Raw genomic sequence first — 144,179 nt, 5'->3', positions numbered from 1 at the left:
GGAAGCATCTCTAGGAATTGAGGTTTTTCTCCTTTCCTCTTTGGAGCAAAAAGTCCTCATCTGGTTCATCTGGTTCATCTCTCTCTGTCCAAACTTCTCATGAAATTACAGCTGCGTCAGCATCTGCCTATCTCAGCGCAGGTGCTTCTGCTTATGAGTTGAACACTCCACCCCCCATATCTTCATGAAATTACAACAGGATACTCTGATATATCATAGCTTCACAACAGACTTTCAGCTTTAAGCATCTCCTCTCTCTCTTCCCTCAGGTTTTCAGCTCTTCACAGCAATAAAAGGGTTAATCTCACCTCGGCCTTACAGCTGGAATGTGGCTTATCGCTGTTTGTCACCTGACCTCTGCCGGACAGAGGTGCCGCTTTGCTGAATCTCGGCCGCAGTGGAGAGGGGGGGGATTCCGAGCCGCTCCGGCTGCCCACGGCAAGGCAGTGGGGGGGGTTCCACGGCTGGAACAGGCCCATGGCTCCAGGCTGGCCGTGGCCCGGCCCGGCCTGGCCCAAGCAGGGCCTGGCCGGGCCCGCTGGCCCCCGCACGGGGCCTGCAGCCACCTGTCCCAGCGCCGGAAACGAGAGAGAGCTTGGGGGGGAGTTTGTCTATACTTAAGTGTGGATCACAGAGGCGGTCACAACTTTAAGTGGCTTAAAGAATTGTCCATATTCAAACTGGCCAGCTGATAGGTTCTATCAGGTCCCAGAGGAAGCTGTAAGCACCCCTTAGCCTTGCTAAGGGATATCCCTTCCGGGACTATGCTTGCTAACCTATGACACCCTTCAAACATTAAGGGATTAAGGGTGGTCCGTGTACTTTGGGAGAGCTTACATTATTTACTCGTAATATGAAGACAATTGCCAATGTGAGACACAGACAAAAAAGATCTACGCTGCATCAATATGGACCAGAGTGCAAAGATGATTTTACCCCATGGGGCTATAGAAAAAGGCTTGTAACATCTCTTCTTATGCCACCAGTTGCCTCAGTAGTTGCGTTAAAGCAGTTGGATCGGTTGGGATGTTGGCTGAGCAAACAATCTAATGCCACATCCCTTGCATTAAGCGGCCTTTTAGCAGATGTCAAAAATGTGAGGCATGCCACTTGGCAAAATAGAGCAGCCATTGATTTTCTTTTACTAGCCCATGGGCATGGATGCAAAGATTTTGAGGGGATGTGCTGTATGAATCTGTCTGACCACTCAGAGTCTATTTACAAGAGCATACAACAACTTAAAGAGGGTGTGCCGAGAATAAGAATCGATGATGGAACTTGGCTGGATAATTTGTTTAGTGGATGGGGTTTAGCATCGTGGGTAAAAAAGTGTCTTACAACAGGCCTATACATTTTGGCAGTCATAGTAATAGTTCTCATAATGGTGCCGTGTCTGTTTCAAAGTGTACAGCGAATGATTGATAAATCCATCAAAGGAGCTTTTTGGTGCAGAAAAGAGGGGGAGATGTGGGAGACAGAGGAGTAGAAACTCCTGCAATTAAAGGAGGCTTTGATTTACAACCCTGGAAGAGACTAGGTCTGGCTTAATTGACAAAGATTTGTGGACTTTAAGCAGCAGGATTACAAACTTGTGTTCCTATCATTATAAGTAAAATTGTACACTGGGTGTTTTGGTGAAGGGTTTTAAAATATAATAGTGTGATTTTATATAGTTTAAGTCAAGAAAGTAGATGGTATAAGAGAGACAACTGTGTGTACGTGACATGAGAAGTTATTGGTCAAGACATAGCTGCATTGCAGTGAGAAGTGCCACAGGTGATAGGTCATTAATCTAAAACAAAGTGTCGTTTCAAGTATCTATTGGATTAGAAAGTTATAAATTACGATGTAACTCTAAATCTTGTGACTAGTCACCATTACTCGGATGTGTTGTAAAGTCTCACGCCTCGACTGATGCGTTTGTTATTTTAAACAATAAATTCATGTAGTTGCATAGTCCCATCCCTTAAAGTTATTTTCCTCCGACACGTGAAAGCGCGAGAAACGGACAGCTTGTAACCCTTTTCTACCTTGTATAATTTTGAATTCCACCACCTCTCTATCTCCCAAGGTTGGGATGCATTTTTCAGGGTTATTCTTTTTAATAGCAGTTCTATGCACAAATATGTCTTGCTGGTTGTCACACCTTGTTATAAAACCATAATTTTGCTTAACATTATACCATTTCACTATCCCTAAGATCTTAGCTACTATGATCTTTTCCTTTTTCCGAGTGGCTGCTGTTTTCTGTCTCGCTGTGTCTTTAATCTCTCTTTCGGTAGCTCCCGTGTTGCAATTGTTGGGGCTGCTGGTGCCTGCGTGCTCTTCCCAGGGTCGCCTTCGGGGCCGCGCAGGCCAGGCCATGCCGCGCCGCTCAGTTCTCCGTGCGTCGCGGCCTCTGGCAGCAGCTTCGCTGCCAGGCGCTGCATCTCGGCCGGGCCCCCCAGCGATGACCCCCCCGTGCCCTGATCCAGCGCGCGTTTCGGCTGGCTGCGGCTGCCCTCCACGGCCACCGCAGCCAGCCGCCGCCCGTGCGCCGCCCCTCTCGGTCGGGTTTTCATGGGGCTCGCTCCACCACGGGCTGTGTGGGGCCGGGCGGGCACTGCTGGGACCCGCCGCTCCCTTTCCGCCTCGCTCTTCCACTGACACTGCAGCTCGTGTGGCTCGGCCCGCGCACGGGAACTGCCTTGCTGCTGCTTGCAGAGCACTCGGTCCATGTGGCCTGGGTCGCACAGTCCCTGAGGCAGGCTTCCCTTCGCCAGGACACAGCTGACATTGCTCAACAGTCTAGGTAATTAAATAAAATTCACAAAAATATTCTTCCATCGACACATATTTTGACTCAAAAATTAACTGTGTCCAAACGGCCTTCCAAAAGCCCTTTGTAAGAATTAAATCCCAAGAAACATAGAAAAAGTTCTTAAACAACCATGCCAGGAAGTGTTTCAGTTCTTTTTGAGCTTGAATCAAGCTAAAATTTACAAATCGTTGTTCAAGAATCATTTTAAGTTTAAGATAAATGTCCATATGCAGCTCTGAGAGCCAAGTGTCTTCCCACGGTTCCTCCATAGTTTAGATATGGAATAGCAAAACAAAACCAAGAAGAGGAATCCAAAGTTTCTAGGGTTTATTCACACAAATCAGTCACTTAGGGATTGGGGATCGTTCTGTTCACAATTTTCCACCATTTGTTACAGTGGGGATACTGTAACACGCCTATATCAAACCAGGAGTCCCGTGGAAAGGAAATATATATGGACTGATTCTTGATAGATGTTTCAGAGATGTTTATTTCTCCAGCCGCATGGCCGGGACTCTGCCAAGGAACTGCTACAGTCACCAGACCAAGGGTCCTTTGCCCGCGCAGGGAAACACAAACCAACCAATGGGGAACGAGGCTGACCAGGGGCCAGGGAAGCCCCGTGCCTCCCCCCTAGGGCGCGTCTCCCAGGGCTACATGGAGGGGGGAGGAGACCCCAACACTCAGGGACCGTGCAACCCAGGCCACGTGGACCAAGCCCGCTGCGGGCAGCAGCGAGGGAGTTCCCACGGGCGGGCGGAGCCACGCGAGCTTCAGTGTCGGCAGCAGAGCGAGGCGCAGAGGGAGCGGGGCGACCCGGCGGTGCCCGCCCGGCCCCGCGCAGGGCGTGGTGGAGTGAGCCCCATGAACGCCCGACTAAAAGGGGCGGCACGCTGGCAGCGGCTGGCTGCGGTGGCAGTGCAGCGGAGCCGCACCCCGCCGAAACGCACACTGGATCAGGGCCCGGGGGTGTCATCACTCGGCCGAGACGTGGGTGAAATGCCAGGCAGCGGCAGCGCAGCTGCCACCAGCAGAGGCGACGCACGGAGAACTGAGCGGCGTGGCCCGGCCCGGCCCGCGCGGCCCTCAATGTGACGCTGGGAAGAGCGCACAGGCACGAGCAGCACCGGCGGCCCCGGCAGCATGAGCAGCCCTGGCAATTCCAACACGGGAACAAGCGAAAGACAAAGCAAGAATGCAGAGAGACAGAAAAAAGCAGCCACTCGGAAAAAGGAAAAGATCACCGTAGCTAAGGTTTTAGGAATAGTAAAATGGTATAATGTTAAGCAAAATTATGGTTTTATAACAAGATGTGACAACCAAGAAGACATATTCTTTCGTAGAACTGCTATTAAAAATACTAACCCTGAAAAATACATCCCAACCTTGGGAGATAGAGAGGTGGTGGAGTTCAAAATTGTACAGGGTAGAAAAGGGTTACAAGCATCAGAGGTCACTGGGCCTGATGGTATTCCTGTAAAAGGCAGTATATATGCTAAAAATTGTAGTCATGACAGACAATATCTCCATTATAAGCCCCCCCCCCCAGTCTCCCTTTCCTAATCCCACCTTTCCCCTTTATCCTATATCCTATTACCCCCAGTGTATTCCCAATCCGTTTTTCCATCCATGATTTCCCTCACAAAGCCATACCTTTGCCAATTGTTTCCCCAAAAATCCCTTTCCAATGCTGAGTGGGGGATGAAAAGGGGGAGAGGGAAGAAATTAAACCCTCTCCTGCCTCAGTTTCCCCACAAAGCATGCTCAGAGAGTTCTGTCTCCCTTCTGTCAGCCTTAAGATGTTCCAGAGAATCTGTTTGGTCATTTAAAGACTCAGAAGGGTGGCTTATTTTGTTTTAAAACTGTTCTTGTTATGTTTATCCAGTTGTTTTCAATGTTCAGTTTTAAATCTCCTTTTGTTAAAAATAAACGGGTGAAATGTCGGTGTCCCTTCACCCCTGCTGTGTAGCCCTGGGAGAGGGGCCCTGGGAGAGACATGGGGTTTCCCTAGCCCCTGGTCAGCCTTGTTCCCCATTGGTTGTTTTGTGTTCCCCTGCGCAGGCAAGGACCCTCAGGTCCCGTGACTGTAACAGTTCCTCGGCAGAACCCAGCCATGTGGCTGGAGAAATAAACATCTCTGAAACATCTATCAAGAATCAGTCCATATATATTTCTTTTCCATGGCCTCCTTGTTTGATACATCATGTTACAGTAATCCCCACTGTAGCAGAATATTGTATCCACATTTCCCCCTTTTTGTTTTATAAGATAACAACTCTACAATGAATCTTAAATAGAAATTTACATCAGTTATTCATTCTAAATATGTCCTTAAGGGCTTTAACTATCTGACTCCATAACAAGAAATTTAAAGTTCAGTCTCTGCTTGTGGAAGGACCATCCCAGTCTCTGCTTGTGGAACCATCCGCCTGAGGGTTGACATCCTGGTCATCATCAGAGTAGTCATTAGGCTGATGATCTACATTATGGCCACCATTTGGATGGTCTGCATTCTGATCATCATTTGGAGGTTGCCTGTTATGCCTCTGGCGCCGCAGGTCAGGGCGAACACATTTTGCAGGTAGCCACCGTACCCCAGTATCTGTGTGCCTTAGTTTGGAAGACAGGTGTCTGCTAAGGAAGGCAGAAGCCTCCCTTGGAATGGTAGATGTAACCCCTTTCCCTCCAAGTTATAATTTTGAAATCAAGGGCTTTTAGGCAAAGATGTGGGAAATAGGAATAACAGTTCTTTACTATTATATATATAACCAGTCAAACAAGCAACAATAACTCTGGCAGTAACAGCAAACAATCACAAAACCAGTCCCAGCCTTCTCGGCTGTCAGGCCCTTTCCCCCTCGGGTGCAGTTCCGGTTGCAGCCGACAGGGGCGCTGGTGGCTCATGGCAAGCAGGGCAGGTGTGATGATTCCCCTGGAGCTGCAGGGGAGCTCCGGAGCAAGATCGGGGAGCACGCGGCACTGGTGCCCTGGGATCCCGGGAAGGGATGGAACAAAGAAGCTTCACAAACCCCTGGGCAGCTGGCCCCGGTGTCCAGCTGGACTCTCGGGAACAGCAGGCTGGAACGGCAGGCTGGAACGGCAGGGACAAACACAAATCCTGGGTGGCAGACACGATGTATCCAAGCGGGGAACCCCCCGGGGGTCTTGGCAGGCAGGGCGAGCACAGCTACAACGTAGCAAAGGCTCAAAGCAACGGCAGGGCAGGGCGGCCACGGCCCGGCCTCCAGCGGGGCAGGGAAGGCAGGCTTTTGGGATCCCGGTGTTGTTTCCAGCAGAAAGAAAAGCGGCCGAAAAAGAACCAGCAGGTCCTCTCTCTCCGGACGCCGAGACCGAACTCACCACACACCCAGGTGAAACAAAAGGAGCAGCCAGGTCCTTTTGTTTCTCTTAAGCACCCAGCGATTTGTAGTCTTAGTTTGGGGGAAAATTCCTTTAAAAGAAAAAAACTAGACCTCTTAAAACCCCAACACTGTGGAAATGCACCATACCCACGACCCCAAACGATAAGCTCATGAGGGCCTTCCCACTTGTTAGTAAGTAAATTCCATACCCAGACTTGCCTGGGGCAGTTGTGTCTCACCTGAAGACTGCAATGAGAGAAAATGATTCAGAATAACAGGATTTTTTGAATTTTGTGGTACTGTAAGATGATTAATTGTATACAAAGCTTCTGCTAGTCGGCTCTGTGGGGTTTCGCCATGCATTCCCCCTTTTTCTTTTTCCAAAACACGCTTCAAAGTACCATGAGCGCATTCGACAATGGCTTGGCCAGAAGGAGAATGTGGGATACCAAAGGTATGGTCTACACCCCATAGTTGCAAGAATTGCCGCATCTTCTCCGAGGCATAGGCAGGACCATTATCGGTTTTCACAGAAGCTGGCATGCCCAGGACTGAGAAAGCCAATTTCCAATGGGCAATGACATCACGGCTCTTCTCTCCAGTGTGAGCAGAAGCCCACATAGCCGAGGAGAAAGTGTCAATAGACACATGCACATATTTAAGCCAGCCAAATTCCAGGATGTGTGTTACATCCGTTTTCCAAATCTGCAAGGCTTTTAGCCCTCTGGGGTTTATCCCCCGCTGGCAAAGGCACAGCGAGTCCATGACAGCACAAGTGCTGACAATGTCACGCGTTTTGCTTGGCATTAAATGAAACTGCTTCTGCAGGGTATGTGCAATTTGATGGAAGAAACCGTGCAATGCCATGGCTTGTGCAATTTTGTCAGGCTGAGGCCCAACCCATATAGGGTTGGCTGGCATGTCAGCCCTGGCATTGCCTTCTCTAGGGTAGCTGAGTAGGTCTGTGCCTGTGCCTGTACCTGTGCCATCCTCTGGGGGAGCGACTGCATCGGAGAGCAATTCCCTCTCCTTGCTCCCCGGTGGAAGTTTCCCGACAAAGGCCGACCATCGGCATGAGTTAGAGATCTACAATAGTCCGAGCAATGCCCTGGCCTGCCACACCTCTTGTACTGGGGGATCGGTGTGTTCTCTTTTTTGCTCGACTTAGGCCGTTTCTGTTTTTTCGCGCGTTTGGGTCCTTTGGTTCACTATCAGAAGATGCGTGAACAGGCTGCGGAAGCGCAGCCAAAGCAGACATTTTCTGGCTTCCAGATCCCACCTTAGAGCAGGCCTTGACCATGTCTATGAGTTCAGGTTCTCCTGGTAAAGCATCTATAATTTTTCTGCACTGCTTGTTTGCGTTATCGCTCACTAACTGCCTTAACAGCAGATTCCTCAACCCGTTTTCTTCAACCTGCTTCTCGAGAGAAGCAGCGACTTTCTCTACAAAAGAGAGGAATGACTCTGATTTCCCTTGAACTATTTCAGTATATCGCTTTCTAGGAGCAGGTATCTCTATGGTTTTCAATAGGGCAGCCATGCCGACCTGTTGAGCTTGCTGCAGGATGCTAGAGGGAAAGGTGCCCTGGAGATTGGGATCAGAGCAGGGACCAGTCCCCATAAGAGCATCCATTCCCACTGCATGTCTAGGATCGTCAGCAGGGAGCTGCATATTCCCTAATGCAGTCCTGTCAGCCAGCTTTCTCCAGGTAATCTCAAAAACTGCGCCTTGTACAGGTTGAAATAGGATTTGACCTAAGTGTCTGATTTTGAATGGAGCAAGCAAATCTGTATTTATCACCCTTATTATTTGCATAACCTCAGCAGAACCGAGCCCATATTGTGCCACCTTGGATTGCAGATCCTGTGTGACCTTCCAGGCAATTACCTCATGCTTGTCATGCTGACCTGAGTTTTGGAGAGTCTTATACACTGGGAAAGCTTGGATCTCCCCTTTCAGGGTGTCACTACCATCCTGTACTACTGGCACAGCCTGTGGATGGAGTGTAACAGCTTCCCTAATACTCTCAGGATCCTCAAATCTATTTGGCATTCTCAGAGTTTCCAATAAATCCTCAGTCACCCTCCTCCAGAGCCCGCAGTTTCAAGGATTCCCAGAAACGATTGTAGTGGGTGTGACGCACTGTCACAGTGCAGTCCGGGAAGGTCAAGGGGCGAGACTGGAGCAGCCTTTTCTTTCGCCGCCTGGCTACAGCGGCTTTGCACCCCGGAGCCAAAGCCTGTTCGGCCTCACTGCCTGAAGATGAATCATCGGGTAAAGGCAACTCTGAGGTTCTGTGAGTGAACAAAGGTGGGTGGGGAGGAACGGGCTGACCCGAGGCAGAACAGGCAGCACAGGCTGCAGTCGGCTGTGCTGTGGTTTGACCTGCAGCCTCTTTTCGGGGTTCTATCTCAGCCGGTTTTGACCCATCTGGCACTGGAGCTGCTGCTGCCTCCAATGTGACGGTCGCGCCAGAGTCGCTGTTGGCCCCTGCATTGCAGTCGCGCCTGGAGCCACCGCCAGATGGGGCACAGCTGACACGTCCGCCGCTTCTGTCGCTGGTCTTAACTTTGCTGGCGGCTGGGGCGCTGGCGCAGTGCCAGTCGCTGACACCGCGACCACCGTTGGTTCCGGGTTGGGAGCAGCCGGCCTCTGAGTTGGCTGTGTCTCTCGTGGGCGGCACAGGCCCTGCGTGGCGGGGCATCTCTGGCAGCTGCAGCAGCTGCCTTTGCAAGCTGAGCAGCTCCGCCAGCTGCCGTGATATGTTCGGCAGCTCTGTCAACACAGGCAAATGCCATATTAAAAGGTCAACTGCTTGGTTTTGATTTTCCACAGCACATCCGGGCATTCTCAGCGCAGCAGGCGCCTGCGCAGACGGGCTAGGAGCTGCCATGGGCGTCCAAGACGCAAGCCTACTGAAACACGGCGCCGAGAAAGCAGCGACCACCACTGAGCTGAAAGGCAGGGCGGGCTGCGTGCCCCCTGCTGCCCATACACCCCCGCCAGTTTCTCTGCCAGCATGGGGTCCTTGGGGGCGCAGAGTCCTGCGACTGTGCAGGATGACCCAGTGCAGGCTCGGAGCATGCTCCGCCCATGGAGCTGGGGGGGATTTTTCGGGTCCGCCACCACATGCCCCTGGAGCCAGGTCAGCGTGGTCTCCTTCAGATATCTCTCCTTCACATTCAACTGGCAGGCGAGCCAGCTCTACTGTTACAGTCAAGGTCTAGTAGCAGATTAAACAAAGACCGCCATGTGCGTAGTAATTCTAGCACTGATGGATCCCCAGATGGGAGCTCGCGCTGGATAGCACAGCCTAGTTCCTGCCACAGCCCAAAATCCAGGGCAGTGTCTGCGTTCGGGGAGATGCTATGCAAATCACCCCAGTCTAACAATTCACAGAGCGAGTCCTCAGAGATGGAGGCATTCATTGAACTGATAACACCTTTCTAGACTGATAGCACAGCATCAGTTTTTAAGCCGCTGTTCGCCATTCTTTCAGTTCCTTCAGCCATCCTGGTCCAGGGAAGGGGGGGGGAAGGGAACAGCGTACTTCTAAATAATTTCAGCTTGGCTCGCAGGGTGCAGGACACATTGGGGTTCACAAAATATTGTGGTATCCCGCAGTGGTAGGGAGGAGAAGAGAGATCCAACAGGCAGGAATTGTGCAGCAAGATTGATTTCTTTAATTATTTTACAAACTCTTGTATAGACTTTTTTCTTCATAGTCTAATTGGACAAAGGATCAGCCACCCCTTGGGGTTATTGGCTAAAATCCTAAAACATCTATTATCAAAATATTTTTCTACTGTACCATAAACATAGTTCTGCAAGGTCGCAGGTGTTCATAGTTTATAGAACTTCTGCTAATATCTTCTGTGAGAGAGAAAAGTATCTCATGGGACTGGAAAGAAGCAAGAAAAATTCTTGCTGGCAGCAATATTGTATCCACAAGAGGTACTCTTTGGGAGGGATGGACAGCATGATAATAACCCCCACAAGGTCAAATGCACAGGGCAGATGTTGTGGAACCTGGCAAAGCTAGGGCCACAGCAATACACCACCTTCATTGCAACGATTGATGCCGAGAACAACCGAGAAACAGTGGGCTCTGTCTGTCCTGGGTTGCAGTGTATTCTATTACCATCCTCATGAGCTATTTAAACCAGGTGGGGCAGTGTTTCCTTGCTTCCTCACCCTGGACTATCTTTCTGTTAATGGCCCATCAATGCCATGCCGCATGACTCAGAGATAACTCCCTCTGGACAATCTTCTGTTAATGAGCCTAATCAATGCCTGGCCTCATGACTCATCATCCCACTGTGAGATGCTCCACCCAGAGGGAGGAACCAAGCATTCCATCCTGGATATCAACAGATTCTGAACACCAGAGACAACCCTTTCCACTGGATTTCCAGAGGACAGGAGCTACATAGCCACCACTGGACCTTCTAAGGAAGAGCAGACCCGTTCTACAGGATCACTGCTTCAACAGAACCACATCCACCATTTCAGGAGGACTGCAGCCACCATTTTATCGGACTGCTACTGCCACCCTGACTAACAGGGTGTCAGGTTGTATCCTGACTCTGTCAGTTTGAACCAGTGTTTTCTTTTATTTCTTTTCCTTTTCTTTAATTTCCCCATTAAATTGTTATTCTGACTTGGTGCCTCCCACTGGTTTGTTTTCAAACTAGTACATAATGTGGCGCCCAGTGTGAGGCTTGTTCTGAGAGAAAGAATTACAATTTTGTATTAACAGAAATCTATTCACCATGGTGCTCAGCTTGTCTATATGGGTACTGTATTTTGCTCTCTATATTTTTCCTCAAATGGGGAACTACCTGCCTGTTGTATTGCTCCTGCTAAAACCAGAGAATGGTATGAGAATTGCTTTATTGGTTTATTATGTTATAATAACCTGCGAGGCAATGAGTACCATTCAGAATATATACTCAATTTTGTTTGGCTGTCCTAGTCTGGGCTGCTATGTCTGGGATCTCCTCAACAATTGCACCCAGCCCCTGGTGGGAAGAGTAGAGCGTGATTTCTTCCAGCCTTTCAGGCCAGGCACAACAGTTTTTTGAAAATATTGAGTTCCCTCTTGATGTTAAGGATGGTATAATCTTCTTGTCAGTTCTATTCTCTTTTTTCTCTATGGCTTGCCTTGTGTACACCATGCTTAGAAACAAAACACTACTTGGTGTGGTGCAACGTCTGCTTGAGGAGGCGGTAAAAAGGAGCAAAGCAACAAACACCATGTCTATACAGACTGTCACAAAGAAGAAAGGAACCAAAAGCAAAGCAACAGCATCCATGTCTACGCAGACTGTCTCAGAGGAGAAAGGAACCAAATGCAAAAATGCAGTATGACAGCTGGTTAGGAGTCAGTAGCTCTGACCGAGGAAGCTGTGACTGGTCTAGAGAGATGGTCCCGTGGAGGATCGTCTTCCCGAGGCCCAGTGTCTTCCCTCAGCTGCTAGCTAGGAGGGCCCGTGCAGAAGCTGTCAGCTCTTTAGTGATTACCAGCTCGTGATTTAAGCTCAGCTCTGCAGGGCAGCCTCCAGGCCAGACCAGGGAGAGAGATGAGAGGCTCGTGTAGCTGTTCCGCACAAGGTAGCTTTATTAGTCTGTACTCCGGTGAAGGGGAGCTAGGAAAGAGCTCTCTCTGCCCTTGCAGGGGCAGGGGGCTAGCTTTATAGGGACACAGGGGGTGGGTCTCAGAGGGTAAAGGCCAATGGGTTACAAAAGATATGCATAGGGTCTCCCAGAGGATTCTGGGTCGGTCTTCTTCTCGCCGTAACTAAAAAGTTAGCTGCCTTCCTGGGGGGGGTCTTGCTGGGAGATTGCTCAATCTCCTTATCTCAGCAGACGTCCCTCCAGGGCAGTGGCTGGACATACCCTACACAACAGTGCCCATGTCTACGCAGACTGACACAGAGGACAAAGAAACCAAAAGCACCATCACCGTCTCCACCCAAACCATCACTGAGCCAGAACAGCCTAAACCAATAGCAGTTGCCCCAGTTCAGAAAAAGAAATCAAAAAGCAAATCAGTCCGCATAGTGACTGACGAGGATGCAGCAGGACCTTCGCACCCAGCAGAAGAAACAGAGCCAGCAATCATTACTCGGTCGCTATCCCTTGGTGAGCTGCGTGACCTGCGGAGGTGTCTTGGTTTTGAAAGACAGGTGTCTGCTAAGGAAGGCAGAAGCCTCCCTTGAAGTGGCAGATATAACCCCTTTTTCCTCTGAGTTATTAAAATTTTGAAATCAAGGGCCTTTAGGCAAAGATGTGGGAAATAGGAATAACAGTTCTTTAATATTATATATATAACCAGTCAAACAAGCAACAATAACTATGGCAGTAACAGCAAAACACAAACCCAGGGCCAGCCTCCTCGGCTGTCATGCCCTTTCCCCTTCAGTGCAGTTCCGCTCGCAGCCGGCAGGGGAACTGGCAGCTCCCCGTGAGCAGGGCAGGTGTGATGGTTATCCCACGGCTGCAGGGGGCGCTCCGGAGCGAGCTCGGGGAGCACGCGGCACTGGTGCCCTGGGATCCCGGGGAAGGATAGAACAAAGGCTTCACAAACCGCTGGGCGGACGATCCCGGACTCTCGGGAACAGCAGGCTGGAACGGCAGGCTGGAGCAGCAGGGACAAGCACAAATCCTGGGTGGCAGACGAGATGTATCCAAAAGGGGAACCCCCCAGAGTTCCAGGCAGGCAGGGCGAGCACGGCTACAATGCAGCAAAGGCTCGAAGCAGCAGCGGTGCAGGGCGGCCACAGCCCGGCCTCCAGCGAGGCAGGGAACAGCGGCTTTGGGATCCCGGTGTTGTTTCCAGCAGAAAGAAAAAACGGCCGAAAAAAGGAACCAGCAGCTCCTTTCTCTGCAGCTTCTCTCTCCGGACGCTGAGAGCGAACTGAACCCACAGCCAGATGAAACAAAAGACTAGCCAAGCCCTTTTGTCTTCTCTTAAGTATAGCCATTTGTCCCCTAGCAACATGCATATGGGAAAAAATTCCTTTAACAGGAAAAAAAACCTAGGACTAAACTAAAACCCCAACATTATACACCCCGAATTTTTTCCCATACTAACATGTTACATGAAACTTAACCTTTTAAACCATATAAATACATGCGTCACCTGAATTATATACATATATACATGCTGATACTGATACAAGTACAGTGACATGGGTAGTTGACCCTAAGACAAGGTCCCCTTGAGGTATGCATTGGGTCTCTCCATCCCTTTGCATCACCAAATGGTGCAACCTGGTCCCTGAGCAAAAAAAACCCCACGGATGGGTTTGCCTTTGCTCAAGGCAGACTTTACCCAAACAGTTTTTCCAAGCATACCTCTCACGTGCACCACTGGAAACTTATCCCCATCAGTTGTTTGTAGGGGTTCGGATTGGGCAGGGCCTGCTTGGCTGGTGGAGCCTCGAGTGTTAAGTAACCAGGTGGCTCTTGCTAAATGCACCTCCCAGTTTTTGAAAATCCCCCGACCCAGTGCCTTCAAGGTGGTTTTAAGCAGTCCATTACACCGCTCAACCTTCCCGGCTGCTGGTGCATGGTAAGGGATGTGGTACACCCACTCAATGCCATGTTCTCTAGCCCAGGTGTTTATAAGGCTGTTCTTGAAGTGAGTCCCATTGTCAGATTCAATTCTCTCAGGGGTACCATGCCTCCAAAGGACTTGCTTTTCAAGGCCCAGGATGGTGTTCCGGGCAGTAGCGTAAGACACAGGGTAGGTCTCCAGCCATCCTGTGGTGGCTTCTACCATTGTGAGCACATAGCGCTTGCCGTGGCGGGTTTGAGGCAGTGCGATGAAATCAATGTGCCAGGCCTCCCCATACTTGTATTTGGACCATCACCCACCATACCACAGGGGCTTCACCCACTTGGCCAGCATGATGACAGCACACGTCTCACAATCATGGATGACCTGGGAGATACTGTCCATGGTTAGATCCACCCCTCGGTCTCGTGCCCACTTATAGGTGGCATCTCTGCCCTGATGGCCTGAGGCATCATGGGCCTATCGAGCTAGGAAGAATTCTCCTTTATGTTGCCAATCCAAGTCTATCTGGGACACCTCTATTTTCGCAGCCTGATCTACCTGTTTGTTGTTACGATGTTTTTCGTTAGCCCGGCTCTTGGGTACGTGAGCATCTACATGATGGACCTTCACGGATAGCTTCTCTACCCGAGTGGCAATGCCTTTCCACGTCTCAGTTTGCCTTATTCCACCTTTCCAGCCAACCCCACAGAGCATTGGGAACCACCCATGAATCAGTGTAGAGGTAGAGCTTTGGCCACTTCTCTCTTTCAGCAATGTCCAGAGATAATTGAACGGCCTTTAGCTCAGCAAATTGGCTCGATCCTCCTTCTCTTTCAGTAACCTGTGCAACTTGTCGTGTGGGGCTCCATACAGCGGCTTTCCATTTCCAGCTAGCGCCTACAATTTGGCAGGAACCATCCGTGAAGAGGGCATATTGTCTTTCACTCTCTGGTAGCTCGTTATATGGTGGGGCTTCTTCGGCACGCGTCACCTGCTCTTCTTCTTCTACAGAAGATTACCCAAAAGTCTCACCTTCTGGCCAACTCGTAATTATTTCCAAGATCCCAGGGCGACTTGGGTTTCCAATTCGGGCGCACTGCGTGATGAGGGCAATCCATTTGCTCCAGATAGTGTCGTTGGCGTGATGCGTGGAGGGAACCTTGCCTTTGAACATCCACCCCTGCACCGGTAGTCGGGGTGCCAGGAGGAGTTGTGCCTCTGTACCGATTACTTCTGAGGCAGCTTGGACTCCTTCATAAGCTGCCAGGATTTCTTCCTCTGTGGGAGCGTAGTTGGCTTCGGACCCTCCAGAATCCCAGTGGTCGGCCCCGAGTCTCACCAGGCACCTTCTGCCAGAGGCTCCAGGACAGACCATTGTTCCTGGCTGCAGAGTAGAGCACGTTCTTCACCTCTGGTCCTCTCCTGACTGGGCCAAGGGCTACAGCGTGAGCAATTTCCTGCTTGATCTGGGCAAAGGCTTGCTGCTGTTCAGGGCCCCAGTGGAAATCGTTCTTCTTGCGGGTAACCAGGTAGAGAGGGCTTACGATCTGGCTGTACTCGGGAATGTGCATTCTCCAGAAACCTATGGTGCCTAGGAAAGCTTGTGTTTCCTTCTTGTTGGTCGGTGGAGACATCGCAGTGATCTTATTGATGACCTCAGTGGGAATCTGACGTCGTCCATCTTGTCACATTACTCCCAGGAACTGGATCTCTTGGGCAGGTCCCTTGACTTTTTTCTTCTTGATGGCGAAACCAGCTTCAAGGAGAATTTGGATTATTCTCTCTCCTTTCTCAAACATTTCTCTTGCGGTGTTCCCTGTCTTGGGGTGAAGTTATGATGTGTATCCCATATCACTGCCTATGCCCAGAAATTAATTTTTGTGCCTTTTTATGGCTCTAAACTGAGCCTGAGAGGGAGAAGAAAAAACTGAGCAAAACTTTCTCAAAGCAGTTTGAAGCTTGTTCAAGGTCACATAAAGATAGGAGGGGTTTTTTTTTTCCCCAGCCGCGGCAGGGGAGCGAGGAAGCACCCGGGCTTGCTGTGTTCCAGTCAGCTTTTGGCCAGTTCTTTTTTCAGTTTCTGGTTCTCCGGAGAGAGACTGAGAGTTGGACTTTGCTTTTTCCTTCTCTAGAATTCCGGATTTTCTCCCTTTGCTACTGGACTGCTTTCAACCTCAGAGCACATTGGGAGGACTTTTCATCGGGCACAGAGGGCCTGGCCCTGGGCCAAGCCCCAGCTCCGAGGAGACCAAAGGGAGGACTCTAACGCTTTCCCAGGTTTTTCCTCCACAGCGAAAGATTTTACCATTTAACATTATTTTCTTTTCCCGTGTTTTTGTTAAATAAATAGTTTTATCTTCTTCACTTTCCTTCGAGGAAAATTTATTTTTTCCCGAACCTCGTGGGGGAGGGGTGGTAGTGCCTTCTCACAGAGGATATATTTCTAAATTTGGCCAAACCGGTACAATGATGTCATCAATGTACTGCAGGTGTTCTGGAGCCTCACCCTTTTCCAGTGCAGCCTGGATCAGTCCATGGCAGATGGTGGGACTGTGCTTCCACCCCTGGGGCAATCGGTTCCAGGTGTACTGTACACCCCTCCAGGTGAAGGCAAACTGAGGCCTGCACTCTGCTGCCAGAGGAATGGAGAAAAATGCATTGGCAATGTCAATAGTGGTGTGCCACTTTGCTGCTTTGGACTCCAGCTCGTACTGGAGCTCCAACATGTCGGGCACAGCAGCCCTCAGTGGTGGAGTCACTTCATTCAAAGCACGATAGTCCACAGTCAATCTCCATTCTCCTTCAGACTTGCGCACAGGCCAGATGGGGCTGTTGAAGGGTGAGTGGGTCTTGCTGACCACCCCTTGGCTCTCCAGCTCGCGGATCATCTTGTGGATGGGGATCACTCCATCTCGATTGGTCCGATACTGCCGGCGGTGCACTGTTGAGGTGGCACTTGGCACTCGTTGCTCTTCCACTTTCAGGAGCCCAACTGCAGAAGGATTCTCTGATAGTCCAGGCAGGATGTTCAATTGCCAATGCCCTCTGCCTCCACGGCAGCATTCCCAAATGCCCACCTGAGTCCTTTCGGGTCTTTGTAATAGCCGTTTCGGAGGAAGTCTATGCCCAGAATACACGGGGCCTCTGGGCCGGTCACAATCGGATGCTTTTTCCACTCCTTCCCTGTTAGGCTCACCTCAGCTACCAAAAGGGTCAACTGCTGTGATCCCCCGGTCACCCCAGCAATGGATACAGGTTCTGCCCCCACATGTCCCGATGGCATTAAAGTACACTGTGCCCCTGTATCAACCAATGCATCATATTTTTGTGGCTCTGATGTGCCAGGCCATTGAATCCACACCGTCCAGAAAACCCGCTTCTCCCCTGCTTCTTCCTGGCTAGAGGCAGGGCCCCTCTAGCCCTGGTTATCATCCTTTCCCTGGGCGTACCTGCTCGAGGTACCTTCAAGGGAATCCGACATATCATCCTCCCTTCTGTAATACCTGGCAGCTCAGTTACGGGAGTCTGAGGCTACTTTCACCTTAGTGGAACCCCCTCGGTTAGTGCCTCCCTCCTTGAGTTCACGCACCCGCGCTGCCAGGACAGAGGTGGGTTTCCCATCCCACCTTCTCATGTCTTCCCCATGCTCACACATAAAAAAACACAGCTCAGCTCCTGGGGTGTACACTCTCTCTCTAGCAGGGGGACGACGGGCTCTGACTTGGGGGCCTGTGACTTGCACTGGTGCCACACTGATCTTCCTCATCTCCTCCCTTATCTCCTTTATCTCCTCTTTGAGGTCCTGGACCACAGCAGAGACATGAGCTTTCAGTAGACCATTGACCATGCTGTCATAATTCCTGAGCTTGTTGGCAACAGAGCCCACTGTTTCTCGGTTATTGTCAGCATCAATTGTTGCAATGAAGGTGGTGTATTGCGGTGGCCCTAGCCTTGCCAGGTTCCACATCATCTGTCCTGTGCACCTGACCTTATTGGGGTCATTATCATGCTGTCCATCCTTCCCAAAGAGTACCTCTAATACTGCCACCTCTCTTAGCTGTTGGATCCCTTCCTCGAGTGTCTTCCACTGCATTCTATGATGGTACTCCTGCATTCTTTCTTTGTGAAGAAACCTTTCTCTCACACTCCTTAAGAGCCGCTCCCTGAGAGAAAGGGCTCCTGGCTCCCTCACAAATATCTGGTCCACACCTGGGTCCTGGGTCAACGATCCCAGATACCTTGCCTCGCCACTGTCCAGTTGCACACTTGTGCCCATAAGGTCCCAAACCCGAAGCAGCCAGGTTATATAAGGCTCACGCCCCCTTCGCAGAATGTCGTCTCGCATACCACGGAGACTGTCGTACGACAGGGACTCAGTGATGATTTCTGGCTCTGGCTCTCCTGCTGGTTGTGAGGGCCCTGGTTCCCCATCATCATTAACTGGTCGTACTGATTTGGTCTTATACTTCCTCCTTTGCACAGGGGCGACTGCTGCTGGCTGTGGTTGTCCTTGTCGTTCAGCTGAAACCTGGACGGTCGTAACATCCGTTGGTTCCATTGCTGCACCATCGGACGCACCCTGTTTGGGGCAGGGAGAGGGTTTTTCACTAGCTGAGGAGGTGTATTCCCTTAGCAATTGGCATATCCCCTGGCGCACCTGGCCCATCTCCTGGCACACCTGGCTCATCTCCTGGCATATCTCCTGCATCCCTTTTGCCTGTACCCCCACCCAGTTTGGGTAGTCCATTTCTGAGGTGGGCTGTTGGGCGGTATCAGGCTGTGGGGCAGGGTCAGGCTGTGGGGCAGGATCTCTAGTGTCTGCAGCTGTGTCAGGCTCTGGGGTAGGATCTCTAATGTCTGGGGCTGTGTCAGGCTCTGGGGCTGGATCTCTAATCTCTGGGGCTGGTGTCTGGGTAGTTATCCAAGCCAATCTCAACTTATCCTTGAATGCTAAATAGAGTAGGCCTACCAGCAGCAGGTGGTTAGTATTCAGAGGGAATCTAAACCCTTCGAAAATTGATGGGGTGGGTCCAAAGAACTGGTTGAGGGGTTGGGGGAAAACTTCCCCTGGTGTCATTTCCTCACAGAAGGTACCATTGTTAACATAACCCCAAAAACATGCGCTCAGTGTGTGATAGCCGTTTATCCATGTGCCCACATTCCGGAGGAAGTTAAAAACCCATGAATTCCTCACCTTCTCGACCCATAGCACAAGCTGGATAACAGCAATGGTAGCCTTAGACAGAGGACCCATATTCAAGTTAGGAGCTGCAAAGGGGAAGAATATAGCCACGGCCACATGCCACCAGAACCAGGGTAAAGTAGACCATATATTGCTGCCTAACAAGGTTCCTATATCCAGCACACAAAATTAAGTTATCCAGCAACTGTTATTCCTTTTTCACCTCTCTCTCTTAATGCCCTCGAGCCCCACATTGGGTGCCAAGATCTGTCTTGGTTTTGAAAGACAGGTGTCTGCTATGGAAGGCAGAAGCCTCCCTGGAAGTGGCAGATATAACCACTTTTTCCTCCGAGTTATTATAATTTTGAAATCAAGGGCTTTTAGGCAAAGATGTGGGAAATAGGAATAACAGTTCTTTACTATTATATATATAACCAGTCCAACAAAACAACAACAACTATGGCAGTAACAGCAAAACACAAACCCAATCCCAGCCTTCTTGGCTGTCATGCCCTTTCCCCTTCAGTGCAGTTCCGCTCGCAGCCGGCAGGGGAACTGGCAGCTCCCCGTGAGCAGGGCAGGTGCGATGGTTCCCCTGCGGCTGCAAGGGGGCTCCGGAGCGAGTTCGGGGAGCACGTGGCACTGGTGCCCTGGGATCCCGGGGAAGGATGGAACAAAGGCTTCACAAACCGCTGGGCGGACGATCCCGGACTCTCGGGAACAGCAGGCTGGAACGGCAGGCTGGAGCGGCAGGCAAAAGCACAAATCCCAGGTGGCAGACGAGATGTATCCAAAAGGGGAACCCCCCGGAGGTCTGGGCAGGCAGGGCGAGCACGGCTACAATGCAGCAAAGGATCGAAGCAGCAGCGGTGCAGGGCGGCCACAGCCCGGCCTCCAGCAGGGCAGGGAACAGCGGCTTTGGGATCCCGGCGTTGTTTCCAGCAGAAAGAAAAAACGGCCGAAAAAAGGAACCCGCAGCTCCTTTCTCTGCAGCTTCTCTCTCCAGACGCTGAGAGCGAACTGAACCCACCTTCAGGTGAAACAAAAGACTAGCCAGGCCCTTTTGTCTTCTCTTAAGTTTGGCTATTTGTCCCCTAGCAACATGCATATCGGAAAAAAATCCTTTAACAGGAAAAAAAACTAGGACTAAACTAAAACCCCAATAGGAGGGAATTCACCCGCCAGACGAATGAGTCCATCCTGACCTGGCTGCTCCTCATTCGGGACGCTGCAGCCAATGACACCATTCTGGACGGAAGTGTAGCCAGCCAACTGGGATCTCTGTCCCAGGATTTGGTCATTGACCAGGGGATCTGGAGAACCCAAGAAACTCTCAGCCTCTGGTGACAACTGCTGATAAGTGTATGGGATAGGTACCTTTGTAAAGAAGACCTCCAGGTGCACCAAGGAAAATGTAGCGCAATGGAACAAGGTATCCGATGCCTGAGGGAATTGGCTGGGCTGGAGATCATTTTCTCAGAAGACGAGAGATTTCTTAAGAGTCCAGATGGTGTCCGTTGCATGTCACAGATGTGGTTGAGGTTCACACGCCTTGGACCAGAGATATACTCCTGTTACCTGGCAACGCTGCAATGGAGGGAAGGCGAGGACAGGGTGGGCGTCTTGATGAACAAGCTGAGGATTTAGGAGGACACCGTCACAGCTCCGTTTTGCACCCATGTCTCATCCATAGAAACAAGGCTGGCTGAGCAAGTCCAGAGCTTGATTGAAGAGGGCCATCAGAAACTGAAAAAGGAACATAAGGAAGAAATTTACCACATCTCCCCAGAACCAACAAGAGTCTCTGCCATTAGGAGCAGGCGTCCCCCAACCAGGGAGAGAGGATACACTCCATGAGGTAACCTCTGGTTTTTCCTTCAGGAACATGGAGAAGACATGAGGAAGCAGGATGGAAAACACACCTCCTCCTTAGCAGCCCAGGTACGTGAACTAAAAAGAGGGACAACTACCACAAGAAGCACATCTAGAGTCAATGCTGCTCCAGTCTCTCGCGCACAGAACTCCAGACGGTGTAGGAATGATAATATGACCTATCCTCTCGAAGGGACCTCAGGAGCATATTCACCGGAAGGGACCAACATGAACCATGACCAGGAATAGAGGGGCACTGCCTCTATCCAGGTAGAGGAAAGGGACAATTGGGTCTTTTGGACTGTGTGGATCTGATGGCCTGGCACGTCTGACCCACAAAAATACACGGCTTTGGTTGACACTGGTGCTCAATGTACCCTGACGCCATCAAGGTGTGTGGGAGCAGAACCAATTTCTATTTCTGGGGTGACAGGAAGATCCCAGCAGCTGACTGTACTCGAAGCTGAAGTGAGTTTAACTGGGAACGAGTGGCAGAAACACCCCATTGTGACTGGCCCAGAGGCCCCGTGTATTCTCGACATAAACTATCTCAGAAGTGGATATTTCAAGGACCCAAAAGGACATCGTTGGGCTTTCGGGATAGCTTCTGTAGAGACAGAAGATATCAGACAACTGAGCACATTGCTTGGCCTCTCAGATGACCCCTCTGCCGTGGGACTGCTAAGAGTTGAGGAACAAGAAGTGCCAATCGCCAGAGCAACAGTGCACCGTCGGCAATACCGCACCGACAGAGACTCTGTGGTTCCCGTCCATGAGATGATTCGTAAGCTGGAGAGCCAAGGGGTGGTCAGCAAGGCCTGTTCACCTTTCAACAGCCCTATATGGCCAGTGTGTAAGTCCAGCGGAGAATGGAGACTGACGGTGGATTACCGTGGCCTGAATGAGGTCATGCCACCATTGAGCACTGCTGTGCCGGACATGTTGGAACTTCAGTACGAGCTGGAGTCCAAGGCAGCAAAGTGGTACACAACCATCGATATTGCCAATGCCTTCTCCATTCCGTTGGCAGCAGAATGCAGGCCCCAGTTTGCCTTCACCTGGAGGGGTGTTCAATACACCTGGAACCGATTGCCCCAGGGGTGGAAGCACAGTCCCACCATCTGCCATGGGCTCATCCAGACAGCACTGGAAGAGGGTGAGGCTCCAGAACATCTGCAATATATTGATGACATCATTGTTTGGGGGAACACAGCAAAGGAAGTATTTGAGAAAGGAGAGAAAATCATCCAGATTCTCCTGGAAGCCAGCTTTGCCATCAAAAGGACAAAAGTCAAGGGACCTGCCCAAGAGATCCAGTTCCTGGGAGTAAAGTGGCAAGATGGACGACGTCAGATTCCCACCGAGGTCATCAACAAGATCACTGCGATGTCTCCACTGACCAACAAGAAGGAAACACAAGCTTTCCTAGGTGTCATAGGTTTCTGGAGAAGGCACATTCCTGAGTATAGCCAGATCATGAGCCCTCCTTACCTGGTTGCCCACAAGAAGAACTATTTCCACTGGGGCCCTGAACAGCAGCAAGCCTTCACCCAGATCAAGCAGGAAATCGCTCACGCCGTAGCCCTTGGCCCAGTCAGGACAGGACCAGAGGTGAAGAACGTGCTCTACTCTGCAGCCGGGAACAATGGTCTGTCCTGGAGCCTCTGGCAGAAGGTGCCTGGTGAGACTCGGGGCCGACCACTGGGATTCTGGAGCCGAAGCTACAGCGGATTTGAAGCCAACTACGCTCCCACAGAGAAAGAAATCCTGGCAGCTTATGGAGGAGTCCAAGCTGCCTCAGAGGTAATCGGTACAGAGGCACAACTCCTGGCACCCTGACTACTGGTGCAGGGCTGGATGTCCAAGGGAAAGCTTCCTTCCACGCATCACTCCACCGACACTATCTGGAGCAAATGGATCGCCCTCATCATGCAGCGTGCCCAAATTGGAAACCCAAGTCACCCTGGGATCTTGGAAATAATTACGAGTTGGCCGGAACGTGAGACCTTTGGGTTATCTTCTGAAGAAGAAGAGGAGCAGGTGACTCGTGCCGAAGAAGCCCCACCATATAACAAGCTACCAGAGAGTGAAAGACAATACGCCCTCTTCACGGATGGTTCCTGCCAAATTGTAGGCGCTAGCCGGAAATGGAAAGCCACTGTATGGAGTGCCACATGACAAGTTGCACAGGCTACTGAAGGAGAAGGGGGATCGAGCCAATTTGCTGAACTCAAAGCCGTTCAATTAGCTCGGGGCATATCTGAAAGAGAGAAGTGGCCAAAGCCCTACCTCTACACTGATTCATGGGTGGTAGCCAATGCTCTGTGGGGTTGGCTAGAAAGGTGGAAAAAGGCAAACTGGCAGCATAGAAGAAAACCAATCTGGGCTTCTGATGAGTGGAAAGGCATTGCCACTTGGGCAGAGAAGCTACACGTGAAAGTCTGTCACATAGATGCTCATGTCCCCAGGAGTCGGGCCAACGAAGAACATCGTAACAACAAACAGGTAGATCAGGCTGCGAAAATAGAGGTGTCCCAGATAGACTTGGATTGGCAACATAAAGGAGAGCTCTTCCTAGCTCGATGGGCCCATGATGCCTCAGGCCATCAAGGCGGAGATGCCACCTATAAGTGGGCAAGAGATCGAGGGGTGGATCTAACCATGGACAGTATCTCCCAGGTCATCCATGATTGTGAGACGTGTGCTGTCATCATGCTGGCCAAGTGGGTGAAGCCCCTGTGGTATGGTGGGCGATGGTCCAAATACAAGTATGGGGAGGCCTGGCAGATTGATTACATCGCACTGCCTCAAATATGCCAGGGCAAGCGCTATGTGCTCACAATGGTAAAAGCCACCACAGGATGGCTGGAGACCTACCCTGTGTCTTACGCTACTGCCCGGAACACCATCCTGGGCCTCGAAAAGCAAGTCCTTTGGAGGCATGGCCCCCCTGAGAGAATTGAGTCTGGCAATGGGACTCATTTCAAGAACAGCCTTATAAACACCTGGGCTAGAGAACATGGCATTGAGTGGGTGTCCCATATCCCTTACCATGCACCAGCAGCCGGGAAGGTTGAGCGGTGTAATGGACTGCTTAAAACCACCTTGAAGGCACTGGGTCGGGGGATTTTCAAAAACTGGGAGGTGCATTTAGCAAGAGCCACCTGGTTACTTAACACTCGAGGCTCCACCAGCCGAGTAGGCCCTGCCCAATCTGAATCCCTACAAACAACAGATGGGGATAAGGTTCTAGTGGTACACATGAGAGGTATGCTTGGAAAAACTGTTTGGGTTAATTCTGCCTCGAGCAAAGACAAACTCATTCGTGGGGTTGTCTTTGCTCAGGGACCAGGCTGCAGCATTTGGTTAATGCAAAAGATTGGAGAGACTCGATGCATTCCTCAAGGGGACCTTGTTTTAGGGTGAACTACCCTTGACTGTACTTGTATCAGTATCAGTATCTGCATGTATATATGTATATAAGTCGGGTGGTGCATATATGTATATGGTTAAAAGGGTTAAGTGTCATGCAACATGTTAGTATGGGAAAAATTCTGGGTGGGTAATGTTGGGGTTTTAGGAGTTTCCCTTATGCTTTCTTTTTCTGTTAAAGAATTTTCCCCATCCATATTGCCAGGGGGACAAATTACTGGGTTCTTGAGAAAAACAAAAGACCTGGCCACAGAGGGAGGGGCCCAACTGACTACTCTCTTTCACCTGGGCTTGTGGGCTGTTAGTTCCCTGTGTTTGGATGGAGAGGGAGGCTGGAAGGAATTCGTCCACGCTGAAGACTTCTACTTTTTCGGCAGCCTTCCTTCCTTCTACCAGAGAAACCCCAGGATTCCCAAGCCCACCTTCCCTGCCCCGCTGGGATCCGGGCTGCGGCTGCCCTGCCCTCGCCGTTGCTTTGAGCCTCTGCTACTTTGTCACCCCGCCACGCCCTGCCTGCCCAGACCTCCGGGGGGTTCCCAGCGCAGCTCCGGAGTTTGATACATCTTGTCTGCCACCCAGGATTTGTGCTCCTCCCTGCTGTTCCAGCCTGCTGTTCCCAAGGGTCCGGCCAGACACCGGGATTGGCTGCCCAGGGGGTTTGTGAAGCCTTTGTTCTACCCCTTTCTGGGATCCCAAGCCGCATATGCTGCATGCTCCCTGAGCTCGCTCCGGAGCTCCCCCTGCAGCAGTGGGGGAAACCATCACACCTGCCCTGCTCACCGGGAGCTGCCAGCGCCCCTGCCGGCTGAGAGCGGAACTGCACTGAAGGGGAAAGGGCCTGACAGCCGAGAAGGCTGGGTCTGGGTTTGTGATTCTGTTTGCTGTTACTGCCATAGATATTGCTGTTTGTTTGCCTTGCTATACACATATATATAATAGTAAAGAACTGTTATTCCTGTTCCTCATATCTTTGCCTGAAAGGCGCTTAATTTCAAAATTATAATAATTCTGAGGGAAGGGGGTTGCAAATTTTTTTTTTCCTTCCATTTCAAGGGAGACTCCTGCCTTCCTTAGCAGACACCTGTCTTTCAAACCAAGACACATAGTAATAGTAGTTGTTGAGTAACAAGCTGCTGTGCGGGACATGGAATTTGTCAGGTGCACTGCTTATCTCCTTGTTTTGTTGAGTTTGGGAACATGTTAATACAAACAATGGCTCTGTGCTTTGCTGTGACATTGATGGCTTTGTTGTCCTGGGGTAACTATTTTCTGGGGATGATGAGGGAATATATCTCCCTCTTCTTCCCCAGGATTGATGTGGATCGTTTTAGAATGCAGGCTCCCGTGTTTCTTGTTCATCCTTATCTGAAGCTGTTGAATACTATTAATGCTATTAACTAATACTGTTGGTATACTAAGGGGTTTGTGGAATCTGGTGTCATCCTGGTGTAAGACAAAACAAACTGTAGGTGAGGAGATACTGAAATGTGCCCTGAAGCGGCTGGTCCCTGGGTGGCAGTGTGTGTGGAAGGATTTGGGCAGGTTCCTAGAGTGGCTATCATCTCCCATTGCCTGGGACTTTACACCTGAACAGGCAATGAACCCTGGCAAACTGACGCATCACCTGATAAAAGGCTGCCTCTCCTATCCCAATGAAACCCAGCAGCTTCTCGTCCTGTACTGGGGCCTGGCCTGTGCCTATTAAGCCACAGTTCGGTACTGTCAGAAGACTGTGGCTGAGATAGGGACCCAAACAACAACAACTACAGTAATTGCCCCCAGAACTGACAAAGAAAAGTGTCGTGGTTTGATGCAGCTAAGCTTCAAGCACACAAAATCTGTTTTTTTCATAAGGGGAAAATAAGAAAATATTGCAGAAAACTAGAGAGCTGCAAGGCAAAACAGGTTCAAACTTAAACAATTGCTCTACAAAGAAGTTTATTGCTAACAGAATTAAAAGTAAAAAGAAATAACAAGAAATTAAAGCAAACCTCTTCCCTCTCTTCCAGCACCCCCCTCCTTTTACCCAACTCGTACAAAGGATAACAGAACATGGGATTTTGGTCGGTGTTGTAGTTCTTTAAAAGTCTCTTTCTTATGCTTAAGGAAAAAAGGGTTTTCTTCTGCTTTACGTGGTTCCCAGAATGCCACCAGCAACAGACCCGCCTGGAAATATGCTGCAGTGAAAAAACATCTCTCCCATGAAAAGTCTCACAGTTCCTTCACACTGCCAAACATAGGCTATCAAATGGGGTTATTAGTCTTTTTAAGGATGAGTTATTTTGGCCTGAACACAAAGGCTTTCTTCTTCACAAGTCTCTAAAAGCCTTTCACCGCCTTTATATAGCCGGCATAGGCACTCTTCACATCTTCACAGGCTGCGAGTGAATTCCTCATTTCCAATGTACTTTAAAAAATATGGATTAAAGGGATTTACAATTTGTGATATTACAGTTTCTTACCACGGCCTGCAAGAAGTATTTTTAAGCGGCGCTGCCCTCTTTTTCCCATTGCCATTTTCAGCTTTGTCTCACATGACTCACTTTCTCTTTCTCTCTGACTTTGAAGCCGCCATGTTGAAGAGTGTTCTTGTTCAGGCTTTACGGTGGAGAAAGCCTCGCTCCCATTATGCTGCTGGCTGCATGGTGTCTTCTTCAGTTTCAGCGCGAAGTGTGCTGGCTGCAGAAAGGAGGCTATGCCAGCTCCCGCCAGCTTAGCATGGAGAGGAGAGGGACCCGCCGGTCCCAAGAAGCCGCGCTGGATGGACTTAGCTGTGTGGAAGTCCATGGCTGGTTTTAGCTGCCTGCGGCTTTGGGATAGTTCCCCCCCAGCAACCTGGGGTCTGTGCTGCGGCATTGGGAAAAGGGGGAAGGGGGCAGGGGCCCCGGACCGGCCTGGCAGGGGCCAGAGGCTTGGAGGCCCCCCCCACCTCCTGGCAGGAGAGCTGGAACAAAAGGAAATTCCCGCCTTTCTGCACGGTTTAAATATGTAAATTGCAAGAAGCGTTATTGGTCTAAAAGTCTGTCCATCAAGTCAGGTTCAACCCATCACAAAAAGGCAGATAAGGAGAGAGCCAAGGAGCGATCAGCAGAGCTCACTCGCATTTTAATTGCCCCATATGGCCGGTGCAAAAGTCTAAAGGAGGGTGGAGATTAATAGTAGACCATCGTGGCCTGGAGGAAGGAATGCCCTCACTGAGTGCTGCTGTACAGGACATATTAGAGCTCCAATATAAACTGGAGTCAAAGGCAGCCAGGTGGTATGCTGCACTTGGCATTGTCAATGCATTTTTCTCAATTCCTTTGGCAACAGAGTGCAGACCACAGTTTGCTTTCATGTGGACGGGTATCCAATACACCTGGAATCAACTGTCCTGGGCGTGAAAACACAGCCCTACTGATGCCTTAAAGACCTAGAAATAACACATTTTTGAGGCAATATTAGTATAGGAGGTAATATAAAGGCTGGCCTTTATTGAAGGCCTCCAAGGGGCAGATATGGAAAATGCCCACCCCTGCACAGGGTGAATATAATTTTATAAGTTTAGCAAATTAGCATAACTGACAGAAATCCCCAATTAGAGACATAAGTGGTGAGGTAATTCCCCCCTGGTTCAACCCTTTTCTAAATCCTCCCCCTTTGGATAGGAACTAAGTTTCGTTTATGAAAATGTGTCTTGGAGAGCTGGTTTCAACTTTGGCTCCCAGGAAGAACCAAGATACAATAGGGGCCTTGGACCCCCAGCTTTGAGCCTCTGGAGTATGTTTTGTCTTTCTGCCTATCAGGATAGGGAAAAGGTAGGGGAAAGTGCTGGGGCTAGCTAGGAACTATATAACTATACAACAATAGAGCTAGAATATATATATGAAGGAAATATAAAAGCAAAAATCATTCTGGCATCACTACCATCTATCACAGACTGATCCAAAATGTACTGGAAATGGGTGATGCCCCTGAACATCTGTAATACATTGATGACATCATTGTGTGGGGCAATGAGGCAGAAGAAGTGTTTGAGAAAGGAAAAAGAATAGTTTATAATGTCCTGAAAGCTGGGTTTGCCACAAAGAAAAGCAAGGGTAAGGGACCTGCACTGGAGATCCAGTTCTTGGGCATCAAATGGCAGGATGGCCGCTGTCGTGCTGCATTGTGGCAGGACATCGCTGCACAGGTAGAAAACATGGCTTTGAAGGAATGTCACCTAGACATTTACATGCCCAAAAGTCATGCCACTGAGGAACATCAAAACAATGAACAGGTAGATAAGGCTCCCAAAATTGAAATAGCTCAGATAGACTTAGACTGGGAGCAGAAGTGTGAACTATTTACAGCCTGATGGGCCCATGAAACATCAGGACATCTAGGAAAAGATGCAACCTACAGGTGAGCTTTTGATCGAGGGGTGGACCTGACCATGGAGGCTATCACATTGGTCACTCATGAATGTGAAACATGCAGTCAAGTTAGGCACGCGAGTAAAATCTCCTTGGAATAGAGGACTGTGGCTGGGTTGTTGACATGGTGAGGCCTGGCAAATTGACTTATATTGGACCACTGCCACGAACACACCAAGGCAAGAGTCAGATAATCATTATGGTTAAGGTGACTACTGGTTGTCTGCAAACATACTCTGTAAGCCATGCCACTGCTCAAAACACCATCTTAGGCCTTGAGAGACACATTTTATGGCGACATGGTACCCCAGAAAGAATGGAATCAAACAATGGGACTCATTTATGAAATAACCTCAAAAACTCTTAGGCAAAGAAACATGCATCGAGTAGATATATCACATCCCTTATCACCCGCAAGCATTTGGAAAGATTGAGAGGTATGGTGGACTGCTAAGGACTGTGTTAAAAGGATTAGGCAATGCAGCATGGAAGCACTGGGATGCAGATTTAGCAGAAGCCACTTGTTGGGTTAACACCAGAGGATCTGCTAACCACACTGGTCCTGCCCAAAAAAACCCACTACATACTGTGGGAGGAGATAAGATCCCTTTACTACACACTGGGAAGTGGCTGGGGAAGTTGATGTGGATTTCTCCTCCCATGGGAAAAGGCAAACCTATTAATGGGATTGCCTTTGCCCAAGGACCAGGGTATAGTTGGTGGGTAACATGGAAGGATGGGGATACCAGGTGTGTTCTTCAAGGAAATTTAACCTTGGGTGAAAAATAATCTGTGTGTAAATTGTCTATTGCAGGAAGTAAAGTAGCAGGATTGACATGAACCGACAATGAGTGAATTATGCAAAGAGCAAGGAGAGTGCAACGATAGCCCAGGCAGGGCTGGTGTTGGGGCCCAACGATCAAGTGTGCTTCTTCTCCTGTCCTGAGCACCCATCTTCATGGAATGGACCCCAAGTCACAGCCTCTTTTTGAACATCTGGAGGGTCAGAGGAAGCCCATGAAATGGGAAAATAATATCTATGAAAGGATGGGGGACAGTAGTCAATGAAAATGTATGCATCTATGTGTTGGGTAGAAAGATGGTTTAAGGATGTAGTTTAAGTTGTAAGCATTGGTAAGAAGGGATTTCAGTAATGAGAAATAAATATAAATGGAATTGTTAGAAGATATATATAGATATATGTTTGTATAGATAGATATAGATATAGATATAGATATAGATATAGATATAGATATAGATATAGATATAGATATAGATATAGATATAGATATAGATAGATATAGATATAGATATCTCTGTGGGATCTGAGTATGACGCAAATTGTATGGAGGAAGGGGTGGAGATTGTATTGGGTGTAGCTTAGATGGAGTTCATTTTCCCCATAGCAGCCCTCGCTGTTCCATCCTTTGCATTGGTAGCTTGAAAGGTGTTGGTAACACCCCAGTGTTTTGGCCACTGCTGAGCAGTGTTGGCACAGCATCAGTGCTGTCTCTCCAGCATTCTGCCCCTCATCAGTAGGCTGGGGGTGGGTGTGGCAGGACATCCTCCTCTCTCTCTCTCTCTCATGACTGGGGCATCTGGAAGACAAAACTCAGGCCTGATCAGTAGCCCAGCAAGGGGTCACCTCTAGGCGTCCGAGTGTCTGAGCCCCAGCCCAGAGTACACATCTTGGTATGAGAGCAGACGTGGGAAGAGATGAAAGAAAAACATCGGTGACCAAAAGACACGGTTATTATGTCTATAAAAGCACACACGAATTATCACGGAGGCAGAAGCCTCCTACACACATGCACCCTGAAAACATGCGGGACTTCTTCCAGAGTTTGGATGCAGGTTCTGCAGTTACTTTCATGGGAATTGAGGGACAGGATTTCGATGTGTGCTCCATCACAAATTGGATGGTAAGAAACATTGGATCCTAAGTTATATTATTTCTTTGCTAGCAGTAAAATTATTGGTACATTTAACCTCACGCTGTATTTACTAGAAGTCTCTTTATGTTTTATTCCTGTGTAGTAAGTAGTCTGTTTAAAGTCTTATGTCTGTTAGTTTTGTGTCTATTAAAAAAATAATTCATTCTATAATAGACCAAATCGGCCATTATTAAAGAACTTGTGAACGAGAGTGGGTATTAAGGTGCTGGTCACCCCAGTAAAGCTACTGCCTGCTGCCGGTGGCCTGGGCAAAAGGCAGGAACTAATCTAAACCCTCACATCTATTCATAACAGTGGGCAAGACCCTGGAAGGGGACACAATTAGGCCAGCTGACCCAAAGTGGCCAGAGGGATAGTCTATATCATGTGACCTTGTTCCGGTTTGGCCAAATTTAGAAATATATCCTCTGAGAGAAGGCACAACCACCCCTCCCCCACCAGGATCGGGAAAAATAAATTTTACTCGAAGGAAAGTGAAGGAGATAAAACTATTTATTTAATAAACACATGAGAAAAGGAAAATAATGCTAAATAATAAAACCTCTCGCTGTGGAGAAGAAACCTGGGAAAGTGTTAAGACTCCTCCCTTTGGTCTCCTAGGAGCTGGGGCTTGGCCCAGGGCCAGGCCCTCTGTGCCCAGGGGAAAGTCCTCCTGATGTGTTCTAATATTGAAGCAGTCCAGCAGAAAAGGGAGAAAATCCGAAATTCCAGGGAAGGAAAAAATTCAACTCTCAGTCTCTCTCCAGAGAAAAAGAAGCTGAACCACTGGCCAAAAGCTGACTGGAAAGAAGCAAGCCGGGTGGTTCCTCCCTCCCCTGCTATCTCTGTGTGAACTTGAACAAGCTGCAAACTGCTTTGAAAAAGTTTTGCTCAGTTTTTCTTTCCCCCTCTCAGGCTCAGTTTAGAGGCATAGAAAGGCACAAAGTTAATTTCTGGGCATAGGGCAGCAACATTGGATACACATCATAAAGTCACCCCAAGACAGATCTCAGCTCAGATATAAAAGCTAACTAAAGGAGGAAGAAGGGGGGGGGGGGGGGTTTATTGTTTACAGTATATTAGCGCAGCAAATATTACCATATCCCGCAGCCATAGGGAGGAGAAGAGAAATCCAGCAGGCAGGAATTGTGCAGCAAGATTGATTTATTTAATTATTTTACAAACTCTTTTATAGACTTTTTTCTTAATAGTCTAATTGGACAAAGGATCAGCCACCCCCTGGGTGGACTGTCTAGAAATCCTAAACATCCATTGTCAAAATATTTTTCTACTGTACCATAAACATAGTTCTGCAAGGTCGCAGGTGCTCATAGTTTATAGAACTTCTGCTAATCTCTTTGTGAGAGAGAAAATTATCCCACAGGCTTAGAAAGAAGCAAGAAAATTCTTGTTAGCAGCAATATTGTATCCACAATTCCCCCTTTTTGTTTTATAAGATAACAATTCTACTATGAATCTTAAATAGAAATTTACATCAGTAATTCATTCTAAATATGTCCTTAAGGGCTTTAACTGTCTGACTCCATAACAAGAAATTTAAAGTTCAGTCTCTGCTTGTGGAAGGACCATCCGCCTGATGGTTGACATCCTGGTCATCATCAGAAGAGTCATTAGGCTGATGATCTACATTCTGGTCACCCTTTGGATGGTTGGCGTTCTGGTCATCATTTGGAGGTTGCCTGTTCTGCCTCTGGTGCTGTAGGGCAGGGCGAACACATTTTGCAGGTAGCCACCGTACCCCAGCATCTGTGGAAACGCAAGCATACCCACGACCCCAAACGATAAGCTCATGTAGTCCTTCCCACTTGTTAGTAAGTAAATTCCGTACTCAGACTTTTGCCTGGGGCAGTTGTCTCATGCCTGCAGACTGCAATGAGAGAAAATAATTCAGAATAACAGGATTATTTGAATTTTGTGGTACTGTAAGGTGATTAATTGTATACAAAGCTTTTTCTAGTTGGCTCTGTGGGGTTTCGGCATGCATTCCCCCTTTTTTGTTTTTCCAAAACACGCTTCAAAGTACCATGAGCGCATTCGACAATGGCTTGGCCAGTAGGAGAATGTGGGATACCAAAGGTATGGTCTACACCCCATAGGTGCAAGAACTGCCGCGTCTTCTCCGAGGCATAGACAGGACCATTATTGGTTTTCACAGAAGCTGGGACACCCAGGACTCAGAAAGCCAGTTTCCAATGGGCAATGACATCACGGCCCTTCTCTCCAGTGTGAGCAGAAGCCCACATAGCTGAGGAGAAAGTGTCAATAGACACGTGCACATATTTTAGCTGGCCAAATTCCAGGATGTGTGTTACATCCGTTTTCCAAATCTGCAAGGCTTTTAGCCCTCTGGGGTTTACCCCCGCTGGCAAAGGCACAGCGAGTCCATGAAAGTCAGCACAAGTGCTGACAATGTCACGCGTTTTGTTTGGCATTAAATGAAACTGCTTCTACAGGGTATGTGCATTTTGATGGAAGAAACCGTGCGATGCCTTGGCTTGTGCAATTTTGTCAGGCTGAGGCCCAACCCATACAGGGTTGGCCAGCATGTTAGTCATGGCATTACCTTCTGTTAGAAAACCTGGTAAATTGGTGTGGCTTCGAATGTGCAGAATGTAATACGGATGCACTCGAGCCTGAATTGCAAACCACAAGGTTTGCAACAGCGAAAACAGAGCCACATTGTTCACCTCTGTCTCGGTTTGAAAGACAGGTGTCTGCTAAGGAAGGCAGAAGCCTCCCTTGAAGTGGCAGATATAACCCCTTTCCCCCTGAGTTATTATAATTCTGCAGTCAAGGGTCTTTAGGCAAAGATGTGGGAAATAGGAATAACAGTTCTTTACTATATATATATATATATATATATATGACCAGTCAAACAAAACAACAACAACTATGACAGTAACAGCAAACACAAACCCAGTCCCAGCCTTCTCGGCTGTCAGGCTACTCCCCCTCGGGTGCAGTTCCGCTCGCAGCCGGCAGGGATCGCTGGCAGCTCCCGGTGAGCAGGGCAGGTGCGATGGTTCCCCTGCGGCTGCAGGGGGAGCTCCGGAGCGAGCTCGGGGAACACGCGGCTGCTCTGGTGCCCTGGGATCCCGGGGAAGGATGCAACAAAGGCTTCACAAACCGCTGGGCAGCCGATCCTGGACTCCCGGAACAGCGGGCTGGAAATGGCAGGCCGGAGCGGCAGGCACAAACACAAATCATGGGTGGCAGACGAGATGTATCCAAAAGGGGAACCCCCCGGGGCTCCAGGCAGGCAGGATGAGCACGGCTACAATGCAGCCAAGGCTCGAAGCAGCAGCGGTGCAGGGCGGCCACAGCCCAGCCTCCAGCAGGGCAGGTAAAGCAGCTTTGGGATCCCGGCGTTGTTTCCAGCAGAGAGAAAGACGCCGAAAACGGGAACCAGCAGCTCCTTTCTCTGCAGCCTCTCTCTCCAGACGCTGAGAGCGAACTGCCCCACACCCAGGTGAAAACAAAGGAGTCACCAGGTCCATCCCACCCCCAATGACAGCTGTTTTGTCTTTCTTAAGTATTGCCATTTGCCCCCTAGCAACATGCATATGGGAGAAAATTCCTTTAACAGGAAAAAGACTAGGACTAAACTAAACCCCCAACATTATCCACCCCGAATTTTTTCCCATACTAACATGTTACATAAAACTTAACCTTTTTAACCATATGAATACATGCATCACCCAAATTATATACATATATACATGCTGATACTGATACAAGTACAGAGCCATGGGTAGTTCACCCGAAAACAAGGTCCCCTTGCGGTATGCAATGGGTCTCTCCATCCCTTTGCATCACCCACCAGGTAACACCTGGTCCCTGAGCAAAAAAAACCCCACGGATGGGTTTGCCTTTGCTCAAGGCAGACTTTACCCAAACAGTTTTTCCAAGCATACCGCTCACGTGCACTACTGGAACCTTATCCCCGTCTGTCGTTTGTAGGGGTTCGGATTGGGCAGGGCCTGCTCGGCTGGTGGAGCCTCGGGTGTTAACTAACCAGGTGGCTCTTGATTAATGCACCTCCCAGTTTTTGAAAGTCCCCCCACCCAGTGCCTTCAAGGTGGTTTTAAGCAGTCCATTACACCGCTCAACCTTCCCGGCTGCTGGTGCATGGTAAGGGATGTGGTACACCCACTCAATGCCATGTTCTCTAGCCCAGGTGTTTATAAGGCTGTTCTTGAAGTGAGTCCCATTGTCAGATTCAATTCTCTCAGGGGTACCATGCCTCCAAAGGACTTGCTTTTCAAGGCCCAGGATGGTGTTCCGGGCAGTAGCGTAAGACACAGGGTAGGTCTCCAGCCATCCTGTGGTGGCTTCTACCATTGTGAGCACATGGCGCTTGCCCTGGCATATTTGAGGCACTGTGATGTAATCAATCTGCCAGGCCTCCCCATACTTGTATTTGGACCACCGCCCACCATACCACAGGGGCTTCACCCGCTTGGCCTGCTTGATCGCAGCGCATGTCTCACAGTCATGGATCACCTGGGAGATACTGTCCATGGTTAGATCCACCCCTCGGTCTCGTGCCCACTTATAGGTGGCGTCTCTGCCCTGATGGTTTTGGGGGTTTAGTTTAGTCCTAGTTTTTTTTCCTGTTAAAGGAATTTTCTCCCATATGCATGTTGCTAGGGGGGAAATGGCAATACTTAAGAAAGACAAAACAGCTGTCATTGGGGGTGGGATGGGCCTGGTGACTCCTTTGTTTTCACCTGGGTGTGGGGCAGTTCGCTCTCAGCGTCTGGAGAGAGAGGCTGCAGAGAAAGGAGCTGCTGGTTCCCGTTTTCGGCGTCTTTCTCTCTGCTGGAAACAACGCCGGGATCCCAAAGCTGCTTTACCTGCCCTGCTGGAGGCTGGGCTGTGGCCGCCCTGCACCGCTGCTGCTTCGAGCCTTGGCTGCATTGTAGCCGTGCTCATCCTGCCTGCCTGGAGCCCCGGGGGGTTCCCCTTTTGGATACATCTCGTCTGCCACCTGGGATTTGTGTTTGTGCCTGCCGCTCCGGCCTGCCATTTCCAGCCCGCTGTTCCGGGAGTCCAGGATCGGCTGCCCAGCGGTTTGTGAAGCCTTTGTTGCATCCTTCCCTGGGATCCCAGGGCACCAGAGCAGCCGCGTGTTCCCCGAGCTCGCTCCGGAGCGCCCCCTGCAGCCGCGGGGGAATCATCGCACCTGCCCTGCTCACCGGGAGCTGCCAGCGATCCCTGCCGGCTGCGAGCGGAACTGCACCCGAGGGGGAGTAGCCTGACAGCCGAGAAGGCTGGGACTGGGTTTGTGTTTGCTGTTACTGTCATAGTTGTTGTTGTTTTGCTTGACTGGTTATATATATATATATATATATAGTAAAGAACTGTTATTCCTATTTCCCACATCTTTGCCTAACGACCCTTGATTTCAGAATTATAATAACTCAGGGGGAAAGGGGTTATATCTGCCACTTCAAGGGAGGCTTCTGCCTTCCTTAGCAGACACCTGTCTTTCAAACCGAGACAGATGGCCTGAGGCATCATGGGCCCATCGAGCTAGGAACAACTCTCCTTTATGTTGCCAATCCAAGTCTATCTGGGACACCTCTATTTTCGCAGCCTGATCTACCTGCTTGTTATTACGATGTTTTTCATTAGCCCGGCTCTTGGGGATGTGAGCATCTACATGACGGGCCTTCACAGATAGCTTCTCTACCTGAGTGGCAATGTCTGTCCACTCCTCAGCAGCCCAGATTGGTTTTCCTCGGCGCTTCCAGTTTGCCTTATTCCACCTTTCCAGCCAACCCCACAGAGCATTGGGAACCACCCATGAATCAGTGTAGAGTTAGAGCTTTGGCCACTTCTCTCTTTCAGCTATGTCCAGAGATAATTGAACGGCCTTTAGCTCAGCAAATTGGCTCGATCCACCTTCTCCTTCGGTAGCCTGTGCAACTTGTCATGTGGGGCTCCATACAGCAGCTTTCCTATTACGGCTAGCACCTACAATTCGGCAGGAACCATCAGTGAAGAGGGCATATTGTCTTTCACTCTCTGGTAGCTCGTTATATGGTGGGGCTTCTTCGGCACGCGTCACCTGCTCCTCTTCTTCTTCAGAAGATAACCCAAAAGTCTCACCTTCTGGCCAGTTCGTAATTATTTCCAAGATCCCAGGGCGACTTGGGTTTCCAATTCGGGCGCGCTGCGTGATGAGGGCGATCCATTTGCTCCAAGTAGCATCGGTGGCGTGATGCGTGGAGGGAACCTTTCCTTTGAACATCCACCCCAGCACCGGTAGTCGGGGTGCCAGGAGGAGTTGTGCCTCTGTGCCGATTACTTCTGAGGCAGCTTGGACTCCTTCATAAGCTGCCAAGATTTCTTTGTCTGTGGGAGTGTAGTTGGCTTCGGACCCTCTGTAGCTTTGGCTCCAGAATCCCAGTGGTCGGCCCCGAGTCTCACCAGGCACCTTCTGCCAGAGGCTCCTGGACAGGCCATTGTTCCCGGCTGCAGAGTAGAGCACGTTCTTCACCTCTGGTCCTCTCCTGACTGGGCCAAGGGCTACGGCGTGAGCGATTTCCTGCTTGATCTGGGCAAAGGCTTGCTGCTGTTCAGGGCCCCAGTGGAAATCGTTTTTCTTTTGGGTAACCAGGTAGAGAGGGCTCATGATCTGGCTGTACTCAGGAATGTGCATTCTCCAAAAACCTATGGCGCCTAGGAAAGCTTGTTTTTCCTTCTTACTGGTCGGTGGAGACATCGCAGTGATCTTATTGATGACCTCAGTGGGAATCTGACGTCGTCCATCTTGCCACTTTACTCCCAGGAACTGGATCTCTCGGGCAGGTCCCTTGACTTTGCTCTTCTTGATGGCGAAACCAGCTTCCAGGAGAATTTGGATTATTCTCTCTCCTTTCTCAAACACTTCTGTTGCGGTGTTCTCCCACACAATGATGTCATCAATGCACTGCAGATGTTCTGGGGCCTCACCCTTTTCCAGTGCAGCCTGGATCAGTCCATGGCAGATGGTGGGACTGTGCTTCCACCCCTTGGGCAGTCAGTTCCAGGTGTAGTGCACACCCCTCCAGGTGAAAGCAAACTGGGGCCTGCACTCTGCTGCCAGAGGAATGGAGAAAAATGCATTGGCAATGTCAATAGTGGCATACCACTTTGCTGCTTTGGACTCCAGCTCATACTGGAGCTCCAACATGTCCGGCACAGCAGCGCTCAGTAGTGGAGTCACTTCATTCAAGGCACGATAGTCCACAGTCAATCTCCATTCCCCGTCAGACTTTCGCACAGGCCAAATGGGGCTGTTGAAGGGTGAGTGGGTCTTGCTGACCACCCCTTGGCTCTCCAGCTCACGAATCATCTTGTGGATGGGAATCACAGCATCTCGATTCGTCCGATACTGCCGGCGGTGCACTGTCGAGGTGGCAATTGGCACTCGGTGCTCTTCCACTTTCAGGACCCCAATGCAGAAGGATTCTCTGATAGTCCAGACATGGTGTTTAATTGCCTAATGCCCTCTGCCTCCACAGCAGCATTCCCAAATGCCCACCTGAGTCCCTTTGGGTCTTTAAATAGCCATTCCGGAGGAAGTCTATGCCCAGAATACACGGGGCCTCTGGGCTTGTCACAATCGGATGCTTTTGCCACTCCTTCCCTGTTAGGCTCACCTCAGCTTCCAAAAGGGTCAACTGCTGTGATCCCCCAGTCACCCCAGCAATGGATACAGGTTCTGCCCCCACATGTCCCGATGGCATTTAAGTACACTATGCCCCAGTATCAACCAATGCATCATATTTTTGTGGCTCTGATGTGCCAGGCCATCGAATCCACACCGTCCAGAAAACCTGGTTCTCCCGTGCCTCTTCCTGGCTAGAGGCAGGGCCCCTCTAGCCCTGGTTATCATTCTTTCCCTGGGCATACATACTAGAGGTACCTTCAAGGGGATCCGACATATCATCCTCCCTTCTGTAATTCCTGGCAGCTCGGTCACGGGAGGCTGAGGCTACTTTCACCTTAGTGGAACCCCGTCGGTTAATGCCTCCCTCCTTGAGTTCACGCACTCGGGCTGCCAGGACAGAGGTGGGTTTCCCCTCCCGCCTTCTCATGTCTTCCCCATGCTCACACAGGAAAAACCACAGCTCAGCTCGTGGGGTGTACCCTCTCTCTCTCGCAGGGGGATGACGGGCTCTGACCTGGGGGCCTGTGACTCGCACTGGTGCCACACTGATCTTCCTCATCTCCTCCCTTATCTCCTTTATCTCCTCTTTGAGGTCCTGGACCACAGCAGAGACATGAGCTTTCAGTAGACCATTGACCATGCTGTCATAATTCCTGAGCTTGTTGGCAACAGAGCCCACTGTTTCTCGGTTATTGTCAGCATCAATCGTTGCAATGAAGGTGGTGTATTGCGATGGCCCTAGCTTTGCCAGGTTCCACATCATCTGTCCTGTGCACCTGACCTTATCGGGGTCATTACCGTGCTGTCCATCCCTCCCAAAGAGTACCTCTAATATTGCCACCTCTCTTAGCTGTTGGATCCCTTCCTCGAGTGTCTTCCACTGCATTCTATGATGGTACTCTTGCATTCTTTCTTTGTGAATGAACCTTTCTCTCACACTCATTAAGAGCCGCTCCCAGAGAGAAAGGGGCCCTGGCTCCCTCACAAATACCTGGTTCACACCTGGGTCCAGGGTCAACGATCCCAGATACCTTGCCTCGCCACTGTCCAGTTGCACACTTGTGCCCATAAGGTCCCAAACCCGAAGCAGCCAGGTTATATAAGGCTCACGCCCCCTTCGCACAATGTCGTCTCGCATACCACGGAGACTGTCGTACGACAGGGACTCAATGATGATTTCTGGCTCTGGCTCTCCTGCGGGTTGTGAGGGCCCTGGTTCCCCATCATCATTAACTGGGCGTACTGATTTGGTCTTACACTTCCTCCTTTGCACAGGGGAGACTGCTGCTGGCTGTACTTGTCCTTGGGGTTCAGCTGAAACCTGGACGGTTGTAACATCTGTGGGTTCCACTGCTGCACCGTCGGACTCATCCTCTTTGGGGCAGGGAGAGGGTTTTTCACTAGCTGAGGAGGTGTATTTCCTTAGCAATTGGCATATCCCCTGGTGCACCTGGCCCATCTCCTGGCATCTCCTTGCGCACCTGGCCCATCTCCTAGCACATCTCCTGCATCCCTTTCGCCAGTACCCCCACCCATTTCGGGTAGTCCATTTCTGAGGTGGGCTGTTGGGCGGGATCAGGCTCTGGGGTAGGAACTCTACTCTCTGGGGCCATGTCAGGTTCTGGGGCAGGATCAGGCTCTGGGGTAGGATCTCTAGTCTCTGGGGCTGGTGTCTGGGTAGTTATCCAAGCCAATCTCAACTTATCCTTGAATGCTAAATAGAGTAGGCCTACCAGCAGCAGGTGGTTAGTATTCAGAGGGAATCTAAACCCTTCGAAAATTGATGGGGTGGGTCCAAAGAACTGGTTGAGGGGTTGGGGGAAAACTTCCCCTGGTGTCATTTCCTCACAGAAGGTACCATTGTTAACATAACCCCAAAAACATGCGCTCAGTGTGTGATAGCTGTTTATCCATGTGCCCACATTCCGGAGGAAGTTAAAAACCCATGAATTCCTCACCTTCTCGACCCATAGCACAAGCTGGATAACAGCAATGGTAGCCTTAGACAGAGGGCCCATATTCAAGTAAGGAGCTGCAAAGGGGAAGAATATAGCCACGGCCACATACCACCCGAACCAGGGCAAAGTAGACCACATAGTGCTGCCGACCAAGGTTCCTATATCCAGCACACAAAATTAAGCTATCCAGGAACTGTTATTCCTTTTTCACCTCTCACTCTTAATGCCCTCAGGCCCCCCATTGGGCGCCAAGATCTGTCTCGGTTTGAAAGACAGGTGTCTGCTAAGGAAGGCAGAAGCCTCCCTTGAAGTGGCAGATATAACCCCTTTCCCCCTGAGTTATTATAATTCTGAAATCAAGGGTCTTTAGGCAAAGATGTGGGAAATAGGAATAACAGTTCTTTACTATATATATATATATATATATATATATATAACCAGTCAAGCAAAACAACAACAACTATGACAGTAACAGCAAACACAAACCCAGTCCCAGCCTTCTCGGCTGTCAGGCTACTCCCCCTCGGGTGCAGTTCCGCTCGCAGCCGGCAGGGATCGCTGGCAGCTCCCGGTGAGCAGGGCAGGTGCGATGGTTCCCCCGCGGCTGCAGGGGGCGCTCCGGAGCGAGCTCGGGGAACACGCGGCTGCTCTGGTGCCCTGGGATCCCGGGGAAGGATGCAACAAAGGCTTCACAAGCCGCTGGGCAGCCGATCCTGGACTCCCGGAACAGCAGGCTGGAAATGGCAGGCCGGAGCGGCAGGCACAAACACAAATCATGGGTGGCAGACGAGATGTATCCAAAAGGGGAACCCCCCGGGGCTCCAGGCAGGCAGGATGAGCACGGCTACAATGCAGCCAAGGCTCGAAGCAGCAGCGGTGCAGGGCGGCCACAGCCCAGCCTCCAGCAGGGCAGGTAAAGCAGCTTTGGGATCCCGGCGTTGTTTCCAGCAGAGAGAAAGACGCCGAAAACGGGAACCAGCAGCTCCTTTCTCTGCAGCCTCTCTCTCCAGACGCTGAGAGCGAACTGCCCCACACCCAGGTGAAAACAAAGGAGTCACCAGGTCCATCCCACCCCCAATGACAGCTGTTTTGTCTTTCTTAAGTATTGCCATTTGCCCCCTAGCAACATGCATATGGGAGAAAATTCCTTTAACAGGAAAAAGACTAGGACTAAACTAAACCCCCAACAACCTCCTTCAGAAGTGAACAATCTAAGCGTTGGGTTGTATCTGCTATATAAGCAGAGTCAGTAACCAAATTCAAAGGTTCCTGTGAGAATCGCTGAAAAGCCATGGTAACAGCCCTTAATTCAACTAACTGAGAAGAGCCTGTCTCATGGCCTTTCAGCACCTGCCATTCCAATCCCTCCTTCAGGTAACAGTGGCTTTTCCAGTTTTTCCACAACCATCCATAAAGACGTTGGGTCCTTGCACTGGCACTCAGCTCTTTCTCGGACGCGAGGAAGGTACGGTCGATTTTGCCAACTGCAGTAATTTATGGCTGGGCAGATGGTAAGTGATCTGCCCTGAAAAGTTTTGTAGCGCGCTTTGCAAAGGAGCACTATGGATAAGGCTCCACTCAAAGTATCCCTTTGAGATCGGAATGACAATTACTGCAGGATCCGCAGCCATCAGTTGCAAACACCATTGGCAGCCTTTGATTATCAGAGAAGTGACCAATTCAAACACTGTGATCACAGTCCTTTTCGGCTGACGAGGCAAAAAGACCCATACTAGGATATGCAAAGGATCAGGCCATTGTGCATTCCACTGGCCAATGATACCTGTAGGATGGAGGTCTGGAATAGTAATGAAAACAGTGATAGCAATGGAGGGATCCACTCGATAAACCTGACGAGTGGAAACAGCCCGTTGGACCTCCTGCAGCGCTTGTCGCGCCTCCGGAGTCAGCTCCCGAGGTGAATTCAGATAGGGGTCCCCTTTTAATATATTAAAAAGCGGGGAAAGTTGTGCTTTGGGGTTAGACCTAGATAAGGTTGTGTCCTGGGTTGAGGGGTATTCTATTACCATCCTCATGAGCTGTTGAAATCAGGTGGGGCATTGTTTCCTTGCCTCCTCCCCCCAGACTATCTTGCTGTTAATGGCCCATCATTGTCCTGCTGCATGACTCAGAGATAACTCCCTCCAGACTATCTTCTGTTAACGAGCCTAATCAACACTTGGCCTCATGACTCATTACCCCATTGTGAGATGCTCCACCCAGAGGGAGGAACCAAGCATCCCATCGTGGATATAACTGGGACTCTGAGCACCAAAGGGACTGGCTCCACTGGATTTCCAGAGGACAGGAGCTACACAGCCGCCGCTGGATTTTCTGAGGAAGAGCAGACCCCTTCTACTACAGGATCACCACTTCAGAGGATTGCAGCCACCATTCCACCAGACTGCTACGACTACCCTGCCTAATAGGGACTCAGTTTGTATCTTGACTCTGTCAGTATTTTCTTTTACTTTCTTTTCCTTTTCTTTAATTTCCATTAAATTGTTATTCTGACTTGGTGCCTCTCACTGGTTTGTTTTCAAACTAGCACATAATTTGGCGCCCAACGTGGGGCCTGCTCTGAGAGAAAGTCAGAATTACAATCTTGTATTAACAGAAACCTGTTCACCATGGTGCTCAGCTTGTCTGCATGGGTTCTGTATCTTGCTCTCTATATTTTTCCTCACATGGGGAACTACCTGCCTGTTGTGTTACTCCTGTTAAAACCAGGGACTGGTATGAGAATTGCTTTATTGGTTTATTATGTCTATAGCATAATAACCTGTGAGGCAATGAATACCATTCGGAATATATACTCAATTTTGTTTGGCTCTCCTAGTCTGGGCTCCTCTGTCTGGGATCTCTTCAACAATCGCACCCAGCCCCTGGTGGGAGGAGTAGAGAGTGGTTTCTTCCAGCCTTTCAGGCCAGGCACAGCAGTTTTTGAAAATATTGAGTTCCCTCTGGATGTTAAGGATGGTATAATCTTCTTGTCAGTTCTATTCTCTTTTTTCTCTATGGCCTGCATTGTGTACACCATGCTTAGAAACAGAACGCTACTTAGTGTGGTGCAACGTCTGCTTGAGGAGGAGGTAAAAAGGAGCAAAGCAGCAAATACCATGTCTACACAGACTGCCACACAGAAAGGAACCAAAAGCAAAGCAACCGCACCCATCTCTACACAGACTGTCACAGAGGAGAAAGGAAGCAAAAGCAAAGCAACCGCATCCATCTCTACACAGACTGACACAGAGGAGAAAGAAACCAAAAGCAAAGCAACCGCATCCATCTCTACACAGACTGACACAGAGGAGAAAGAAACCAAACGCAAAGCAACCGCATCCATCTCTACGCAGACTGACACAGAGGAGAAAGAAACCAAATGCAAAGCAACAGCGTCCATCTCTACGCAGACTGACACAGAGGAGAAAGAAACCAAATGCAAAGCAACAGCGTCCATCTCTACACAGACCATCACAGAGGAGAAAGGAACCAAATACAAAACAACAGCGTCCATGACTATGCAGACTGACTCAGAGGAGAAAGGAACCAAAAGCACTGTCAGCGTCCCCATGCAAGCCACCACTGAACCAGAACAGCCCAAACCGATTGCAGTTGCCCCCGTGCAGAAGAAGAAATCAAAAAGCAAGTCAGTCCGCATAGTGACTGATGAGGATGCAGCAGGACCTTCACATCCAGCAGAAGAGGCAGAGCCAGAGATCATCACTCGGTCACTATCCCTGGGTGAGCTGCGTGACCTGCGGAGGGAATTCACACGCCAGACAAACGAGTCCATCCTGACCTGGCTGCTCCGCATTTGGGATGCTGCAGCCAATGACACCATTCTGGACGGAAGTGAGGCCAGGCAGCTGGGATCTCTGTCCCGGGATGTGGTCATTGACCAGGGGATCGGGAGAACCCAAGAAACTCTCAGCCTCTGGCGGCGACTGCTTACAAGTGTCAGGGACAGGTACCTTTGTAAAGAAGACCTCCAGGTGCACCAAGGGAAATGGAGCACAATGGAACAAGGTATCCGGTGCCTGAGGGAATTGGCTGTGCTGGAGATCATTTTCTCAGAAGACGAGAGATTTCCTAAGAGCCCAGATGGTGTCCAGTGCACGTCACAGATGTGGTTGAGGTTCGCACGCCTTGGACCAGAGATATACTCCCGTTACCTGGCAACGCTGCAATGGAGGGAAGGCGAGGACAGGGTGGGCGTCTTGGTGAACAAACTGAGGATTTACGAGGACACCGTCACAGCCCCGTTTCGCACCCATGTCTCATCCGTGGAAACAAGTCTTTCAGCTGAGCAAGTCCGGAGTTTGATTGAAGAAGGCCATCAGAAATTGAAAAAGGAACTTAAGGAAGAGATTTACCAGATCTCGCCAGAACCAACAAGAGTCTCTGCCATTAGGAGCCGGCGTGCCCCAACCAGGGAGAGAGGATACACCCCACGAGGTAATCTCTGGTTTTTCCTTCAGGAACATGGAGAAGACATGAGTAAGTGGCATGGAAAACCGACCTCCTCCTTAGCAGCCAGGGTACGTGAACTAAAAAGAGGGACAACTACCACAAGAAGCGCATCTAGAGTCAACATTGCTCCGGTCTCTCACACACAGAACTCCAGACGATACCAGAATGATAGTATGACTGATCCTCTTGAAGGGACCTCAGGAACATATTCACCGGAAGGGAGCAACATGCACCAGAACCAGGAATAGAGGGGCCCTGCCTCTAGCCAGGTAGAGGAAAGGGATAATCGGGTCTTTTGGACTGTGTGGGTCCGATGGCCTGGCACAGCTGACCCACAAAAATACACGGCTTTGGTTGACACAGGCGCTCAATGTACTCTGATGCCATCAAGGTATGTGGGAGCAGAACCCATTTCCATTTGTGGGGTGACAGGAGGATCCCAGCAGCTGACTGTACTGGAAGCTGAAGTGAGTTTAACTGGGAACGAGTGGCAGAAACACCCCATCGTGACTGGCCCGGAGGCCCCATGCATTCTCGGCATAGACTATCTCAGAAATGGATATTTCAAGGACCCAAAAGGACATCGTTGGGCTTTTGGGATAGCTGCTGTGGAGACAGAAGATATCAGACAACTGAGTACATTGCCTGGCCTCTCAGATGACCCGTCTGCCGTGGGACTGCTAAGAGTTGAAGAACAACAGGTACCAATTGCCACAGCAACAGTACACCGTCGGCAATACCGCACAGACAGAGACTCTGTGGTTCCCGTCCATGAGATGATTCGTAAACTGGAGAGCCAAGGGGTGGTCAGCAAGGCCCATTCACCTTTCAACAGCCCTATATGGCCAGTGCGTAAGTCCAACGGAGAATGGAGACTGACGGTGGATTACCGTGGCCTGAATGAAGTCACACCACCATTGAGCGCTGCTGTGCCGGACATGTTGGAACTTCAGTACGAGCTGGAGTCCAAAGCAGCGAAGTGGTACTCCACTATTGACATTGCCAATGCCTTCTTCTCCATTCCTTTGGCAGCAGAATGCAGGCCCCAGTTTGCTTTCACTTGGAGGGGTGTGCAATACACCTGGAACCGACTGCCCCAGGGGTGGAAGCACAGTCCCACCATTTGCCATGGACTGATCCAGACTGCACTGGAAAAGGGTGAGGCCCCAGAACATCTGCAATACATCGACGACATCATCGTGTGGGGAAACACAGCAAAGGAAGTATTTGAGAAAGGAGAGAAAATCATCCAGATTCTCCTGGAAGCTGGCTTTGCCATCAAAAGGAGCAAAGTCAAGGGACCTGCCCAAGAGATCCAGTTCCTGGGAGTAAAGTGGCAAGATGGACGACGTCAGATTCCCACCGAGGTCGTCAACAAGATCACTGCGATGTCTCCACCGACCAGCAAGAAGGAAACACAAGCTTTCCTAGGCGCCATAGGTTTTTGGAGAATGCACATTCCTGAGTACAGCCAGATTGTGAGCCCTCTCTACCTGGTTACCCGCAAGAAGAACGATTTCCACTGGGGCCCTGAACAGCAGCAAGCCTTCGCCCAGATCAAACAGGAAATCGCTCATGCCGTAGCCCTTGGCCCAGTCAGGACAGGACCAGAGGTGAAGAATGTGCTCTACTCTGCAGCCGGGAACCATGGTCTGTCCTGGAGCCTCTGGCAGAAGGTGCCTGGTGAGACTCGTGGCCGACCACTGGGATTCTGGAGCCGAAGCTACAGAGGATCTGAAGCTAACTACACTCCCACAGAGAAGGAAATCTTGGCCGCCTATGAAGGAGTCCAAGCTGCCTCGGAGGTAATCGGCACAGAGGCACAACTCCTCCTGGCACCCCGACTACCAGTGCTGGGGTGGATGTTCAAGGGAAAGGTTCCTTCCACGCATCACGCCACTGACACCACATGGAGCAAATGGATTGCTCTCATCACACAGCGTGCCCGTATTGGAAACCCGAATCGCCCTGGGATTCTGGAAATTATAACAAACTGGCCTGAAGGTGAGACTTTTGGATTATCTTCTGAAGAAGAGGAAGAGCAAGTGACTCGTGCTGAGGAAGCCCCACCATATAATGAGCTACCGGAGACTGAAAGACGTTATGCCCTCTTCACTGATGGTTCCTGCCGAATTGTAGGCACTAACAGGAAGTGGAAAGCTGCAGTATGGAGCCCCACACGGCAAGTTGCACAAGCTACCGAAGGACAAGGTGGATCGAGTCAGGTTGCAGAGCTTAAAGCCGTCCAGCTGGCTTTGGATATTGCTGAACGAGAGAAGTGGCCAAGGCTCTATCTCTACACCGACTCGTGGATGGTAGCTAATGCTCTGTGGGGATGGCTGGTTCGCTGGAGAAAAGCCAACTGGCAGCGCAGAGGGAAACCCATCTGGGCCGCTGAGATTTGGCAGGACATCGCCGCCCGAGTAGAGAAGCTGACCGTGAAGGTTCGACACGTGGATGCGCACGTACCCAAGAGTCGGGCTAATGAAGAACATCGCAACAACGAGCAGGTGGACCGAGCTGCCAAGGTGAAAGTATCACAGGTGGATCTGGACTGGCAGCACAAGGGAGAACTATTCCTAGCTCGTTGGGCCCATGATGCCTCTGGTCATCAGGGGAGAGATGCAACATACCAATGGGCCCGTGACCGAGGGGTGGACCTTACCATGGACAGCATCTCACAGGTCATCCACAGCTGTGAGACCTGTGCTGCAATCAAACAGGCCAAGCGGGTGAAGCCTCTGTGGTACGGTGGACGATGGTCAAAGTACAGGTATGGGGAAGCCTGGCAAGTTGATTACATCACCCTTCCCCAAACCCGCCAAGGCAAGCACTACGTGTTGACCATGGTTGAAGCAACCACTGGATGGCTGGAGACCTACCCTGTGCCTCATGCTACAGCCCGGAACACCATCTTGGGCCTGGAAAAGCAAGTCCTGTGGAGACATGGCACCCCCGACAGGATCGAGTCAGACAACGGGACTCATTTTAAGAACAGCCTCATCAACACCTGGGCCAGAGAACATGGTATCGAATGGATATATCACATTCCTTATCATGCACCAGCTGCCGGCAAAGTTGAACGCTGCAATGGACTACTTAAAACCACCCTAAAGGCACTTGGTGGGGGGACCTTCAAAAATTGGGAAGTGAACTTAGCGAAGGCCACCTGGATGGTCAATACCCGAGGGTCCATCAATCGAGCTGGTCCTGCCGAGTCTGAACCCTTGCACACAGTGGATGGAGATGGAGTCCCTGTGGTACACCTGAGAGGTATTTTAGGAAAGACTGTTTGGATTAATCCTACCTCAGGCAAAGGCAAACCCATCCGTGGGATTGTCTTTGCTCAAGGACCTGGTTGCACTTGGTGGGTAATGCAAAAAGATGGGGAAACCCGTTGTGTACCACAGGGAGACCTAATCTTAGGTGAGAACGGTGTGTAGGGTTTCATTGTATATATATATATATGTATGTGTGTTTAGAGTTTAAGAAAGTATTGATTTGGGATGATGTAGATGGTAATAGAATAAGGGGTGGATAATGTCCTGGGTTGCAGTGTATTCTATTACCATCCTCATGAGCTGTTGAAATCAGGTGGGGCAGTGTTTTCCTTGCCTCCTCCCCCCAGACTATCTTGCTGTTAATGGCCCATCATTGTCCTGCTGCATGACTCAGAGATAACTCCCTCCAGACTATCTTCTGTTAACGAGCCTAATCAACACTTGGCCTCATGACTCATTACCCCATTGTGAGATGCTCCACCCAGAGGGAGGAACCAAGCATCCCATCGTGGATATAACTGGGACTCTGAGCACCAAAGGGGGGACTCCACTGGATTTCCAGAGGACAGGAGCTACACAGCCGCCGCTGGATTTTCTGAGGAAGAGCAGACCCCTTCTACTACAGGATCACCACTTCAGAGGATTGCAGCCACCATTCCACCAGACTGCTACGACTACCCTGCCTAATAGGGACTCAGGTTGTATCTTGACTCTGTCAGTATTTTCTTTTACTTTCTTTTCCTTTTCTTTAATTTCCATTAAATTGTTATTCTGACTTGGTGCCTCTCACTGGTTTATTTTCAAACTAGCACAGGTTGTAACCAATTGATGACACCCAGCAGTTTCTGAGCATCATTCAAGGTTTTAATCGAATCCGGGAATTGCAACTCTTGGTGTTGGATAGTTTGGTCCAAAATTTTTAATTCTAAATATTTCCAAGGAGGATGCTGTTGAACTTTCTCCCGAGCTAGCTCTAATCCTTAGGCATGCAGAGCAGCAAGCAGCTGAGGCTGTATTCTCAGCAGCTCATCCTGGGTGGATGCTGCCACCAGGATATCATCCATGTAATGGTAGCAGCGTGCATCAGGAAACTGCTCGCGGACTCTGGACAAAGCTTGAGCGACATACCACTGACAGATAATTGGGCTGTTCCTTATCCCTTGAGGGAGGACCTTCCATTGGTATCGCTTAGCAGGTTCAGCATTGTTAATGGCAGGCACAGTAAAGGCAAATTTTGGTTTGTCATCAGGATGCAAAGGAATTGTGAAAAAACAATCCTTTAAATCAATGATCAGGATGTCCCACCCCATAGGAATCATGCTGGGAGAGGGCATGCCAGGCTGCAATGCCCGCATACCTTCAATTACTATATTAAGTTTCCGGAGGTCCAGCAACAATCTCCATTTCCCTGATTTCTTCTTAATTACGAAAACAGGAGTATTCCAGGAAGTTAGTAAAAGGTTCAGTGTGCCCCTCTTGTAACTGTTCCTGAACCAGCTGATGAAGGGCGTCTAACTTCTCTTTTGGTAGGGGCCACTGCGGCTCAAAGATTGGTGTGTTAGTCAGCCACCACAAAGGCAGTGTAGGATACTGTGTGCCCTTACGCACAGTGACCCCTGCTAAAAATTTGTTCCAATCCGTACCCCCCAAGCTGCCAACATGTCCAGTCCCCAAAGGTTAAGGGAAGTGGTAGCAACATAAGGCCTAATTGTAGCTGTGTGCCTCTCTGAGTCCTTCACCACCACAGGCCGTTCGCTTAGATAGCTCTGTGTGGTTCCTCCTACTCCTGCGATGGCCAATCCCACAGGGGCTAAAGGCCATGAGGGAGGCCCCGCAGAGAAGGAGATGATAGTTACATCAGCACCCATATCAATCAAACCTCGAAGCCGAGTCCGGGGCGGATGGGTGTTCGGCAGGATCAGGCTGCATGTCATCTGTGGCCTTTGGTCAGAGATGTCTGCAGTCCAGAAGGCCTGTGGAAGTCCCGTAGATCCACTGCTGTTATCTTTGTGAGTTTGTTGTTCTATCCTGGGGACACAAGACTTAAAAGGCACTAATTTAGCAAGGCAGGTCTTTTCAGGAATAGTGACAGTGCGTTTTTGCATTGAGACCATAGCGCAAATCTGACCTTTAAAGTCAGCGTCAATAACTTCTGAGTGCACTAAGATTCATTGATGGGCAACATCAGGTTTTCCCACCAGCATCGCACTGGATCCCAGGGCTAAGGGTCCATATGCATCTGAGGGAACCTTATAAATACCGCTAGAGTCTAAGACGACTGCAGCTGCGGTGTGGACGTCAAAACCATCTGATCCCTGTGTGACGTCTCTAGGGTGGCTGAGTAGGCCTGTGCCTGTACCTGTGCCACTCTCTGGGGGAGAGACTGCATCGGAGAGCAATTCCCCTCCTTGCACCCCGGTGGAAGTTTCCCGACAAAGGCCGACCATCGGCATGAGTCAGAGATCTACAATAGTCCGAGCAATGCCCTGGCCTGACACACCTCTTGCACTGGGGGATCGGTGTGTTTTCTTTTTGGCTCAGCCTAGGACGCTTCTGTTTTTTCGCCTGTTTTGGGTCCTTTGGTTCATGACCAGAAGATGCGTGAACAGGTTGCAGAAGCGCAGCCAAAGCAGACCTTTTTTTGGTTTCCACATCCCACCTTAGAACAGGTCTCGACCATGTCCGCAACATCAGGTTCTCCTTGTAAGGCATCTATGACTTTTCTGCACTCTTCATTTGTCTTATCTCTCACTAACTGCCTTAACAACATGAGCCTTAACCCGACATCGTCAACCTGCTTCTCGAGAGAAGCAGCGACTTTCTCTACAAAAGAGAGGTATGACTCTGATCTCCCTTGAATTATTTCAGTATATCGCTTTCTAGGCGCAAGACAACTCTATGGTTTTCAACAGGCTAGCCATGCTGACCTGCTGAGCTTGCTGCAGGATGCTAGAGGGAAAGGTACCCTGGATATTGGGATCAGAGAAGGGACCAGTCTCCATAAGAGCATCCGTTCCCGCTGTCCATCTAGGATTGGCGGCAGCATGGAGCTGCATATTCCCTAATGCAGCCTTGTCGGCCAGCTTTCTCCAGGTTTTCTCAAAAACTGTAAATTGTATAGGTTGAAATAGAATTTGACCTAAGTGTCTGATATTGAATGGAGAAAGCAAATCTGTATTTATCACCCTTATTATTTGCATAACCTCAGCAGAACCTAGTCCATGTTGTGCAACCTTGGATTGCAGGTCCTGGGCAACCTTCTAAGCAATTACCTCATGCTTATCACGCTCGCCTGAATTTGGAAGAGCCTTATCACTGGGAAAGCTTGGATCTCCCCTTTCGGCGAGTCACTACCATCCTGAACTACTGGCAGAGCCTGTGGATGGAGTGTAACAGCTTTCCGATTACTCCCAGAATCCTCAAATCTGTTTGGCATTCCCAGTATTTCCAATAAATCCCAGTCGCCCTCCTCCAGAGACCGCATTTTAAAGGATTCCCAGAAAGGATTGTAGTGGGTCGGATGCACTTTCACAGTGCAGTCAGGAAAGGTCAAGGGGTGAGACTGGAGCAGCCTTTTCTTTCACTTCCCGGCTGCAGCAGCTTTATGTCCCAGGGCCAAAACCTCCTCTGTCTCACTGCCCGACGATGAGTCATCGGGTAAAGGCAACTCTGAGGTGCCGTGAACAAACAGAGGTGGGCGGGGAGGAAAGGACTGACCCGAGACAGAACAGGCAGCTCAGGCTGCAGTCGGCTGAGCTCTGGTTTGAACTGCAGCTTCTTTTCGAGATGCAGTCTCGGCCGGTTTCGACTGATCTGGTACTGGAGCTGCTGCTGCCGTCTCCAGGGCTGCAGCCGAGTGCAGAGCCGCTGCCGTCTCTTGTTCCGTGGCAGCGTTCGGTGCCGCCGCTGGCCCCTGCCCTGCGGTTGCTTCCGGAACTGCGGCTGTATCGTGCGCCACGGCAGCGCTTTGCGCCCCTGCTGGCCGGGGCATGGTTGCCATGTCCGCCGCTTCTGTCACTGGTCTCGGCTCCCCAGGCAGCTGGAGCACCAGCCCTGTGCCAGTTGCTGTCACGGCGGCTGCAGCAGCCGCCGCAGGTTCTGAGTTTGGAGCCGCTTGCTGCGCCACTACCGGGTTCACCGCTGGCCACGTCACTTTCGGGTTCGGAGCCGTGTCTCTCGCGGGTGGCGCGGGCCGGGTGCACCCTGCGCGGTGGGGCGCCTCTAGCCACTGCAGCAGCTGCTTTTGCACGCTGAGCAGTTCCGATAACTGCCGTTATATGTTTGGCAGTTTGACAACTGTCGTGATATATTCGGCAGATGACGTATTAGAAGGTTGACTGCTCGGATCTGCGACTGCGCAGAACAGTCCGGCGCTACGGAGGGCAAAAATGTACATCCGGGAATTCTCGGTGCAATGGACGCATGCACAGATGGGCTAGGAGCCGCCATGGGGGTCCAACAGGCCAGACCGCTGACCTGCGGCCGCGGATAAGCCGTGGCCACCGCTGAGCCGAACGGCAAGCCGGGCTGCGTTCCCTCCCGCTGCCCCGACACCCCCGCCTCTGCCAGCGCGGGATCCTTGGGGGCCGCGGTGCCCTGCGACTGTGCAGGGTGACCCAGTGCAGGCTCCAGGGCAGGCTCCTCCCGTGGAGCCGGAGAGGTTTTTTTGGGTCCACCACCACACGCCCCTGGAGCCAGGTCAGTGGGGTCCCCTTCGGATATCTCTCTGTCACTCGCCACCGAGACAGGCGAGCCAGCTCTGCTGCCACAGTCAAGGTCTATCAGCAGGTTAAATAAAAATCGCCAAGAGCAGAATAATTCTAACACTGCTGGATCCCCAAATGGAAGCTCACGCCAGACAGCACAGCCCATCTCCTGCCATATCACAAAATCCAGGGTGGTGTCTCTGTCCAGGGAAATGCCTTGCAGGGCAGCCCAGTCTAATAACTCACAAAGTGAATTCTCAGGAATGGAGGTGTGCATAATACTGAAAACACCTTTCCAGACCATTACCACAGCGTTGGTTTGTGAGCCGCTGTTTGCCATTTTCTCAGTCCCGTCAGACATCCCGGTCCCGGGCGGGGGGGAAGGGGAACAGCGTACCTCTAGAGAAATTCGGCTTGGCTTGCAGCATGCAGGACACGTCAGGGTTCACCAAATATTAGCGCAGTAAATATTACTGTATCCTGCAGCCCTAGAGAGGAGGAGAGAAATGTAGCAGGCAGGAATTGTGCAGCAAAATTGATTTATTTAATTATTTGACAACCTCTTTTATAGACTTTTTTCTTCATAGTCTAATTGGACAAAGGATAAGCCACCCCCTGGGTGGATTGGCTAAAATCCTAAAACATCCATTGTCAAAATATTTTTCTACTGTACCATAAATATAGTTCTGCAAGGTCGCAGGTGTTCATAGTTTATAGAACTTCTGCTAATCTCTTTGTGAGAGAGAAAATTATCCCACAGGCTTAGAAAGAAGCAAGAAAATTCTTGCTAGCAGCATTTTTGTATCTACAACAGTGTTTGCCTTTCAGAGCAACCGCTATGCATTCTTAAGCCCTGCTTTCCAGAAAGTAGACAGATAGTGCTTGCTTATGGGAACTAGAGGATAGAATTATTTTTCATTTCCTCTTTGCTCATTCATGCACAAACTTTTGCTTTTGCTTTAGTAAACTGCCTTAACACAACCTGTGAGTTTTTTTCCATCTTATTTTCTCTCCCCATCCAGCTGAGAAGGGGGAGATATGGAGCAGCTCGGTATGCACCTGGCATCCAGCCAAGGTCAACCCACCACAGATGCTTTTGATGCCATCCAGGTGTCTCAGGAGAAGGGTCAGAAATCAATCGGACAGATCTGATTTAGTAGTTAGTTTATTGAGTTCTAATCAGTAAATTTATGCATATAAAATTTTTTCATAAGTACAGATGGACTGGCGGTCATGTGGCAGGATATCCCCCCTACCACAGAAGAGCTTATCTGCTCTGTCCATCAGGTGGTACAATAGCTCCAGATATTCTCTCCCCCACATAAAATGATGAGATAACCCAGGCCAGCTCTCTGACTAGAGTTATTTCTCTCTCTGGCCCCAGAGGTCGAATTACCAATAAGTAACTGGGCATGACAGCAGATGTGGGGAGATAAGCTGGAAATTCCTGACTGAGAGACACTACTTTACAAACTATAAAAGCTACACAAGCTTTCACGGAGGCAGAAGCCTCCTACACACACCCTGGAAACATGTAGGACTTTTCCCAGGGAGTTTGTATGCAAATTCCGTGGATACTTTCCCTGGGAACTGAGTGAAAGAATTCCATGTGCACTCCATCACCAATTCGGTGGTAAGTTACACTGAATCCTGATCTATACTATTTCCGTGCTAGCTGTAATATAAGTACCTTTATTATAATGCACTGTATTTTATTTACTAGTAGTTCTTTTTGTTTTACTCCTGTGTAGTAAATAGTCTGTTTAAAGTCTTATGTCTGTTTTCCTTGTGTCTATTCAATAAATAATTCATGTTGTAATAGACCTGATCGGTCATTATTAAGAACTTGCAAGCCAGAGTGGGTTTTGGGGTGCTGGCTGCCTCAATAAAGCTGCTGTCTACTGCCAGAAACTTGGGCGAAGGCAGGGACTTGTCTAAACTCTCCCCTCTCATTCGTAACAGGTCAACAGTGAGCTTTTTACTACACTTAATGTCAGTATGGTATACAAAGATTATCGCATAAGCTTACTATGTGTATCTTAAATGTCACATGCATGAAAAAACCTGTCATTTAACACCCAATTGATGCCTGGTGACTGATAAGGGATGTCTCAGCCTTGAGGGGTAACCTTGAGAGGCATCCCTACTTGAGGGGAGACCACTTCCATGCTCAGCCACCTACTATGAAAGGAGAGTAAAGGACCCTGACGGCGGCACATATTGATAGTGTCAAGTGGTTAACTTGTAGTCAGATTTTCTGCTGTGTTCATGCAGTTTTGGCCACTTATTAGCCCAGCCTCCAGCCAAACTGGTTTGTTGGCTTTGGTGCTGGTTTTCGCCAATAGCCTCATGCAGTAGGATTACCTTTGGATAATCTTACTTGTTGAGCATCTGCCAGGACCAAAGTTCAGTTAGTTGAAACAGGAGGAGTGCATCTGTGACACCAGGTTTCCCCTAGCAACAACCCCAGAGCTCTGAGGGTGGTAGTCAAAGGCACGGAGGCTCAGGGGGTGTTCTCAGTCCTGCTGCTGAGAGGAAAGGGTGGGAAGAGGAGGGCACTAATAAAGCGGGTCAATAATTGGCTGCAGAGCTGGTGCTTGCAACAGGTTTTTGGGTTCTATGAGCATGGGATCCTGTTTGTGGATCAGCGTCAGCTTGGGAGAGAGGGGCTCTGCCTCACTAAGCAAGGCAAAAGTATTTTTTACAGTAGGATAGCTAATCTCATTAGGAGGGCTTTAAACTAAAAGTGAGGGTGTCAGAGACTGAAATGTCATAGTTCATGGCTTAAACATTGATATGAGAGACATTTGCCCATTATGGCGAAACTGTATAATGAAGCTTCACCGCTGAAAACCCACCCCACCCTGAATGGGCCTCCTGACTGAAACCTTGAACTGAGAGTTAAAAGAACTTTAGATAAGATAAAGTGACACTGTTGTTCAGTCAGCTCAGGTCTGGGAAGAAACAGATAAGCCTGGAAGAGCATCTATGGGAGGGCCAAGCCCAGCAGCTGTCCTGAAAATCATCCCTGGCGGGCTGTAGGGTGGAAGCCATAGCCCACAGGCTTATCTGCTGCCAGGTTTGTACAGACTTCCCCCCAACCAAGCGGGGAGAAGGACAGTTTTGGGTGTGTGGCGCAACCTCTGGTCAGAGGCAGTCAACACCCATCCTCTATTACACAAACTGGCTCCCTCCCACCCCAGGAAGGCCACATCCATGGGACATTCATGTGAGAGGCAGCTGGGGAGGTGTCATAATCTATCAAAGACCCTCTAAGCGCTCCTCAGATTCATTCCTGAGGCCTTGCACCAGTTTTGGGGGGTCCAAGTGCTGAAGAGCTGGCCAGAGTAACGACACATACACAGATACGACTTGAGCATTGTTGTCCGCTTTATTGTTTAACTATACAAGCTTATATCTACTTTTGCAAAGATTCACTCCCAGTCCCTCTAGATGGCCTCTAATCCGCTGGGGAGCCGACCAGTGTATTGCTTTGCCAAGGACTTTCAGGGCTGCCTGAAGCCAGGTGCTTTCCAGGCTTGCCTGCAGCCAGGGGACAGTTCAGGGGTTTTTCCTCAGCAACCCTGGGTTGTCCAATCTTTCCAGGGGTATCATATGCCCCTGTTCCACAAGGAATCCTGCTACACATCCCCCGTTTCCTTTTTGGGCAACCCAGGCCTGGTTGATGATCTTTCTCAGCCCCGCTTTAATGCAAGAAAAAATACACCCAAATACCATTAAGCCTAATATAACTACAAATAGCAATCGGCAGCCTTCTACTACCAAGGTACACAGCCATCCGGTGATACCGAGACCCTTAAGCCAATCTCCAATAGGGTCGTCTGTCTCCCGAAGGTTGTGCAGGCCCCTCTGGAGGTCAGAGAGGTGCTTGTGAATTGAGACAGAGTGGTCAGAGAGATTCATACAGCACATACCTTGGAAATCTTCACAGCCGTGGCCATGGGCTTATAGCAGAAGATCAATGGCTGCCCTATTTTGTAATACTGTATGCCTAACACTGTGCTTTATTACTGCAGGCCTGGGCCCTAGGGTATATCACCGTGTCCCACAGCCGTAGGGAGGAGGAGGAGAGAAGATCCAGCAGGCAGGAATGGTGCAGCAAGATTGATTTATTTAATTATTTTACAAACTCTTTTATAGACTTTTTTCTTCATAGTCTAATTGGACAAAGGACCAGCCACCCCTTGGGGTGATTGGATAAAATCCTAAAACATCCATTGTCAAAATATTTTTCTACTATACCATAAACAAGACTTTTCAAGGTTGCAGGTGGCTTGGTCATTTACATACTCTGCTACCACTTCTGTGAGAGAGAAAAGTCTCTCACGGGCTTAGAAAATAGCAAGAAAATCCTCACTAGCAGCATTTTTGTATCTACAATTCCCCCTTTTTGTTTGATAAGATAACAACTCTACTATTAATCCTAAATAGAAATCTACATCAGTTATTAATTGTAAATATGTCCTTAAGGCTTTAACTATCTGACTCCATAACAAGAAATTTAAAGTTCAGTCTCTGCTTGTGGAAGGACCATCCCAGTCTCTGCTTGCAGAAGGACCATCCGCCTGAGGGTTGACATCTTGGTCATCATCAGAAGAGTCATTAGGCTGATGATCTACATTCTGGTCACCCTTTAGATGGTTGGCATTCTGGTCATCATTTGGAGGTTGCCTGTTCTGCCTCTGGTGCCATAGGGCAGGGCGAACGCATTTTGCAGGTAGCCACCGTATCCCGGTATCTGTGGAAAAGCAAGCATACCCACGACCCCAAACGATGAGCTCATGTGGGCCTTCCCACTGGTTAGTGAGTAAATTCCGTACCCAGACTTTTGCCTGGGGCAGCTGTGTCTCTCCTGCAGACTGCAATGAGAGAAAATGATTCAGAATAACAGGATTATTTGAATTTTGTGGTACTGTAAGGTGATTAATTGTATACAAAGCTTTTTCTACTCGGCTTCAGTAACCAAATTCAAAGGTTCCTGTGAGAGTCATTGAAAAGCCATGATAGCCTTTAATTCAACTAACTGAGCAGAGTCTGACTCGGATTGGTATGTTAATGAACCACCACAAAGGCAGTCTAGGATACTGTGTGCCCTTATGCACAGTGACCCCTGCTAAAAATTTGTCCCAATCTGTATGCCCCAAGCTGCCAACATGTCCAGTCCCCAAAAGTTAAGGGAAGTGGTAGCAACATAAGGCCTAATTGTAGCTGTGTGCCTCTCTGAGTCCTTCACCACCACAGGCCGTTCGCTTAGATAGCTCTGTGTAGTTCCTCCTACTCCTGCGATGGCCAATCCCACAGGGGCTAAAGGCCATGAGGGAGGCCCCGCAGAGAAGGAGATGATAGTTACATCAGCACCCATATCAATCAAACCTCGAAGCCGAGTCCGGGGCGGATGGGTGTTCGGCAGGATCAGGCTGCATGTCATCTGTGGCCTTTGGTCAGAGATGTCTGCAGTCCAGAAGGCCTGTGGAAGTCCCGTAGATCCACTGCTGTTATCTTTGTGAGTTTGTTGTTCTATCCTGGGGACACAAGACTTAAAAGGCACTAATTTAGCAAGGCAGGTCTTTTCAGGAATAGTGACAGTGCGTTTTTGCATTGAGACCATAGAGCAAATCTGACCTTTAAAGTCAGTGTGTCTTGGTTTTGAAAGACAGGTGTCTGCTAAGGAAGGCAGAAGCCTGCCTTGGAGTGACAGATGTAACCCCTTTCCCTCCGAGTTATTATAATTTTGAAATCAAGGGCTTTTATGCAAAGATATGGGAAATAGGAATAACAGTTCTTTACTATTATATATATATAACCAGTCAGACAAACAGCAATAACTATGGCAGTAACAGCAAACAATCACAAACCCAGTCCCAGCCTTTTCGGCTGTCAGGCCCTTTCCCCTCGGGTGCAGTTCTGCTCACAGCCGGCAGGGGTGCTGGCGGCTCCTGGTGAACAGGGCAGGTGCGATGGTTTCCCCGTGGCTGCAGGGGGCGCTCCGGAGCGAGCTCAGGGAGTACGCGGCACCAGTGGCCTGGGGTCCCGGGGAAGGATGGAACAAAGGCTTCACAAACCCCCAGACAGCTGGCCCCAGTGTCCGGCCGGACCTTTGGGAACAGCAGGCTGGAACGGCAGGCTGGAACGCCAGATTGGAGCAGCAGGGACGAACACAAATCCTGGGTGGCAGATGCAATGCATCAGAGCAGGGAACCCCCCGGAGGTCCGGGTGGGCAGGGCGAACACAGCTACAACGCAGCGAAGGCTTGAAGCAAAAGCTGGGCAGGACGGCCACAGCCCTGCCCCCAGCGGGGCAGGGAAGGTGGGCCGGGGGTCCTGGGATCTTTCTCCACAGAAAGAAAAAGCAGCTGAAAAAAGAACCAGCAGCTCCTCTCTCTCCCAACCCCGAGAGCGAACTGCCCCCACAGCCAGATGAAACAAAAAGAGCAGCCAGGTCCTTTTGTCTTCCTTAAGCGCAGCCATTTGTCTCCTAGCAACATGCATATGGGAAAAAATTCCTTTAACAGGAAAAAACTAGGACTAAACTAAAACCCCAACATTATCCACCCCGAATTTTTCCCATACTAACATGTTGCATGAAACTCAACCCTTTGAACCATATAAATACATGCATCACCCTAATTATATACATATATACATGCTGATACTAATACAAGTACAGAGCCATGGGTAGTTCACCCTAAAACAAGGTCCGCTTGAGGTATGCATCGAGTCTCTCCATCATTTGCATCACCTACCAGGTGCAACCTGGTCCCTGAGAAAAAACAACCACACGGATGGGTTTGTCTTTGCTCAAGGCAGACTTTACCCAAACAGTTTTCCCAAGCATACCTCTCAAGTGCACCACTGGAACCTTATCCCTGTCTGTTGTTTGTAGGGGTTCAGATTGGGCAGGGCCTGCTCGGCTGGTGGAGCCTCGGGTGTTAACTAACCAGGTGGCTCTTGCTAAATGCACCTCCCAGTTTTTGAAAGTCCCCCTGACCCAGTGCCTTCAAGGTGGTTTTAAGCAGTCCATTACACCGCTCAACCTTCCCGGCTGCTGGTGCATGGTAAGCGATGTGGTACACCCACTCAATGCCATGTTCTCTAGCCCAGGTGTTTATAAGGCTGTTCTTGAAATGAGTCCCATTGCCAGACTCAATTCTCTCAGGGGGGCCATGCCTCCAAAGGACTTGCTTTTCAAGGCCCAGGATGGTGTTCCGGGCAGTAGCGTAAGACACAGGGTAGGTCTCCAGCCATCCTGTGGTGGCTTCTACCATTGTGAGCACATGGCGCTTGCCCTGGCATATTTGAGGCAGTGTGATGTAATCAATCTGCCAGGCCTCCCCATACTTGTATTTGGACCATCGCCCACCATACCACAGGGGCTTCACCCGCTTGGCCTGCGTGATCGCAGCGCATGTCTCACAATCATGGATCACCTGGGAGATACTGTCCATGGTTAGATCCACCCCTCGATCTCGTGCCCACCTATAGGTGGCATCTCTGCCCTGATGGCCTGAGGCATCATGGGCCCATCGAGCTAGGAAGAATTCTCCTTTATGTTGCCAATCCAAGTCTATCTGGGACACCTCTATTTTCGCAGCCTGATCTACCTGTTTGTTGTTACGATGTTCTTCGTTGGCCCGGCTCTTGGGTACGTGAGCATCTACATGACGGACCTTCGCGGATAGCTTCTCTACCCGAGTGGCAATGCCTTTCCACTCCTCAGCAGCCCAGATAGGTTTTCCTCTGCACTGCCAGTTTGCCTTATTCCACCTTTCCAGCCAACCCCACAGAGCATTGTCTACCATTCATGAATCAGTGTAGAGGTAGAGCTTTGGCCACTTCTCTCTTTCAGCTATGTCCAGAGCTAATTGGATGGCTTTGAGTTCAGCAAATTGGCTCGATCCACCTTCTCCTTCGGTAGCCTGTGCAACCTGTCCTGTGGGGCTCCATACAGCGGCTTTCCATTTCCAGCTAGCGCCTACAATTCGGCAGGAATCATCAGTGAAAAGGGCATATTGTCTTTCACTCTCTGGTAGCTCGTTATATGGTGGGGCTTCTTCGGCACGCGTCACCTGCTCCTCTTCTTCTTCAGAAGATAACCCAAAAGTCTCACCTTCTGGCCAGTTCGTAATTATTTCCAAGATCCCAGGGCGACTTGGGTTTCCAATTCGGGCGCGCTGCGTGATGAGGGTGATCCATTTGCTCCAAGTAGCATCGGTGGCATGGTGCGTGGAAGGAACCTTTCCTTTGAACACCCAACCCAGCACCAGTAGTCGGGGTGCCAGGAGGAGTTGTGCCTCTGTGCCGATTACTTCTGAGGCAGCTTGGACTCCGTCATAAGCTGCCAAGATTTCTTTATCTGTGGGAGTGTAGTTGGCATCAGATCCTCTGCAGCTTCGGCTCCAGAATCCCAGTGGTCGGCCCTGAGTCTCACCAGGCACCTTCTGCCAGAGGCTCCAGGACAGACCATTGTTCCCGGCTGCAGAGTAGAGCACGTTCTTCACCTCTGGTCCTCTCCTGACTGGGCCAAGGGCTACGGCATGTGCGATTTCCTGCTTGATCTGGGCAAAGGCTTGCTGCTGTTCAGGGCCCCAGTGGAAATCGTTCTTCTTGCGGGTAACCAGGTAAGGAGGGCTCACGATCTGGCTGTACTCAGGAATGTGCATTCTCCAGAAACCTATGGCGCCTAGGAAAGCTTGTGTTTCCTTCTTGTTGGTTGGTGGAGACATTGCTGTGATCTTATTGATGACCCCAGCGGGAATCTGACGTCGTCCATCTTGCCATTTCACTCCCCGGAACTGGATCTCTCGGGCAGGTCCCTAGACTTTTCTCTTCTTGATGGCGAAACCAGCTTCAAGGAGAATTTGGATTATTCTCTCTCCTTTCTCAAACACTTCTGTTGCGGTGTTCCCCCACACAATGATATCATCAATGTACTGCAGGTGTTCTGGAGCCTCACCCTTTTCCAGTGCAGCCTGGATCAGTCCATGGCAGATGGTGGGACTGTGCTTCCACCCCTGGGGCAGTCAGTTCCAGGTGTAGTGCACACCCCTCCAGGTGAAAGCAAACTGAGGCCTGCACTCTGCTGCCAGAGGAATGGAGAAAAATGCATTAGCAATGTCAATAGTGGCATACCACTTTGCTGCTTTGGACTCCAGCTCGTACTGGAGCTCCAAGATGTCAGGCACAGCAGCGCTCAATGGTGGAGTCACTTCATTCAAAGCACGATAGTCCACAGTCAATCTCCATTCTCCTTCCGATTTGCACACAGGCCAAATGGGGCTGTTGAAGGGTGAGTGGGTCTTGCTGACCACCCCTTGGCTCTCCAGCTCGCGGATCATCTTGTGGATGGGGATCACTCCATCTCGATTGGTCCGATACTGCCGGCGGTGCACTGTTGAGGTGGCACTTGGCACTCGTTGCTCTTCCACTTTCAGGAGCCCAACTGCAGAAGGATTCTCTGATAGTCCAGGCAGGATGTTCAATTGCCTAATGCCCTCTGCCTCCACAGCAGCAATCCCAAATGCCCACCTGAGTCCTTTCGCCTCTTTGTAATAGCCGTTTCGGAGGAAGTCTATGCCCAGAATACATGAGGCCTCTGGGCCGGTCAGAATCGGATGCTTTTGCCACTCCTTCCCAGTCAGGCTCACCTCACCTTCCAAAAGGGTCAACTGCTGTGATCCCCCAGTCACCCCAGCGATGGAGACAGGTTCTGCCCCCACATGTCCCGATGGCATTAAAGTACACTATGCCCCAGTATCAACCAATGCATCATATTTTTGTGGCTCTGATGTGCCAGGCCATCGAATCCACACCATCCAGAAAACCCTGTTTTCCCGTGCCTCTTCCTGGCTAGAGGCAGGGCCCCTCTAGCCCTGGTTATCATTCTTTCCCTGGGCGTACATGCTTGAGGTACTTTCAAGGGGATCCGACATATCATCCTCTCTTCTGTAATACCTGGCAGCTCGGTCACGGGAGGCTGAGGCTACTTTCACCTTAGTGGAACCCCCTCGGTTAGTGCCTCCCTGCTTGAGTTCACACACCCGCTCTGCCAGGACAGAGGTGAGTTTCCCCTCCCGCCTTCTCATGTCTTCCCCTGCTTGCACAGAAAAAACCACAGCTCAGCTCGTGGGGTGTACCCTCTCTCTCTAGCTGGGGGACGATTGGCTCTGACTTGGGGGCCTGTGACTCGCACTGGTGCCACACTGACCTTCCTCATCTCCTCCCTCATATCATCCCTCATATCGTCCCTCATATCCTCCCTCATCTCCGCTTTGAGGTCCTGGACCACAGCAGAGACATGAGCTTTCAGCAGACCATTGACCATACTGTCATAATTCCTGAGCTTGTTGGCGACAGAGCCCACTGTTTCTCGGTTATTGTCAGCATTAATCGTTGCAATGAAGGTGGTGTATTGCGGTGGCCCTAGCTTTGCCAGGTTCCACATCATCTGTCCTGTGCACCTGACCTTATCAGGGTCATTATCATGCTGTCCATCCTTCCCAAAGAGTACCTCTAATACTGCCACCTCTCTTAGCTGTTGGATCCCTTCCTCGAGTGTCTTCCACTGCATTCTATGATGGTACTCTTGCATTCTTTCTTTGTGAATGAACCTTTCTCTCACACTCATTAAGAGCCGCTCCCAGAGAGAAAGGGGCCCTGGCTCCCTCACAAATATCTGGTCCACACCTGGGTCCTGGGTCAACGATCCCAGATACCTTGCCTCCCCACTATCCAGTTGCACACTTGTGCCCATAAGGTCCCAAACCCGAAGTAGCCAGGTTGTATAAGGCTCACGCCCCCTTCGCTCAATGGCTTTTCGCATACCACGGAGACTGTCGTACGACAGGGACTCAGTGATGATTTCTGGCTCTGGCTCTCCTGCTGGTTGTGAAGGCCCTGGTTCCCCATCATCATTAACGGGTCGTACTGATTTGGTCTTATACTTCCTCCTTTGCACAGGGGCGACTGCTGCTGGCTGTGGTTGTCCTTGTCGTTCAGCTGGAACCTGGATGGTTGTTATATCCGTGGGTTCCATTGCTGCACTATTGGACTCATCCTCTTTGGGGCAGGGAGAGGGTTTTTCACTAGCTGAGGAGGTGTATTCCCTTAGCAATAGGCATATCCCCTGGCGCACCCGACCCATCTCCTGGCATATCTCCTGGCGCATCTCCAGCATCCCCTTCACCAGTACCCCCACCCAGTTTGGGTAGTCCATTTCTGAGGTGGGCTGTTGGGCGGTATCAGGCTGTGGGGCAGGGTCAGGCTGTGGGGCAGGATCTCTAGTGTCTGCAGCTGTGTCAGGCTCTGGGGTAGGATCTCTAATGTCTGGGGCTGTGTCAGGCTCTGGGGCTGGATCTCTAATCTCTGGGGCTGGTGTCTGGGTAGTTATCCAAGCCAATCTCAACTTATCCCTGAGTGCTAAATAGAGTAGGCCTACCAGCAGCAGATGGTTAGTACTCAGAGGGAATCTAAACCCTTTGAACATTGGTGGGGTGGGCCCAAAGAAGTGGTTGAGGGGTTGGGAGAAAACTTCCCCTGGTGTCATTTCCTCACAGAAGGTACCATTGTTAACATAACCCCAAAAACATGCACTTAGTGTGTGATAGCCCTTTATACATGTACCCACATTCCGGAGGAAGTTAAAAACCCATGAATTCCTCACCTTCTCGACCCATAGAGCAAACTGGATAACAGCAATGGTAGCCTTAGTCAGAGGACCCATGTTTAGGTAAGGAGCTGCAAAGGGGAAGAATATAGCCACAACCACCTGCCACCCGAACCAGGGTAAACTAGACCACATAGTGCTGCCGACCAAGGTTCCTATATCCAGCACACAAAATTAAGTTATCCAGGAACTGTTATTCCTTTTTCACCTCTCTCTCTTAATGCCCTCAGGCCCCACGGTTGGGCGCCAAGACAGCGTCAATAACTCCTGAGTGCACTAAGATTCATTGATGGGCAACATCAGGTTTTCCCACCAGCATCGCACTGGATCCCAGGGCTAAGGGTCCATATGCATCTGAGGGAACCTTATAAATACCGCTAGAGTCTAAGACGACTGCAGCTGCGGTGTGGACGTCAAAACCATCTGATCCCTGTGTGACGTCTCTAGGGTGGCTGAGTAGGCCTGTGCCTGTACCTGTGCCACTCTCTGGGGGAGAGACTGCGTCGGAGAGCAATTCCCCTTCCTTGCACCCCGGTGGAAGTTTCCCAACAAAGGCCGACCATTGGCATGAGTCAGGGATCTGCAATAGTCCTAGCAATGCCCTGGCCTGCCACACCTCTTGCACTGGGGGATCGATGTGTTCTCTTTTTGGCTCGGCCTAGGCCGCTGTAGGTACAAAAATGCTGTTAGCAAGGATTTTTTTGCTATTTTCTAAGTCCATGAGAGACTTTTCTCTCTCACAGAAGAGGTGGCAGGGAATGTAAACAACCAAGCCACCTGCAACCTTGAAAAGTCTTGTTTATGGTATAGTAGAAAAATATTTTGACAATGGATGTTTTAGGATTCTAGCCAATCGCCTCCAAGGGGTGGCTGGTCCTTTGTCCAATTAGACTAAGAAGAAAAAAGTCTATAAAAGAGTTTGTAAAATAATTAAATAAATCAATCTTGCTGCACAATTCCTGCCTGCTGGATCTTCTTGTCCTCCTCCTCCTTCCTATGGCTGCGGGACACGGTGATATATCGTGGGAACCAGGCCTGCTGTAATAGGCCACTTCCGTTTTTTCGCCTGTTTTGGGTCCTTTGGTTCACAACCAGAAGATGTGTGAACAGGCTGCAGGAACACAGCCAAAGCAGACCTTTTCTGGTTCCCAGATCCCACCTTAGCACAGGCTTCGACCATGTCTGTTGCCTCAGAATCCCCTGGTAAGGCATCTATAATTTTTCTGCACTCTTCATTTGTGTTATCTCTCACTAACTGCCTTACCAACATGAGCCTTAACCCGTTTTCGTCAACCTGCTTCTCGAGAGAAGCAGCAAATTTCTCTACGAAGGAGAGGAATGACTCTGATTTCCCTTGAACTATTTCAGTATATCGCAGACAACTCTATGGTTTTCAACAGGGCAGCCATGCTGACCTGTTGAGCTTGCTGCAGGATGCTAGAGGACAAAGCACCCTGTAGGCTGGGATCAGAGAAGGGACCAGTCCCCATAAGAGCATCCATTCCTGCTGTCCATCTAGGATCAGCAGCAGGGAGCTGCATATTCCCTAATGCAGCCTTGTCGGCCAGCTTTCTCCAGGTAATCTCAAAAACTGTAAATTGTATAGGTTGAAATAGAATTTGACCTAAGTGTCTGATATCAAATGGAGAAAGCAAATCTGTATTTATCACCCTTATTATCTGCATAACCTCAGCAGAACCTAGTCCATATTGTGCCACCTTGGATTGCAGGTCCTGGGCAACCTTCCAAGCAATCACCTCATTCCTGTCATGCTCCCCTGAATTTGGGAGAGTCTTATCACTGGGAAAGCTTGGATCTCCCCTTTTGGGGGGTCAGTACCATCCTGAACTTCTGGCACAGCCTGTGGATGGAGTGTAACAGCTTCTCGACTACTTCCAGAATCCTCAAATCTATTTGGCATTCCAAGTGTTTCCAATAACCTCCAGTCACCCTCCTCCAATGCTCGCATTTTAATTGACTCTAAGAAGCAAATGTAGTGGGTCGGACTCACTGTTACCGTGCAGTCCTGAAAGGTCCAGGGGCGAGACCAGTGCAGCCTTTTCCTTCGCCGCGCGGTTTCAGCTGCCTTACGACCTGGGGCCAGAACCTCATCTGACTCACTGCCCGACGATGAGTCATCAGGCAAAGGCAACTCTGAGACGCTGGAAGCGAACCGAGGTGGACGGAGAGGGGCACTTTGGCTAGGCTGGCTAATGGCAGAACAGATAGCACAGACTACAGTTGGCTGCTCTGCGGTTTGAACAGCAGCCTCTTTATGGGATGCTGTCTCGGCTGGTCCTGACCGAACTGGTGCTGGAGCTGCTACAGCCGTTTCTGGGGCTAAATCCGTGCCTGGCGCTGCACTCGTCTCTTGCTCCACTGCCACGCTTGGCGCCGCTGCTGAAACTGCTGCTGTTTCTCGTTCCCCGGCCGCATTCAGCGTCGCTGCCCCTGGCCGCCGCTCTGCAGCCACAGCCGCTTCTGGGGCTAAATCCGTGCCCGGCGCTGCACTCGTCTCTTGCTCCACTGCCACGCTTGGCGCCGCTGCTGAAACTGCTGCTGTTTCTCGTTCCCCAGCCGCGTTCAGCGTCGCTGCCCCTGGCCGCCGCTCTGCAGCCACAGCCGCTTCTGGGTTTTCTCGCTGCAGCGCTACCTCTGGTTTCGCCGCTGGCCATGCCACTCTCTGGTTCGGAGCCGCGTCTTCTGCGGTCGGTGCTGGCGGCACCGGCCCTGCGCACCCCGCGTGGCAGGGTGCCTCTGGCGTCTGTGGCAGCTGCTTTTGCAGGCTGAGCAGTTCTCCCAGCTTCCGGGATATGTTCGGTAACTCTGTCAGCAAAGGCAGATGCTATATTAAAAGGTCGATGGCTCGGTTCTGCAGCAGTGCAGGACAGTCCAACGCCAAGGAGGGCAGCAGACCACATCCAGGCAGTCTCGGTGCAGTCACGCCTGGGGCTACACCGGCTAAGAAGGGACATCCGGGCCGCTTTTGCTCCGCTGGTGCATACGCAAATGGGCTAGGAGCTGCCATGGGGGTCCAATTAGCTAAGCCACTAATTCGCGGCCCTGGATAAGCCGTGGCCGCCGCTGAGCCGAGCAGCAAGAAATACTGCGCGCCCTCCCGCTGTCCCCGACACCCCCCCGTCTCTGCCTGCGCGGGGTCCCTGGGGGCTGCGGAGTCCTGCGACTGTGCAGGGTGAGGTGGTGCAGGCTCTGCCTGTGGAGCCAGGGGGATTTTTCCAGATCCACCATCATTTGCCCCCGGAGCCCTGTCAGTGGGGTCCCCCTCAGACATTCCTCCGTCACTCATCACCGAAATAGGCGAGCCAGCTTGGCTGCTACAGTCAAGGTCTGTCAGCAGAAAAAATAACGACCTCCAGGTTTGGTATAATTCTAATGCTGCTGGGTCCCCAGACAGGAGTTCGTGCTGGACAGCACAGACAAGTTCCTGCCATAAGACAAAGTCCAGGGCAGTATCTCTGTCCACGGAAATCCCTTTTAGGGTAGCCCAATCTAATAATTCCCGAACTGAGTTTTCAGAAATGGAGGTGTGCATTATGCTAAACACACCTTTCCAGACCGTTACCACAGCGTCGGTTTGTGAGCTGCTGTTCGCCATTTCTCAGTCACGTTGGACCTCCCAGTCCCGGGGGGGAAGGGGAACAGCATACCTCTAGAGAAATTTGGCTTGGGTTGCAGCAGCAGGACACTTTGCAGCATGCAGATCACGTTGGGCAGCAAATATTACCGCAGGCCTAGGACCTAGGGTATATCACTGTGTCCCACAGCCGTAGGGAGGAGGAGGAGAGAAGATCCAGCAGGCAGGAATGGTGCAGCAAGATTGACTTATTTAATTATTTTACAAACTCTTTTATAGACTTTTTTCTTCATAGTCTAATTAGACAAAGGATCAGCCACCCCTTGGGGTGATTGGCTAAAATCCTAAAACATCCATTGTCAAAATATTTTTCTACTATACCATAAACAAGACTTTTCAAGGTTGCAGGTGGCTTGGTTGTTTACATTCCCTGCTACCTCTTCTGTGAGAGAGAAAAGTCTCTCACGGACTTAGAAAGTAGCAAGAAAATCCTTGCTTGCAGCATTTTTTGTATCTATGGCGCTTAGCTCGTCAAGCATCTGCGAAGTTATGTTTAGCTCACCCCTCGCCCAGCAAGCAAGTTTGCATAATGTTGCGTGCGCTCTAGCTGCTGAAGCACCAGGTAAAAACATGGATGCTAGCCAAATTGTACTATGACTCCAAAAGACGGGCTCTTCAGTCCTTTCACATTTTAGCTCATGGACTGAACGCCACACCCTGGTTTTGGTGTGGTGGGTGATATTTAAGAGTTGATGCAGGTTTGGGGGGAACAGGATGAGTTTCCCTAAGTAGTATGGTCCCCCATGTGGGCTGGCAGGAACCCCATTCCACGTGCGGTCCCTGCATATTAAGAGCGTACCACTGGGGAGGCGTTTCGGGGCTTGACCCGTGAGCTTGATTCGGTAGTAAATTGCTTCAGACTCTTAATTTCTCAGAAACCAGTCTGCAAGAGGGTCAACAGTGGCCCAAAGGTGCCTATTAACATTTAATTGACCGGTAGTGGGCAGCGCGAATGTCATGTAACCATCCCCAGTTTGGTTTGTGGAACCCAGTAGATCTAACTCTTCTGGTGTTCCCATGGTGACATTGATGCTTTTCAAGAATGCCCCTTGCCAGCTGGCATGCTGTTGTGCAGGCTTGAGTCCGATCAGCCCTGAACACTTGCCATTGCCTGTGGCGTTCCCTATCAGGGAGCTGTTGTCTAGCATCCCTCGGAAGTCTTTTGGGTTAAAATATGGGACCCCAGTTAAGCAGGTGCGAAATGGGTCTCCTGGCGTAGCCAGGCTCAGACACATGGAGTCTTGCCTTGTTAAATTAGCTAGGCTGACCCACATGTTTTGTCTCTTTTGGATTGCTGTCAACATTGCATGGGAGCCTGTTAGGATGCTTACGAGAAGCAAACCTCTCAGAATGTTTGCGGGCCCAGCGCTGCTTTGTCGCTTCCCAGCGCTCGGGGGCCACCACATGCTGCTGCGGGACACGAACCTGTGTGCTACACTCTCGCCCTAACACTGCCACACTCCGTACTGCCTTCACTCAGTCTAAATGGGCGGACAGCCAATCGAAGATGTCCGCCAACACTCTTGTCTCAAGACAGTCAAAGACAATTCCCCACTCAACCTCTGTGTCTGGTGCTATACCCAAGAATTTATGCAACTCCCCTTCTTGGTTCTGCCTTCGATCATAGTCCGCACAAGGCGGGCATGTATACCACCCGCTTTCTAATGTTAGCTTGTGTGTCCAGAGGGTCCGCCGACAACCACCGCAAGTCACTAGCAACCACCCAGGGCAGCCGTTACATTCGCCACAGGGTCTCGCTATTTCCCCCACTACAGAGAGTGGTGGACCTGGCAAGTTCTCAGCCCCCTCACTCAGCCACATCTGCAGCCTCTCCCAAGGCTCCTCGGGATGGGGGTCCCAGTGTTCCAGCTCTTGTAGTAGTGGCGTTACTTTCCTCAGGAGCCGATGCTGACTGCACCTTCTCGCTTCGGGGTCCCGCATGCATAGCACGGCACCACTTGCTGGGCACCCACAGCGGTCCCTCTGGGGAGGAAACACACATATATCCTCGGCCATTAAATAGCACTGGGCTGGGACCTTCCCACAACCCCGTTCGAGGGTTACGGTACAAAACACTTATTCCTGGAAGAGCTTGCCTGATTCCCCTACAAACCGTCTGATGATGGATTGCCACTGGAGGCTCCTCCCTATCCCCAGCCAGAGAGAGGAAGTTCAGTGTAAACAGCACTTTGCTTAGCCACTTACTTGTTTCCATCTCTTCCCCTTTCAGTTGGCCCGGATATTCTTTTAGTGTACTATGGGCTCTCTCTACCACTGCCTGACCAGTGGGTGAGTGTGGGATCCCCGTGATATGTTCTACCCCCCACTGCTGCATAAATCTGGCTAGGCGACCCCTGGTGTATGCTGGCCCATTGTCCATTTTAATCTTTTTGGGTACCCCCATTACTGCGAAGCAAGAGAGCAGATGCCAATCCACATGCAATGCCTTCTCTCCTGTCTGAGCGGTAGCCCACAGGAAGTGTGAAAAAGTGTCAATTGTTACATGGACATAGCGCTGTCGGCCGAACTCAGGGACGTGAGTGACATCCATTTGCCAGAGCTCGAGGGCTTTCAAACCCTTGGGGTTAACTCCCACACCCAACCCCGGGCTGTGATGGCTACAGCGGGGACAAGCCCACACTATGCCTTTCACTTCTGTCAGCGGGATCCTAAACTGTCTCTGCAGGGATTTTGCGTTTTGGTGGAACAAATCATGGCTACATCTGGCTTGCTCAAAAGTGCTTGCGGGTGGGAGATGCACTATGGGGGCACAGGTCACCACCTCATCTGCACGGGCATTGCCCTCTCCCAGCCCGATGTTCCACTGGTAGCTCCAAATGTGCAGGATACAGTAGGGGTGTGTCTGTTCTTGCAGGGTATGCCGCAATGTGATAAGCAGTCTGCCCAAACGTTCGTTGTTAGTATGCCGGATTTCTGCATCATGGATCCGTTGGGCTACTCCAATGACATATAGGGAATCGCTGACTACATTCACCGGTTCCTTCGACCACTGTTGTAAGGCCCATATCACGGCGTGCAGTTTGAGTGTTTGCAAGCTGTCGGCCGGTTATCCTGCTATGACATGAGTCTTCCAGTGGTCGTTCTCTTTCCATGCACAGGCGGCCTGCTTCGTCTTCCTCCCCACATCCGTGAACACTGTGCGCCCTAGTACTGGACGTTCTACATTCAGGGGGCGGTCCAGCCACTCATAGCCATAGATGGCGTGTGAACCTGCTGCGCTGATCGGGGTGATGAGGATGGCGAGTGGGACTCCTTCTTCTCTGCGCGACACCCATGTGTGCTGCAGCTTATCTGCGACCTTGGCAAGAGCTGCTGCTTGGTCCGGGGAGCATTCTTGAGGTTCAGCAGAGTTCGTCCCGTGCAGCCATGGCAGGAAGGGGGTGAGGTCAGCGTTCGTGATTCCCGCAACTCTGCGGACCCCTTGCAGATCTCCTAGCAGCCGTTGCGCATCATGGACCGTGGAGATTTCTGTGTTTAGCTCGATCTTTTGGGGCCTAATTTGCGATTCTGATATGAGCCAGCCCAGGAACTTCCATGGTGCAGTCTGCTGGATCTTCTGGGGGGCGATCTCTAATCCAGTCTCATGCAGTTGCTCTCTGACCATTGCATCTCTTTATCTGGGAACTCTTTAGCAGTAGCTATCAGGATGTCATCTATGTAATGGTAGATGAGTGCTTCTGCGTAGCATCGTCGAATCGGACATAGAGCCCAGTCAACATATAGCTGACACAGTGTGCGGAATTTTTCATCCCCTGGGGCAGGACAACCCACTCATAGCACTTAGTACGCTCACTGCGATTCTTTGTGGGCACTGTAAAGGCAAAACATTCTGTGTCCTTTGGATGCAGTGGGATTGTAAAAAAGCAGTCTTTTAAGTCAATTACAGTGATTTGCCATCCTGCTGGGATCATTGTAGGAGCCGGTAGCCCAGGTTGCAGCGCCCCCATAGTTTGCATGCGCCCATTCACTTGTCGAAGGTCATGAAGGAGGCGCCATTTTCGACTTCTTTGGGATCACAAAGATGGGTGTGTTCCATGGGCTGACTGAAGGCCTTATATATCCTGCCGCTAGTTGTTCTGCAACAAGCTGTTCTACTATCTTCAGCCTTTTGTCTGTTACCGGCCACTGCTCAACCCAGACAGGATCATTTGTTAACCAGGTGAGAGCCCATATGGGCGGCTGATCGGCAGCGGCCGTCAGCATAAATGCTGGTCTGTGGTGAGCACGAGGCCTAGCTGCACAAGGATGTCACATCCGATCAGGCCTTGCAGGGTCTGAGGCAGCTTCATAACATAGGGGCGACACACAATGGTTTGATTGTCCTCAAACTCTAGGGCAATTGGGGTTGCACTTACTTGGGGGATTTGTGTTCCCCCCACCCCTGCCAGCGTGGCTGCTGTTTTTTCCAGTCCCCAAACAGGTGGCCATACTGCCTGGTTGATTATGGTAATGTCCGTCCCTGTGTCAAAAAGCGGCTGTATTTTGATGGCTTCTGCCCCTCTTTGCAGGATCACTTGCCACTGAGGTCTCTGGGCCAGGTTCAATGTCCAAAACACGTTGAACCCAGAGGACCCAAAAGCGCGGTCTCCGCGGACACTGCTGTTGCTGGTTCCCCCGTTGGTCATTAGGGGAATGGGGACGATTTGGGTAATGCGACTGCCCTGCGGGATAGTCATGGGTGGTTGCAGCACCTAGGCCATGATCTTAATTTCGCCAGTGTAGTCGGCGTGGATGACTCCAGGGAGCACCACTACTCCCTGCCGGCTGGTTGATGACCGCCCCACAAGTAGGCCACCCAGACAAGGGCCATCTGATGACAGGGAGCCCTTGGCTGTGGTCGGGATCAGGGTCACCTGGTGGTTTGTCAGTGGACTTCTATTGAGGTTGCCATGTCCACTCTGAGGCTCCCTTGGGTGGCTGGCTGGTTCTGGTGAAGGAAACCACCAGGATTGCACTCGACTTGTGGCTCTTTGGGGCGCTCACTTGTGTCCTGGCACGTGGCCCCACCGTGCTGCGCTGGCCATTTCCCATATGGCGGCATGCTATGGTGACACTGATGCCATGAAGATTTTTTGCCTTTTCTTTTATACCCCTGTTATACCTTTTTACAACTTCTGTATTCCTAGTGCTTTTTGCCTACATTCTTGGACTTGTTTGTCAAGCTAAGAGACTAAACATTTTAGAAACTTCGTAGCTAGGGATCAGTGTGTTGGGGAAGATGAAACAGGAAAGCCTTATAAATATGATTGCCTAGCAAAAGATTTTGGGAATATGAAAACTATAAGCGACATCGAAATGAAGGCCACCTTTGAGATACCAAGTCTTAGTTACTGAACAACTGGAAAACAATGGTATGGCCAACTGAAGGCAATCCCCTCTTGATTGAACAATACCCTCTGCTTGCAGACAGGTCCAAGGGTCAGAGCAGACCCTACTAGCTCAGCAGAAGGGGTCCAAGGAGTAGTTTTTAGGAGTTAAAATGTAACACTCTATGGTAATGTAATAACTCTTATAGGCTGTATGTAAATGCTATAGGATTTGTATCTTGTACTAGATTGGCTAGTGAGAATTAGAATATTCAGTACAGAAGATGATTTATTGTATTGTAACGAGGACTTCGGTCTTTCGCCCTCTCTCTCGCCCTCTCTCTTTCTCTCTCTTACTCTGCTCTTACCTTGGGCCTGCTCCAAGCTGTGGCTGGCAGCTCTAAGCAGTGCCCCTGTACCCATGCCCTTTGCAATAAACCGCATGTTCCAACATCTGACTTCAGAGATCTCGCGTCTCCATCCGTCCCTACTGTCCAACCCACACAAGCTCCTACACAGTGTGCCCCAGACCCCAAGGTGCTCTCCCAAACACATTCTGTAAACTAAGATAGAACCATCCAGGGGAAGGCTCCTTGGGGAAGGGGCTCACTAGAGCCTCTCATTGGGGAATCTTTGATAGATATGCTAATTAGTAAAACCTATAATGTTATACCAGATCTTTTGGGGCATATTCGGCGGGGTGCATTTCAATGCATATGACCTGGACGTGTGCAGCCAAGGATCCTAAAAATAAATACTAAGGTAAAATCCCTTTTCCCCTTCTAACCGTGTATGACTCTTGATTTTAAGACCAGGAAAAGGCATCAGCATGGTTGCCGGAATTGCAGTTGTGGCACCACACCGTTTTCCAGAAAGTGCGCCTCAGGTGCCCCTCTTCACTGCATTGGAAACAGGCTACTCCACCCATCTGGGGACCAGGAGGTGGGCCAGTGGCCTTCGCCCCCGTTTGACTTTGTGCCCCTCCGGTCAGTGCTGCGGCGATGACTTGTCCCTGTTTTTGCAGGACATTCTGCAGCATTGTGGTAAATGCAGCTGTTTGAGACGACTGCTCCGCACAGCTAACAAGCAGGAGCATCTCGTCTACTCCTGCTCCCTGGGGCAGCGTGGCAAGAATTGTCTTAGTTTGTCTATTAGCATTTTCAAAGGCAAGGGTCCAGAACATTTGCTCTTGGAGCTCTTCAGAGAGCTCAGTTGCGTCCTTCAAGGCTGCTGACAGACGGTCGATGAACTGACCATATGGCTCTGACAGCCCCTGTTGGACTGCTGCATATAGAGGAGACTTCTTCTTTTCGGGTACTGACAACAAGGCTTTGTGGGCAAGAGTCTGTGACAACTGATGAATGACTACGGGCATGGTCAGCTGCGTCACCGTCGCTCCAAAAGCCCTGCTCCCAGTTAGCATGTCAGCTTGGATTGCATACAGTGGGTCTTCTGTGTCACCTTGGTGTTTGCTAGCTTCTTCTTGTGCTAGCCGCTTCCACGTTCTCTCCCAGAGCAGGAACTGTGAAGGGGTTAACAACAATTGTGCAATGCTGATGCAATCATTAGGACACAGGACATCTGCTGTAAAGATAAACTGCAGGATGCTCCTTGTAGCTTCGGACCGTAAGCCATGCGTGGTGACCGTTTGCTTTGCTTGCTACAAGATCTTCCAGTCATGGTGTTCCCACCTCGTGGTGTCCCCCTGTATCAGTACAGGGCAGGCTAGGGCATCTATGGCTTGCCAATCTCCTTCAATAATTGCGTTACGGACAACTCCATTCCATCTCCTTCGCAATGGATCAGTCCTCGCTGTTGGGGCTGATGGAGGCAGTGGCTGCACCTCCTCCTGCGGGAAGGGAGGGGCCGTAGGCCCTGTGCCCGGTTCTCCTGACGGGAACGTAGGAGTTCTGGTGGCTATCTTGACCAGTGGGTCCACGGGACGCCACGGGGCTGATGGTGTGGTTTCGCAAGCCTTAGACTCTAGCACGTCCTGATGCGTAGACAATTCAGCAAGCTTCTTCATTAATTCATGCATCATCTCTCGGTGCTTCTCCTCCTCTTGGGGCTGACCCCCGGCAGCCCTGGCTGGCTCTGTTTCTGCGGGCGACAAAGCCGTGGAGGCTGCTTCGCAGTCGGATGATGATCCGCTGTCCGGCAGAGGGGGGTGGCGCGCTGCCGTTTTCGGCCGGGAGCTAGGACCGCTCGTTTCTCCTCTGCTCCCCTGCACCCCGCCCCCAGAGTTGGGACCCTGTACTTCCACCTTTGCAGCCATTTCTCCTTCAGGCGTCTATGGGGTAAGTTCCTTCCCCGTCGCATCCAGCAGCTCCCGCAGCGAACTTACGGATACTGTTGTTCCCTTCATCAGTCGACCCGCAGTCAGCCCGAAGAATCGTGCAACCCTGGACTCCACCCTGGCCTCCGGCCGCCGCTCCGTGAGACCCCTTTCTCTTTCTTTTCCGGGCCTACACCCCCCAGTGCCTCCATGGCTGCTGCGGCCACCTTCCTCTCTGCTTTTCTTTCTGCGAGGGTATTAGTCACAGCTTTCCATGTTAATCCCAGATCTTTTGCTTCTTTGCCTTCTTTTCCACCCTCAATTGTGGACAGCCACAGTCTGTTTCCAACTTCCCACCACTCTTTGGTCGAGAACAAAAGCGAAGTGCATTTCAAAAACCCTTGTTCCCGGGCCCACGTAATTAGGGCATAGAGATCTCGATCTTTTACAGTCTCGCCTCTCTTAGAGAGAACACTGGCTAGGAGACGAGTTGCAGCCTCGTATCCCATAGCTTCTTACCTGCGGGGGCCCGCTTGGCCACGCGAGCTCCGGTCTCCGGCTCTGCTCAACTTTTTTGCCGGGACACTTCCGCTCCAGCTCTCCAGGCTCCTCACTATCCTTGTGATGATTCGGAATCTTGCCACATTCAAGCGAACCGCATTTAAGCGAAAATCACTAGAGTCCCTGCTCAGATGCCAGGTTTTGGGGGGTCTGAGTGCTGAAGAGCTGGCCAGAGTAACGACACATACACCGATACGATTTGAGCATCGTTCTCCGCTTTATTGTTTAACTATACAAGCTTATATCTACTTTTGCAAAGATTCACACCCAGTCCCTCTAGACGGCCTCTAATCCGCAGGGGAGCCGACCAGTGTATTGCTTTGCCAAGGACTTTCAGGGCTGCCTGCAGCCAGGTGCTTTCCAGGCTTGCCTGCAGCCAGGGGACAGTTCAGGGGTTTTTCCTCAGCAACCCTGGGTTGTCCAATCTTTCCAGGGGTATCATATGCCCCTGTTCCACAAGGAATCCCTCTACACACCAGGGCACTGCACGTGATGCAGGGTGATGCAACCGATCCAGACTCTTGCAAGACACAGTGTCAAACTTCCACCCCCCCCCCCCGTTTAGGGGAGGTACCTGGGCATTCCCACCTGGCCCAAACATATATTAATCCATTGAATTCTATGCCTTTTGGTGGGGCACCCTTACCACCAAGAAGACCAGATGAAGAGGATCAATGAGATATTGTTGGGACCCATGGAGGGGTGATATATTTCTACTAAATCTGTCTCTTTCACTCTTCCTGTCCCCCCCCACCTCTTTTTCTATTTCTTTCTTTCTCTCTCATTTTACTGTTCAATAAAATATATCCATTTTTTGGTGTCAACATTTAACTTTGTTTAAGTTTTAATCTTGTTTCGGGGTATATTCAAACCTGAGGTTCTGTCCTCAATTCATATTTAAGTGGATCATAACAGAGGGCATGAGGAGGAAGAGGGAGAGAGTAACCAGCAGCCCTTTTAAGGGGGTGACAGACAGGGTCTGTAACATTGGGGTCCACAACCACTAGGGACCACCAAAGAGACCCCCAGGACAGAAGAACGCATGCCTAAAGAGGAGGGAAAATATGTTAATGATTTTGGGGAAATTATTATCATATGTATGTTTATTCTGGGACAATCAATGGAAATGTATGTAAAATACAGTATATAAACAGAAACTTTCCTGTATGCCACATGAACTAGATTTCAGAGGAGCTATCCCTCCATGCATCCAGCCGAATAAAGAATGCCTGCTTCTTAATGCTACATTAGTGTTAAGGAGTTTTTTTATTTTGCTGAATTTTTGGTAACAGTTTTGGTGACCCAGATGGAACACACTCCTGAATTTCAACAGGTGCAAGGGATCTGTGGTAGACAGCGAACCTACGTTACAAGGGACAGAGAGTTCTCAGTAAGACAAGTCCCTAGTACCACAAGAACCTCTTTAGGTTAGGGTGACCAGAAAGGCTTCTCCCAGGATGCATTGTTCTGTTATGTTAATCTACCCCAGTTCGTCTTCCCCGGTTGGCTGTCAGCCTCTACCCCTTGTCACTCCCCCAGAGCTTCCCCATTGGTTCCGTTCCCTAGTCCCGCCTTTTCCCTGCCCCCGGATAAAACTTCTGAGTTCGCCATTGTACTTGTCTTTGCCTCTGGAACCTTCGACAGTGTAGAAGCAATAAATGCTCCTGTTGGAACCCACACAAAGACCCTTCCTGCCTCTTTTGACACGGACCTTATACTGAAGCTAGCCATGCATTTGTGCATGCATGCGTGTGAGTCACAGAGTCGGACAGAGACAGTAATAGGATTGCAGGACCTCCAGCCAGCACCGAGGGACTCTCGGGGAGAGCCTTTGATCAGTGGTCTGAAGGAAATTGGAGCAAGACCCCTGGTAAGATAAAGGCATTCTTTACTATAAAGGTTTTAACCTGCCTGTAAGGTGCAGCAAAAGCTTTGCAGGTGTGAAAAACGAGGTTCACTCTCCTGTGAGAATTTAAAGAGTTTAATATAAAGACAATAAGAGACACATAAAATAAAGCAAAGGGGTAACAGCCGGGTGCCTTGGCGCTCTGCCAAGAGCACACCTGATGCTAGAGGTGAGTCCCTTTTTATACCATTTTTACTGTCTGTTCTTCATTCATATTAAAACTTTTCCTGGAGCTGTTCTGCATGGCCACTCCTTGGTTCCGCCTTTTTAGAGCATGCGTAGTCTTCTGCCTTGCGGTTTTATTTCTCTTGATTCTTGGGGTTGGGCCCGCTAGGCAAGAGTCGATGGTAGGGTGGATCTCTTAATTGTCCAGACAGTCAGGGCTGATTGCAGCTTTGGGCCTCTGTATCTCCGGGCAGAGTGGTGATAACGGCTCTCGGACTCTCCTGGCCGCAGCTCTCCGGGCGGAGTAGCCTTTGGGCCCTTTTGTTCTCTGGACAAAGTGTTGATTAGCAGCTCCTTGGGCCTCATCCTCTGTTCACTTGGAGGTTATCTTACTTGCCCACACTTGCTAACATTCTTGCTAAAAAGAGAGAAAACTACATCCACACAGCAAAAAGCATTTCTAACATTATATAATATCTACCTTTATACTTTGCGAGAAGCCAATATAATATATGTTTATAACAATCCCCCCTTTTCTATTTTATAAATCATTTGGCTTGAGCAATAATTCTTTTTTCTTGGCTTCTAATGTCCGTTCGTTCTTTTCACAGATCAATTTGGCTTCTTCGAGAGGGTCTTTTATATCACTTTGTCTTTTTAATATCATAATTTTTTGTGCTGTTCCAGACATAGCCAACTTTGGGTCAGTAGGCATTGCCACAACTTGCATGCCTTGAACTACGCTGGTGATTAGCCGAATAAAGCAGGGGATCAAGCAAGGGAGAAATATTAGACCAGCTGTAGCACATAAGAGGAAGAAACCTAGCTTCTTCCACCATTCTTTCCCCAATATGCCATCCCACCAGTTAGCAGTCATCATTGATTCCCATTTTTGGACCGGTACATGGGCTATTTTTCTGATATTGTTGGTGATATCTAGAACGGCATCCCCATTGTCATCAATTTTTAAACAACAGTCCGATGTATTGAACTTCCCACACACACCCCCTTCTTCAGCCAGTAAATAGTCTAAAGCCAACCTATTTTGATATATTGCAGCTCTGGTTTGGCATTGCTGGCTGACTATTAATTCCATAGCCCCGGCTGTTTCATTGGTTATGATTTCTACAAGAGCTTGGAGTCTGATGATACGATTCAGCATGTAAATTGGGGTTCGATATCCCCAACTTCCATCTTGTGCCCAGGTAGCTGGCCCATATGTTTCTAATATTCGTTCAGGGGGCCATTCCTCATCTTTCCATTTTTGGAATCCTCCAATTAAATCTCTTTTATTTCTTTTGAAGTCTTCATAGACAGGTATTCCTAATTGATCTCCCTCTGGTTCTGGTAAAAGGAAAAACCCTGGTTGAATGATTCCTAGTGTACAACTCCCTTTCCAATGTGAAGGGAGTCTTGGGTATGCCCTTTTCCCACATATCCAAAATAAGCCATCTGGTGCTTTCCAATAATCACCTTCTTGTTGATTTATATTCTCCCCAAATTTGGATATTTCTGGGATTCCAAAATAAGGATTTTTCCTTGTGTCATTACACTGAAAGAGTCCAACTTCATTATCATATACACGGTCTTTTCCTTTTTTCTGAGCCCAATACCAAGTTGGTTTTTCTGGGACCCACCACGTTGAAGTTTTGTTACTCACTTTATACCTTTTACAGGGAGTGTTTCCTACTTCATTAAGAAAGTTTTTCCCAGTTCGCCAGAGGCATTCTTCTCCTATCACTGTTGAACTTAAAATCCACCCCTCAGGTCGGTTCCCCCCTCTTATATTTGTCCGGTTCCATTTAAGGAGTTCTACCGGGCCTACGCTGCTACCTTTCCATGGCCATTCTTCTGTCATTAAAGCTCCTCCACAGACCCAGCAGTTGGTTATGTTAAGTTCTTTACCTATCCTCTCCCCCAATTCCACAAACAGGTTTTTTCCTAACCTTGGGTTTTTTTCCTCTTTTAACTGTTGTTTGAGCTTTGCATACAGGTCCTGGCATGAGGTGAATATAGGGCGAGGTTGCTGTGCTGGCTTTGTATCTTTACTTACCACTTGTTCTTTTACCAAATCTTGGACTGTTCCCCTGGTGGCAGCTGTGAAGCAAATCCATTTTTCTCCTTTTGGACAATTACTTCCTAGTCTGTTTCCACTTGTTCCCAAATTTTCTGTAATCCAATATTTTTCCCCTTTATGCATGCAAATACCTAATTTGGATGAGTCATAACAGTGACTGTTGATATGGGTATGAGTAATAAGAAAGAAGCCCCAGTGTCTCTCCATGTAGAGCTTTCGATAGCATTTGTAACATGGTCTTGCCGGTGTCCCGAAAGGGACCAGGATAAGTGACAAAAGAAGGAATAACAGAGGTCCGGCATGGCTTATACTCCCACCTCCCTTGCCTATGAGGTTGCAACCCATAGCAGGTGTATTGGATCTTCTCGGTGGCGAGTACAGTGGCCAACCCGGTCTTGCCCTCTATTTCCTTGTCACTTCCTTTGTAGCTTTTAGGCAAATTTCTTTTGGCACCTTTTTAACTGTAGTATCTTATTGTATCTTAGGTGTTTCCCATTCAACAGGCACTAGTAATTCCCATCTGCAGAGCAAAGTTATTGCTTTTGTTGCTTATGATTTTGTCTGGATAGGGGGTCGATTTTGTGCTTGACACCCTTTACAACTAGGGTGTCGATGGTGTGAAATGCCAATTTCCCTCCAGATTAATTACTTATACTTGACCTGGCTGGCATGCCCCGTGTTAGAATGATTCAAACAGGGTATATGATGTGGCACTGATGGAAGTTGTGATTCTCCCCCTTCTTAATACAAATCACAGGCTAGAATCAGAACATGAGAGTTCCCTGTTTGATCCAGTCCCAACCCTTCCTGTTTGAAGTGAGAATATTCTTTTCCACGATGTCCCAGAATTTGTCCAGGGGTCGCTGATATAAATTTGGCTTTCACTTCTCAGTTAGGTGTGATTCTTTGCATATCCCTTGGATTATTTAGATTGTTCTAGTTCATTGCCACCTGGCCTCCATTTAAGAATCAATTTGGTATCACCTGGTTTGGATATTACAGTCCACTCTTCAGGTTCTTTTACAGGTCCTTTGATTCTGCTGGCATGGATCCACCCTCGTTCTTTGGTCCGGATTGCGGCCTCAGTCGTCAGCAGTACCTGAAAAGGACCCTCCCATTGTGGAGTCAAAGATTGTTCTTTCCATGTTTTTACTAGTACCCATTCCCCTGGATGGATATTATGAATTTTGAACTCCAAAGTTGTGGTTTGAGGGATCATTCCTTTCAGCCACAAATTTTCAAGTGTTCTGGCAATTGTGGTGACATATTTTCTGACACTTACTTCTCCTACTTCATAAGTGGCTGTTTCATGTTGAGTGGTAAGGAAGGGTAATATGAACATCATCTCATAAGGAGACACTCCCAGGTCTGACCTGGGCTGTGTTCGGACTCTCAACAGAGCCAAAGGTAAGCATTTTACCCATGACATTTGAGTTTCAATCATTAATTTTGTTAAAGTTTTTTTCAACGTCTGGTTCATTCTTTCTACTCGGCCTGAACTTTGTGGGTGCCAGGGGGTATGTAATTCCCATTTTATTCCCAAGGCTTGAGTTATTTGTTGTAAGACTTTGGATGTAAAATGTGTTCCTCTGAGTCTATTTTATTAACCATTCCATATCTGGGAATAATTTGTTCCAGAAGGGTTTTGCATACTATGTTAGCTGTAGCTCTAGTAGCAGGAACTGCTTCTACCCAATGAGTTAGGTGGTCTACTATTACTAATAGGAACGTCCATCTCTGTACTTGAGGAAGTTCAGTGAATTCTACTTGGATACTTTGGAATGGTGGCAGAGCTAACTCACGGCCTCCTAATGTTGTTTTTCTCATTATTTTCCTATTCACTCTTTGGCAAGTTATACAGTTCCCAGTTATTTGTTTTGCTACCCCAAAGATTCCAATACACCCATAATTTCTTAGAAAATGATCGCACAAAGCTTGAGTACCCCAATGAGTTTTTTGATGCATATCTTCTAATATTCTCTTAGTGAGTGGCTTATTAAGTAACTGTCTCCCATCAGGAAGTTTCCATTTTCCAGATTGATCTTGTTCTCCCCCTATCTTAAATAATTCTTTTTCTTCTTCTTTACTAAATTTGGGGATTTCCAATTCTCCCCTTTCTGGGGTCAGGGTTAACATAATTCATTCCGTCCCATTTTCTGCTGCATCTTTGGCTTCTTGGTCTGCTAGATTATTCCCTCTTATTTCTGGGGTCATCCCTTTTTGGTGTCCTTTGATATGCACTACGGCTATTTCTTCAGGCAGTTTTAATGCCTCCAAAACTTCTGAAATCAGGCCTTCATGTACCAGTTCCTTCCCCTTTGAATTTAGTAAACCCCTTTCTTCCCAGATCTTTCCAAAGGTATGTATTGCCCCAAAGGCATACTTTGAATCAGTATAGATGGTCCCCTTTTTGTGTGCTAAATGCTCCAGTGCTCTCTTTAGAGCATATAATTCACAAGATTGTGCCGACCAATTTGAAGGTAGTTTTTCTTTTTCGATGGTCTGCATATTTATCCATCGACTAAGGCATATCTTGACATTCTTTTTCCTTGCAAGCATCTGGATGAACCATCCACATATATTCTTTCCCCTTCTAAGAGGGCTTGTTAAACTAGATCTTCCCGAACTTTTGTTTGGTATTGAATAATTTCCAAGCAATCATGTGCCAGGTCATCTTTTGGTTCTCCATACAGGAATTGGGCTGGATTGAGGCTTTTGCTTGTTTCTATAGTTAGATCATTACTGTCAATCAGAATTGCTTCATATTTTAATATCCTGGAGTCCGTTAACCATTTCTCAGCTTTTTGATTTAGCACATTTCGGACCGCATGGGGTGTGTATACAATCAGTTTACTTCCAAAGGTGAGCTTACGGCTCTCCTCCACCAAAATAGCGGTAGCTGCTATGGCTTGAATGCATACTAGCCAGCCACGGCTTACTGGGTCCAATAGTTTATATAAATAAGCTGTTGGTCTTCTCACCCCTCCCCATTCCTGGACTAATACACCATGAGCTACTCCATTTTCTGCATTCACATATAAATGAAAGGGTTTTTCTAGTGAGGGTAAGCTTAGGGCTGGTACCGAGGCTAGTTTCAACTTCAGTTTTTCTAGTTTATTATCATCATCTTCGGTCCATTGTATATTGTCTCCCCCTGTTAATTTTTCATATAAAAATTTTACTGTTTGTGTATATCCTTCAATCCATAGTCTGCAATATCCCAGTAGCCCCCGAAGTCTCCTAACCTCATTTTTTGAAGAGGGAGGAGTTACAGTGGGGGTACTGTAACACGCCTATATCAAACCAGGAGTCCCGTGGAAAAGAAATATATATGGACGGATTCTTGCTAGATGTTTCAGAGATGTTTATTTCCCCAGCCGCATGGCCGGGCTCTGCCGAGGAACTGTTACAGTCAGGACCCGAGGTCCTTTGCCCGCGCAGGGGAACACAAACCAACCAATGGGGAATGAGGCTGAGCAGGGGCAGGGAAACCCCGTGCCTCCCCTCAGGGCTCCCAGGGCTACATGGCGGGGGAGGGACCCCGACAGGGAGGAGGGAGGGATAAAATCCCTGTAATTCTTTCAGGACTTAGTTTTCGGCTACCTTTGCTTATCAGGTGGCCGAGATATTTTACTTCTGATTCCACAAACTGTAATTTCCTTTTTGATGCCCTTAGTCCCTTTTCCCCAAGAAAATTTAGAAGCTTTATAGTAGCTTCTTTAACTTTAATTTCATCTTCTCTTGATATTAGAAGGTCATCTACATATTGGATAATTTGTATTCCTGGGGGAGTGGGGAAGGTTTGTAATATTTCTCCCAAGGCTTGCCCAAATAAATTTGGGGCCTCACAATACCCCTGTGGCAGTTTAATCCACCTCAATTGGTTCTTTTTCCCTGTGTTTGAATCTTCCCATTCAAAGGCAAAAATATTTCAGCTTTCCTCTGCCAGTGGGCAGGCCCAAAAGGCATCTTTAAGATCCACCACACTAAACCACTGATATTGAGGTGGAATTTTGCTTAAAAGAGTGTAGGGATTAGGAACCATAGGGTAGCAGGCCTGTGTTCTTTTGTTTACTTCTCTTAAATCTTGCACTAATCTATAATTTCCATCAGATATTTTACTGGGAGAATAGGGGTATTATGAGGGGATTTACAAGGTTCTAGTGTCCCATCCTTTATTAATTCTTCTATCACTGGTTTTAAGCCTTTTCTCCCTTCTAAAGATATAGGGTACTGACGTACACGAATGGGACATTCTTCTTTTTCAATGGTGACCCTTATGGGGTCAATATCTAGTCCACCCCTATTCCCTTCCCCAGCCCAAACCTCTCTGTTAATTTTTCTTTCATCTTCTTGGCTAAGTTTTAACACTTTGGCCATCATTTTCCCTTCTTCTGGTATGACTCCAATCCCCAGTTGGATTTGTAAATCCCTTCCCAATAAATTGCTGCCAGCCCCAGGAACTAACAAAACATCCCCTATCCCTATTTTGGTTTCCCCTTCAATAACCACATCTTTAATGACAGGGACCTTAAATCCTTCCCCCTTTGCTCCCGTTACTTTTACCATATCATTACTTACATCACACCCTTTTGGAATATTCATCACACAAGTCCTTTCTGCCCCCGTGTCAACTATAAATTCTAATACTTCCTCTTGGGGGCCTACTTTTAAAGTTATCAAAGGCTCCAGATGGTATTTATCCCCCAAAAAATAGAGCCCATGACTTCCCTATTTTTCTTCTGTGTGTGTCTCTTGAAATATTTTCAGATCCCTCCTCAGGTGGGGGCATTCTCTTTTATAATGCCCTTCTTCCTTGCAATAAAAACAGGCATCCCTGGGTTGTTCTTGGAATCTTGATTGTGCTGAGGTTTTATTTTTCTCTTTTCCACCATTCCTGAATCTTGAATGTTTAGGAGTGTTACCCGAGGGCTTTAGATTTTTTTGGAAGGTACTCTCTCGCATAGTGGCTATCATGATCTTTGCTTCCACTTTGGCTTTTTCTTCATCCCTCCGGACATATATCTTTTGAGCTTCCCTTACTAGGTCTTGTAATGGTTTCTCGTACCAGTCTTCTATTTTTTCCAATTTTTTCCTAATATCTGGCTAGGCATGAAGGACAAAGTTAACTCTTAGCAGGGCTTGCCCTGCTAGGGACTCCGGGTCTATCCCAGAATATTGTTTCATATTCTTTCGGAGCCTCTCCAGCCACTCAGTCGGGGTTTCTTCCTTCCCTTGCTGCCCCTCAAAGGCCTTTCTGACATTTTGTCCTTGGGGTGCCCCCTCTTTTATTCCCTTGATTATCAAATTACGATAATCATTCATATGTCCCCTCCCAGCTTCATCATTTTGGTTCCAGTTAGGAGGTGTAATGGGCATTTTCTGATCTCTGGGTGGACCTTGTTGATTTTCCCTTTCCCAAATTTTTATTCCAGCAATTCTAATAATTTCTCTTTCTTCTTGGGAGAATATTATTTTCATTATTGATTGCATTTCTTCCCAAGTGAAAATGTTGGGACCTAAGAACTGGTCCAACTGTTCAGCTGTACCTATGGGGTCTTCTAATAATCCTTTAATTTCCTTTTTGGAATTCCTAACCTCTGTAGAGGTTAGAGGAGCATTCACAAAGCTGGTTCCCCCTCCTCCCATAGGTACTTCTCTTAATGGAAATAAATGAATTTCTCGGCTTCCCTCTGTTTGTTTAGCAATGGAGGGATTGTTGGGCTGCCTCTGAGCCTTAATGACACCTCTTGTATTTTGGTATGGTGCTCCTTCGTTAAGAAGAGGGTTTATTTGGGAAGAAAGCACCGAACTCCCCTGGGGAGGAGGGGCAGATTCAGAGTCTGGCGCTGAAGCCGAATATTCTGTGGTGCAGAGGGTGGGGGTGGGGTATGGCAGTGAAGCCAAATATTCCGGAGCACAGGAGGCGGGGACCGGCGCTGAAGCCAGGTTTCTGAAGGCAGGAGAGGTGGGGGCTGAAGCCGGGACGTGTGACGTTTCCCTTGATTCAATTGAGGGTGCTGGGATTCCCGAGATATATGGGAAGGATGGGATCCCTGGCATGGGCGGGGGCAGGGCTCCCCCCCCCCGCTCCATTGGGGCGGGAGGGCTTCCAGGGGAAAGGCTCCCGGTGCAGGTGGAGGGGTGGCTGGCGGGGGAAGCCCCGGAGCCAGGGGGAGGAGGGCAGCTTCTGGTGCTGGTGGCAGAGGCAATACTCCTAAAGGGTCCCAGCCTTTTTTCTCTTCTGTTTGCTTCTCTTCTGGGGTTTTGATATTTTAAAGACTTTGGTTCCCAGAGGTTTTGTAATTCCTGTCCAGCAAGAAGCATATTCTCTCTCCTCAGGGTGAGATGGCTCTTTTGAATTTACAAATACATTTAGAGCCTGGCAAATCCATGCCTCATCAGACCCATATTTTGGCCAGTACACATGACCAGATCTGATTTCCTTTTTTACCCACTCTTTCATGCAGAATTGAATAATTTTTACTTTATCTTTTCCTTTTGTAGAAGGATCAGTTTCCCAGTTCGCGAGTTTGACCCCGAGGGGACTGTCTTGGGGTATGTCCTCTGGCATCCTTTTATAACTTGAACTTAATTTACTAGGTTGTTGTCCCATTTTTCCAGGAGTTCTCTATTACTCAAAATACCAATTTATCCCCCCCTTTGAAATTTTAAAACACCAATCTTCACTGCTGTAAAATACTAACCCACCCTTTCACAGTACAAAAAACAAACAAAAAATTATTATAGCCCACCTTCCCCAAAAACAAAGTTAACTTCTAATCACACAGTTTTTCATTCACACATTCACTCTTTTTTTAATATTTGTTCACTCATTCCTACTCACAACAGAATAATAAGGTACCTCTTTCAAGTCACTTGTTAGTATCCACCCATGGGTATGATATAATCCTTAGGATCCTGGGTGCTCTTGGATTTCCCTCAACCCAGCATTGCTAGCATCCAACCCCCCAACTTCTCTTGGGGTACTTTTAGGCCCTGGGTGCTCTTGGAGTTTTCCTCAACCTAGCATATGGGGGGGTAGCTCCCACTTTGCAACCCCTTCCCTGGGACCCCGTCCCAGTCACCCCGGGAGATTCTTTCACTCCTCTTATCTCTCGCTTCGTCTCCTCGCTGGCTGCTGTTCTCGCAAACAAGACAGAACCACAGCACTCAGAGACTGCCACACTCACTTCGCAGATCTGGGGGCAACCAGTCCGCGTCTCATTCACACACACTTATCTCCCGTAACCACCCCCTTTTTCTTTGGACAATACTTACCAGTCCTGTTTCTTTTCCAGTGTCTGTGGGGGTTTTTGTCGAGAGCGCTCTCTTTCATTTGCTTTATTTTTGTGTCTTTCTTGTCCTCCGGGTGTTGCCCTGCTGCCACCAAATCGCACCAGAGGATGCTAAGCAAAGGTCCTGCCAACTTGGGCGGGAGGCGCCTTACCCTTGCTTCTGGAATCCTCCCATGCTTTTCAGAGGCGAGGTGTAGCTCCGGGACGAGCCCCCAATTGTGAAAAACGAGGTTCACTCTCCTGTGAGAATTTAAAGAGTTTAATATAAAGACAATAAGAGACACATAAAATAAAGCAAAGGGGTAACAGCCGGGTGCCTTGGCGCTCTGCCAAGAGCACACCTGATGCTAGAGGTGAGTCCCTTTTTATACCATTTTTACTGTCTGTTCTTCATTCATATTAAAACTTTTCCTGGAGCTGTTCTGCATGGCCACTCCTTGGTTCCGCCTTTTTAGAGCATGCGTAGTCTTCTGCCTTGCGGTTTTATTTCTCTTGATTCTTGGGGTTGGGCCCGCTAGGCAAGAGTCGATGGTAGGGTGGATCTCTTAATTGTCCAGACAGTCAGGGCTGATTGCAGCTTTGGGCCTCTGTATCTCCGGGCAGAGTGGTGATAACGGCTCTCGGACTCTCCTGGCCGCAGCTCTCCGGGCGGAGTAGCCTTTGGGCCCTTTTGTTCTCTGGACAAAGTGTTGATTAGCAGCTCCTTGGGCCTCATCCTCTGTTCACTTGGAGGTTATCTTACTTGCCCACACTTGCTAACATTCTTGCTAAAAAGAGAGAAAACTACATCCACACAGCAAAAAAGCATTTCTAACATTATATAATATCTACCTTTATATTTTGCGAGAAGCCAATATAATATATGTTTATAACACAGGGTTGTGTTTAAAGGTACCTAAGGTGGTGTGTTGGTTTTGAATGGCCTGGTTCTTAGTAGTGGGGGGGGGGAGGGGGGGCACAGAGGTGGCTTCTGTAAGCAGCTGCTGGAAGCTTCCACCATATCTGGCAGAGCCAATCCCTGATTGCTCTGAGGATGGATGTGCCACTGGCCAAGGCTGGGCCAATTAGGCATGGTGGTAATATTTCTGTGATCACATATTTAAGAAGAAACAAAACCAAAGTTTGTGGCACAGTTTTAATTCTAGCCAGAGAAGAGGAGGAGGTGAGAACATGTGGGGAGAACAACATGCAGACACCAAGGTCAGTGAAGGAGGGGGAGGAGGTGCTCCAGGCACCAGAATCAAGATTACTCTGCAGGTTTAAGTGAGGACCATGGTGAAGCAGGCTGTCCTCCTGCAGCCCATGGAGGTCCACAGGGGATGCAGAAATCCACCCACAGCCCATGGGGGAGGAGCCCATGCTGGAGCAGGTGGATGCTTAGAGGAGGCTGTGATCCAGTGGGAGAGCCATGGAGAGAGAGGCCCTGCTCCCAGGCTGGATCAGCCTGTCCTTGGAGGACTGCACCCCGTGGAAGAGTGACCCATGCTACAGCAGTTTTGGGAGGACTGTTGCCTATGGGAGGGACTCACATTGCAGCAGTTTTGGAAAGACTGTTGCTCATGAGATGGAGCCATGTTGGAGAAGTTCACAGAGAACTGTCTCCCATGGGAAGGACCCCATGGTGCAGCAGGAGAATTACTCCTTGTCTTGGGGTGACCTTATGATGGGTATCCCATATCGTTGCCTATGCCCAGAAATTAATTCCTGTGCCTTTCTATGCCTCTAAACTGAGCCTGAGAGGGGGAAGGAAAAAACTGAGCAAAACTTTTTCAAAGCAGTTTGCAGCTTGTTCAAGGTCACACACAGATAGCAATTGGTTTTCCCCACTGCGGCAGGGGAGGGAGGAAGCACCCGGCTTGCTGCTCCCAGGACAGTTTTTTTGGCCAGTGGTTCAGCTGCTTTGTTCTCCGGAGAGAGACTGAGAGTTGAATTTTTCCTTCCCTGGAATTTTGGATTTTCTCCCTTTTCTATTGGACTGCTTGATTGCTGTAACATCAGAGCACATCAGGAGGACTTTCCACCGGGCACAGAGGGCCTGGCCCTGACCCAAGCCCCAGCTCCGAGGAGGCCAAAGGGAGGACTCTAACACTTTCCCAGGTTTTTTCCTCCACAGCAAAAGATTTTACCATTTAACATTATTTTCCTTTCCCGTGTGTTTGTTAAATAAATAGTTTTATCTTCTTCACTTTCCTTCGAGGAAAATTTATTTTTTCCTGAACCTGGTGGGGGAGGGGTAGTTGTGCCTTCTCTCAGAGGATATATTTCTAAATTTGGCCAAACCGGTACACTCCTCTCCCTGAGCATCGAGAGAAACCACAGGTGATAAACTGACCAAACCCCCCACTCCCTGTCTCCTTGCACTGTCAGTTGGAAGGAAGCAGGGATTGGAGGGGAAAAGGTGTTTTAAGGGCTTGTTTTACTTCTCATTATCCTGCTCTGATTTTTTAGTAATAAATTTACTTAATATCTCTAAGTTGAGCCTGTTTTGCCCTTGATGGTAATTGATGAGTGTTTCTTCTGGTCCTTAACTCATGAACCCTTCATTATATTTTCTCCCCTCTGTCCAGCTGAGGAGGCGAATGAGTGAGAGGCTTTCATGGGTGCCTGGCATCCGGCCAGTGTCAAACCACAACAGGTGGGAACAGGGATGAGTTAGAGTACCTTCTAGGAGCTCCTCAATGGTAATTGGTTATAATGGGAGATAAAACCTCAAAAGGGGTATCACAGGTGCCACCGCTGGGATGTATCTTGAAATACTGAAAACAAATTGGGGGTGATCCCCTCATGTGAGAAAAACTTATAAAATTTTTTAATCAGTGGTGGCCACTTTACTCATTGGAAGACCAAGAGAAGTGGCCTAAGGATGGAACCTTAGAGTATAATTCCATATTGCAATTAATGTTTTGTGGAAGGGAAAATAAGTGGGATGAAGCTCCTTATGTTGACTAGTTTTTCACCCTAAGAAATCATCTGGAGTGGCAAAAGGAATGCAGGAGGACCCCACAAGATCCATTAATTTTAACACTTGAAAAGGAAAAGAAAGGCAAAGGGTTGAAGAAATGTTGTTCTGTGTGCAGCATAGGACAGAGGTGCTTAAAGTGAGGGTGAGAAGAGGAGGAGGGGGATTTAGAGCTGATGGTTGTTCTGCAGTGAAGAATGGGGAGCGAATGAGGAGTCACTGGGAAATAAGTTTAGATGTATGAATAGGTCATGGGAAAGTGGACTGGAAACTTTCCTGTATTCCGCATGCATGGTATTTCAGAGGAGATATACCCCCATGCATCCTGCCAAATAAAGAATGCCTGCTTCTTAATGCTACATTAGTGTTAAGATGTTTTTTAATTTTACTGAACTTTTGGTAACAAAGGCAATAGTGGATATCATAGCTGCAAGTGTGCCCAGCGAGAAGATCTCCTTGGACAAGTAACTGTTACAAAAACAGATCGACAGGCAGCACGGTATCCGAGAATGCGGGCAGATTGATGCGTTGTATTTTACCCTGTCCCAGGCTGAGTGACAGCCTACCTTTAGGCTGCACAAGACGAAGGTAAGCCAAAATCCAATCTCAAGCTGACTGACATAAGTAATTCCCAATATAGAGACTACATGCTCTTCTGTGCTTGGGTGTGTTGGTTTTGCACGGCCTGATTTTTGGTAGTGGGGGGGCCACAGAGGTGGCTTCTGTGAGAAGCTGATAGAAGATTCCACCATGTCTGGCAGAGCCAATCCCTGATGGCTCTGAAGATGGACATGCCTCTGGCCAAGGCTGGGCCAACTAGAAATGTTGGTAATGCCTCTGTGATAACATATTTAAGAAGAAAATCAAAACAAAGTGGGGCATGCGCAGTTTTTCTTCTAGTCAGAGAAGAGGAGGAGGGGAGAACATGTGAGGGTAAACAACATGGAGACACCAAGGTCAGTGAAGAAGGAGGGAGGAGGTGCTCCAGGCGCCAGAGCCGAGATTCCTCTGCAGGCCATGGTGAGGACCATGGTGAAGCAGCTGTCCCCCTGCAGCCCATGAGGATCCACAAGGGATGCAGAGATCCACCCACAGCCCATCGGGGAGGTACTCATGCTGGAGCAGGTGGATGCCTAGAGGAGGCTGTCATCCAGTGGAAGACCCGGTGGAGAGGGCCCTTGCTTCCAGGCTGGATCAGCCTGTCCTTGGAGGACTGCACTCCATGGAAGAGTGACCCACACCACAGCAGTTTTGGGAGGACCATTTGCCCGTGGGGGGAATTCACCTTGCAGCAGTTTTGGAAGAACTGCTGCCCGTGAGAGTGGACCCACGTTGGAGAAGTTCACGGAGAACCGTCTCCCATGGAAGGGACCCCACAGTCTCACAGGGGAAGGACTCTGCCGTTGTGTCCTCTGGGAACAGTTCCCACTCAGCCCGGTCAGCTCGGGACACAGCAGGCAACGGGGGCCAGCCTCTGATATCGGAGGGATCAAAGGTCTGGCTCGTGGGTCCTTCCAAGGGACCGCGGCGATAAAGGCAGACGGCGGAGGAAAGGGGGCAGGCTCAGAGTTGGGTGAAATCCAGAAAGTTTATTGGTCCTTCGAACGAGGGGACCTCAACCACCAGGGGTGCCCAACCCAGAGCACCTGCAGATCGCGCGCCAGGGCATTTTATGGCGGGGGGGGGGGCATGGGGGGGGTGTACAGAACAACCAACCAGGGAAGGGAAGGGTGCGGCAAGCAGAACGAGGGACACATAAGGGAACCAACTATCACAGGAGAAGGGAGGGACTCCTTTCCCAGGACTAATCACCTGGGCCCCTGGCTAGAACTTTCTAGAAGCCTGGGAGGGGTGCCAGAGTGACAGACAGGGTCCTGGAAGGAGATAAAAATGACAGACAGGGTGGTTTAAATAAAACAGGGGGGGGTGCCAACTGGGGTACACCAAACTTACAGAACATAGGGGGGAGACCCAGACTGAACTAAACAAACACACTCCCACATCTCCTCCTTTTTTGTTTTTTTTTTTTTTTAAGATGACATGAATCCAGGTTGGGGACAGTACTCTGAGTCTGGGTACAGGTCCCCAACCCACGTCATCTCCGGTGTCTCCAAACTAAAACACAACTTAGAAAAATAAGGTTAAAACTGGGGATAGCAACTGGGATAAACTTGGGGCTCGGGGCTCACAGAGGCACACGACTAACCTACCCCGGTCTTGGGGGGTATTTGATCTCCCTTCCTGACGGTCTGGGAGATACACGGTTTCACCCACTTTGATGGGATCCACCTAGGGCCCTCGGGGGTGGATACACATGCGTACCCTTTCCCCCAGGTAACTAGTTCATAAGGCCCTTGTATCTCCCTAGTCTCCGGGTCCTTAACCAACACCGGAGACCTTTCTTTCACTTGCAACTGCTGAGACCGCCCAAAGTGCCGCACGATTGGTGGGTTCAGGTTCTCAAAGGCACAGTTGAGGAAATTCAGGGTGAACAATGCCTTTGAGAGCCTGACAGCAGGTGACTCTAGCTTTTTTGAGGAGCACTGGCGCTGGAGCATTCTTTTGATGTTTTGATGGGCCCTCTCTACAATGGCTTGACCTGTCGGGGAATAGGGGATGCCAGTCTTGTGTTCTATTCCCCATTGCTGCAGGAAGCTCCTGAACTCCTTGGACGTATACGCTGGGCCATTGTCCGTTTTGATGACTTTGGGGATGCCCAGGGTAGCGAATGCCTGCACTAGGTGCTTTTGGACATTGCTAGCCTTTTCCCCTGTGTGGGCAGAGGCAAAAACTGCTCTTGAGAAGGTATCAATTGACACATGCACGTACTTCATTCTGCCGAATGAAGCAACATGCGTCACGTCCATCTGCCACACTTCACAGCTGTTAAGTCCACGGGGGTTTGCGCCAGTACTAATGGCAGGAAGAGCTAGCTGGTGACATTCTGGACATGCAGCCACAATCGCCCTGGCCTGGTCGTGCTTTAGATTGAATTGACGAACCAGGGCAGGAGCGTTTTGATGGAACAGCTGATGGCTGATTTTGGCCTGCTCAAACACGTTTGGAGTCGGGGCCATTGCAGCTGGCGCAGGGAGGGCATCTGCCCTCCTGTTGCCTTCTGCAATGAACCCGGGCAGGTCCGTGTGTGACCTGACGTGCATCACGTAAAATGGTTGCTCTCGGTGGGAGACCAGGTTTATTAACTTTGAGAGCAACTCATATAAGGCCATGTTGGAGACTTCACGCAAAATGGCGTGCTCGGCTCTGGAGACTACCCCTGCAACATATGCAGAGTCTGTTACCAAATTTAGGGGTTCGGAGAACCTTTCGAAAGCCCTGACGACTGCGTCCAACTCAGCAACCTGAGGCGATCCTTCCACCTCTTTGATGTCAGCCTCCCACCGCTGAGTTTGGGCGTTTTTCCAAGCCACCACGGACTTATGGGACCCGGACGCGTCAGTAAAAACTGTCAAGGCCTTTAGAGGTTCCTTGCTCCGAACACTTTTTGTATTTAATTCGAATTGAATTTCCGAATTGAAAATTTTGTGGGCTGGCCTATGCAAGGAAATTTGGCCTGTGTAGCCCTCCAGAGCAAACTGTAATGCTTCACAATCTTGAAGCAGACTCTCCAACATTGCCTTAGTAATTTGGCCCGTTTTTGTCCTAATTGACACGTGGATGCAGTCGAAGTCACATCCTGATAACTCTCTGATCCGGATCCTAGCCTTCCGGATCAGTTCAGCCATCAGCTCTTGTGGCTGTGTCATCCTCTTGGACCAATGGTGACTGAGAAATACCCACTCTATGATTAAGAGGGGATCCCTCTGGTCCTGGTCCTTTTTGCTCTTCTTTCTGTTGTCTTCCCATTGGAAGACAACCCCGTGCAAGTGTGGCAGATTACCCAGGATGATGAATTTGAATGGCAAGTCAGGCCTATACCTGCTTGCCTGCCTGGTGGACATTAGATGTTGCACCCTCTCCAGAGCTGTTTGGGCCTCTGGGGTGAGTGTCCGGGGAGAACTAAGCTCCTTTCCCCCTTTTAGTAAATCAAAAAGGGGGCTAGGTCTTTGTTGGACAGACCCAGCCACGGCCTCACCCAATTTAAAGACCCACACAGCTGGTGGACATCTGCCAGAGTCTTGATGTTAGTATTGATAGCCAATTTTTGCGGCACAATGGTCCGCTTTGTTATTTCCAGGCCCAGGTACTTCCAAGGTGGCATCCTTTGAATCTTTTCCTCTTGGAGCTCGAACCCTGCAGCAACCAATGCATTGATTGTCAGGTCGAGCACATTGGCAAGCATGTCATTGTCAGGGGCACACACGAGGACATCATCCATATAATGGAAGATGATGGCCTCTTTTGCTGCTGTGCGAACTGGGGCAAGCAAGGAAGAGACATACCATTGGCAGATGGTCGGGCTGTTCTTCATACCCTGTGGCAACACCTTCCAATGGTATCTTTTCCTTGGGGCTTCTCGATTGATAACAGGAATCGAGAAGGCAAAATGCGGGGCATCGTCAGGGTGCAGGGGAATTTGGAAAAAGCAGTCTTTAATATCAATTACTGCCAGATTCCAATTTTGAGGGAGCATCGTTGGGGATGGCATCCCTGGTTGGAGAGAGCCCATGTCTTCTATAACATTGTTAATTTGACGAAGGTCCTGGAGGAGCCGCCATTTGTCTTTGTTAGGCTTTTTGATAACAAAGACAGGGGAATTCCAGGGGCTGTTGGATTCCACGATATTCCCCTTTTCAAGTTGCTCCTCCACGAGCTTCTCGAGCGCCTTCAACTTCTCACCATGGAGCGACCACTGCTCCACCCAAATGGGGTGATCAGTTTTCCAATTTAGTTTTTGAGTAGGGCGCTCTTCAGTGGCTGCAACCCAAAAATTTTTCAGGGGGTCAGGTAGGTCAATTGTGACTCCCCACTGCTGCATGAGGTCTCTCCCCAAGAGGGGTTCCTTGTAGTCTAATACGAACGGACATATGTTTGCCAATTGTCCGCTCGGTCCCTTGATTTGCACGATGCTCTTTGATTGTCTAGCCAATTGAATGCCCCTAACACCTTGCACATGTCCAGCCACGTTCTGCAATTCCCAATGTGCCGGCCATTCCCATTTGGGAATGATCGTCACATCTGCCCCTGTGTCCAGAAGCCCTCTGAGGTGCAGGACTTCCTCCCCTCTGTTGACCTCGCAGCCTACCCGAGGCTTCTCTGTCCCTATAACATGGGTGGCACACACCGTTGGGTGTGGCCTTTCCACAGGGATAGCCTGGGGGACTGTCTGCCCTCTGGGCAGGAACAGAGGTGGGTGGACACAGCGCAGCCAGAGAACGGGTCCTTCGGGACTAGATGTCATTAGTCCCGGAGCGACTTCGATCTCTTGTGGTGTGCAGGTAACACTTCCGACTATGACATACCTGTCAGGGCCTTGGTCTCCTGCCCACAGCTCACCACCAGTGCTTACGGGTGCGGTATGCCACTCGTTGGTCCTTAGGTGGAGCGGTGTCAACAGCTGCAACCTGAAAGAACCATCAGAAAAAGAAGTCAAATCCAGTTTTAAGGTCATGTCCGGTGGTTTTGCCTCTCTAAGTTTCCCCTCCCTCTCGCGTCCCGTCCCTTTTTTGTCTTCACGCGGGGCGGGCGCGCGCTCCCCATTCAGTTTTTTCGTTGCAGTTGGCCCTCCTGTCCCCCAGGTTCATGTTCTTTTATAAATCGCTGGAACTGCCACTTGAGCGGGCAGTCCCTTGTCCAATGTCCAGGCTGGTCACATAGGAAGCAGGTGCTCCTGGCCTGCGGGGTTCGCCTGTGGCTGTTCATGGTTGGAGGTGGTTTGATGTTCGGGCCCGTAGTCCTCCTCTGGTCCGCTGCAGGGCGATGCATTGCTGTTCCCACTGAAGCCATTCCTCTGGGCCGCTGTCTCTCCGAGCTGGCAGGTTGCAGGTGTGGTGCCTTCACAGCACAAACTTCTAACATATCCTGTATGGTCGGCGGGGGGTCCAGGGGGAGGCTCAGGATGGCTGCCTTGCACTGAGGGTTGGCATTCACCATAGCCATTTCTGCAATGACCTCTTCCCTGGCCGCCGGCTGCTTAACCTGCAACTCTACAGCCCGGGTTAGTCTCTCTACAAACTTTAGGAATGACTCAGTGGGTTCCTGCCGGACCTGCGAGTAAGATTCTATGGGCATATCAGGCCTTAGACCAAGGAATGCCTTACTGGCCGCTTCCTTGACCTGTTGCAGAACCTCCAAAGGCAGGCCTTGAGCTTGCTTCGGCGCCAAAGCCCAATCTCCTTTGCCGCTTAGATGGTCCAATGTAAGTGCCTCATTGTCGGCATCAACAGCCGTATCAGAACTCTGCAAGAGTGCTGGAAGGAGTCTGCAGAGCTCCCTTTCCCACGCTGCCTTCCAGAGCAGAAACTCTGCTGAGGAAAGCAGGCATGAGAATAGCTGACGCAGATCAAAGGGCGTCATTACTGCTCCGGAGAGATTTGCCTTTAAAAGGCCACGAAAATATTCGCTTTCTCTCCCAAACTCCTTCTGTGCCTTGCAGAGTTCCTTTGTTGTTTGGTGGGAGAGGCGTTCCCAATTAACATGGGTTGTTCCTCCTCTCCGGGACCTCTGATAAAAAACCGGAGCGGCGGAGGGAATGGGGTCCAGTTCCGGGTTCCGGTCCTCGGGCCTCCCCCCTTCCGGCCAGACACCGTAGGAACCGGAAGGACAGGCATGGGAACCGGAAGCAGGAAGTGGGTGGCAGCCGGGCATGGAGCCGCGATTTCTGGGGGCGGAGCTTGGGGGCGTGCACTGGTGGCAGGTAGGAGGGGTAAGAGGGGTGGATCCAACTTGGGAGTAGGAGGGGTCGGGGCGAAAGGGGTTGGGACTCGGGAGAAAGGGATTTCGGGTGGAAAAACGCAGGGGAAGGCAAGAGGGGGTCCCTTCCACGTGGCGCCCGCCATCTTGTCCTCCTCGGGCAGGGAGGGCATTTTCTAAACTCTCTGGATCACTAAACCGAACTCGGGGTCTGATAACTGGGGAAGTCGGGGAACGGGATAAACCTCGGGCAGTCTGGCCGGGACTGTCCGAGCGAGGGCTCCAGGAACCCCGAGGAAAGCCAGGGAGACGATAGCAGCCCTGCGCATTGCGGGTTGCTCTCCTCAGGATGCCCGTTTGAGGGGACACGGGTTCGGGAGACGGGTTAGGGGTAACAACTGGGGAATTCGGGGCTGTTTGTCCTTCCCTCTCCCTTTTTTTAGCTAACGCCGATCGAATCTGCAAATACAGAAAAGAGAAATCTTTCTCTTTGGCAGAACTAGATCGCGCCAGCTTCTCTCCCGCGGCATTCCAAAAAGGAATGGTCAAAACCATATCCTGAGAGCACTGAGGGAAGTGCAGAAACAGCCACTGAATAAACCGTTTTAAACATCCCTTTGAAAAACTTATCCCCCCACCCTGAAGGAGTCCCGCAACTTGGAGAAATGCCTCCTTCTGTGCTGTGGAAAGTTTAGCGCCCATAGCCGACAGCACAGCGTCTGGAGCTGAATCTTTAAAGCCTAGAACGCCGGTCTCCCAAAAACCAACTGGAGACAAGCGAACCGCGCTTGTTCCGGGGCTGCGCAGCCTACGTTCGGCTCTTCGAGAGCCGGGGACCGTCCTGGTCCCTCCGAAAGCCTTTACCGGCTTTGAGGCAAGTTTTCCCCCCCCCCCCCCCGGGGAAAAATACTTACCTGACTGGCGTCCAGGCACGCTCCAGGCGTCCGATTCCTCCGCCGAGAATGACTTCGTGGCGCGGGCGAAGCTACCGTCCTCAACCCCAGGCGCGCCGCTCACTAAAACGGAGCGTGCTGCAGCTGGGGTAGCTTGACGTCCCGAGGACACACTTGCCGAAACAATCAGTCCCTTCCGTGGGGTCCGATGGAAGCGGGGCCCCACGCCCGGGCGCCACGCTGTCTTTGCGGTCCGATGGAACGGCAGCCCCAAGCTTGGGCGCCAAATTGCCATTGTGTCCTCTGGGAACAGTTCCTACTCAGCCCGGTCAGCTCGGGACACAGCAGGCAACGGGGGCCAGCCTCTGATATCGGAGGGATCAAAGGTCTGGCTCGTGGGTCCTTCCAAGGGACCGCGGCGATAAAGGCAGACGGCGGAGGAAAGGGGGCAGGCTCAGAGTTGGGTGAAATCCAGAAAGTTTATTGGTCCTTCGAACGAGGGGACCTCAACCACCAGGGGTGCCCAACCCAGAGCACCTGCAGATCGTGCGCCAGGGCATTTTATGGCGGGGGGGGCATGGGGGGGTGTACAGAACAACCAACCAGGGAAGGGAAGGGTGCGGCAAGCAGAACGAGGGACACATAAGGGAACCAACTATCACAGGAGAAGGGAGGGACTCCTTTCCCAGGACTAATCACCTGGGCCCCTGGCTAGAACTTTCTAGAAGCCTGGGAGGGGTGCCAGAGTGACAGACAGGGTCCTGGAAGGAGATAAAAATGACAGACAGGGTGGTTTAAATAAAACAGGGGGGGGTGCCAACTGGGGTACACCAAACTTACAGAACATAGAGGGGAGACCCGGACTGAACTAAGCTAACACACTCCCACAGGACTCCTCTCCCGGAGCAGCAGAAGAAAACCGCAGGTGACAAACTGACCAAAACCCCCATGCCCTGTCTCCTTGCACTGTCGGTGGGAAGGAGGGAGGGGCTGGGAGGAAAAAGGTGTTTTAAGGGCTTATTTTACTTCTCATTATCCTCCTCTGATTCTGTTAGTAATACATCCACTTTGTACCTGTTGAGCCTGTTTTGCCCTTGGAGTGTTTTTCTCCCAGTCCTTATCTCAACTCATGAACCGTTCGTTAATTTTTTTCTCTCCTCTGCCCAGCTGTGGCATGGGAGGGTAAGCGAGTGGCTTTCATGGGTGCCGGGCGTTTGGCCAGAGTCAAACCATGACATTGGGGTAGAAGGAAGAACCCTCCCCCTGTGATACATGAAGGGATGAGACCCACCAGCAGAGATGCGAATGAATCTGGGGTTTTATTTGGAAGCATCAGTATATATCTCTCTACTCCTAAGAGCTTTCTTTTTGGTTACAGCTTACAGGCTTAATCACAATTCTAGAATAAATCTGTCCTCTTGACATCTTCTATTGTTGTCTCCAAAGCCATGACCAGTAGAGTGAGTAAAGTGTCCTGTTCTTATGTGGTAGTAGTAGAAACTTGTCATGGGTTAGCAAAGCATAGTCTCAGAAGTGATGTTCTTGCAAAGGTGTGCTTAGACCTTCCTCGGTGACCTGACAGAACCTATCAGCTGGCCAGTTTGAATATGGACAATTTTTTAAGCCACTTAAAATTGTGACCGCCTCTATGATCCACACTTAAGAATAGACAAACCCCGGGCAGAGCCCTCTCTCGTTTCCGGTGTTGGGACAGGTGGCTGTGGGCCCCGTGTGGGGGCCAGCGGGCCACAGCCATCCTGGGGCCGATGGGCCCTGTTACACCCGCGGACCCCCCCCCCCCCCATCCCTGCTATGTGCAGCCGGAGCGGCCCAGCTCCCCCTCTCCAGTGCGGGCAAGATTCAGCTAAAGCTGCCTTGCTGTCCGGCAAAGGATCATGTGACCAACAGCGATAAGCGACATTCCAGCTGCAAGGCCTAGGTAAGATTAACCCTTTTAGTGCTGTGAAGAGCTGAAAACCTGAGGGAGAAGAAAGAGGAGATGCTTAAAGCTGAAATTCTGTTGTAAAGCTATGATGCATCAGAGTACCCGTTGTAATTTCTTGAAGGCATGGGGGTGGAGTGTTTAACTTGTACTTGTGAGCAAAAGCACCTGTGCTGAGATAAGCAGATGCTGAAGCATCTGTAATTTCATGAGAAGTTTGAACAGGGAGAGATGGAAGCGATGAGGACTTTTGCTCCAAATGGGAAAGGAGAAGACCTCAGTCCCTAGAGATGCTCCCAGAGATAGTCCTAGAGATGAAGATGAGGAGGACCCTTTGCTCCCAGGGAAGGAGGAGGGCCTCTGTTCTTAGAGATGAAATGCTCCCAGAGATGAGTGAAAAGAACTTGTGTTTCTGAACGGCTCAACCTTAAAACTGCACCCCAGTAGCTCAAGAGTAGACCCTTGAAAGCGGTTGTGGGAAAAGCTGCAAGTCATGGGAGGGGGACTCTCACATGATGCGAGCAGAGAACCAACCTGGGCAGCTGTCTCGTTGTGATAATTTCTCCATAGCATGGGCAAGAGAGACTCCTCTTCCTAAATGGACTGAACAAGTTTATTATGGAAGTGGTAAACAGACTGAACATCTTGAGGGTTGTCTTTTTACATTGTCAGTGGGAGAAGGGAGAAAGGTGGGGGGAGGAGAAGAGTTCTGAAGGTGTGGTATTATTTTATTTTTTTTCTTTTTCCCTCTTTTAGGTCTTTTAATAAATGTCTTTATATTCTTTCAAGTTTGGTGCCTGCTTTGCTTTTCTCCTAATTCTTATCTCACAGAAGGTAAATAGTAATGAGTATTTTGGACCAAACCACTACACTAAATGTCCAGTTCTGTCTCAGGTACACGCTGTCAAGAGAGACGCTGCTGCTGGCGCTGGTCTTTGTTTAACTCTTTCCTTACACCAACACCTGTTACCCCAACAATTCCCCCTTTTCTATTTTTGGGGGTCATGGACAAAGCAAGTGCAACCATAGCTTGTTTTTATGTTCCTTTAATGGCTCTAATTATTTTGAAAAGGACAAGACAGAAAATTAAAAAAGATATCACTGCCAAACAACCTAATCCAATAAAAGCCCAAACTCTCAAATTTATTCCTGAAAACCAATTTTTTTGATTTAGCCACATAAAATCATTTTTTAAGTCTGTCAGAACCTTTTTTTCCTCGAGAGTTTGCAAATCTCTGAGTTGATCTTTTAATTGAGTGTGAAGTGAGTGAATATCTTGTCTTAAGGTTTTATCAAAGGCTCCTTGGAGGTGGTTTTCGATTGTTTCCCAATTTTGTTCCTTTTTATTCCACAGGAGTGACACACAGTGAGTTATGTATGTGTTCCCAATCGCACTGTAAAGATATGTGGGTTTTTTGAGCCTCAACTCTTTCGCCAATCCACAAAAGAGCACTTTCCAAGTGTCTTGGGGTGGCCTTATGATGTGTATCCCATATCGCTGCCTATGCCCAGAAATTAATTCCTGTGCCATTCTGTGCCTCTAAACTGAGCCTGAGAGGGGGAAGGAAAAAACTGAGCAAAACTTTTTCAAAGCAGTTTGCGGCTTCTTCAAGGTCACACACAGATAGCAATTGGTTTCCCAGCTGAGGCAGGGGAGGGAGGAAGCACCCTGCTGGCTGCTCCCAGGACAGTTTTTTTTTTGGCCAGTTGTTCAGCTGCTTTGTTCTCCGGAGAGAGACTGAGAGTTGAATTTTTCCTTCCCTGGAATTCCGGATTTTCTCCCTTTTCTATTGGACTGCTTGATTGCTTTAACATCAGAGCACATCAGGAGGACTTTCCACCGGGCACAGAGGGCCTGGCCCTGACCCAAGCCCCAGCTCCGAGGAGGCCAAAGGGAGGACTCTAACGCTTTCCCAGGTTTTTCCTCCACAGCAAAAGATTTTACCATTTAACATTATTTTCCTTTCCTGTGTGTTTGTTAAATAAATAGTTTTATCTTCTTCACTTTCCTTCGAGGAAAATTTATTTTTTCCTGAACCTGGTGGGGGAGGGGTAGTTGTGCCTTCTCTCAGAGGATATATTTCTAAATTTGGCCAAACCGGAACACCAAGGCATCTAATCTGGTCATTATTTCCTTGTCAATTTGCTCTTGTGTTTGTAATTCTTTTGTAATATTCGTTAGAGCTTGTCCCACAGTGTGGGCAGTTTGAATGGAATTAGTTAAAGCTGCAACAGCTGCAGAGGCTGTGGTTAAAACTATTACAGCAGAAATGATGGCAAAGGTCAACCAACACAGAAATTTGCAAACTCGTTTCTCACTCTTTTGGATTTCCTCCTGGAATAGTCAAGCCAATTGTGAAACACCGTCTTGTCCTTCCCAAGTCTGAGTCAGATTTACAGGTACCCAAATTTCTGGTCTTCTCTTAAATGGAAGAAGATCAGAAAAGTTATTCATTTCTTCATTGGTTACACATGATTTAAAAACAAAAGAATTAGCAGACAAAAAATACAAGCCATTCCTATAATCAATCAAAAAATCATTAGGTAAAGCAAAAACATACAGGTGTGAAGTACAAGTCATTAGTGGCTATTTCTTTAGCACTGTCAAATTTGCGAGGCTAGTATTCTTGTTCAAGTTCACCTCGTATATTGTATTACCAAAGGCAGGTAATAGCATTTTCCACAGATGCTTATGAACACGTGATTGATTATTACCTAGATAATATTGAATCAATTGTCTGGCCTTTCCACCATCATGCCAAACAATGCTGTGGTTTGCCTTTTGGAATGGAAGGATGGTTTTATTTGTCCCCTTTTCTCTAAGGATACTATGTGGTCCCCAGTTAATTATTCTCCCATACTGTAAGAATTGTTGTTGTGGTTGTTGTGCTAAACGTGATGTCCTTTCCAAATGCCATAAACTGGAAATGGACGTAAAACGACATTTGGGATAATGAGGTGGGGTGGCATCCACAGATTTGTTGGAAATGGACAGAATGGTCGGCAATGTAATAGCAGTCAAAATCTTTACAGTTCCTGAGGATTCATATATCAAGTGTGTACTAGTTTGAAAATAAACCAGTGAGAGGCACCAAGTCAGAATAACAATTTAATGGAAATTAAAGAAAAGGAAAAGAAAGTAAAAGAAAACACTGACAGAGCCAAGATACAACCTGAATCCCTATTAGGCAGGGTAGTGGTAGCAGTCTGGTGGAATGGTGGCTGCAATCCTCTGAAGTGGTGATCCTGTAGTAGAAGGGGTCTGCTCTTCCTCAGCAAAGTCCAGCGGTGGCTGTGTAGCTCCTGTCCTCTGGAAATCCAGTGGAGCCAGTCCCTTTGATGCTCAGAGTCCCAGTTATATCCACGATGGGATGCTTGGTTCCTCCCTCTGGGTGGAGCATCTCACAATAGGGTAATGAGTCATGAGGCCAAGTGTTGATTAGGCTCGTTAACAGGAGATAGTCTGGAGGGAGTTATCTCTGAGTCATGCAGCAGGACAATGATGGGCCATTAACAGAAAGATAGTCTGGGGGGAGGAGGCAAGGAAAACACTGCCCCACCTGATTTCAACGGCTCATGAGGATGGTAATAGAATACACCTCAACCCAGGACAAAGTGCAACTGCATAGAAAATTTGGCACAAGGTAAAGGTGAAAAGGTACTCATTTGATTCCACATTAAGCAAATAGGCAGTAAATCAGTAACATAAGAAACATTGGTAGCATACGTACTACGTACTTACAACATCCTGATCCAGGGGAGGAAGCCAGGTTCCTCCTACCCATTCTGTTCCATTCTTGCTGAGGGGAGGCTCTGGATCCCACCAGGTCAGAGGCCGAAAGAGTGGTGGCTCGAGAACATGTGCCCAATAGATTCTTCTTTCTACCATTTGATGGCAATATAGCAGAAGAAAGACGACAAGACTCATTGTTGTTGTCCTTGGCTGGGTTTGATGTATCTCGCTGGAAGCCAATATGGTCCTGTGGGCAGAGAAACACATCCATAACCTCTCCCCCAAGCTAACAGTGGAACTGGACCTTTCCACTGACCACTGTGTACATCCTTGTATGTAACTTCTGGGTAAACTCTTTCTTCATCAGTTGTCTTGATGCGTTTTCCTGGTCTTAAAATCAAGAGTCATACACGGTTAGAAGGGGAAAAGGGATTTTACCTTGGTATTTATTTTAAGGATCCTTAGGTGTACACGTCCAGGTCATATGCATCGAGATGCACCCCGCCGAGTCTATCTCCCCAACATCGGGTATAACATTATAGGTTTTACTAATTAGCATATCTATTAAAAATTCCCCAATGAGAGGCTCAAGTGAGCCACCCTCCCCAAGGAACTGTACTGGTTTGAAAACAAACCAGTGGGAGGCACCAAGTCAGAATAACAATTTAATGGGGAAAATTAAAGGAAAGGGAAAAAAAGAAAGACTAAAAGAAAAGACTGGTTCAAACTGACAGAGTCAAGATACAACCTGAGTCCCTGTTAGGCAGGGTGGTGGTAGCAGTCTGGTAGAATGGTGGTTGCAGTCCTCTGAAGCAGTGATCCTGTAAAGAAAAAAAAAGGTCTTCTCTTCCTCAGAAGGTCCAGTGGTGGCTATGTAGCTCCTGTCCTCTGGAAATCCAGTGGAGAAGGGATGTCTCTGGTGTTCAGTCTCAGATTATATCCACGATAGGATGCTTGGTTCCTCCCTCTGGGTGGAGCATCTCACAATAGGGTAATGAGTCATAAGGCCAAGTGTTGATTAGGCTCATTAACAGAAGATAGTCCAGAGGGAGTTATCCCTGAGTCATGCGGCAGGACAATGATGGGCCATTAACAGAAAGATAGTCTGGGGGGAGGAGGCAAGGAAACACTGCCCCACCTGATTTCAACGGCTCATGAGGATGGTAATAGAATACACTTCAACCCAGGACAGGAACCTTCCCCTGGATGGTTCTATCTTGGTTTACAGAATGTGTTCTGGAGAGGACCTTGGGGTCTGGGGCACACTGATCCCTAGCTACGAAGCTTCTAAAATGTTTAGTCTCTTAGCTTGACAAACAAGTCCAAGAATGTAGGCAAAAAGCACTAGGAATACAGAAGTTGTAAAAAGGTATAACAGGGGTATAAAAGAAAAGGCAAAAATCTTCATGGCATCATTTCCCCCCTTTTAGAGACTAACAAAACTCTATCTTGTCTAGTCTCTACTCTACATTTTTTACCCGCAGAACCGGTTTACACAACCGGCTGCTCCACAGGAAATTACACAGATAATAACTACAATTACAACTATTATGAATATTTCTTTTACCCAGGCCCAGTTTGGTAACCATGAGGTGAGGGTATCAAAAATATGACCAAATTTTAAGGTGTTATTTCTAGAAACTACTTCATTTAGAATTTGAGTTCCCTTCCAAATTTCATCCAAATCTTTCTTAATTCTTCCACTTTGGTCCACATAAGAACAAGTGGTATTGACAATAGCATATACACCTCCTTGTGCAGCAAGTATGAAATTGAGAGCTATCCTGTTTTGCATAACTGCACGGGACAGACTGTCAACGTCTTCCTGTAAGGCTGAAATTGCATCTGCAGTATGCTGCTCAATACATTTAATGACAGCCAAGATGTTTACAATCGCTCTCTCCAGTTCAACTACTCCATAAGCGGATACAAGGGCTTTGATTATGCTATGGAAAAGTGTGGGATGTTCAATGAGGGGATTAAGAGATCTTTTTCTCCTCTCATTTGGTTTTTCGAGATGGTCAAATATTGTTATATTTGGGACCACAGCCCCAATAGCACAAGCCTGGTCTTTGTTCACGGGCATAACTTTCCAGGCCTTATCACCACATATCCAATACAACCCCGACCCAAATGGCTGAGCCAGTCTCCACCCTGTCAATTTCATCTTTGTGGCAATTCTTGGGTCTATTATTTCCCTGAAATGGGTCTGATGACAATATGAAGGAAGAATGGCTTTTCCTGTGGCGTTTACAATTGCACAAGGAACCTTATCGTTTGCACGCTCTACCAGACCACTCAGGGTAATGGGAGGCAGAAGGGTGCTATTAATTGGTTCCCACGTTTCAGTGCGGTTCTCTTGCATTAAAATGCCAATCAATGACCAGTGACCCTTCCCATCTAGGGGTGGTAACTGAGTACAGATCCAGCAATCCCTCTTATTAAGAATTTTGGACACATTTTGGACCACAGTCTTATGCAAATCATGGGGTGAACCCTGAACCATGGTTACCAGTTGGGCAAACAGCAAACATGTAAAAAAACAGTTTAGACTGCATCTTTCTGATTTGTATCAGTCTCTGTCTTCTTGGTGATTTCAGGAGCAGAAGCTTTCTTCACCCTGGAGTAGTGAATCCACGGTCCCTTGCCAGCAACCTTGACCGCAGTAAAAGTGGTCAGCAAAACTTGGAATGGTCCCTTCCACTTGGCTTGCAAGGGGTCGCTGTCCCACCACTTGATGTAGACCCAGTCTCCAGGCTGGAATGGATGAGCAGCTGTGTCCAATCCTATTGGCTTGGATAACACAACGAGCCTCTGGAACTTCTGCAAAGTGGAACTCCAAGCCATTAAATATTTCTGCAAATCATTTTTACCTCTCATGAATTTCCCCTGGGATATGTGGAACCTGGTATGGCCTGACATATAATATTTCATAGGGACTGATGTTGTCCCTTTGCCTTGGCTGTATGCGGACTCTCAGCAAGGCTATAGGCAGGGCTTGAACCCATGTCATGGATGTCTCTTGACAAATCTTGCAAATCTGGGTTTTGAGGGTCCCATTCATGCGTTCAACTTTGCCACTTGCCTGGGGCCTGTATAGTGTGTGCAGGTCCCAGGTAAGTCCCAAAATCTTGCTAACTTCCCCAATCACTGTTGCAACAAAATGTGGTCCCCTATCTGATGACATTCCCAAAGGAACCCCAAATCTTGGTATTAAATGGTTGAGCAAAGCTTTCACTACTTCTTTTGCTGTGTTGGTGCGACAGGGGAAAGCCTCAGGCCATCCACTGAAGGTGTCAACCAGTACCAGTATATACCTGCATCCCCCTTTGCATGGCATCTCAGCAAAATCTATTTGCCACTAAACTCCTGGGAGATCTCCTGTCTTTGTCACTCCTAACACAACTCTCTTGCTTGTGTCAGGGGTGTTTTTACAGCAGGTTTCACACTTGCTTGTTACAGATTGTACAATATCAGTCATTCCTCTCCCTATCACTACTTTCCTCAAATGTTTTAAAAGATTTTCTGTTCCCCAGTGGGTGCTTTCATGCTCTCGTTGGGCTATTTCCCAAAGGATCAGGGGTGGAACTACGACTTGTCCTACTGGGGTAACAGCCCACCCACCTTCTTTGATTTCAGCCTTAAGGAACTGAATTAATTTGTGATCCCTCTGATCGTATTTTGGGTTAAATGATGACAAATCTATCTCTTTCTGTGGTACCGCTGCAAAAATGCCTTTTTCTGCAATCCCCCTGGCTGTTTTGTCAGCAAAATGATTTCCCAGTTCGGGGGTTGTTTTCCCTTTGTGATGACCCTTGCAGTGCATGATAGCCACTTCCGTAGGCTTCCAAATGCTCTGTAAAAGCGCAAGAATCTGTTTAGCATGCTTAACCTCATTACCTTGAGCAGTCAACAGGCCACGCTCCTTCCAAATAGCTCCGTGGGCATGAACAACATGAAGGCATATTTAGAATCGGTCCATATGTTCACCTTCTTCCCCTTGCTCAGTTCTAGAGCTCTCGTTAGTGCAATGAGTTCAGCTTTCTGTGATGATACATCTGGAGGCAAGGCTTTTGCCTCAGTGATTTTATCTGAGGTGGTTACGGCGTAACCGGTCATCTTCCTACCGTTTCTCATGAAGCTGCTCCCATCAGTGTACAGTTCCCAGTCTGGATCTTTCAAAGGAACATCTTTCAGGTCTGGTCTGCTGGAATAAGTTTCCTCTATTGTCTGCAAACAATCATGCTCAGGCACACTGTCAAGTAACGTGGATGATAAAAACATCGCAGGGTTTACCACAGAAGTTGTCTTCAGAGTAACATCATCCTGTTCTAACAACACAGATTGATATTTGAGCATCCTGCTAGGGGAGAGCCAGTGTCCCCCCTTTTGCTCCAGCACATTTATCACTGCATGGGGTACATACACGACAATGTGCTGCCCAAAGGTGAATTTACGGGCCTCCTGTATCAGAAGGACTGTTGCTGCCACAGCTTTCAAGCATCCTGGCCAACCCTGGGCTACATTGTCTAGTTGTTTTGAGAAATAGGCCACAGCTCTTCGCTGGTCTCCAAGGTGCTGTGCCAGTACCCCCAGAGCAACATTCACATGCTCATGTGTAAAGAGTTCAAAAGGTTTACTCAAGTCCGGCAGCCCCAGAGCTGGGGCTGACATCAAGAAATGTTTCAGCTGTTTAAATGCAGCCCTGGCATTCTCTGTCCACATAATTGTCCCCTTTTCAGCTGCTTTAAGGACCTCATATAAAAGGTCTCACCAGTATACCGTAGTTTGATATCCACAGGTGACACCAACCTACCATTCCCAGGAAGGCCTGCATCTCCCTTACAGTATGGGGCTCTGGAAGTCGACAGATGGCTTCCTTCTGTTCTCTGCTGAGTTGTCGATGTCCACGGAAAATTTCCAGGCCCAGGTATACTACTGTTTCCCTGGCAACCTGTGCCTTCTCTTTCGAGACCCCATACCCACTTTGGCCCAAAAAAGTTCAACAGACTTACAGTGAGCTTCATGCAGTCATCTTGTGTCTTGGCCGCTATCAAGATGTCATCAACATACTGGAGAACTGCTCCTCCTAGTTCTTGTTTCCTCCAGTCCTCAAGCTCCTTTGCCAGCTGGTTTCCGAATATGGTCGGGCTGTTTTTGAATCCTTGTGGTAAAACTGTCCAGGTGAGCTGGGTCTTCCTCCCTGTTTCTGGATTTTCCCACTCAAAAGCAAAGAGTTCTTGGCTATTCTTATGCACAGGAATGCAGAAAAAGGCATCCTTGAGATCTAAAACAGTGAACCACCCTAATTCATTTGTTAGTGTTGTCAAAAGTGTGTAAGGATTCGCTACCACTGGGTGTATGTCCTCTGTTATCTTGTTGATTTCTCTCAAATCCTGTACCAACCTGTAGCTTTTACCATCAGCTTTCTTTACTGGCAAGATTGGTGTGTTGTACCTGGATTCACACTCCACTAACAACCCAAATTTGAGAAACTTTTCAATCACAGGTACCAATCCCTTACGAGCTTCTAATTTCAGAGGATATTGTCTTTGTCTTACTGGTGTAGCCCCTGCTTTGAGTGTAATACTCACAGGTTCAGCTTTTTTGGATCTCCCAGGAGAATCATTGGCCCACACTATTTGAATGACAGCCTCTTCAACTTCTTTGGGAATTTTTCCTTGGCATTCCTGTACAAGTATAGCAGCTGCTTTGATAATTTTAGATTCTGGGATTATAACTTTCACTCCCCCTTCCTTTGAAAACTTAATTTCTGCTTCCAATTTTTCTAATAAACCTCTGCCCAATAATGGCATTGGGGAATTTGGCATATACAGGAACTGGTGAGTGACCCAGTGTTTTCCCAATTTAAATTTTAAGGGTTGGAAAAAAGGCCTTGTTTCACTTACCCCTGTAGCTCCAATCACATCCACAGTGTCTTGACTCAGTTTACCTTTTAAAGTATTTAACACAGAATACGTTGCCCCTGTATCAACCAGAAATTCAACATCATCATTCCCCAGCTTAGCTACAACCGAAGGCTGTGCTGGGGTAGTTACCTTCAGTCCCCGTCAGTCCGTATTTACAGTTAGTTCCGAAACTGGGGGCTTCTTTTCTGCTCGTGATAGACACTCATTTTTCCAGTGTCCCCGTTTTTTGCAAATTGTGCATTGGTCCTCAGATAGGGGAAAAGGGGGACCCCTTTTCGATGTCTCAGATGACTTTTCCTTATCATACCTCTTCTTGTGGTGGGGTTTATGATGTTTATCTTTGTCTGCTAAGTCTCTGTTCTGGTATACCTTCCAGGCTATATTCAACAATTTACTTATGTCCGGTGGCCCATCTATCTTTTGCAGCTTTTTCTTTATGTCATTAGCAGATTGACCTATAAACAGGTAAGCCAGGTGGATCTGCTGCTCAGGTGAGTCAGGGTCTAAGGTAGTGTATTTCTGTGCAGCCTCTTTAAGCCTATTTAGAAACCCTGTGGGGGTCTCATTTGGATTTTGTTTGATCTCATATAACCTAGCCCAATTCACTGCTTTAGGAATGGCACATTTTAACCCAACAACCACCCATTTTTGGTATCACTTCAGCTTTTCCATCTGTTCTGGGACATTAGGATCCCAGTTAGGGTTTGCTAGGGGATAGATATCATTAACTGACCCTTGGAGACTCCCAGTTGCAATTTGAGTTTCTATAGCAGATATAGCAGCTTTGTTGACCATTTCTCTCTCTGTTTTATCCAATAATTCATCTAGCATAACATTTAGATCACCCCAATCTGGGTTTTGGGATTTTATTGGCCATTTCTACACGCATAGCTACTCTCTCTGGGTTGTCCCTGTACTTCCCAATTGAGTTTTTCCACTGCTGTAATTCTCTGAGAGAAAATGGTGCCTTTATATAAATGACTCCTTGATTTCCCACAGCCTGTCTCAGAGGTGCTTCTAATGCAAGTTCTTCCTCCCCCCTTTATCTGTTTTAGACCTTGTGTGTTTAGCGACGGGACTGACTGCTTTCATAGCTTCTCGGGCTATCCTGCCCCTCCTTCTACCACCCTCCCCATGAGAACCATCTGTATCAAAATCATCCCATTCGCTTTTAATTGAAATCGGTTCATTGGTTTTAAAACTTGTTCCAGGCAAATGTTGATCAGGAACTGTCTTGCTTTTTGCGGCAGTGAAGGGGTAGGGAGGCAGGGGCTGCAAGCAGGTTCTCCCGTCCCTAGCTCTGCAAGAGCTGCCTGGGTCGGGGCCATCCCATCTGCCCTCAGCTTTAACACTGCCTGTGCCGCAGGGTGGGGAGAACGAGTGGCTCCTCCTGTCTCTGGCTCGGAAACTTGCGGTTCTCTGTATTGGGAATGCCGCCGCAATTGCCCGTGTCCATTTCTACCTTCACTTCTGTGTTCAGGGTATTTGGGGAAAGGCGGCCAGCCTGCCCCTTCCCATCCCCCTTCCCCATCTCTGCCTCTGGAAAGGTCAGAGGGCGGTAGCCAATCCACCCCTTCCCTGCCTCTGGAAAAGTCAGGGGGCGTTGGCATAACTGCCTCTTCTCTGCCTCTGGGGCGGTCAGGGGGCAGTGGCCAGTCTGCACTTTCTCTGCCTCTAGGGCGGTCAGGGGGCGGTGGCCAGTCTGCACTTTCTCCGCCTCTGGAAAAAGTCAGGGGGCGGTGGCATACCTGCCTCTTCTCTGCCTCCGGGGTGGTCAGGGGGCGGTGGCCAATCCACCCCTTCTCCGCCTCTGGGGCGGTCAGGGGGTAGTAGCCAATCCGCATCTCTCCTACCTCCGCTCCTGCCCTCCGCCCCTGACGAGGCTGGGGGTGGGGGGGCCCCACGCCGCTCCTCCGGCTTGGAGCCGGCCGCCTGCCCCCTCCCCTGCCCCTGCTTGGACAGCAGCGGGGACAGCGGAGGCAGCAGCGGAGGCGGCGGCGGTGGCAGCAGTGCGGGAGCCACTGCTCCCCCATCCCCCGCCCCCACTTGTGTGGGCTACCTCGGTGGCGGAGTCGGTGGCGACGGCAGCGGTGGTGGGGGAGCCACTGCTCCCTCATCCCCCGCCCCCACTTGTGCGGGCTGCCCTGCCGGCGGAGGCGGAGGCGGCGGCAGAGCCGCCGCTCCTCCCCCCCCCCCCCCCGTGCGGTCTGCCCCGGCGGTGGAATCGGCGGTGGAGTCGGTGGCAGCGACGGCGGCGGCGGTGGGGGAGCCACTACTCCCCCATCCCCCGCCCCCACTTGTGCGGGCTGCCCCGGCGGTTGAACGGGGGGGAGACCCCCCCCATTGCACAAAGCTGGTGCTACCATATCTGTATCTGTCATATCGATTTCTCTGTCCGTATTAGTATACGAGTCAGCTTGCTGCGGCTTTTTCTTTCCCTTTCTCCTCTTCAAAGTCATTTCCATATTACTTTTGTCTACTACAGATGCTTCTTCCCTGTTCAGATACATAGTAAAAAGTTCTGCATATCTTAGTTCATCAGACCTACGTAATGATGTCAATTCTACCATCAGGTCATTAATGATGTCATTTTCCAAACTCCCATAGCGAGGCCGATTTCCTTGACTTAATTTTAAAGTCGGCCAAACCCGTGTGGACAGTCTGATCAATTCTCGGGTGTCCAAAGTACTTTTTCGCCCTGTCAGCCATCTCCAGCGTTTTATTATCAGCTCTAATGGGCTGTTAGGAGGGATTTTTTCATTCACACCGCCCATGTTTGCTCACAGACAGGAAAACTCTGCCAGAGGAAAGCTCTTAACTCTGGAATTCAGCCTGCAATCTGGCCTTGGAATTCTGATTTCCCAGGCAGTTTATCTAGGTTACTACACAAACACTTCAAAACAGCACTTTAAAATACTAAAAAGCAACTAGTTTTAGCAAGCAGTAAATGCGCGCGCGTGAAAATCTGGTCTCAACACGATTCGAACCCACAACTTCCCAACGTCTCAACCAACCAACCAACCTCTGAGCCCCTCCTGCAGCTGCGTGGGGTGCAGCCTCTGGGCTCCTGTGGACTCCATGGAGGGCGTCCCCTCCTTTCCACAGTTTTCAGGGGAAAAGTTTAAGCTTTCCTCTTTTGTGGGCTTTTATGACCCCAACCTTTCCAACCTCCTCGGAGATCTCCTTCTCTAGTGCTAGCACAGTCTCAGTAGTATCAGTCCCCTTTTCACTCACCCCTTTCCATGCTTCTGCCTTTCCGTGCTGGGTCCTAAAGTCCTGGTCACAGTCTTAGATTGTTGCTCTGGCCCCTCTGTAATTTGCCGGCAAAGAGAGGGGCAAAGCAAGATGTGTTCCAACCCAAGACTGCGAGTTTCAAGGTCTTTAGTGTCCCTTCATGGTCGCCAGCAACTGATGCCTTTTCCTGGTCTTAAAATCAAGAGTCATACACGGTTAGAAGGGGAAAAGGGATTTTACCTTGGTATTTATTTTAAGGATCCTTAGGTGTACACGTCCAGGTCATATGCATCGAGATGCACCCTGCTGAGTCTATCTCCCCAACATCGGGTATAACATTATAGGTTTTACTAATTAGCATATCTATCAAAGATTCCCCAATTAGAGGCTCAAGTGAGCCCCTCTCTCCAAGGAACCTTCCCCTGGATGGTTCTATCTTGGTTTACAGAATATGTTCTGGAGAGGACCTTGGGGTCTGGGGCACACTGATCCCTAGCTACAAAGCTTCTAAAATGTTTAGTCTCTTAGCTTGACAAACAAGTCCAAGAATGTAGGCAAAAAGCACTAGGAATACAGAAGTTGTAAAAAGGTATAACAGGGGTATAAAAGAAAAGGCAAAAATCTTCATGGCATCAAGTCTGACCCAGGCACCTTTGATGTGCCATGAGGTCAGACCTACTGGAAAGATTCAAAAAATTTAAAACAAGCTGTTCTTGAGGGAGCATACCTATCGGATTCCCCCTTTTTTGTTTCTGTATCATGTTTTTCAATGGGTAATGTGCCCTCTCCACTATGGCTTGGCCTGTTGGAGAATGGGCAATACCTGTAGCATGTTTGATCCTCCAAGTGTGGAAAAATTATTGTGTTTTTTGAGATGTATATGCAGGTCCCTTATCTGTTTTTATCTGTTGAGGAATGCTCATAGTAGCAAAGGCACACAGCCAATGTTGGGTGATATCTCTTGATTTCTCACCTTTGTGAGGTGTTGCTACTATGAATCCTGAAAAAGTATCAATCAAAACATGCACATATTTAAAAATCCCAAAACTCGATATGTGGGTAACATCTGTTTGCCAAATGTCATTAGGTTTTAGTCTTCGTGGGTTTGTACCTAACGTTTGTGGTAAGGAAAAAGTTAGCTGGCATTGTGAACAAGCATTCACTATATCTTGAGCTTGTGGCAAGGTTAAGCCAAATTGTTTTGCAAGTGCTCAGGCATTTTGATGATAGAATTCATGAGAAAGTTTTGCCTGCCCTAATTTTTGTGACATAGTGACTGTCATGGCGAGAGCATCTGCTCTCACATTACCTTCCACTATAGGTCTGAGCAGAGTGGTGTGTGACCTAAGGTGCAGGATGTAGTATTCATGAGACCTGTGAAGTGAAAGGTTATACAAAGTGGTTAATAACACAAAAAGATCTTTGTTACAGACTTCAGGAATGAATGCTCTATTCTCTCGACAATTTCTGTAACATAAAGAGAGTCAGAAACAATGTTAATAGGTTCCTGTGAAAAAAGACAAAATGCTTCTACCACAGCTGCCAGTTTGACTGGTTGGGTAGATCCAGGTTGGAAAGTTATTGAGTGTTCCCATTGCCCTGTATCATTTTTCCACAGGGTCACAGCTTTGTGTGTTTTCCCTGATCCATCAGTGAAAACAGTTTTTGCATCAGGAATAGGTGTTTTTGACTGTAGACGTCTTGGTTGGAAGGGAAGCTCTTTGAAGGACTGCAACAATGCATGTCGAGGCATCGTGTGAACAAACTGTCCATTATAGTCTGCAAGGGCAATTTGAAATGGCAGTGAATCCCTGAAAAGATTCTCTAAATCTGCTGCAGTAATAGGGAGATGTATCATTGCTGGATCATATCCTGTCAGGCTGTGACATCGGAATCCTCCCATTGACAGCAGTCGAATAATCATTTCGAGTTGTGGTTATAGTTTTGAAAAGGTGTGTGGCAAGAAAATCCATTATAATAACCAGAGATGACATTCTTGCACATCATATTGACCAATAAGAACATAGGGTTGGAAAGATTGCAAAATCAGGAACAGCTGCAAAGGCAAATCTGGGTTTCGATGTGTGGCAAAGGACTTGATGATTTTATCGCTTACAGTCTCTAAAGCCTTTTGGGCAGTTTTTGTCAATTGCCATGGGGAAGAGAGGTCTGGGTCCCCTTTTAACAATTGAAATAAAGCAGATAATTCTTCTGTTGTAATTCCCAGCAAACGGCAAATCCAATTAATGGTTCCCAGTAACTTTTGCAAGTCATTCAATGTGCGTATGTTAGTTTTCAAAGTTACTGGCTGTGGGATGACTGTTATTTCAAGCAATTTAAAGCCCAAGTATTTCCAAGGGGGGTCTGTTTGAATTTTGTCTGTGACTATGCACAGACCTCTGCTGGCGAGTGTTATTTTTAAAGCTGCAAGGCAATCACGCAATAATGTCGTGCTGTCGGAGGTAATTAAAATATTGTCCATATAGTGATACAGCAAAACGGATATTTTTGCTGTATGAACTATATTGCTGAATGAACGACAAATTAACAAATGGTTGGACTGTTTTTCATATCCTGGGGTAAGACAACACAGTGGTATCGTTCCATGGGGGTTTCATGATTGACAGATGGTAAAGAAAAGGCAAATTTAAGTGCATCATCAGGATGTAAAGGAATTGTGAAAAAACAGTCTTTTAAATCAATTATTGTCAATTCCCAATGGTCAGGAATCATTGTGGGGTTAGGTATTCCTGGTTGTAATGACCCCATAGGTGACATGATTGCATTGACCGCCCTGAGATCCTGTAAAAGTCTCCACTTTCCTGATTTCTTAGGAATAACAAAAATAGGCATATTCCATGGGCTGGTGGAGGTGACTATGTGACCCAATTGTAGTTGTTCCTTGTCTTGGGGTGACTTTGTGATGTGTATCCCATATCGCTGCCCTATGCCCAGAAATTAATTCTTGTGCCTTTCTATGCCTTTAAACTGAGCCTGAGAGGGGGAAGGAAAACTGAGCAAAACTTTCTCAAAGCAGTTTGCAGCTTGTTTAAGGTCACATAGAAATAGGGACTTTTTTTCAGCTGCGGCAGGGAAGCGAGGAAGCACCCGGCTTGCTGATTTCCAGTCAGCTTTTGGCCAGTTGTTGAGTTTCTTTTTTTCTCCGGAGAGAGAGTTGAACTTTGCTTTTCCTTCCCTGGAATTTCCGATTTTCTCCCTTTTCTGCTGGACTGCTTCAACCTCAGAGCACATCGGGAGGACTTTCCACGGGGCACAGAGGGCCTGGCCCTGTGCCAAGCCCCAGCTGCGAGGAAACCAAAGGGAGGACTCTAACACTTCCCCAGGTGTTTTCTCCACAGTGATAGATTTTATTATTTGACATTATTTTCCTTTTCCTGTGTGTTTGGTAAATAATTAGTTTTATCTTCTTCACTTTCCTTCGAGGAAAATTTATTTTTCCGGAACCTGGTGTGGGGAGGGGTGGTTGTGCCTTCTCACAGAGGATATAGTTCTAAATTTGGCCAAACTGGTACATTCCTGTACAAGGATTTGGGCTTGGTGAAGCCGCTTGCCTCTTAAGGGCCACTGGTCTTTCCATACAGGCTTATCAGTAAGCATCTTGCAGGTAGCCACCGTACCCCAGTATCTGTGGAAACGCAAGCATACCCACGACCCCAAGCAATAAGCTTACACGGGCCTTCCCACTTAGTGAGGAGGTCCCGTACCCAGACTTTCGCTCAAGGCAGGTGCGTCTTGCCTGCAGACTGCAATGAAAGAAAATGATTCAGAATAACAGGATTATTTGAATTTGGTGGCACTGTAAGATGATTAATTGTATATAACACTTTTTCTAGGCGACTCTGTGGGGTTTCGCCATGCATTCCCCCTTTTTGTTTTTCTAAAACATGCTTCAGGTGCCGTGAGCACGTTCAACAATGGCTTGGCCAGTAGGAAAATGCGGAATACCCAAAGTATGATCTACACCCCATAGTTGCAAGAACTGCCGCATCTTCTTTGAGGCATAGGCAGGGCCATTATCGGTTTTCACAGAAGCTGGCACGCTCAAAATCACGAAAGCCAGCTTCCAATGGGCAATGACGTCGTGGCCTTTCTCTCCAGTATGAGCAGACGCCCACATAGCTGAGGAGAAAGTGTCAATAGATACATGCACATACTTAAACCAGCCAAATTCAGGAATATGTGTTACATCCGTCTGCCAAAGCTGCAAGGCTTGTAGGCCTCTAGGGTTTACCCCTGATGGCAAAGGTGCAGTGAGTTCGTGACATTCAGCACAAGCACTGACAACGTCCCGAGCCTCAGTTGGCGTTAGATGAAACTGCTTCTGCAGGGTATGTGCACTTTGATGGAAAAAATTGTGCAATGCCTTGGCTTGCGCAATTTTGTCAGGCTGAGGCACTACCCAGGCAGGGTTAGCTAGCCTGTCAGCCCTGGCATTGCCTTCTGTTATGAAACCTGGAAAATTGGTGTGACTCTGAATATGCAAAATGTAATATGGGTGAACTCGAGCTTGAATTGCACACCACAAAGTTTTCAATAATGAAAACAGAGCCGCATTATTCACTTCCTTCAAAAGAGAACAATCTAAGCATTGGGTTATATCTGCTACATAAGCAGAATCAGTGGCCAAATTCAAAGGTACCTGAGAGAACCGCTGAAAAGCCATGGCAACAGCCCTCAGTTCAACCAGCTGGGCTGAGCCTGACTCGTGGCCTTCCAGCACCTGCCACTCAGATTCCTCCTTCCAGGTAACAATAGCTTTCCCGGTCTTCCTAGACCCATCTGTGAGAATGGTGGGTCCTTGCACTGGCACCTGACTATTTTTTGGCCACAAGGTGAAGCTTGTAGATTTTGCCAATTGCAGTAATTTGTGGCTGGGCAGATGATAAGCAATCTGTTCTGAAAAGTTTTGCAGCGCACTTTGCAAAGGAGCGCTGTTAGTAAGGCTCCACTCAAAGTGTTCCTGCTGTACTGGAAGAACAATTGTTGCGGGATCCACTGCCATTAATTGCAAACACCATTGGCGGCATTTGATTATCAGACTAGCAGTCAATTCAAACAATGCGGGTGCCATCTTTTTTGGCTGATGAGGCAAAAAGACCCATTCTAGGATATGCAAAGGATCAGGCCACTGTTTATTCCATTGGCCAATGATACCTGTAGGATGAAGATCTGGAGTGGTAATGAAAACAGTGATATCAATGGAGGGATCCCCTCGATAAACCTGACAAGCAGAAATAGCCTGTTGAACCTCCTCCAGCGCTCGTTGCACTTCAGGCATCAATTTCCGAGGTGAATTCAACTCAGGGTCCCCCTTTAAAATATTAAAAAGCAGGGAAAGTTGTGCTGTGGTTAGCCCTAAATAAGGACATAACCAATTGATGATACCCAGCAGTTTCTGAGCATCATTCAAGGTCTTAATAGAACCCGAGAATTGCACCTCTTGGTGTTGTATAGTCTGATCCAGAATTTTGACTCCTAAATATTTCCAAGGAGGATGCTGTTGAACTTTTTCCAGAGCCACTTGCAATCCATAGGCATGCAGAGCAGTGAGCAGCAGAGGCTGTATCCTCAGCAGCTCGTCCTGCGTGGACACTGCCACCAGGATATCATCCATGTAATGGCAGCAGTATGCCTCAGGAAACTGCTCACGAACTCCGGACAAAGCTTGAGTGACATACCATTGGCAGATAGTCGGGCTGTTCTTCATGCCCTGAGGTAGAACCTTCCATTGATATCTCATCGCAGGTTCGGCATTGTTAACTGCAGGCACAGTAAAGGCAAATTTCGGCTTGTCATCAGGATGTAAAGGAATAGTGAAAAAGCAATCCTTCAAATCAATGATCAGGATTTCCCACCCCATTGGAATCATGGTGGGTGAGGGCATACCAGGCTGCAATGACCTCATACTTTCCATCACTGCATTGATTTTTCGGAGATCCTGTAACAATCTCCATTTCCCTGATATTTTCTTAATTACAAAAACAGGAGTGTTCCAGGGACTAGTAGAAGGCTCAAGATGTCCCTGTTGCAATTGTTCCTGACCTAACTGGCGAAGGGCGACTAATTTCTCTTCTGGTAGGGGCCACTGATGGTTCCATATAGGTTTGTTTACTAGCCACCACAAAGGCAGCGTAGGATACTCTGCACCCTTCAGCACAGTGGCTCCTATTAAAAATTTGTCCCAATCCGTATCCCCCAGGCTGCCAACACATCCTGCCCCCAGAGGTTAAGCAGAGCTTCAGTGACATAGGGCTGAACTGTAGCTGCTTGCCCCTCTGCATTTTTTATCACCACAGGTCGTTCGCTTAAATAGCTCTTTGTGGTTCCTCCCAACCCAGCAGTAGCTGACCCCACAGGAGTAAAAGGCCACGCAGGAGGCCACGCAGAGAAGGAGATGGTTGTCACATCAGTGCCCGTGTCGATCAAACGTCAGAGTTGAATCTGGGGCAGATGGGCATTCGGCAGGATTAGAGTACACGTCATCTGTGACTTTTGGCTGGAGATGTCTGTGGTCCAGAAGATCTGTGGAAGTCCTGTAGTTCCAAAATCACCATCTCCACGACTTTGTTGTTCTGTCCTGGGGACACATGACTTAAAAGGCACAAGTTGAGCAATATGCATCTTTTTAGGAATAGTAACGGGGGGGGTTGGGTGTGGAAACCATAGCACAAATCTGGCCTGTAAAATCAGCATCAATAACTCCTGGGTGTACAAAGATCCCCTGAATGGTAACACTAGATCTACCCACAAGCAATGCGCTGAAGTCTTGACCTAGGGGTCAATAAGTATCCAAGGGAACCTTATAAACACGACAGGATTCTAAGACAACTGTTGCTGCGGTGTGCACATCCACCCCGGCTGATCCCTGGGTGCTGGCTCTAAGCTGTCTGAGTAGGCCTGTGTAGTGGTTTGGTCCAAAATACTCATTACTGTTTATCTTCTGTGAGATAAGAATTAGGAGAAATGCAAAGCAGGCACCAAACTTGAAAGAATATAAAGACGTTTATTAACAGACCTAAAAGAGGAAAAAAAATTATACCATACCTTCAGAACTCTCCTCCTCCCCCCACCTTCCTCCCTTCTCCCACTGACAATGTAAAAAGACAACCCTTAAGATGTTCAGTCTGTTTACCATTTCCATAATAACCTTGTTCAGTCCATTTAGAAAGAGAAGTCTCTTCTTGCTCGTGCTATGAAAACATTATCACAACGAGACAGCCACCCACTTCCAAATATTGTTCAGTCCATTTAGGAAGAGGAGTCTCTCTGCTCGCGATGTGAGTCCCTTCCCCCGACTTGCAGCTTTTCCCACAACTGCTTTTGAGGGTCCACTCTTGAAGTTTTCTGGGGTACAATTTTAAGGTTGAGCCGTCCAGAAACAAGAAAAACAGAGGCCCTTCTCCTTCCCTGGGAGCAAAGGGTCTTCCTCATCTTCATCGTTAGGACTATCTCTGGGAGCATCTCTAGGGACTGAGGTTTTCTCCTTTCCCATTTGGAGCAAAAGTCCTCATCTGGTTCATCTCTCCCTGTCCAAACTTCTCATGAAATTACAGCTGCGTCAGCATCTGCCTATCTCAGTGCAGGTGCTTTTGCCCATGAGTTGAACACTCCACCCCCCATATCTTCATGAAATTACAAAGGGATACTCTGATATATCATAGCTTCACAACAGAATTTCAGCTTTAAGCATCTCCTCTTTCTCTTCCCTCAGGTTTTCAGCTCTTCACAGCAATAAAAGGTTTAATCTCACCTCGGCCTTGCAGCTTTGCAGCTGGAATGTTGAATCTTTCTTATCGCAGTGGAGAGGGGGAGAGCCAGGCCGCTCCGGCTGCCCACGGCAAGGCAGTGGGGGGGGGGGGGTTCCATGGCTGGAACAGGTCCACAGACTCCAGGATGGCCGTGGCCCGGCCCGGCCTGGCCCGAGCAGGGCCTGGCCGGGCCCGCCGGCCCCCACACGGGGCCCGCAGCCACCTGTCCCAGCACCGGAAACGAGAGAGAGCTTGGGGGGGGGGGAGTTTGTCTATTCTTAAGTGTGGATCACAGAGGCGGCCACAACTTTAAGTGGCTTAAAGAATTGTCCATATTCAAACTGGCCACTGATAGGTTCTATCAGGTCCCAGAGGAAACTGTAAGCACCCCTTAGCAAGGACATCCCTTCCGGGACTATGCTTGCTAACCTATGACAGCCTGGGTTGGCGAAGCCATGCCCTGGGGAAACATTTCTGTCTTAGCGCAATTCCCCTGTGCACTTCTGTTCAAGTTTCCCAAGCGTATCAGAAGTCGACCATTAGCATGGTACATAGATCCACAGTATTCTGCACAATGACCTGGCCTACCCCATCTCCTGCATTGAGCAGCTCCCCTGTGTCGGGGTCCCTCCCCCCTGACATGTACCCCTGGGAGAGGGGCCCTGGGGGGGAGGCACGGGGTTTCCCTAGCCCCTGGTCAGCCTCATTCTCCATTGGTTGGTTTGTGTTCCCCTGCGCGGGCAAGGACCCTCTGGTCCCGTGACTGTGGCAGTTCCTCGGCAAACCTCTGGCCATGCAGCTGGAGAAATAAACATCTCTGAAACATCTATCAAGAATCGGTCCATATATATTTCTTTTCCATGGCCCTCCTTGTTTGATACATCGTGTTGCAGTATCCCCACTGTAACACCCCTGTTCTCCTTATTTCTCTGCTTTTTGTTAATCTGGTTCTGTTTGCTCTCAGCTCTAGGCCTCTTTTGTCCACGATCAGAATTTGATTGAATAGGCCGTAGGACTGCAGCCAGAGCAGACTTATGATCTACACATCCCACCTTAGAGCAGGCTTCAACCATGGCTGTTAATGATGGCTCCCCTGGTAAAGCATCAATAATCCTTCTTCATCATCATTGGCATTATCTCTGGCTAGTTGCCTGCACAACATCTGCCTCAAGGTCTCATCTTCAGCCTGCTTCTCAAGGGCTGCAGCAATCTTTTCCACGAAAGATAAGAAATGCTCTTTCTGCCCCTGAGAAATTTTCACGTTGGGGAATAGAATTATTGGGATCAATAAAAGAACTGTGCAAGCAATAGGCCTGGAAGTTTTTAGGCTTGTGTTGTGAGAGACATTTTCCATGGGAAAGTCCCTGTGTGAAGGAAACAAAGAGCCTGAGAAAACAGATAGGGAGTGAAAAACTTGCAGCTGTGCTATCCAGGAGTGATACAAAGGAGGTGAGCACAAAATTCTTTTGATCATAACAAGACTGTGGAAACTTGCCAATGTAGGTCCAATTATGTAGAAATAGAAATGTGTCTTGATAAGCTTTAAGCCACTTAGGAGCTAACAAGCTGGTATACTATATAAGTGCCTTTAGACTGCTAATAAAACGGAGTTCATTTATCAACCATATTGGTTTGGATTCTCTTTCTCCCTCCCCCCGCCGAGGATCCGGGCTCCCCGTCCCGCGCGGCTTCCAACATCTGGCGCCCGAACGTGGAACACCGAACTTGGAACACCGAACTCGGAACTTGGAACACGGAGTACGGGACTCGAACACGGAGCTCGGAATTTGGACTGGGACCGGTATTTTGTTCCTTTTGACCCGGTGGGAGCCTACTGTGGTGCCGGGGCAGCGCCGGCGGGCGTGGAGGGTCGGCGGCTTGCCCGACCCCCAGCCTGGACCACCCTGACATCGGGGGTTCGCCGTTTGGCTGATAAAGGCTCACCTGAATGCTGCAGGACCCTGATAGTAGAGGCGCGCAAAGATGCGGTTTATGACAGGGTAGTTAGTGGTTTTTACGCAGTTACGGTTCGCACTGAGACGCGAGTTCACGGTTTATCCGCGGTTGTGGTTCGCGCTGAGACGCGGGTTGGCGGTTAAGACGCGGTTATTTGAAACTTAGGTGGCCTTTGGTTTATTTTTACGCTTTTTAGAAAAGCAGGGAATTAAGGAGATAAACCTTTATAAGGAACTAGTTATTCCAAGATCGTTTAAAATGAAAGCTACAGAAACAAGAGCTCCCAAATTCACCTGGAGAGCAGTAATTAGTACTCTCGCAGAAGTAAAAACAGAAAAGACAGTTGCCGCGGTTGCCATAGAGACTGTAGAGAGCGGCAGCACGGGCTGTAGCAGCTCCGGGAAAGTAACAGATGCGGGACTTACAGAGCTGCGGCCAGAGACCACGGCGGAGTCTGGGGTAGCGCGGTCCTTCGGGCTGGCCGTGAGAAAACCCATTAAAACCACGGCAGCACGTGTTCGCTCATTGCGGGAGCTACTAAACCCGGCAGAGCCGGATGTTAACTCTCCAACGACTGGAAGAGTAATGGCTGCGAACGCGGAAGCACAGACACCAGATCCAGGGGGCAGGGCACAGGCAGGCCAAAGAGACACAGGCAGTCCTGCCTTCCTGCCGAAAGCGGCAGAGCCAAAGCCGGCCGGGGCAACCTGAAAACAGCCCCAAAAGAAAGAGAAGTACCAACAAATGATACAAAAAGTTATCAAAAAGCTTACTAACTTATCTATACTAAGCATTTTACAGTCTGTCTTTACAGCAGATGTCCTGTGTTCAAAAGTATTACATCAGCATCCTACAATTGTTGTTAACCCCTTCACAGTTCCTGCTCTGGGAACGAACGTGGACTACAACACTGCAGAATGTCCTGCAACAACAGGGACAAGTCATCGCTACATCACTGACCAGAGAGGTGCCCAGCAAAGTGATGCTATGCTACAGGACCCCGAAACAAGACGGCACAGTCAGCATCAGCTCCTGAGGAAAGTGATGCCACTGCTTCAACAGCTGGGACTTTGAGACCTGTCCCGAGGAGCCTTGAGAGAGGCTAAGACGTGGCTGAGTGAAGGAGCTGAGGACTTGCCAGATCCACCACTCTCCATAGCAGGAGAAATAGTGAGACTCTGGGGTGAATGTAACAGCTGCCCTAGGTGGTTGCTAGTGACTTGTGGTGGGTGTTGGGGAACCCTTTCCAAAGACAAAACTAAGAAAAATAATTGCATAAATTTTTGGGTATATTGCAAAAAGTTTTTGAGTATAACACCAAACACAGAAGTAAAGTGAAAAATTGTTTTTCATCTGCCTTGAAATAAGAGTATTATCAGGCATTTTTCAATTAGCTGCCTGCCAATTTAGATCAAGTGAAAGTAGTCAATTTAGCAATTAGTTATGCTATTTTGCTTAAACTTGCTTGCTGGAAGATGTTATGTTTAAGTTTTGCTACATCTAAGTTCTATTAAGTTTACATGATGTTAAGGTTAATGTCTGTTAAGGTTAAGTTCTGTTAAGTTTAAGTGTTGTTAAGTTTAAGTGTTGTTAAGTTTAAATGAACTTAATTTTAAGTTCTGTTAAGTTTAAGTTCTGTAAAATTTAAGTGATAAGGTTAAGTTGTGTAAAGTTTAAGTAATGTTAAGGTTAATTCATGTTAAGTTTAAGTGTTGTTAAGTTTAAGTGAAGTTAATTTTAAGTTCTGCTAAGTTTAAGTTTTGTAGAGTTTAAGTGATGTTAAAGTTAAGTAGCCATTAATTTTAGTATAGCCTTGCAAGTGCTTAATAAGTTGTGTGTGTGTTATTAGTGTTAGACATGTAATATTATAAAGTTAAGTAGCCATTGATCTTCTGCTATTAGCCCACAGCCACAGCTGTGAAAGGTTCCAAGGTTTGTGCTGTTTAAGTCTTTCTAACCATTTTTCCCACTTCACTAATGGATAAGTGAGTTACATCAATTAACTACATAATTATAGAAAAAAAAAAAAAGAAGACGGTCTCAACTTAGAGGGATAATTAAAGTTATTAGGTTTAAAATTATAACTAGTTTTATTTGTGTAGCATTTGATTACTGTAGAACTAGCAATACTGTTAATAACAGTGTGTTCACCTTGCCTCCCGATGCTTGCAGTAGATAATATACAAAGTCACTACATCTGTGACCCATCAAGTATTGCTTGCACAAAAGAAAAACGGGGAATTTGTTGGGGAATAGAATTATTGGGATCAATAAAAGAACTGTGCAAGCAATAGGCCTGGAAGTTTTTAGGCTTGTGTTGTGAGAGACATTTTCCATGGGAAAGTCCCTGTGTGAAGGAAACAAAGAGCCTGAGAAAACAGATAGGGAGTGAAAAACTTGCAGCTGTGCTATCCAGGAGTGATACAAAGGAGGTGAGCACAAAATTCTTTTGATCATAACAAGACTGGAAACTTGCCAATGTAGGTCCAATTATGTAGAAATAGAAATGTGTCTTGATAAGCTTTAAGCCACTTAGGAGCTAACAAGCTGGTATACTATATAAGTGCCTTTAGACTGCTAATAAAACGGAGTTCATTTATCAACCATATTGGTTTGGATTCTCTTTCTCCCTCCCCCCGCCGGGGATCTGGGCTCCCCATCCCGCGCGGCTTCCAGCATTCACATATCGTGTTTTAGGAGCAGCCATGTCTATGCCTTTTAATAAAGCTCCCATGCCAATACTTTGAGCTTGTTCAAGGACCAGAGGATCCCATCTAGTTTGGAGATCAAGATTAGAAAAGATACCAAGTCCCATAAGAGCATCCACTCCAACTCCCACTCTGGGGTGATTTGGAGGCAACAGCATATTCTGAGCTGCAGCCTTGCCAGCCAGCCTTCTCCAGTGATTCTCAAAAACTGTATATTGCACAGGTTGAAATAACACCTGAGCTAAATGCTTAATGTCAAACAGAGAAAGCAGCTCAGTATTCAGCACTCTAAGAACCTGCATGACTTCAGGAGAAGCAAGCCCATGTTGTGCTACTTTGGCTTACAGGTCCTTGACTACTTTCCAAGCAATGATATAATGTTTTTCAGGCTGTCCTGAGTTTGGGACAGCTTTCTGTACAGGAAATGCCTGAATGACCCCTTCTGAAGGTGCACTATCGTCTTGTTTTGCCATTGCACCTTCTTGGGGTGCTGCAGCAAGCTGCGCAGGTCCTTCCTGAGGTACCAGCTCTACCACCTCGGTTTCTCCAGGCATACCTACTTTCTCTATTAAATCCCAATCTCCCTCCTCCAGGGCTCGCAGCTTTACCGCCTCCCAAAAGTGCTTCGGATTTCTTGGCCTGACAGTTACCTTACAGTCCGGAAGTGTCCAAGGACGGCTTTGTGACAGCTGCGTTCCTAATTGCCTGCTTCCAGCCACAGGCGCCGGGCCAGCGGACGGCGTAGACGATTGCATGAACCGTAACGGCGTGGCTAGTTGTGGCCCTGCAGCTTGAGATGTTGTTTGCAGTGGTACCGGTGTCTTTTCAGGCGGCACCGCCGCCGGAGCCACCGCTACTTCGGTGTTTGTCACTTACGGTTTCGGCACTTCCGTGTTCACCACCTCTGTGTTTGCCACCGGGGCTGTGGTGGCTGCGCCGGTTTGTGTAGCCAGCTCGGATCGCCCTGGCACAGGCCGGGCAGTAACTGCCTCCCGCAACATATCCGTCAGCGCTGCCAGCTGTCGCGACATGTTTTGTATAGCCGCGGTAAGTTCAGCCATCAGCAGCTGCCCCATCTGCGCCTGCGCAGGGAGTTGCCTGGGTAACGGCACCTGCTCAGAAAGGCCGGGCACCACTAACACCTGCGCAGTGTGATAGGGCATCCCAGGCGCATGCGCAGAATATCCACGGGCGTACTTATGGAATATAACCCATAAGCCACATTGCCGGGCAGCCACGCCGCTGTCGTGGTTGTTAAAAGTGGCTGTGGCAGAGACGTTGCAGGCATGCTGGGCGGCGCCGCCTGGGCTGGCAGCAGGGGAAAAAATGGCCATGCTGGAGCTGAATGCGCGGCGGTCGCCGGCTGTGGAATACTCAGAGCTTTTAACCAGCTAGTGCTCGTAGTTTAATGCCTTAGAAAGCCTCGAGCAGCCTAGAGAGGTAGCACGGGCAATCTAGCATTTCAGTAGCTCTGAAAGCGGCAAATGGTAGCTGCAAAGCTAATACCACGAGTAGAAGCAAAGAGGGAGAAATATAGCCTTCAGTTTGCCTAATTCCTGCAATTAGAAGCTTTCAAACAGAGACAGACACACAGATAGCGTTCGCAGAAGGGATGCAAGCTAAAGAGAGCGGGCCCGCTCTGAGGTCCCTCTTTTATTCAGGAGAATGGAAAAGGGAGAGCTAGGGGCAGACCCGGGGTGACTGGCCAATCAGACACTGCTCCAGCATTTGAGTTTCTTTCAATTTTTGCCCGCGCTTGGAACAAAGGAGTTCAGAGCACATGGCAGGGACAAGTCCTGGCTTGTTTGACCAGGGAGGGGTAAGGGCAGCTCCGAGCAGGCAGCAACAGCTGGCGTGCCTCCCGCCACCGCCTGAGGCGGAATCTCGGGCGCTGTGCCTGGCTGCGGCAGCGGTGGAGCTGTAGGTATTACAGATCCCCCTACAGCAGCTGAAATAGGCGGCTGTGCGATCGTCTGCGCTGCGGAAGAGGGAGGAACAGCCCCCGGAGCGAAAGGTGGGGAATGCTCAAATTTTTTGCATTTCTCGGTTAATTCTGCTAACTGTTTGACAGGCGAGGGGTATTTCGGCATCACAAAGTCACGCGGAGATGGATATATAGGCAGAACATAGTTCTGGGGCGAAAGACACGACCCCTGTGCCGCCTCCACTCTTTTCTCCGTGGTTTTATCCAGCTTCGCCGCTACCGGAGCTGTGCAAGCCACCTTAGCTTCCGGCCGTGGTACCGGGGATGGCGCGGGCGACTGCCCTGGCAATGGGGCTGGCAATGGCTCCAGGGACGGGACCGTAGACTTAGTACCCACACTGCTCTGAGTGTCTAACCCTTCAGAAACTGTTTCCCCATCAGAAACCCCCAACATGGGCTGTCCCTTTTCGCCGTGTTTCACATAAAAAACTTTCAAGGCATCAAATAAGAAGCGCCAAGTGCGAACCAGTTCAGACACCTCAAAATCTCCGTATGTGAACTCATAAAGTAATTTATCCCGTCTCCAAGTTTCCAAGCTAAACATGACATCAGGTTCTGCCGAGAAACCATGCTCTGCTGCCCAGCTCAAGACCTTGCATATATTCTGATCCGAAATTTCAGCATTATGTGCATCTAAAACAGCTTTCCAGGCAGCAAGGACCGTGCTGTCCATTAAATCTTTATGCTCCATCTTTTCAGTTTTAAAGTCCCTTCCCCGTACCCCGGGGCGGGGGAGGGTTTTTGCGTGCCTTCTAAGCGCTGCAGCGCTCAGTTCATCTCTTTAAGTTCGGTTGTGGTTGTAGTACACATCGCGGGTCACCAGATGTCGCTGTTTTACCGAGAACTGACAAGAAACAACACACTCCAAATCCAACGAGAAAAGGAATTATTTTATTAAATACAAGCTAGGTTATATATCTTTGTACGTAAGACAGCATGATATGATTGGTTGCTTGACCAGCCACCCCCTAGAGGGATTGGATGAGGTTCTCTAACACCCATTCAAAATATTTTCTCTAGTGAACCATAACAAAATTGTGCAGGTGCAAGATAGAGAGTTAGTTTACCAAACCATCAGCAGCTGTTCCTCAGCTAGCCGTATGAGAAATAAAACCTTCACAAAATGCAAAGGCAGCTGGAAAATTCCTCTGCTCCTGCTTTTTAGCATCCACAGCCCCTATAAAAAATGTGTTGAAATGATCAAGCCCCATTGAGTCAGTAGATCTCACCCCCACAAAGTGCCCAGGATCAGGAGTACATATAGTCGCAAGATGGCAGTCTTGCCTTCTGATCCAACAATGTGTAGTTCTTTGGCTGATTGCCACAATATCTGTTGTCCACTGACTCCAGCAACAATCACCGTAGAGGGTGCCAAGGGCCAATCAGAAGGCCACTCCTTCTGAGCTATGATGGATACATCAGCTCCAGTATCAACCAATCCTGTAAAAGACTTAGAGTCTATTTGGCAGGTGAGTAATGGCTGTGATGTTCCAATTACTTTGGACCATAAGATCTGAGGAACATCTGTTGTCTTAGGTTACAATGTAAGATGTAACCAAAAGTATGTATTCTATCACCATCTTCATAAGCTGTTAAAACCAGATGGGGCAGTGTTCTCTATCTCTTCCATGGTGCATCCCTGATAACTCCCTCTGGGGGATGTCTTCTGTTAATGGGCCATCAAGGCCTTACTGCATGACTCATAAATTTGCATCATCCCATTCTGAAATGCTTCGCCTGGGGGGAGAATCCAAGCATTCCTACCTGGATATAATCTGAGGTTTGGAACACCACACTCAGCCCTTACCTACTGGATTCCCAGAGGACAAGAGTTGCATAACCACCACTGAACCTTCAGAGGAAGACCAGACCCTTCTACAGGATCACTGCTTCAACAGAATCACATCTATCACTTCAGCAGGATTGCAGCCACCATTTAATTGGACTGCTACCACCACCCTGACCCACAGGGTGTCAGGTTGTGCTCTGACTGTGTCAGTGTTTCTGTACTATATCATTTATTTTAATTTTCCTATTAAATTGTAATTCTGATGATGCCTTAGATCTTGACCTTTGTGTTTTTCAAATCCTGTACTGCTTAGAATGTAACTCTGAAGTTTCTTGTGGCCTGTTGGTTTCTGTTCTCTCAGGCTGGGTAGACATAACAAAAGCCTCTCCAGGCCTGCACTCCAAGGTCACCCAGACTGTCCTAGGCCCAAAAAGTATAATCCAAAGAGCTTCTAAGGTGGGCAAGCAGAGGGTAAATTACATCATTGAACTGAAGCTTTAATTGGAGAATTAACCCTGATATGCAAATGAACCAAACCTATAAAAGTGTGAAGAACTCTTGACCTGTCGTCCATCTTGGGGTCGGTTTCGGCAATAGTCTGTGGCTTCCAGGGTGTACCTTTGAAGGCCTTTCAAATAAATACCTATTTCATTCTTTTACTCCTGTCGAGTCTCTGTGTCTAGGAGGCCTCTTAAGGTATCACTGACTTGGCATCTCTCACTGGTTTGCTTTCAAACTAGTACACCTGTGCTTCCAAAGCTCCCATTGTTCCATTGCTGCTGCAATATTGGCACTGGAACAGGAATTGCTGGCAGCAGTATGAGTTGTGCCAAGCGCATTCCTACAGGCACAGTGCAAGGGGGGGTTAGGAGTCCAAGCCATAATTTTGATTTCCCCTTTATAATCTGCATCAATAATTTCCTGTAAAATAAACAGTCTAGTACAAGTGGCAGAAGAACGACCCAATAATAAAGCATGAGTTTGAAATGGTAGTGGACCAAAAACAGCAGTGGGTAATAGATGAACAGAAGCATCTTTTAAGATGGTTGTAGAGCTGATGGCCATATCCAGGCCGGCAGAGCCTGGGGTGCCCCTTGCCAGACCTGAGTTTGCATTGGGGGTTGGCTGAATTGGGCCTCGTTGGGTTGAGGGGCACTGACCTGTGTGCCCCTGATCAAGTTTCCCTGCTTTTGGAGTGCGTTGCCATCCTTGTCGTTACTTAGAGTGGCATTGATTACTCCAATGAAAACCTTTTTTGCAGCAAGGACAGGGTTTATTTGGCTTTTTACTGGTTTTCTGGCCCTTTGGGCATTGTTTCCAAATATGCCCCTCATCTCCGCATGCAAAGGACTTAACAGTTGCTTTAGCTGCTTGCAATTGCTGGGCGACTGCGGTAGCAATTAGTTCTGCTTTATATTGTTCTGAGCCAATATTAGCACATGCTTTGATGTAATCAGCAAGTTCAACATCGGCATGGTTGTGTATCAGGTCTAAGGCTTTTTTACAGTCATTATTAGCATTCTGATAAGCGAGGGATTTTAAAACAGCATCAGCTGCCACTTGCATTTCAATTTGCCATCTGACTGCCTGTTGCAGTCGGTCGATAAAGGTGATATATGGTTCCTGGGCACCTTGACGAATGGCCGCAAATCCTGGCTCTAGGTTTTTTGTATCAGGTACTTTTCTTAGAGCATGCAACGCAATAGCTGTTGTTTGGTCCCAGGCTTGGGGTTGTAATTGCAGCTGGGCACGGGCAGTGGCATACATGCTGGTCCCTGAGAGCTGGGGTGCCGTGATATTAAGTGGCAGATTTTGATTACCATTATTTAATGCCTGGGTTTGAGCCAAATCTACAAATTCCGTCCACCACACAGAGTACTGCCCCCCCATTTAAACTGTTTTAAAAAGAGATTTGCAGTCCATGGGTAAAATGATATGCGATTCAGCTATAGCATCTATTAAATTCACAGTAAAGGAGGAATGCAAGCCATTTTCCTTCACCTAATTCCTTAGTTCTTTAACCATTTCAGAGGACAACTGTTCATGATGTGGGTTTTGATTGCCATATATTACAGGCAAAGCTTGTAAAAATTCAATATCTCCCTCTTGTAATGCTCACAGCTATGTATAAACCTTTCTGGCTCGGGTTCAGTGGGTGACATGTCCTCATAATCATTAGAAGAGTGAGACGTGGCATTGGGAGGAGGACAAGTGGGTAAAATGGATGCAGCTGCCTTTCGGCCTGCTGTCTGTAATATTTCTTCCACGCTATGAGCTGTGGCTGCCATAACATGTACTGGGGTCAGAGGAGGGTATAAATCTGGTTCTTAGTCAGGATCAACTGGCCCCGGATCAAACGGATCTTGGCGTTCCGGATCATCCTCCTCAGAAGGAGAGGATAGTGGTGTGCCCGAGGGGACATGGTCCATGTCTTTAAATTGTTGTAAGGCAGAATAGATGACACGCCAAGTCACAATATAATCGGGGTGAATGTCATGGTTAGTAACCTGACAAGTTTGTAAGCATTCCCTGCCTTTTTCCCAGTAAGTTCATAAGAACCATCAGACAGGTAGCAGGGGCAGTTTTGTCAAATCCAAATGATTAAGGATATAAGTTTCTGAGGTATTACTTTAAATCCTTGCTCCCTGGTAATGCGCAACAGAGAGTCTTTATGGAGTCTTTGAGATTTGGTTGCACTTTTCCCCATAATTAAAGAGAAATGACTACCCAGTGTAGATACAAAAATGCTGCTAGTGAGGATTTTCTTGTTATTTTCTAAGTCCGTGAGAGACTTTTCTCTCTCACAGAAGAGGTGGCAGGGAATGTAAACAACCAAGCCACCTGCAACCTTGAGAAGTCTTGTTTATGGTATAGTAGAAAAATATTTTGACAATGGATATTTTAGGATTTTAGCCAATCACCCCCAAGGGGTGGGTGGTCCTTTGTCCAATTAGACTAAGAAGAAAAAAGTCTATAAAAGAGTTTGTAAAATAATTAAATAAATCAATCTTGCTGCACAACTCCTGCCTGCTGGATCTTCTCCTCCTCCTCCTCCCTATGGCTGCGGGACACGGTGATATACCGTAGGAACCAGGCCTGCGGTAATATTTGGTGCTGCCCGACGTGATCTGCACTCTCTGATGTGTCCTGTTGCTGCGAGCCAAGCCGAATTCCTCTAGAGGTACGCTGTTCCCTTTTGCCCCCCCGGGACTGGGAGGTCCGACAGAACTGAGAAATGGCAAACAGCGGCTCACAAACCGAAGCTGCGATGCTGGTCTGGAGAGGTGTGTTTAGCATATTGCGCACCTCCATTCCTGAAAACTCAGTTCGGGAATTATTAGACTGGGATACTTCAAAAGGGATTTCCATGGACAGAGATAGTGCCCTGGACCTTGCCTTATGGCAGGAACTCGGATGCGCTGTCCGACAGGAGCTCCCGACTGGGGACTCAGCAGCGTTAGAATTATACAAAACCTGGCGCTCGTTATTTATCCTGCTGACAGACCTTGACTGTAACAGCAGGGCTGGCTCGCCTATTTCGGTGATGAGTGACGGAGGAATGTCCGAGGGGGGCCCCGTTGACTGGGTTTCCGGGGAAAATGATAATGGATTCAGAAAATCCCCCCCAGCTCCACAGGCAGACCCTGCGCCGGCTCACCCTGCACAATTGCAGGATTCCACAGCCCCCAGGAACCCCGCGCTGCCAGAGGCGGGGGTGTCAGGGCAGCGGGAGGGCGCACAGCCTGCCTTGCCGTTCGGCTGGGCAGCGGTGTCGGCTTATCCAGGGCCGCAGATCAGCGGCTTAGCCACTTGGACGCCCAGAGAGGCTCCTAGCTCGGTTCCATATGGACCTGGATCTAACTTCTCAGCTGGCGTAGCGCCGGGCGTGCCTGCCCCGGGACTCCCTGGGTGTGGTCCGCTGCCCTACCTGGCGCTGGACTGTTCTGCGCAGTCGCAGAACCGAGCCATCGACCTTTTAGTGCAGCATCTGCCTTTGCTGACAGAGCTGCCAAACCTATCCCGAAGGATGGAGGAACTCCTCAGCCTGTTAGAGCGGCGGATGCCTGAGCCCGCGCCGCCCGCGCCCCCCCCTCGCCATCTGCGGGAGACGCGGCTCCGAGCCGAGAAACGGCGCGGCCAGCGGCGAACCCAGAAGTGGCACAGCCACGGGAAAACCCGGAAGCGGCGGCGGCTGCGGAGACGCGGCCAGAGACGGCAGCTGCGGAGCAGCAGGCAGGGGCGATGGCGCCCAGAGCGACCCCCAAGAACGGGCCAGTGGCGCCAGCGTCGGGCGCGGCTGGGCAGCGTGAAACAGCAGCGGCAGCGGCGACCGCGCCGAACGCAGCTGCTGTGCCAGAGGCGTCGGCGCCGAGAGCATCTGTAGCCCCAGAGAGGCAGTTCCAGTACTAGTTCGGTCAGGTCTGGCCGAGACGGCCTCCCGTATAGAAACTGGTGTGAAAACTTGCGCGCAGCCAGCTGCAGTCTGTCCTGTCTGTTCTGCCTCTAGCGAACTTAGCCAAAGTGCCCCTCCACGTAAATTTCTGTTCGCTCCCAGCACCCCAAAGTTGCCTTTGCCTGATGATTCCTCGTCAGGCAGTGAGGCAGATGAGGTTCTGGCCCCAGGTCGTCAGGCGGCTGTAGCCGCGCGGCGAAGAAAAAGGCTGCGCCGGTCTCACCCCTGGACCTTTCAGGACTGCACGGCAACAGTGCGTCCGACGCATTATAATCGCTTCTTGGAGTCCCTTAAGATGCGAGCATTGGAGGAGGGTGACTGGAGGTCATTAGAAATCCTTGGAATGCCATATAGATCTGAGGATTCTGGGGGTAACCGGGGAGCTGTTACACTCCATCCACAGGCTGTGCCAGAAGTTCAGGATGGTAGTGCTTCCCCTAAAGGGGAGATCCAAGCTTTCCCAGTGTATAAGGCTCTCCCAGATTCAGGGGAGCATGACAAGCATGAGGTAATTGCTTGGAAAGTTGCCCAGGACCTCCAATCCAAGGTGGCACAATATGGACTAGGTTCTGCTGAGGTTATGCAGATAATAAGGGTGATAAATACAGATTTGCTTTCTCCATTTGATATCAGACACTTAGGTCAAATTCTATTTCAACCTGTACAATTTACAGTTTTTGAGAAAACCTGGAGAAAGCTGGCCGGCAAGACTGCATTAGCAAATTTGCAGCTCCCTGCTGCTGATCCTAGACAGACAGCAGGAGTGGATGCTTTGATGGGGACTGGTCCCTTCTCTGATCCCAGTCTACAGGGTAACTTGTCCTCTAGCATCCTGCAGCAAGCTCAACAGGTCGGCATGGCTGCCCTGTTGAAAACCATAGAGTTGTCTGCGCCCAGAAAGCGACATACTGAAATAGTTCAAGGCAAATCAGGGTCATTCCTCTCCTTTGTAGAGAAAGTTGCTGCTTCTCTCGAGAAGCAGGTTGAGGATGACGGGTTAAGACAGATGTTGTTAAGGCAGTTAGTGAGAGATAACGCAAACGAGGAGTGCAGAAAAATCATAGATGCCTTACCAGGGGACCCTGAGGTAACAGACATGGTCGAGGCCTGTGCTAAGGTGGGATCTGGGAACCAGAAAAGGTCTGCCTTGGCTGCGTTCCTGCAGCCTGTTCACACATTTTCTGGTCGTGAACCAAAGACACCAAAACAGGTTAAGAAACAGAAGCGGCCTAAGCCGAGCCAAAAAGAAAACACACCGATCCCCCGGTGCAAGAGGTGTGGCAGGCCAGGCCATTGTACGGGCTATTGTAGATCCCGGACTCATGCCGATGGTCGGCCTTTGTCGGGAAACTTCAGCCGGGGGGCAAGGAGGGGGAATTGCTCTCCGATGCGGTCGCTCCCCCAGAGAGTGGCACAGGTACAGGCACAGGCCTACCCAGCCACCCTAGAGACAGCACCCAGGGATCAGACGGCACCCACGGATCAGACGGGTTGGACGTCCACACCGCAGCCGCAGTCGTCTTAGACGCTAGCGGTATTTATAAGGTTCCCTTGGATGCATATGGACCCTTAGCCCAGGGATCCAGTGAGATGCTGGTGGGAAAACCTGATGTTGCCCATCAAGGAATCTTAGTGCACTCAGGAGTTATTGATGCTGACTTTAAAGGTCAGATTTGCGCTATGGTCTCCAAGCAAAAACCCCCTGTAACTATTCCTGAAAAGACCTGCCTTGCTAAATTAGTGCCTTTTAAGTCTTGTGTCCCCAGAGTAGAACAAATTCAGGAAGATAACGGCAGTGGATCTACGGGACTTCCGCAGGCCTTCTGGACTGCAGACATCTCTGACCAAAGGCCACAGATGACATGTACCCTGGTCCTGCCGAACGCCCGTCCACCGCGGATTCAGCTTCGAGGTTTGATTGATACGGGTGCTGATGTAACTATCATCTCCTTCTCTGCATGGCCTCCCTCATGGCCTTTAGCCCCGGTGGGATCGGCCATTGCAGGATTAGGAGGAACCACACAGAGCTATCTAAGCGAATGGCCTGTGGTGGTGAAGGATTCAGAGGGGCACACAGCTACAATTAGGCCTTATGTTGCTACCACTTCCCATAATCTTTGGGGACGGGATGTGTTGGCAGCTTGGGGCATACGGATTGGGACAAATTTTTAGCAGGGGTCACTGTGTTTAAGGGCGCACAGTATCCTACACTGCCTTTGCGGTGGCTGACTAACACACCAGTCTTTGAGCCGCAGTGGCCCCTACCAAAAGAGAAGTTAGACGCCCTTCATCAGCTGGTTCAGGAACAGTTACAACAAGGGCACCTTGAACCTTCTACTAGCCCCTGGAACACTCCTGTTTTTGTAATTAAGAAGAAATCAGGGAAATGGAGATTATTGCAGGACCTCCGGAAAGTTAATGCAGGGATGGAAGGTATGGGGGCATTGCAGCCTGGCATGCCCTCTCCCAGCATGATCCCTACAGGGTGGGACATCCTGGTCATTGATTTAAAGGATTGTTTTTTCACAATTCCTTTGCATCCTGATGACAAACCAAAATTTGCCTTTACTGTGCCTGCCATTAACAATGCTGAACCTGCTAAGAGATACCAATGGAAGGTCCTCCCTCAAGGGATGAGGAAGAGCCCAATTATCTGTCAGTGGTATGTTGCTCAAGCTTTAGCCGGAGTTCGCAAGCAGTTTCCTGATGCACGCTGCTACCATTACATGGATGATATCCTGGTGGCAGCGTCTACCCGGGACGAGCTTCTGAGAATACAGCCTCAGCTGATCGCTGCTCTGCATGCCTATGGATTAGAGGTAGCTCCAGAGAAAGTTCAACAGCATCCTCCTTGGAAATATTTAGGAGTGAGAATATTGGACCAAATATCCAACGCCAAGAGGTGCAATTCCCAGATTCAATTAAAACCTTGAATGATGCCCAGAAGCTGTTGGGTGTCATCAACTCATTACGACCTTATTTAGGTCTAACTGCGAAGCAGCTTTCCCCACTTTTTAATACATTAAAGGGGGATCCTGGTCTGAATTCACCTCGGGAGTTGACTCCGGAGGCGCGACAAGCGCTGCAGGAGGTCCAACGGGCTGTTTCCGCTCGTCAGGTTTATCGAGTGGGTCCCTCCATTGCTATCACTGTTTTCATTACTATTCCAGACCTCCATCCTACAGGTATCATTGGCCAGTGGAATGCACAATGGCCTGATCCTTTGCATATCCTAGAATGGGTCTTTTTGCCTCATCAGCCAAAAAGGACTGTGACCACAGTGTTTGAATTGGTCGCTTCTCTGATAATCAAATGCTGTCAACGGTGTTTGCAACTGATGGCTGCGGATCCTGCAGTAATTGTCATTCCGATCGCAAAGGAATACTTTGAGTGGAGCCTCATCCATAGTGCTCCTTTGCAAAGCGCGCTGCAAAACTTTTCAGGGCAGATCACTTACCATCTGCCCAGCCATAAATTACTGCGGTTGGCAAAATAGACCATACTTTCCTTGCGGCCGAGAAATAGCCGCGGGCCGGTGCAAGGACCCACTGTCTTTACGGATGGTTCAGGGAAAACTGGGAAAGCCATTGTTACCAGGAAGTAGGGATCGGAATGGCAGGTGCTGGATTAACACGAGTCAGGCTCTGCTCAGTTAGTTGAATTAAGGGCTGTTACCATGGCTTTTCAGCGATTCTCACAGGAACCTTTGAATTTGGTTACTGACTCTGCTTATGTAGCAGATATCACCCAACGCTTAGATTGTTCCCTTCTGAAGGAGGTGAACAATGTGGCTCTGTTTTCTCTGTTGCAAACCTTGTGGTCTGCAATTCAAGCTTGAGTGCATCCATATTACATTCTTCACATTCGAGGCCACACCAATTTACCAGGTTTTCTAACAGAAGGCAATGCCAGGGCTGACATGCTGGCCAACCCTGCGTGGGTAGGACCTCAGCCTGACAAAATTTCACAAGCCAAAGCATCGCACAGTTTCTTCCATCAAAGTGCACATACCCTGCAGAAGCAGTTTCATTTAACGCCAACCGAGGCACGCGACATTGTCAGCGCTTGTGCTGACTGTCCTGGACTCGCTGTGCCTTTGCCAGCGGGGGTAAACCCCAGAGGGCTAAAAGCCTTGCAGATTTGGCAAACGGATGTAACTCACATCCCAGAATTTGGTCGTCTGAAATATGTGCACGTGTCTATTGACACTTTCTCCTCGGCTATGTGGGCTACTGCTCACACTGGAGAGAAGGGCCGTGATGTCATTGCCCATTGGAAATTGGCTTTCTCAGTCCTGGGCGTGCCAGCTTCTGTGAAAACCGATAATGGTCCTGCCTACACCTTGGAGAAGACGCGGCCGTTTTTACACCTATGGGGTGTAGACCATACCTTTGGTATCCCACATTCTCCTACTGGCCAAGCCATTGTTGAACGGGCTCATGGTACCTTGAAGCGTGTTTTGGGCAAACAGAAAAGGGGAATGCATGGAGAAACCCCACAGAGCCGACTAGCAAAAACTTTGTATACAATCAATCACCTTAGAGTACCACAAAATTCAAATAATCCTGTTATTCTGAATCATTTTCTCTCATTGCAGTCTGCAGGCGACAGACAACTGCCCCGGGCAAAAGTCTGGGTGCGGAATTTACTCACTAACCAGTGGGAAGATGCACATGAGCTTATCGTTTGGGGTCGTGGGTATGCTTGTGTTTCCACAGATACTGGGATACGGTGGCTACCTTCAAAATGCATTCGCCCTGACCTATGGCACCAGAGGCAGAACAGGCAACCTCCAAATGATGACCAGAACGCCAATCATCCAAATGGCGACCAGAATGTAGACCATCAGCCTAATGACTCTTCTGATGATGACCAGTATGTCAACCATCAGGCAGATGGTCCTTCTACAAGCAGAGACTGGGATGGTCCTTCCACAAGCAGAGACTGAACTTTAAATTTCTTGTTATGGAGTCAGATATTTAAAGCCTTAAGGACATATTTAGAATTAATAATTGATGTAGATTTCTATTTGGCATTAATAGTAGAGTTGTTATCTTATGAAACAAAAAGGGGGAATTGTAGGTACAAAAATGCTGCTAGCAAGGATTTTCTTGTTATTTTCTAAGTCCGTGAGAGACTTTTCTCTCACACAGAAGAGGTAGCAGGGAAGGTAAACAACCCAGACACCTGCAACCTTGAGAAGTCTTGTTTATGGTATAGTAGAAAAATATTTTGACAATGGATGTTTTAGGATTTTAGCCAATCACCCCCAAGGGGTGGCTGGTCCTTTGTCCAATTAGACTAAGAAGAAAAAAGTCTATAAAAGAGTTTGTAAAATAATTAAATAAATCAATCTTGCTGCACAATTCCTGCCTGCTGGACCATCTCCTCCTCCTCCTCCCTATGGCTGTGGGACACGGTGCTATACCGTAGGAACCAGGCCTGCGGTAATATTTGGTGCTGCCCGACGTGATCTGCACTCTCTGATGTGTCCTGTTGCTGCGAGCCAAGCCGAATTCCTCTAGAGGTACGCTGTTCCCTTTTGCCCCCCCGGGACTGGGAGGTCCGACAGAACTGAGAAATGGCAAACAGCGGCTCACAAACCGAAGCTGCGATGCTGGTCTGGAGAGGTGTGTTTAGCATATTGCGCACCTCCATTCCTGAAAACTCAGTTCGGGAATTATTAGACTGGGATACTTCAAAAGGGATTTCCATGGACAGAGATAGTGCCCTGGACCTTGCCTTATGGCAGGAACTCGGATGCGCTGTCCGACAGGAGCTCCCGACTGGGGACTCAGCAGCGTTAGAATTATACAAAACCTGGCGCTCGTTATTTATCCTGCTGACAGACCTTGACTGTGATAGCAGGGCTGGCTCGCCTATCTCGGTGATGAGTGACGGAGGAATGTCCGAGGGGGGCCCCGTTGACTGGGTTTCCGGGGCAAATGATGGTGGATTCGGAAAAACCCCCCTGGCTCCACAGGCAGACCCTGCGCCGGCTCACCCTGCACAATCACAGGACTCCGCAGCCCCAGGAACCCCGCGCCGCCACAGGCGGGGGTGTAAAGGCAGCAGGAGGGCGCACAGCCTGCCTTGCCATTCGGCTGGGTGGCGGCCACGGCTTATCCAGGGCTGCAGATCAGCGTCTTAGCCACTTGGATGCCCAGAGAGGCTCCTAGCTCGGTTCCATATGGACCTGGATCTAACTTCTCAGCCGGCGTAGCGCCGGGCGTGCCTGCCCCGGGACTCCCTGGGTGTGGTCCGCTGCCCTCCCTGGCGCTGGACTGTTCTGCGCAGTCGCAGAACCGAGCCATCGACCTTTTAGTGCAGCATCTGCCTTTGCTGACAGAGCTGCCGAACCTATCCCGAAGGATGGAGGAACTCCTCAGCCTGTTAGAGCGGCGGATGCTTGAGCCTGGGCCGCCAGCGCCTCCCGCGCACCCCCCGCCAGCACAGCCTGCACCGCCCGCGCTCCCCCCCGCCATCTGCGGGAGACACGGCTCCGAGCCAAGAAACGGCGCGGCCGGCTGCAAACCCGGAAGCGGCGCAGCCACGGAAAACCCGGAAGCGGCGGTGGCTGCGGAGAAGCGGGCAGGGGCGGCAGTGCCCAGCACGACCCCCGAGAATGGGCCAGAGGAGGCGGCGCCGGGCGCGGCTGGGGAGGGCAAAACAGCAGCGGAAGCGGCGACCGCGCCGAAAACAGCTGCTGTGCCAGAGGCGGCAGTGCCGAGAGCAGCTGTAGTCTGCCCTGGCTGTTCGGCCTCTAGCGAACTTAGCTAAAGTGCCTCTCCACGTAAATTTCTGTTCACTCCCAGCACCCCAAAGTTGCCTTTGCCTGATGATTCCTCGTCAGGCAGTGAGGCAGATGAGGTTCTGGCCCCAGGTCGTCAGGCGGCTGTAGCCGCGCGGCGAAGAAAAAGGCTGCGCTGGTCTCACCCCTGGACCTTTCAGGACTGCACGGCAACAGTGCGTCCGACGCATTATAATCGCTTCTTGGAGTCCCTTAAGATGCGAGCATTGGAGGAGGGTGACTGGAGGTCATTAGAAATCCTTGGAATGCCATATAGATCTGAGGATTCTGGGGGTAACCGGGGAGCTGTTACACTCCATCCACAGGCTGTGCCAGAAGTTCAGGATGGTAGTGCTTCCCCTAAAGGGGAGATCCAAGCTTTCCCAGTGTATAAGGCTCTCCCAGATTCAGGGGAGCATGACAAGCATGAGGTAATTGCTTGGAAAGTTGCCCAGGACCTCCAATCCAAGGTGGCACAATATGGACTAGGTTCTGCTGAGGTTATGCAGATAATAAGGGTGATAAATACAGATTTGCTTTCTCCATTTGATATCAGACACTTAGGTCAAATTCTATTTCAACCTGTACAATTTACAGTTTTTGAGAAAACCTGGAGAAAGCTGGCCGGCAAGACTGCATTAGCAAATTTGCAGCTCCCTGCTGCTGATCCTAGACAGACAGCAGGAGTGGATGCTTTGATGGGGACTGGTCCCTTCTCTGATCCCAGTCTACAGGGTAACTTGTCCTCTAGCATCCTGCAGCAAGCTCAACAGGTCGGCATGGCTGCCCTGTTGAAAACCATAGAGTTGTCTGCGCCCAGAAAGCGACATACTGAAATAGTTCAAGGCAAATCAGGGTCATTCCTCTCCTTTGTAGAGAAAGTTGCTGCTTCTCTCGAGAAGCAGGTTGAGGATGACGGGTTAAGACAGATGTTGTTAAGGCAGTTAGTGAGAGATAACGCAAACGAGGAGTGCAGAAAAATCATAGATGCCTTACCAGGGGACCCTGAGGTAACAGACATGGTCGAGGCCTGTGCTAAGGTGGGATCTGGGAACCAGAAAAGGTCTGCTTTGGCTGCGTTCCTGCAGCCTGTTCACGCATCTTCTGGTCGTGAACCAAAGCCACCAAAACAGGTTAAGAAACGGGAGCAGCCTAAGCCAAAACAAAAAGAAAACACAGCGATCCCTCAGTGCAAGAGGTGTGGCAGGCCAGGACATTGCTCGGACTATTGTAGATCCCAGACTCATGCCGATGGTCGGCCGCTGTCGGGAAACTTCAGCCGGGGTGCAAGGAGGGGGAATTGCTCTCCGATGCGGTCGCTCCCCCAGAGAGTGGCACAGGTACAGGCACAGGCCTACCCAGCCACCCTAGAGACAGCACCCAGGGATCAGACGGCACCCACGGATCAGACGGGTTGGACGTCCACACCGCAGCCGCAGTCGTCTTAGACGCTAGCGGTATTTATAAGGTTCCCTTGGATGCATATGGACCCTTAGCCCAGGGATCCAGTGCGATGCTGGCGGGAAAACCGGATGTTGCCTATCAGGGAATCTTAGTGCACTCAGGAGTTATTGATGCTGACTTTAAAGGTCAGATTTGCGCTATGGTCTCCAAGCAAAAACCCCCTGTAACTATTCCTGAAAAGACCTGCCTTGCTAAATTAGTGCCTTTTAAGTCTTGTGTCCCCAGGGTAGAACAAACTCAGGAAGATAACTGCAGTGGATCTACGGGACTTCCGCAGGCCTTCTGGACTGCAGACATCTCTGACCAAAGGCCACAGATGACATGTACCCTGGTCGTACCGAACGCCCGTCCACCGCGGATTCAGCTTTGAGGTTTGATTGATACGGGTGCTGATGTAACTATCATCTCCTTCTCTGCGGGGCCTCCCTCATGGCCTTTAGCCCCTGTGGGATCGGCCATCGCAGGATTAGGAGGAACCACACAGAGCTATTTAAGCGAACGGCCTGTGGTGGTGAAGGATTCAGAGGGGCACACAGCTACGATTAGGCCTTATGTTGTTACCACTTCCCATAATCTTTGGGGACGGGATGTGTTGGCAGCTTGGGGCATACGGATTGGGACAAATTTTTAGCAGGGGTCACTGTGTTTAAGGGCGCACAGTATCGTACACTGCCTTTGCGGTGGCTGACTAACACACCAGTCTTTGAGCCGCAGTGGCCCCTACCAAAAGAGAAGTTAGACGCCCTTCATCAGCTGGTTCAGGAACAGTTACAACAAGGGCACCTTGAACCTTCTACTAGCCCCTGGAACACTCCTGTTTTTGTAATTAAGAAGAAATCAGGGAAATGGAGATTATTGCCGGACCTCCGGAAAGTTAATGCAGGGATGGAAGGTATGGGGGCATTGCAGCCTGGCATGCCCTCTCCCAGCATGATCCCTACAGGGTGGGACATCCTGATCATTGATTTAAAGGATTGTTTTTTCACAATTCCTTTGCATCCTGATGACAAACCAAAATTTGCCTTTACTGTGCCTGCCATTAACAATGCTGAACCTGCTAAGAGATACCAATGGAAGGTCCTCCCTCAAGGGATGAGGAACAGCCCAATTATCTGTCAGTGGTATGTTGCCCAAGCTTTAGCCGGAGTTCGCAAGCCGTTTCCTGATGCACGCTGCTACCATTACATGGATGATATCCTGATGGCAGCGTCCACACAGGATGAGCTGCTGAGAATACAGCCACAGCTGCTCGCTGCTCTGCATGCCTATGGATTAGAGGTAGCTCCAGAGAAAGTTCAACAGCTTCCTCCTTGGAAATATTTAGGAGTGAGAATATTGGACCAAACTATCCAACGCCAAGAGGTGCAATTCCCGGATTCGATTAGAACCTTGAATGATGCTCAGAAACTGCTGGGTGTCATCAATTGGTTACGACCTTATCTAGGTCTAGCTGCGAAGCAGCTTTCCCCACTTTTTAATACATTAAAGAGGACCCCGATCTGAATTCACCTCGGGAGTTGATTCCGGAAGCGTGACGAGCGCTGCAGGAGGTCCAACGGGCTGTTTCCACTTGTCAGGTTTATCAAGTGGATCCCTCCATTGCTATCACTGTTTTCATTACTATTCCAGACCTCCATCCTACAGGTATCATTGGCCAGTGGAATGCACAATGGCCTGATCCTTTGCATATCCTAGAATGGGTCTTTTTGCCTCATCAGCCAAAAAGGACTGTGACCACAGTGTTTGAATTGGTCGCTTCTCTGATAATCAAATGCTGCCAACGGTGTTTGCAACTGATGGCTGCGGATCCTGCAGTAATTGTCATTCCGATCGCAAAGGAATACTTTGAGTGGAGCCTCATCCATAGTGCTCCTTTGCAAAGCGCGCTGCAAAACTTTTCAGGGCAGATCACTTACCATCTGCCCAGCCATAAATTACTGCGGTTGGCAAAATCGACCGTGTTTTCCTTGCGGCCGAGAAATAGCCGAGTGCCAGTGCAAGGACCCACTGTCTTTACGGATGGTACAGGGAAAACTGGGAAAGCCATTGTTACCAGGAAGTAGGGATCGGAATGGCAGGTGCTGGATTAACACGAGTCAGGCTCTGCTCAGTTAGTTGAATTAAGGGCTGTTACCATGGCTTTTCAGCGATTCTCACAGGAACCTTTGAATTTGG

The 144,179-nt window shown here is 49.2% G+C and overlaps 2 long non-coding RNA genes across 2 annotated transcripts in view; both read left to right on the top strand.

Moving 5' to 3' along the window:
* Positions 1 to 2,049, top strand: part of LOC138102780 (uncharacterized) — a 6,797-nt gene extending 4,748 nt beyond the window's left edge. Inside the window, exon 3 of the long non-coding RNA XR_011147539.1 lies at positions 1 to 2,049. This exon is cut by the window's left edge and continues 1,502 nt beyond it. This is a non-coding gene — a long non-coding RNA (uncharacterized lncRNA).
* Positions 2,050 to 77,752: 75,703 nt separating this feature from the next.
* On the top strand, positions 77,753 to 125,419 carry LOC138102686 (uncharacterized). The gene is made up of 2 exons (XR_011147477.1): positions 77,753 to 78,011; positions 122,524 to 125,419. It is a non-coding gene; the product is annotated as an uncharacterized lncRNA (long non-coding RNA).
* Positions 125,420 to 144,179: the final 18,760 nt, after the last annotated feature.

Source organism: Aphelocoma coerulescens (genome assembly GCF_041296385.1).
Source record: "Aphelocoma coerulescens isolate FSJ_1873_10779 chromosome W unlocalized genomic scaffold, UR_Acoe_1.0 ChrW_unloc_scaf_1, whole genome shotgun sequence".
NCBI classification, from domain to species: Eukaryota; Metazoa; Chordata; class Aves; order Passeriformes; family Corvidae; genus Aphelocoma; species Aphelocoma coerulescens.
The sequence above is the reverse complement of the archived record's forward strand: the minus strand, read 5'-3'. Positions and strand labels throughout refer to the sequence as shown.